Source organism: Elgaria multicarinata, chromosome 4 (genome assembly GCF_023053635.1).
Source record: "Elgaria multicarinata webbii isolate HBS135686 ecotype San Diego chromosome 4, rElgMul1.1.pri, whole genome shotgun sequence".
NCBI lineage: Eukaryota > Metazoa > Chordata > Lepidosauria > Squamata > Anguidae > Elgaria > Elgaria multicarinata.
This window is the reverse complement of record NC_086174.1, coordinates 97,769,566-97,913,744: the sequence shown is the minus strand read 5'-3', so window position 1 is coordinate 97,913,744 and position 144,179 is coordinate 97,769,566. Positions and strand designations below refer to the sequence as shown.

Here is a 144,179-nt window from a genome sequence, read left to right as displayed (position 1 = left end):
GTCCATAGAGTTATTGGATTGCTTTCCAGGTACAAGCTTAAGAACGTTTATAAAGGGAGAGATCTTAAACCAGCTACTACAGGCTCTCTTTCTTTCCACGGTGGTACTAAACTCCAGTAGGCAAGCAATGCGATGATGAGTCATGTTCTGTTTATACCAGTCAAGGCCCCAACATGCAAAACTCAGCCTTACTAACTGTAGTCCAGAACAAGCATCAGGGAATCAACTTCAACAAAGCACTAAAACAGCTTTGCAGTAAGTAGCCATTTCTCTTCTTGTAGGGCTCCCAAAAAGTACTCTAATAAGCCTTGCTGTATAGGATGACTTCAAGCGGAATTTGGTATCAATGGCAGTGATCACTATGTTGATTCATAGTGATCAACATTTGGTACAAAATGTAAGATTCCTTCATCTTTACAGGGAATGGGACTCACTTGGAGATGAAGCCAGTTGGGGCTGTTATCAACTGGGAGAGAATCAAGTGGAACCAAGAGATCTGAAAAGGTCTACTGTAAAGCAGCTTTTGTTGCAGAAGCTGGATTTTCACTTTGTTAATTCTGACTTGTGATTTCGCCACGTCAAAGTATGATTTTGACATGGCAAAAGAATCAAGATACAGTTATGTCTTTGTGCTGTGTGTGACACATTCATGTTCATGAAACAATGACTGGCAAAAAGCCTCACTCATGTTACGCATGGCAGTATTTACAAACACATTAATATGTTCAGATTTAAGCCTTGCTGGGTGGAACGACCAGATCCCACACAAATGGTATGCTCTTTTCTTTGCAACGTCTAATACAAATAATATATCATGTGGCATTATTTCACTACACTCTCCTGGCCCATATTCCACAAGATGGATTGGGGGACATTGGGGTGCAGAGGTATATAGAATGACAATATTATGCTGCGTGTTTACATATTACATGTTACAAGTAATAGGGAACAGAAGGGAGCATTGACTTGGCAGCAGCTCAATGTCCCTTAGAACATTCTGACCCAGTTTGCACAAAGGGTCAGGCTCACCATGGGTTGTTTAACCCCCAATGAGCTGTTTTGAGGGCCCAGTGCCATTCTGAATATGCAACCCCCAATCAGGGGGTTGCTGTGTTGTACAAACCCAGCCACCATGGGTTATTTGAGAGTTTGAAGTAGGGTTACACGAGGGTTTCTTGAGCAGCCAGGTTTGCATGACACAACAACCCCCTAATTAGAGGTTGCATATTCTAAATGGCACCGGCATGTACCATAGCTCATCATGGGTTAAAAGTGGAAGCCATGCCACTTTCACCCACAGTGAAAGTGGCATGGCTTCTGAACAACATCTATGTTTTGATGTCCATACTCTGGATCATGAGATGATCTTATCATTCCATACCGGCCCCCAGTCATCTTTTTTTTTTCCCTAATGAAAAAGCCTGCCAACGCATTCTCCTTTTTGTATTGGGATGATGCTCCAACTTATTGATCATTTTCATCCTCAGTTTCTGTGTCTTTTCTGGCTTCACAATATTCTTTTTGAGATGGGGAAACCAGAGCTGTGCTCAGTATTCCAAATGTGGATACACCACAGACTTGTACACATTGGCAATTTTCTTTGTCTTTTTCCATAGCTGCCATACCTCGAGTTGATGTTTTCGTTAAGCTATCCACCATGACCCTAGGACCCAAAGCACACAGTACTTTTAATATTAATTTCCTCTCTTTCATTGTGAATTTAACAGAACACAACACAAAACAACTGTTGATTTTTTTTAAAAAAAACAAAAACAAAAATTACATGCATAGGAATGTCAATTTTTTCATCAGATATACCATTCTTTTTTAAAAAAGGAAGAGAGAGTTATGTATATGTTTCAAGAAAAGCAGACCAAATATCCATGTATTTATCTACTTGCAAGTGGTGCCTATATACTGTTAAGGTGGTCAAAAGACCCCTATTAGAAGACCTCTTTCTGGGGGGAAAGTGTACACCAAGCACTCAAGGCTCTGCCACCAGACCCCTCCTACTTTCCCTCTGATCATTAATAAAGAGTCATCAGAATGCATTTGGCAAGTTTCTCAAGGTTGCTTTGCACTTTCTACCCCTGCAGGGAATGCCCCTAATCTGCCTGGTCAAATGTAGCAGTTTCCAAAAACACAGCTTCTGAAGCTTAGATTCCAGATCCAAGTTGCCATTATCCCAGACACTTCGGCGCACCACTCCTTGTTATCATGAAAACCACCCCAATGGTAAGCAAAGTTAGCTTCGCCCACCCTTGCACGGGGGGGCTTATCTGGTACAGGAAGGGCCTTGCTAGACCCGGTCAAAAATCCGGGGCAGAGGAGGGGAGACCTCGCATTATGACTAACGCGAGATCTCGCCCTTATGCACACATGAGCCACGATGAGCTCTGGAGGAGAGCTGGCATGGCCGCCATTTTTAAAATTTTTTTAAAGTGGCAGCAGCAGCGCAGGAGCCAGGAAAGGTAAGTAGTTTTTTTAAAAAATTGTCCTTTCCCCGCCCACCCCCCATCCGCGATCTCCGATCCCCTGCCCGATGTCCCCCCGCCCGCGATTCCCCCCGATGTCCCCGCCCCCCCATGTCCCCAGCCTCCGTTTCCCATCCACCGCATGTCCCCGGCCTGTGTTCTATACATATTTATTTTATTTATTTATTTAAAACATTTCTTGGCCCCCTTTCAAGTTGGAAGCCCTCCCAAGGAAGCTTACAGCAATAAAATACATAAAAGCAGTTAAGATATTAAAAGTGATAAAGTCATAATCACAATAAAATAGCAATAAAAGCCAACAATAAAAGCCAACAATAAAAGCAGCAGCAATAACAACTACAGTAACTTCAACAACAGCAGACATATCAAGAGAAGGCCACAGTAAAATAATATATTTTCAAGGCCTGCAAAGAGCGAGCATGGCAAACCCCTGACAGCATCCCTGTTCCAAAAGGGTAAGGCCACTGCAGAGAGGGCCCTCTCATGTGAGATCACCCACCTAACAGCTCTCATGGATAGGCCTCTGACCTTAAAGTGCAGGCTGGTTGATATTGGTGAAGGCAGTCCTTCAAGTAATTTGGCCCCAAACCGTTTAAGGCTTTAAAGTCAAAACCAGCACTTTGAATAGAGCTCGGAAACACACCAGTAACCACTGCAGCTGGTGCAGTATAGGCATTAATGTGACCAAACCACCTCACCTCCACCAATGCTCGGGTGGCCACATTCTGCATCAGCTGAAGTTTCTGAACTGTCTTCAGAGGCAGCCCCATGTATATAATGGGCAGCCCCATTATAGTAGTCCAGCCTGGCTCCAGTTGGTGTATCAGCCTAAACTGGTCAGCCACAGAGATTCAATGTGTACACACACATGAATGCTCTCTTCCCACGTGCCTTCTCTATTACACATATGCCTCTTGCAATATTGAGGCCTTCCTGACATAATGTTGGGCATTTTGCTATTAAAACTATGCCAGACGTTTTAGAAAACAAAAATAAATTATACATTTGTTTTGACAATACCTCACTACTTTTAGGTATTTTTTTGAAAAAAAATGTTGAACTGATCCCACTATACATTAGTGGTTATGAAAAATGGATCTTTTACAAAAGCACCAATTTTCAGAATTGGCTATCCAATGTTTATTTAGGAATACAGCAACACATCACTAAAAACAACCACCACCTGGGTGGACTCTAAGGGCTTTGCTAGACCTGCCGGGATAAGCCGACAGGGAGGCGGGGTGACGGCGCGCTAACTTTAAAGCACGCTGCCCAGCCTCCTAGATGGCCGACGCGTAGGGCCGACGCAAGCCCTGCAGCGTCGGCCATTTTTTTTTTTTTTTTGGTTAAAGGGGCCACGTGCAGCCCGAAGCCGAAGGCAAGGTAAGGGGTTTTTTTACAAAAAATTAAGGCCCCCTGCCCGCCCCATCTCCCCCCTCCCAATGCCTGATGACCCCCTCCCCACTCACTCACCCATCCTCCCCCCCCGTGCCCGATGCGTGGCCTCCCCTCGCCCCTGTGCCAGCCCCGTGTGCCCGGCTGCTTTTCCCTCGCCCCCTGTGCCATGCCCGGCTGCCTTTCCCTCGCCCTGTGTGCCCGGCTGCTTTTCCCTCGCCCCCTGTGCCATGCCCGGCTGCCTTTCCCTCGCCCCCTGTGCTGTGCCCGACTGCCTTTCCCTCGCCCCCTGTGCCAGCCCTCCACCCTCCTCCGTCGTCACCCTGTGCCAGCCCCCGTCATCTCCCATGCCGCCCTCCACCCTCCTCCGTCGTCGCCCTGTGCCAGCCCCCGTCGTCTCCCCCGGGATCCTCCCTCCTGGCCCGATGGGCTCAGCTCTCAGCACTGTGCCCAGTCCGTGGCTTTTTGCGGCTACTGTAAGCGAGTAGCCGCAAAAAGCCACGGAAGTCTCTAGACGTTCAGCAGCTCCAGCCTCAGGCCGGAGCTGCAGAAAAGGCGCGCCATAAGCGACTTCGCTTATGGCGCGTTAGAGGAGGCTTCAGTGCGGCCTGGGGCCGGATTCCCCTGTGCGTCATGTGGAAGCACAGCAGGGAAACCGGCTCTCAAGGCGCGCTAAGGCCTCATCTAGGAACGCCCTAAAAGACTACAAGCACTACGGGCAGCCTGATCCACCCATGTAAATGTAAAGTGAAGTTGTAGAATGTAAGCCAACACAACTCAATCAACTTCTTTGGAAATACATTTTCTTTAAAGGCCTTTAACATAGCTGGGCTATGGGCTGGTTGTTCCCCCCTCCTCCCAATATTTCCCAACCTTTTAAATCAAATCTTGACTATTTTAGTAGGTCCTCTCCATAGAGGAAGTCTCCACAATTATGTTATAAAAATCCTCTGAAACCTATCCAGTAAGCGAAGTAGAGATTGGAGATTGTTCAACACTGGCTGGTATTTCCTGTCCATGCTGGAAATGATGCAAAGAGAGCCTTTCTTGTGGTATTTTGTTATTTCTTTTCCTGGCCAATAATAGGAAGTGGAAGCTAAAAGTCTGATCCATTCTGTACCTCAACAGAAAATTAAGTTCAAGGTTTGGGGAAGATTTTAGCCGCATACTCTTTCTTCCCAATGATTGTTCCTAGCATTTATTCCATATGTGTTCTTGCATCTGCTAGAACGGAAGTATTTATTCACTATTTTATAAAAGAATCTGTATTCAACAAGGAAACTATTATTTAACCCTGTGAAGTGGTATACTGACAAAGCAACCATTGGTATCAGCAAGAATAGCCATTGTACCACAGCAGCTGCAACATGAGCGGTCATGTTTCATGGCATTGTAGGGTCCAGGATAGTATATAAGCACAAACCAAAGATAAACTCAGATGCAATGAAGGATATCCTGCACAGCATATATGGATGCAGAAATGAACTAAATGGGGGAATGACTGTAACAAGGACAGGAATGGGACGCCAGAAAGATTGGAGATTGACCCACTATAGTTCCAACTTACTCTGGGAAGGGTGGGTTATATCCCACTGCGTGAAATGGCCAGTCTCTAGCTTTGCCTTCCCAAACTTCAAGCTGCGTTAGACTGTGAGCCCCATCATCTCCAGCCAGCACCATCATCAGGAAAAACTTCCTGACTGTTAGAGCAGTACAACAATGGAACCAGTTACCTAGGGAGGTCGTGGTCTCTCCCACACTAGAGGCCTTCAAGAGGCAGCTGGACAACCATCTGTCAGGGATGCTTTAGGGTGGATTCCTGCATTGAGCAGGGGGTTGGACTCGATGGCCTTGTAGGCCCCTTCCAACTCTGCTATTCTATGATTCTATGATCAAGCAGACTAACACATCTGGAGGGCACCATGTTGGAAAAGGCAGCTCTAGCTGATAACAGTTGTGCCATTAATTATGTCTTTGGGCAATGGCCAGAAGGCATCGTTTCTGAAGAAATGGTACTTGTTTTCATTTTTATCACTAACTATTCCAAAGGATAAGGGTGGAAACAAGACATCTGAAATAAATAAATAGAATCTATGCAAACTTTAAAAATAAAGCATCACCATTTCCTTTACCTTGAGATGTCAAGAACCGTATTTTAATGGAAAGCTGTGCAGTGTCAGCCCTGGACAGAGGGAAGTCATTTTTCCCCCCAGAGTTTAAAAATGCATGCCTTGAATATCCCTTCCTTCCTTTCTCTCACCCTCTCTTCTTTTTAAAGCCATCGATCTAACTTTCCTCAGATCTGGCAATGACAATGTTAAAATTAGGAAGGATAATTTTTGATCAATGAGAAACATATGGGAGTTGATTTACAACCACAGTGCCATATCTCAGGTTTAGTGTATACTTGAGGCATTGCTGTCAAAGGCTTCCTCACTTACACAGCAGTGCTAGAATATGGAGTCAACTCTAAAGCAGTTCAAGAAGATCCATTAGGGTCATCTTTTGAAGTCACTGGAACTGCTTGGGGATTACAAGGGAGAGAATTTTGACCCACTTTTCAGCAAAAGAACTGAACCTTTGCTTGAAAATAAATGCACAGGTTTACCCTGTGGTTGCTGAAATGAGGAAGAAAACAACCTTGCCCCAGTCACAAGTCAAGAAAAGACACTTATTTTTGCCACTCAAGAAAAATGTCAGATAGAGGGTGATTTCCCCTTTGTTTCCTTTTGTGATGTTCAGTGTAAATATTTAAATTTTGTGTAAGCCACGCAGAGGCTTTGGGATGAAGTAGATTCAAGGCCCAATTCAAGGTGCTGCTTTTGACCTATAAAGTAGGGATGTGCTCCGCTCCGATTAGGAGCGTAGAAGCAGTAGCGGATTGGCCTGCTCCGCCTTACCCAGAGGCGGAGTAGGAGCGGACCGCGGACCCCCTAGAAGCAAGGCGAAGAGAAGCGACCATTTTTCGGAGCTCCGAGTTCAGTCGGAGCGCTCCGGTCGCCATCTTGAAAACATTTCGCCATAGGATTGCATTGCGGCAAATAATCGCGCATAACTACGTTGTTTTTGAAGCTATCGTTCTGGAAATTCTTGTGCACAGAGAGTCGTGGATGGGGGTCATTTTGAGACCACTCTCACCTCTCTGCGTGCTGTGGTTCACGTGCAATATTTTTTTAAAAATCGGGTCAACCGCGGGGCTCAAACTGCGTTTCGGCTTTTCGCCCATAGGATTGCATTGAGGGAAAGAATCGGGGATAACTGGGGGGGGGTTTAAGCTATCGTTCTGAAAATTCTTGTGCACAGAGAGTCGTGGATGGGGGTCATTTTGAGACCACTCTCAACTTTCTGCGTGCTGTGGTTCACGTGCAATATTTTTTTAAAAATCGGGTCAACCGCAGGGCTCAAACGGCGTTTCGGCTTTTCGCCCATAGGATTGCATTGAGGGAAAGAATCGGGGATAACTGGGGGGGGGTTTAAGCTATCGTTCTGAAAATTCTTGTGCACAGAGAGTCGTGGATGGGGGTCATTTTGAGACCACTCTCAACTTTCTGCGTGCTGTGGTTCACGTGCAATATTTTTTTAAAAATCGGGGTTTGGGTTTTTTTTTTTTATTATTATTATTTTTTTGGAAGCGATGACAGGCACATTCAACTCCCAATCCTGATGAGAATTCATCTCCTCAGAAAGCATCCTCCTCCAATCCCAGCGTTGGAGGGGGGACTAAGGCAGACCCACCCTGAGAACTTTCTGTTTTGTGTCTCTTTGTGGGTTGGCGTTCGTGGAGGGAACACTTACTTAGCTAGTGCTCCTGCTTTGGAGATAGATTAATTTAATATAGGTTTAGTTTGGCGCGTGTGTGTGTTTGTTTGCTTCTTTCTGACTTGTAGCTTAGTTTGCCCTGTGTTTTCCCCTTACTTTGATTTAATATAAACTTTATTTTTGAATTTTGGAGTGTGTGGTTGGGTTGGTTGCCCCCCCCTTCCCTGTATTAAAGCCTGACTGTTCTGCTTTTGTGAAAGCTTTCTTTTGAAAGCATACACACACTTTTTGTCCCATTTCCCTACATTTATATTCTTAAACATATTTTATTATATTCTTTCACATAGTCCATTAGTATATATTCTCATACATATTATATTAGTATTCATATTTTGTTCTTCTTATAGTAGTGGTTGGTTCTTTTTCCCCCTCCCCTCTCTTAAATCCTGATTGTGTTTCCTTCTATCTTCTATATACCAAATATACCAAAAAAATTGGATTCTCTTTTTCTTCTCTGTGTAACTTCGATGGAGTGGGCTGCTTTTGTCAAGTTCAACAGGCAGCCACAGATTGAGCATTTTGGGGAAAGCATACGCACACCATTTCCCTATTCTTAAACATATTATTATTATATTCTTTGACATAGTCTTAGTAGTCTATTAGTATACATTCTCATACATATTAGTAGTAGTATTCATATTTTGTTCTTCTTATAGTAGTGGTTGTCCCATTTCTTGTCCCATTTCCCTACATTTATTAGTAATATTCTAAAACATATTATTATATTCTTGTAGATATTCTTAGTAGTATATTCTCATACATATTAGTAGTAGTATATTTTATTGTTCTTGTCCCATTTCCCTACATTTAAACATATTATATTCTTCTTATACATATTCTTAGTAGTACCTTATACATAGTATTAGTAGTATTAATATTTTGTTAGTCATCATGAAAAGAGAAAGCAGGCGTGCTGAAAGCAGCAAGGCTCAGTCTGCCAGCAGGGCTTCCTCTCCTCCTGTGAAACTCAAACGGGCAACTCCTTGGCTGACTGCTCCAAAACAGAAGCAGGACAAGCAGCAGGCAGAGCCACTCTCTTCTGCAACTTGTGCCCGGCGTTCTCTTTTTGAGGGTGGGAATGGGAAAAGTGCCCGTTTGCAAGAGGCACGTGGCAGCAGTGCCATTAGAGGAGGAGGAGTATCCCCAACTCCTTCATTCTCCTTTCAGCCCACGAGCCCGCTGATGGACCTAGACGAGGTCCTCAGCACAGTGGAGGGGGGGGAGGAGGAGGAGGCGGTGGGCCTCCAGGATGTGGGGGCTGAGGAGGAGCAGCAGCAGGCCGAGGCTCTCTCCCCAGTCTCATCCCACACCCCTGTTTCTGTGGCAACACCAGAGAGCTCAGGCGGGCAATTGGTGGTGTCACCACAGAAACGAAAGACAAGCATCGTGTGGGACCACTTTGAGTTGGGAGCGGATCCCCGCTTTGCTGTCTGTCGCCACTGCAAACTCAGCCTAAGCAGGGGTTCATCGACAGGGCATTATGGAACCAGCAGCATGAAGATGCATCTTCATAGGCAGCACCAGGCGATCTTGCTGGGGAAAGAGGCGGGCAAGGCGACTGGTTCCAGGGGAAAGCCGAAGGCTGCTGCTGGCACTGCCACTCTAAGCTCTCCATCTCCCATCCCCACAAGGGTTAGGCAGGCAACCCTGCAGGACATGGGGTGGGGGAAGTATTGACCCACAAGATGGCGTTTTCCAATGCCCACCCAGGGTGCTACTGTGTTGGGGCATCTGCCGGGACTGACTCCTCCCCAATACTAGATCTATGACATGTCACTCTGCCTGCCCCTCTGCTAGCCTGTCCTCCTCGGTGACCGACTCGCTGGGATGGTTTGCGTTTGCAATGCGTGACTAACTGCAATGCTGGCTTAGAAACCAGCCATCACTTCCTTGTGCCCCCAGAAATGCCCGCAGCCTGCCTGCCTGCCTGCCCGCCTCCCCCGGGGTGCTGCTGTGGTGGGGCATCTGCCAGGACTGACTCCTCGCCTACTCTGCCTGCCTCTCTGCCCGCCTGGTGCCTGGTTTGCTCCCAATCGTCCTCCTCTGTGCCCCTCAAGGCGTAACTGCTGGCTTAGAAAGAAACAACCAGCCATCTTTGCCTCACTTTGCGCCCACTTATGGGTTGGTTTGCTATGCGTTAGTGCTCAAGCCATCCTTGCGGCACTACAATGCATGCTGCCTGCCTGCTTTCCATTGATGGTGCTATATAAATAAATAATAATAATAATAATAATTCTCCCCTTCCCGCCTTGCAGCGATGGTGTATGTGTCTTGCTTTGACTAAGGGGAGAAGTCCTTCCTGCGCTCACTTAGACTTTATCAAATTCAATAATCCCTTTTTCAAATGTGCCAGAAGATTTAGGGTTATCTCGTGGCATGTTGGGATTGCCTTGGAACTGGCCCCATTGAGCTGTCTGCAATTGCAACTTTAAATCCCTGACATACTGGAGTGTTCAAATTTCAAAAGTTCCCCTAACATCAGGGGATGATGGGATTGCCTTGAAACTTGGTGTCCATGGGGACACATGGGTAAGCTGTCATGGGACCAAAGGATAGGTTTCTAACGTGCAAATTGACGTAGTTGTAGAATGGGACTTGATTTGGGGTGAGTTAAAAAGTTTAAGCCGTGCCAAAAATCAGGGGATGATGGGATTTGCTTGCAACTTGGCGTGCATGTGGACACATGGATAAGCTCTCCTGGTGCCGAGTTTGAGGTTTCTAACATGCAAATTGACGGAGCTATCCCAAGGGGTGTGAATGGGGTGCCCGATTTTCATAAATTCCCCAAAAATCAGGGGATGATGGGATTGCCTTGAAACTTGGCGTGCATGTGGACACGTGGATAAGCTATCATGGTGCTGAGTTTGAGGTTTCTAACGTGCAAATTGACGTAGTTGTAGAATGGGACAATTTGGGGTGAGTTAAGCCATGCCAAAAATCAGGGGATGATGGGATTTGCTTGCAACTTGGCGTGCATGTGGACACATGGATAAGCTCTCCTGGTGCCGAGTTTGAGGTTTCTAACATGCAAATTGACGGAGCTATCCCAAGGGGTGTGAATGGGGTGCCCGATTTTCATAAATTCCCCAAAAATCAGGGGATGATGGGATTGCCTTGAAACTTGGCGTGCATGTGGACACGTGGATAAGCTATCATGGTGCTGAGTTTGAGGTTTCTAACGTGCAAATTGACGGAGCTATCTAAAGGGGTGTGAATTAGGGTTATGGGAGGTGCGTTAGAGGGTAGAGCCGCGCCAAAAATCAGGGGATGATGGGATTTGCTTGCAACTTGGCGTGCATGTGGACACATGGATAAGCTGCCCTGGTGCCGAGTTTGAGGTTTGTAACATGCAAATTGACGGAGCTATCCCAAGGGGTGTGAATGGGGTGCCCGATTTTCAAAAATTCGCCAAAAATCAGGGGATGATGGGATTGCCTTGAAACTTGGCGTGTGTGTGTATACGCCCATGAGGTGTCATGGTGCCAAACGTGAGGTTTCTAACTTCAACGGAAAAAAAGTTGTTTACTTTTTTAGCTTTCAATGCAAGCCTATGGGGGGGCAAAAACGGAGCTCCGGATCCGATCCGGAGCTCCGGGCGGAGCGGAGCGGAAGTGGGCGGAGCGGGGGCGGGGCGGAGCGACCCGCTCCGAAAAATGGCGGATCTGCAAGTGAAGCGGAGCGGGGGGTCCGTGCACACCCCTACTATAAAGCCTTACACGGCTTGGGACCACAATACCTGACGGAACGCCTCTCCCGACATGAATATACCCAGTCACTACGTTCAACATCTAAGGTCCTCCTCCGGGTGCCTTCTCCCAGAGAGGCTCGGAGTGTGGCAATGAGGGACAGGGCCTTTTCGGTGGTGGCCCCCAGACTGTGGAATGATCTCCCTGATGAGGCTCACCTGGCACCAACACTGCTATCTTTCCGGCGCCAGGTTAAGACTTTCCTCTTTGCCCAGGCATAGGGCGGCACATCCTAATTACCCACATGTTTAGTTTTTAATCGGTTTTTAATGCTTTATGTGTGTATGTACTGTGTTTTAGAGTTTTAAATTTTGTATACTTGTTTTTACCTCAATTTTGGAATTTCTGTAAACCGCCCAGAGAGCCCTGGCTATGGGAGTGGTATATAAATGTAACAAACAAACAAATAAATAAATAAATAAATAAATGGACACTAATTGTTTTGTACTGGCTTTGACAGGTTCAACTGGCTGGAGCATTATAAGTAGAATGGTTACAGAAAAATTTTGTTTACTCATACACAGATTCCCATGTATGTGAGTAAACAAAACATGTCTTTGGCAGATGGCCTGTGCAACCAGCATAACTTCTGTTTGGATGTGAGAGAGGGAGGTGTTCCCCAGACAGCATGGCCATTGTGTTGATGAGAGTTGTAATCTGGAGGACACCAGGTTGAGGAAAGCTGTGCTATAGCAGATCAATGATGATGAAGTATTTTTGAGTGAAGATGATTATATTCTTCTGAAAAAGTGTCCATCAAAAAGTGTAAAAGGGGATGTGGGCTTTTGGTATCTAGGTGCATACCACCCCCACCCCCAAACACAATCACATGCAATACTATTGCCAGCTATGACACAGGGTATGTCTACACCAGGGGAGGGAGGGGTGAGGAACTCATGATATTCTGCTCACAAAATCCTTCCCTTTGTCTGCACACACGTGTGACATCCAGGGAGGAAGGAGAGATGTCGTGCCCGCCATTTTCTTTCTTTCTTTCTTTTTAACAGAGATGAGCACACTTGTGCGCCAACAAAACTGTAACTAAAAAACAACACCCGCTCCCCTACCCACCCATGATGGGCATAGAGTGCCTGAAGAGCTCCATGCCCCATGCCTGGTTCCTGCCTCTCACATTACTCACAAGGAGGCAGGACGAAGCCAGGATGGGTGCCCACACACCTCCCGCATTCTCAGGACAATCCCGAGACCACGGGAAGAATCAGGCTAAAGTGTTCCCAGATATCCCAGGAAAATGGAGGGATCATCTCTCCCTGCTTCGGGGATCCCCTGTGCATCATGTGATGATCCAGGGATGATCCCCGGGATGAACACTGGTGTAGACATGCCCATAGTGTTCCTGTGCTTTTAACATTTGTGTCAGAAATGGAAATTCAGCAGATGAAGCTTAATTACCCCAACGTGAGCAAAGCTTTACCTGTTAAGCTACTGTATGTCAGCAGCTGTGAAACGTACAAGAGCCATGCCTGAGAAATATTTACAACCTGGTTCAGAAGCTGTAGCAAAATGTGGTGGCCAGACTGATTACAGGGACTAGAAGGTCTGAACATTTAAGACCGACTCTGGCCTGCTTGCACTGGCTGCCTATACGCTTCCAAGCTTGATTCAAGGTGCTAGTCTTAATCTATAAAGCCTTACATAGCTTGGGACCACAATAGGCTCAGCATCTAAGGCCCTGTGAGGCTCAGAAGGCAGCAACAAGGGAGAGGGCGTTTTTACTCGTGCTCCAGTAAAAATAAAAGGTAAAAAAACCAACAAAGCCCCATTCCCCCCCCCCCCCGATGGGCACGGAGTGCCTGAAGAGCTCCATGCCTGGTTCCTGGCCCCTCGCGTTTACTCACTAGGAGCCATGACAAAACCAGGATGGCCCACACCTCCCGTGGTCTTGGGACGATCCCGACACCGCAGGAAAAGTCAGGATTAAAGGCATCCCGGTTATCCCTGGGAAATGCAGGGATCTTCCCTCCCTGCCCCCAGGATTCCCTGTGCATTATGTGGATGCACAGGGATGATTTCAGGGCAATCCCTGGACTAAGGCATGGTGTTGACATGCCCCAAGATATCCTACCTAGAGCTAGCGACAGCTAAAATTGGGGACGTACTAAACCGAAGGACACCGAATGGCCATTGAAATGCATTGTGTCATTCCGAATGGCCATAGGAAATCATTGAAGGAGTTTAGGCATCATCTACAAATTAAAATACCTAAAGGAGTTAAACATTTAGTTTTCATAGAAAACCACACAGAATCAAAATACAAACCAACAAAGTGGTTTTGGGGAACAATTCCTATGACCCCCAACACAGTGGTTTCTAGGGATCATCTCCAAACGTAAAAAGAAAACAGAATACAATAAAGAGAAGGTGACTGCCGTTTCATACAATGCTTCATAGGCACCAGTTTTAAAAGACCAAAATAAGTGGAGGGGGGTTGCCAAAAACTGTCACAGATTATTTCCATGTTTACAAATCCCCCCCCCCCGCACCCTCTCCTCACAACTGGCTTACATTTCAAAGTGGTCATAGGAATACATGGGAATGATACCACAAGCCCCTTAAGAATCAGATGAAGCTGAAAATGCTTACGGAGGTTGAAATTAGAAACCCAAGCATCCTAAGACTCTGTGCTTGATACATGTTGCATTGGACTTGCCCCCAACTTGTGCATAGCCATAATACGGGGTGTCATTCAGAATGGCCATAGGAAAGCATTAGGCTGTCACAAGCAGGCACGCAGAAAAGAGGGGGAGCCCCAAAACGCTCATGGAGATTTGAACTAACCCCCCCAAAAACCTAAGAGTTTCTACTGGAGACATGCTCCACCGGAAAGACCCCCACATTGCACATGGGCCCATAAGGTTCCATCAGAATGACCATAGGAAAGCATTGGACAGTCATGCAGCCCCAGAAATCAAGGGGAGCCCCAAAATTCTCATAGACATTTGTAATGAGACCCTAAGCATCCTAAGAGTTTTTGCTGCAGACGTGCTCCATTGGAATAGCCCCTAAGCTGCACACGGCCACATGAGGTTTCTTCAGAATGGCCATAGGAAAGCATGGCGCTATCTGGCAGCCCCAGAAAATCAGGGGGAGCCCCGAAATTCTCATAGACGTTTGTAATGAGTCCCTACACATCCTAAGAGTTTTTGCTGCAGACGTGCTCCATTGGAATGGCCCCTAATCTGCGCACGGGCACATGAGGTTTCTTCAGAATGGCCATTGGAAAACAATGGGCCTATCTGGAAGCCCCAGAAAATCAGGGGGAGCCCTGAAATTCTCGTAGATTTTTGTAATGAGACCCTAAGCACCCCAAGAGTTTTTGCTGCAGGCGTGCTCCATTGAAATGGCCCCTAAGCTGCGCACGGCCACATGACGTTTCCTCAGAATGGCCATAAGAAAACAATGGGCTTCACTGGCAGCCCCAGAAACTCAAGGGGAGCCCCAAAATTCACGTAGAGGCTTGTAATAACACACTAAGCCTGCTAAGAGTTTTTCCTGTAGGTGTGCTCCATTGCAATGGCCCCTACACTGCACACGGGCACATGAGGTTTCTTCAGAATGGCCATAGGAAAGCAATGCACTTTCTGGCAGCCCCAGAAAATCAGGGGGAGCCCCGAAATTCTCATAGATGTTTGTAATGAGACCCTAAGCATCCTAAGAGTTTTTGCTGCAGGTGTGCTCCATTGGAATGGCCTCTAAGCTGCGCACAGGCACATGAGGTTTCCTCAGAATGGCCATAGGAAAACAATGGGCCTATCTGGAAGCCCCAGAAAATCAGGGGGAGCCCCAAAATTCTCATAGATGTTTGTAATGAGAAACTGAGCATCCTAAGAGTTTTTAATGCATGCGTGCTCCATTGCAATGGCCCCTAAGCTGCGCACGGGCACATGAGGTTTCCTCAGAATGGCCATTGGAAAGCATGGCGCTATCTGGCAGCCCCAGAAAAACAGGGGGAGCCCCGAAATTCTCCTAGAGGCTTGTAATGAGACCCTGAGCATCCTAAGAGTTTTTGCTGCAGATGTGCTCCATTGCAATGGCCCCTAAGCTGCGCACTGGCACATGAGGTTTCCTCAGAATGGCCATAGGAAAGCATGGCGCTATCTGGCAGCCCCAGAAAATCAGGGGGAGCCCCGAAATTCTCATAGATGTTTGTAACGAGTCCCTAAGCATCCTAAGAGTTTTTGCTGCAGACGTGCTCCATTGGAATAGCCTCTAAGCTGCGCACGGGCACATGAGGTTTCTTCAGAATGGCCATAGGAAAACAATGGGCCTATCTAGAAGCCCCAGAAAATCAGGGGGAGCCCCAAAATTCTCATAGATATTTCTAATGAGACCCTAAGCATCCTAAGAGTTTTTGCTGCAGACGTGCTCCATTGGAATGCCCCCTAAGCTGCGTATGGCCACATGAGGTTTTTGCAGAATGGCCATAGGAAAGCATAGCGCTATCTGGCAGCCCCAGAAAATCAGGGGGAGCCCCAAAATTCTCCTAGAGGCTTGTAATGAGACCCTAAGCATCCTAACAGTTGTTGCTGCACGCGTGCTCCATTGCAATGGCCTCTGTGCTGCGCACGGGCACATGACGTTTCTTCAGAATGGCCATTGGAAAACTATGGGCTTCTCTGGCAGCCCCAGAAACTCAGGGGGAGCCCCAAAATTCATGTAGAGTCTTTTAATGAGACACTGAGCATCCTAAGAGTTTTTGCTGTAGGTGTGCTCCACTGCAATGGCCCCTACACTGCACACGGGCACATGAGGTTTCTTCAGAATGGCCATAGGATAGCATGGCGCTATCTGGCAGCCCCAGAAAATCAGGGGGAGCCCCGAAATTCTCATAGCTGTTTGTAATGAGAACCTAAGCATCCTAAGAGTCTTTGCTGCAGACGTGCTCCATTGCAATGGCCCCTAAGCTGCGCACGGGCACATGAGGTTTCCTTAGAATGGCCATTGGAAAGCATGGCGCTATCTGGCAGCCCCAGAAAATCAGGGGGAGCCCCAATATTCTCATGGAGGCTTGTAATGAGACCCTGAGCATCCTAAGAGTTTTTGCTGCATGCGTGCTCCATTGCAATGGCCTCTATGCTGCGCACGGGCACATGACGTTTCTTCAGAATGGCCATTGGAAAACAATGGGCCTATCTGGAAGCCCCAGAAAATCAGGGGGAGCCCCGAAATTCTCATAGAGGCTTGTAATGAGACCCTGAGCATCCTAAGAGTTTTTGCTGCAGACGTGCTCCATTGCAATGGCCCCTAAGCTGCGCACTGGCACATGAGGTTTCCTCAGAATGGCCATAGGATAGCATGGCGCTATCTGGCAGCCCCAGAAAATCAGGGGGAGCCCCAAAATTCTCATAGATGTTTGTAATGAGTGCCTACGCATCCTAAGAGTTTTTGCTGCAGACGTGCTCCATTGGAATGGCCTCTAAGCTGCGCACGGGCACATGAGGTTTCTTCAGAATGGCCATTGGAAAACAATGGGCCTATCTGGAAGCCCCAGAAAATCAGGGGGAGCCTCAAAATTCTCATAGATAATTCTAATGAGACCCTAAGCATGCTAAGAGTTTTTGCTGCAGGCGTGCTCCATTGGAATGGCCCCTAAGCTGCGCATGGCCACATGTGGTTCCTTCAGAATGGCCATAGGAAAACAATGGGCTTCTCTGGCAGCCCTCCCAAATCAGGGGGAGCCCCAAAATTCTCATAGAGGCTTGTAATAACACACTAAGCCTGCTAAGTGTTTTTGATGAAGGTGCTCTCCATTGCAATGGCCCCTACACTGCGCACGGGCACATGAGGTTTCTTCAGAATGGCCATAGGAAAACAATGGGCCAATCTGGAAGCTCCAGAAAATCAGGGGGATCCCCAAAATTCTCATAGACGTTTGTAATGAGACCCTAAGCATCCTAAGAGTTTTTGCTATAGATGTGCTTCATTGGAATGGTCCCTAAGCTGCGCACGGCCGCATGATGTTTCTTCAGAATAGCCATAGGAAAACAATGGGCTTCTCTGGCAACCCCAGAAACTCAGGGGGAGCCCCAAAATTCTCGTAGAGGCTTGTAATAACACACTAAGCCTGCTAAGAGTTTTTGCTGCAGGTGTGCTCCATTGCAATGGCACCTACGCTGCGCACGGGCACATGAGGTTACTTCAGAATGGCCATAGGAAAACAATGGGCCTATCTGGAAGCCCCAGAAAATCAGGGGGAGCCCCAAAATTCTCATAGATGTTTGTAATGAGACTCTGAGCATACTAAGAGTTTTTAATGCAGGCGTGCTCCATTGCAATGGCCCCTAAGCTGCGCACGGGCACATGAGGTTTCCTCAGAATGGCCATAAGAAAACAATGGGCTTCTCTGGCAGCCCCAGAAAACCCCAGGGAGCCCTAAAATTCTCAGACATTTCTAATGAGACCCTAAGCATCCTAAGAGTTTTTGCTGCAGTCGCGCTCCATTGGAATGGCCCCTAAGCTGCGCACAGCCACATGACGTTTCTTCAGAATGGCCATAGGTAAACAATGGAAGCCCCAGAAAATCAGGGGGAGCCCCAAAATTCTCATAGAGGCTTGTAATAACACACTTGTATTGTATATAACACACTTGTATAACACAGTTGTATTGAAAAGGAAATTTTAGCAGGTGTCATTTGTATATATGGAGAACGTGGTGAAATTTCTTCTTCATCACAACAGTTAAAGCTGCAGGAGCCCTGCCCTCTTTTAAATCTGGTTACTCTAGTATATCTCCTGCAGCTTTAACTGTTGGGATGAAGAGGGAATTTCAGCAGCAGCTGAGTCTGGGTGTGGCTCAGCAACCTTTATTAGGAAAAGCCCAGCAGTCAGCATTTGGTAGCTGCTGGAAACAGCCTCTCCCCAACTTCTCCTGGTTTCTTCGCCCATCTTGAACCCAACTTGGACTCCTGCTTGACCCTGCTATTGGATTGTGTATGTATTGGGCTGCCTAACTCTGTTGGACTACTTTTGCTTTGGCTGACTCTATGGCCCTGTTCAGAAGATACCTTAAACCACAGGTTTAAGCACTGTGGTTAAAGCCATGGTTTAACATGTCTTCTGAACAGGGACATTATCTTGGCTTGCTTGCCTGTGTCTTGACCCAGTGCCTGTTATCTAGACCCCTCCTGCATTTGCCAGAGCTTCTGAAACTTGTCTTCTGGAACTTTGGCCTGGGTTATTACTTGTCCCTTCCATCAGCCCTATAATTAAGATTGCTAAAATCAAATGTTAAAGAGAGAGCTACTGTGTGTCTCTGGCTGCAGCATGGTTTAGCGTGTTGTCTGAACCAGGCCTCTGTGTGTTCTCTCCTCACACACACCCACACCCAAAATCTGGGCTCCAGCAGGATCAGGAGAAAATTGCAATGCCCTAGGTCCTTCCTGGCTAAAAAGGATTCAGTAGCACCTTTTCCAGAGGGCTTCCTAAAACAATTCCTATCTGCCCCTGCTTATATTAGGGTGTCTAAAAACCCCTTTTTTCATGCAAAAATAATGCAGTAACCAGCAAACTGTTCTTTTGGTAAACATGGGGTGTGTGTATATATATCTTGTGTCACCCTAAAAACAGAGCAGCAGCACATTCCTAAATATGTCTACTCAGAAGTAAGCCCCACTAAGATCAGTAGGGTTTACACCTTTCTAGTCTTGAGTCAGTCTACACGGCTTTCTAAACAAAGGAAGGTTATTAAAGCACAAAAATATAACTGTCTCACTGCCTCCTAGGGCGTTGGCATGGGTGAGCATTCTGTCTGCAAACTGATTGGTCTGGATTTGTTTCACCTGTGATGTTGAGAAGCCAAAGGTGCATTTAAAAATAAAAGTACAGTGGTACCAATATTTGACTTCACACAGGCAGCTTGCGCAGGATTCTGGGCTTCCAATTCTTTGTCTACTCTCTGGTGACTGTAATCCGATATTACTTGCTGGTTTAGAGGCAGAACAGTGTTAATGTTTAAACTTAATTCAGGTCTCAGGTAAAAACTTCCTGCAGTTGGAGGCTCTACTTTTGTAGTCCTTTCTCTATCTAAAGGCAGTTGATTAGGAAGCAAGAGCTCGTTAACAAAGGGACGTACTAAAACAAAGGACAGTACTTGCCCATAGGGAAACCACACTTGCCCATAGGGAAACCTAGGACAGAATTCTGCATAGAGAAGCCATGCTTGCCCATAGGGATCCATTGAAAAGCACTTGCCCATAGGGAAACCTAGGACAGAATTCTCCATAGAGAAGCCATGCTTGACCATAGGGATCCATTGAAAAGCACTTGCCCATAGGGAAACCTAGGACAGAATTCTGCATAGAGAAGCCATGCTTGCCCATAGGGATCCATTGAAAAGCACTTGCCCATAGGGAAACCTAGGACAGAATTCTGCATAGAGAAGCCATGCTTGCCCATAGGGATCCATTGAAAAGCACTTGCCCATAGGGAAACCTAGGACAGAATTCTGCATAGAGAAGCCATGCTTGCCCATAGGGATCCATTGAAAAGCACTTGCCCATAGGGAAACCTAGGACAGAATTCTGCATAGAGAAGCCATGCTTGCCCATAGGGATCCATTGAAAAGCACTTGCCCATAGGGAAACCTAGGACAGAATTCTCCATAGAGAAGCCATGCTTGACCATAGGGATCCATTGAAAAGCACTTGCCCATAGGGAAACCTAGGACAGAATTCTGCATAGAGAAGCCATGCTTGCCCATAGGGATCCATTGAAAAGCACTTGCCCATAGGGAAACCTAGGACAGAATTCTCCATAGAGAAGCCATGCTTGACCATAGGGATCCATTGAAAAGCACTTGCCCATAGGGAAACCTAGGACAGAATTCTGCATAGAGAAGCCATGCTTGCCCATAGGGATCCATTGAAAAGCACTTGCCCATAGGGAAACCTAGGACAGAATTCTCCATAGAGAAGCCATGCTTGACCATAGGGATCCATTGAAAAGCACTTGCCCATAGGGAAACCTAGGACAGAATTCTCCATAGAGAAGCCATGCTTGCCCATAGGGAAACCTAGGACAGAATTCTGCATAGAGAAGCCATGCTTGCCCATAGGGATCCATTGAAAAGCACTTGCCCATAGGGAAATCTAGGACAGAATTCTGCATAGAGAAGCCATGCTTGCCCATAGGGAAACATAGGACAGAATTCTGCATAGAGAAGCCATGCTTGCCCATAAGGAAACCTAGGAGAGAATTCTGCATAGAGAAGTCATGCATGCCCATAGGGATCCATTGAAAAGCACTTGCCCATAGGGAAACCTAGGACAGAATTCTGCGTAGAGAAGCCATGCTTGCCCATAAGGATCCATTGAAAAGCACTTGCCCATAGGGAAACCTAGGACAGAATTCTGCATAGAGAAGCCATGCTTGCCCATAGGGATCCATTGAAAAGCACTTGCCCATAGGGAAACCTAGGACAGAATTCTGCATAGAGAAGCCATGCTTGCCCATAGGGAAACCTAGGACAGAATTCTGCATAGAGAAGCCATGCTTGCCCATAGGGAAACCTAGGACAGAATTCTGCATAGAGAAGCCATGCTTGCCCATAGGGATCCATTGAAAAGCACCTGCCCATAGGGAAACCTAGGACAGAATTCTGCATAGAGAAGCCATGCTTGCCCATAGGGATCCATTGAAAAGCACTTGCCCATAGGGAAACCTAGGACAGAATTCTGCATAGAGAAGCCATGCTTGCCCATAGGGATCCATTGAAAAGCACTTGCCCATAGGGAAACCTAGGACAGAATTCTGCATAGAGAAGCCATGCTTGCCCATAGGGATCCATTGAAAAGCACTTGCCCATAGGGAAACCTAGGACAGAATTCTGCATAGAGAAGCCATGCTTGCCCATAGGGAAACCTAGGACAGAATTCTGCATAGAGAAGCCATGCTTGCCCATAGGGAAACCTAGGACAGAATTCTGCATAGAGAAGCCATGCTTGCCCATAGGGATCCATTGAAAAGCACCTGCCCATAGGGAAACCTAGGACAGAATTCTGCATAGAGAAGCCATGCTTGCCCATAGGGATCCATTGAAAAGCACTTGCCCATAGGGAAACCTAGGACAGAATTCTGCATAGAGAAGCCATGCTTGACCATAGGGATCCATTGAAAAGCACTTGCCCATAGGGAAACCTAGGACAGAATTCTGCATAGAGAAGCCATGCTTGCCCATAGGGAAACCTAGGACAGAATTCTGCATAGAGAAGCCATGCTTGCCCATAGGGAAACCTAGGACAAAATTCTGCATAGAGAAGCCATGCTTGCCCATAGGGATCCATTGAAAAGCACTTGCCCATAGGGAAACCTAGGACAGAATTCTCCATAGAGAAGCCATGCTTGACCATAGGGATCCATTGAAAAGCACTTGCCCATAGGGAAACCTAGGACAGAATTCTGCATAGAGAAGCCATGCTTGCCCATAGGGATCCATTGAAAAGCACTTGCCCATAGGGAAACCTAGGACAGAATTCTGCATAGAGAAGCCATGCTTGCCCATAGGGATCCATTGAAAAGCACTTGCCCATAGGGAAACCTAGGACAGAATTCTGCATAGAGAAGCCATGCTTGCCCATAGGGATCCATTGAAAAGCACTTGCCCATAGGGAAACCTAGGACAGAATTCTGCATAGAGAAGCCATGCTTGCCCATAGGGATCCATTGAAAAGCACTTGCCCATAGGGAAACCTAGGACAGAATTCTGCATAGAGAAGCCATGCTTGCCCATAGGGATCCATTGAAAAGCACTTGCCCATAGGGAAACCTAGGACAGAATTCTGCATAGAGAAGCCATGCTTGCCCATAGGGAAACCAAGGACAGAATTCTGCATAGAGAAGCCATGCTTGCCCATAGGGATCCATTGAAAAGCACTTGCCCATAGGGAAACCTAGGACAGGATTCTCCATAGAGAAGCCATGCTTGACCATAGGGATCCATTGAAAAGCACTTGCCCATAGGGAAACCTAGGACAGAATTCTGCATAGAGAAGCCATGCTTGCCCATAGGGATCCATTGAAAAGCACTTGCCCATAGGGAAACCTAGGACAGAATTCTGCATAGAGAAGCCATGCTTGCCCATAGGGATCCATTGAAAAGCACTTGCCCATAGGGAAACATAGGACAGAATTTTAGCAGGTGTCATTTGTATATATGGAGAACGTGGTGAAATTTCTTCTTCATCACAACAGTTAAAGCTGCAGGAGCCCTGCCCTCTTTTAAATCTGGTTACTCTAGTATATCTCCTGCAGCTTTAACTGTTGGGATGAAGAGGGAATTTCAGCAGCAGCTGAGTCTGGGTGTGGCTCAGCAACCTTTATTAGGAAAAGCCCAGCAGTCAGCATTTGGTAGCTGCTGGAAACAGCCTCTCCCCAACTTCTCCTGGTTTCTTCGCCCATCTTGAACCCAACTTGGACTCCTGCTTGACCCTGCTATTGGATTGTGTATGTATTGGGCTGCCTAACTCTGTTGGACTACTTCTTCTTTGGCTGACTCTATGGCCCTGTTCAGAAGATACCTTAAACCACAGGTTTAAGCACTGTGGTTAAAGCCATGGTTTAACATGTCTTCTGAACAGGGACATTATCTTGGCTTGCTTGCCTGTGTCTTGACCCTGTGCCTGTTATCTAGACGCCTCCTGCATTTGCCAGAGCTTCTGAAACTTGTCTTCTGGAACTTTGGCCTGGGTTATTACTTGTCCCTTCCATCAGCCCTATAATTAAGATTGCTACCAACACAGGACTGCTAAAATCAAATGTTAAAGAGAGAGCTACTGTGTGTCTCTGGCTGCAGCATGGTTTAGCGTGTTGTCTGAACCAGGCCTCTGTGTGTTCTCTCCTCACACACACCCACACCCAAAATCTGGGCTCCAGCAGGATCAGGAGAAAATTGCAATGCCCTAGGTCCTTCCTGGCTAAAAAGGATTCAGTAGCACCTTTTCCAGAGGGCTTCCTAAAACAATTCCTATCTGCCCCTGCTTATATTAGGGTGTCTAAAAACCCCTTTTTTCATGCAAAAATAATGCAGTAACCAGCAAACTGTTCTTTTGGTAAACATGGGGTGTGTGTGTTTATATCTTGTGTCACCCTAAAAACAGAGCTGCAGCACAATCCTAAATATGTCTACTCAGAAGTAAGCCCCACTAAGATCAGTAGGATTTACCCCTTTCTAGTCTTGAGTCTGTCTACACGGCTTTCTAAACAAAGGAAGGATATTAAAGCACAAAAATATAACTGTCTCACTGCCTCCTAGGGCGTTGGCATGGGTGAGCATTCTGTCTGCAAACTGATTGGTCTGGATTTGTTTCACCTGTGATGTTGAGAAGCCAAAGGTGCATTTAAAAATAAAAGTACAGTGGTACCAATATTTGACTTCACACAGGCAGCTTGCGCAGGATTCTGGGCTTCCAATTCTTTGTCTACTCTCTGGTGACTGTAATCCGATATTACTTGCTGTTTTAGAGGCAGAACAGTGTTAATGTTTAAACTTAATTCAGGTCTCAGGTAAAAACTTCCTGCAGTTGGAGGCTCTACTTTTGTAGTCCTTTCTCTATCTAAAGGCAGTTGATTAGGAAGCAAGAGCTCGTTAACAAAGGGACGTACTAAAACAAAGGACAGTACTTGCCCATAGGGAAACCACACTTGCCCATAGGGAAACCTAGGACAGAATTCTGCATAGAGAAGCCATGCTTGCCCATAGGGATCCATTGAAAAGCACTTGCCCATAGGGAAACCTAGGACAGAATTCTCCATAGAGAAGCCATGCTTGCCCATAGGGATCCATTGAAAAGCACTTGCCCATAGGGAAACCTAGGACAGAATTCTGCATAGAGAAGCCATGCTTGCCCATAGGGATCCATTGAAAAGCACTTGCCCATAGGGAAACCCAGGACAGAATTCTCCATAGAGAAGCCATGCTTGACCATAGGGATCCATTGAAAAGCACTTGCCCATAGGGAAACCTAGGACAGAATTCTCCATAGAAAATCCATGCTTGCCCATAGAGATCCATTGAAAAGCACTTGCCCATAGGGAAACCTAGGACAGAATTCTGCATAGAGAAGCCATGCTTGCCCATAGGGAAACCTAGGACAGAATTCTGCATAGAGAAGCCATGCTTGCCCATAGGGATCCATTGAAAAGCACTTGCCCATAGGGAAACCTAGGACAGAATTCTGCATAGAGAAGCCATGCTTGCCCATAGGGAAGCATAGGACAGAATTCTGCATAGAGAAGCCATGCTTGCCCATAAGGAAACCTAGGGCAGAATTCTGCATAGAGAAGTCATGCTTGCCCATAGGGATCCATTGAAAAGCACTTGCCCATAGGGAAACCTAGGACAGAATTCTGCATAGAGAAGCCATGCTTGCCCATAGGGATCCATTGAAAAGCACTTGCCCATAGGGAAACCTAGGACAGAATTCTCCATAGAGAAGCCATGCTTGACCATAGGGATCCATTGAAAAGCACTTGCCCATAGGGAAACGTAGGACAGAATTCTCCATAGAGAAGCCATGCTTGACCATAGGGATCCATTGAAAAGCACTTGCCCATAGGGAAACCTAGGACAGAATTCTCCATAGAAAAGCCATGCTTGCCCATAGAGATCCATTGAAAAGCACTTGCCCATAGGGAAACCTAGGACAGAATTCTGCATAGAGAAGCCATGCTTGCCCATAGGGAAACATAGGACAGAATTCTGCATAGAGAAGCCATGCTTGCCCATAGGGAAACCTAGGACAGAATTCTGCATAGAGAAGCCATGCTTGCCCATAGGGATCCATTGAAAAGCACTTGCCCATAGGGAAACCTAGGACAGAATTCTGCATAGAGAAGCCATGCTTGCCCATAGGGAAACATAGGACAGAATTCTGCATAGAGAAGCCATGCTTGCCCATAGGGAAACCTAGGACAGAATTCTCCATAGAGAAGCCATGCTTGCCCATAGGGATCCATTGAAAAGCACTTGCCCATAGGGAAACCTAGGACAGAATTCTGCATAGAGAAGCCATGCTTGCCCATAGGGATCCATTGAAAAGCACTTGCCCATAGGGAAACCTAGGACAGAATTCTGCATAGAGAAGCCATGCTTGCCCATAGGGATCCATTGAAAAGCACTTGCCCATAGGGAAACCTAGGACAGAATTCTGCATAGAGAAGCCATGCTTGCCCATAGGGATCCATTGAAAAGCACTTGCCCATAGGGAAACCTAGGACAGAATTCTGCATAGAGAAGCTATGCTTGCCCATAAGGATCCATTGAAAAGCACTTGCCCATAGGGAAACCTAGGACAGAATTCTGCATAGAGAAGCCATGCTTGCCCATAGGGATCCATTGAAAAGCACTTGCCCATAGGGAAACCTAGGACAGAATTATGCATAGAGAAGCCATGCTTGCCCATAGGGATCCATTGAAAAGCACTTGCCCATAGGGAAACCTAGGACAGAATTCTGCATAGAGAAGCCATGCTTGCCCATAGGGATCCATTGAAAAGCACTTGCCCATAGGGAAACCTAGGACAGAATTCTGCATAGAGAAGCCATGCTTGCCCATAGGGATCCATTGAAAAGCACTTGCCCATAGGGAAACCTAGGACAGAATTCTGCATAGAGAAGCCGTGCTTGCCCATAGGGATCCATTGAAAAGCACTTGCCCATAGGGAAACCTAGGACAGAATTCTGCATAGAGAAGCCATGCTTGCCCATAGGGAAACCTAGGACAGAATTCTGCATAGAGAAGCCATGCTTGCCCATAGGGATCCATTGAAAAGCACTTGCCCATAGGGAAACCTAGGACAGAATTCTGCATAGAGAAGTCATGCTTGCCCAAAGGGATCCATTGAAAAGCACTTGCCCATAAGGAAACCTAGGACAGAATTCTGCATAGAGAAGTCATGCTTGCCCATAGGGATCCATTGAAAAGCACTTGCCCATAGGGAAACCTAGGACAGAATTCTGCATAGAGAAGCCATGCTTGCCCATAGGGATCCATTGAAAAGCACTTGCCCATAGGGAAACCTAGGACAGAATTCTGCATAGAGAAGCCATGCTTGCCCATAGGGATCCATTGAAAAGCACTTGCCCATAGGGAAACCTAGGACAGAATTCTCCATAGAGAAGCCATGCTTGACCATAGGGATCCATTGAAAAGCACTTGCCCATAGGGAAACCTAGGACAGAATTCTCCATAGAAAAGCCATGCTTGCCCATAGAGATCCATTGAAAAGCACTTGCCCATAGGGAAACCTAGGACAGAATTCTGCATAGAGAAGCCATGCTTGCCCATAGGGAAACCTAGGACAGAATTCTGCATAGAGAAGCCATGCTTGCCCATAGGGATCCATTGAAAAGCACTTGCCCATAGGGAAACCTAGGACAGAATTCTGCATAGAGAAGCCATGCTTGCCCATAGGGAAACATAGGACAGAATTCTGCATAGAGAAGCCATGCTTGCCCATAAGGAAACCTAGGACAGAATTCTGCATAGAGAAGTCATGCTTGCCCATAGGGATTCATTGAAAAGCACTTGCCCATAGGGAAACCTAGGACAGAATTCTGCATAGAGAAGCCATGCTTGCCCATAGGGATCCATTGAAAAGCACTTGCCCATAGGGAAACCTAGGACAGAATTCTGCATAGAGAAGCCATGCTTGCCCATAGGGATCCATTGAAAAGCACTTGCCCATAGGGAAACGTAGGACAGAATTCTCCATAGAGAAGCCATGCTTGACCATAGGGATCCATTGAAAAGCACTTGCCCATAGGGAAACCTAGGACAAAATTCTCCATAGAAAAGCCATGCTTGCCCATAGAGATCCATTGAAAAGCACTTGCCCATAGGGAAACCTAGGACAGAATTCTGCATAGAGAAGCCATGCTTGCCCATAGGGAAACATAGGACAGAATTCTGCATAGAGAAGCCATGCTTGCCCATAGGGAAACCTAGGACAGAATTCTGCATAGAGAAGCCATGCTTGCCCATAGGGATCCATTGAAAAGCACTTGCCCATAGGGAAACGTAGGACAGAATTCTCCATAGAGAAGCCATGCTTGACCATAGGGATCCATTGAAAAGCACTTGCCCATAGGGAAACCTAGGACAGAATTCTCCATAGAAAAGCCATGCTTGCCCATAGAGATCCATTGAAAAGCACTTGCCCATAGGGAAACCTAGGACAGAATTCTGCATAGAGAAGCCATGCTTGCCCATAGGGAAACATAGGACAGAATTCTGCATAGAGAAGCCATGCTTGCCCATAGGGAAACCTAGGACAGAATTCTGCATAGAGAAGCCATGCTTGCCCATAGGGATCCATTGAAAAGCACTTGCCCATAGGGAAACCTAGGACAGAATTCTGCATAGAGAAGCCATGCTTGCCCATAGGGAAACCTAGGACAGAATTCTCCATAGAGAAGCCATGCTTGCCCATAGGGATCCATTGAAAAGCACTTGCCCATAGGGAAACCTAGGACAGAATTCTGCATAGAGAAGCCATGCTTGCCCATAGGGATCCATTGAAAAGCACTTGCCCATAGGGAAACCTAGGACAGAATTCTGCATAGAGAAGCCATGCTTGCCCATAGGGATCCATTGAAAAGCACTTGCCCATAGGGAAACCTAGGACAGAATTCTGCATAGAGAAGCCATGCTTGCCCATAGGGATCCATTGAAAAGCACTTGCCCATAGGGAAACCTAGGACAGAATTCTGCATAGAGAAGCCATGCTTGCCCATAGGGATCCATTGAAAAGCGCTTGCCCATAGGGAAACCTAGGACAGAATTCTGCATAGAGAAGCCATGCTTGCCCATAGGGATCCATTGAAAAGCACTTGCCCATAGGGAAACCTAGGACAGAATTCTGCATAGAGAAGCCATGCTTGCCCATAGGGATCCATTGAAAAGCACTTGCCCGTAGGGAAACCTAGGACAGAATTCTGCATAGAGAAGCCGTGCTTGCCCATAGGGATCCATTGAAAAGCACTTGCCCATAGGGAAACCTAGGACAGAATTCTGCATAGAGAAGCCATGCTTGCCCATAGGGAAACCTAGGACAGAATTCTGCATAGAGAAGCCATGCTTGCCCATAGGGATCCATTGAAAAGCACTTGCCCATAAGGAAACCTAGGACAGAATTCTGCATAGAGAAGTCATGCTTGCCCATAGGGATCCATTGAAAAGCACTTGCCCATAGGGAAACCTAGGACAGAATTCTGCATAGAGAAGCCATGCTTGCCCATAGGGATCCATTGAAAAGCACTTGCCCATAGGGAAACCTAGGACAGAATTCTGCATAGAGAAGCCATGCTTGCCCATAGGGATCCATTGAAAAGCACTTGCCCATAGGGAAACCTAGGACAGAATTCTCCATAGAGAAGCCATGCTTGACCATAGGGATCCATTGAAAAGCACTTGCCCATAGGGAAACCTAGGACAGAATTCTCCATAGAAAAGCCATGCTTGCCCATAGAGATCCATTGAAAAGCACTTGCCCATAGGGAAACCTAGGACAGAATTCTGCATAGAGAAGCCATGCTTGCCCATAGGGATCCATTGAAAAGCACTTGCCCATAGGGAAACCTAGGACAGAATTCTGCATAGAGAAGCCATGCTTGCCCATAGGGAAACATAGGACAGAATTCTGCATAGAGAAGCCATGCTTGCCCATAAGGAAACCTAGGACAGAATTCTGCATAGAGAAGTCATGCTTGCCCATAGGGATCCATTGAAAAGCACTTGCCCATAGGGAAACCTAGGACAGAATTTTGCATAGAGAAGCCATGCTTGCCCATAGGGATCCATTGAAAAGCACTTGCCCATAGGGAAACCTAGGACAGAATTCTGCATAGAGAAGCCATGCTTGCCCATAGGGATCCATTGAAAAGCACTTGCCCATAGGGAAACCTAGTACAGAATTCTGCATAGAGAAGCCGTGCTTGCCCATAGGGATCCATTGAAAAGCACTTGCCCATAGGGAAACGTAGGACAGAATTCTGCATAGAGAAGCCATGCTTGCCCATAGGGATCCATTGAAAAGCACTTGCCCATAGGGAAACCTAGGACAGAATTCTGCATAGAGAAGCCATGCTTGCCCATAGGGATCCATTGAAAAGCACTTGCCCATAGGGAAACCTAGGACAGAATTCTGCATAGAGAAGCCATGCTTGCCCATAGGGAAACCTAGGACAGAATTCTGCATAGAGAAGCCATGCTTGCCCATAGGGATCCATTGAAAAGCACTTGCCCATAGGGAAACCTAGGACAGAATTCTGCATAGAGAAGCCATGCTTGCCCATAGGGATCCATTGAAAAGCACTTTCCCATAGGGAAACCTAGGACAGAATTTGAATTGGATCCCTATGGGCAAGTATGGTTTCTCTATGGAGAATTCTGTCCTATTGTTTTCTATGGGCAAGTGGTTTGCATTGGATCCCTATGGGCAAGTATGGTTTGTCTATGGGCAAGTACTGTCCTTTGTTAACAAACACAAACTGGTGTGATGGAGCTTTTAGAGCATACACTTATGCACACACCATGTAGGGGAAGAGGGGGGGGACCCCAAAAAGCAAGACACCTTTCCCTTTGCTGAAACCCTTTCCTATAGACTGCAACTAGTGTGTGTTGCAGTGCCTGGTCCCAGTGGCCTGGTTCAGACAAAACGCTAAACCATTCTGCTTAACCACAAAATGGTTAATGGAATGCATTAAGGTCAATGCATTCCATCAACCATTTTGTGATTAAGCAGGATGGTTTAGCATGTTGTCTGAGCCAGGCCAGTGAAGAGGAAGGAAAACGTGTGTCTGTGTGTGTGGCCTGACTAGAAGAGGCGAGACACCCAACAATGGCACTTTGCTCTGGCAAGCAAGAAGCCTAGTGCTTTCAGCAGGAGCCTTTCCTCTGGGAAGAGAGTCTCAGTTGCCCTGGGGAGTGGGGGGGGGGTAAGGCACACTGTCTTCTTTTAATTGGATTTTAAAATTTCATATTGGTTTTAATATGTTAATGTTTTAATTTATTTTAGGATTGTATATTTATTCTATTTTATATGTATGGTTTTATCTGTACGCCGCCCTGAGATCCTTGTGATATAGGGTGGGATGTAAATGTTTTAATAAATAAATAAAATGCCTCTGGGAAGAAGGGGAGTCTGGACTCTCCCAGACATGAAGGTACTTACACAGTGCCATGGAGAAGTGCAGTGCCATGGGTCCTAAGCCCTGGAAAAGATGCTCCTTGATATGGGAAAAAGACTGGGCCGCCTTTCCATCCCATCTAACCAAAGGGAATAATTGCTGTAGTTGCCAGAAACCTGCTTTTAACAAAAGATGGCCTTACATGCTAATGGCTGCCTTAAAATACAGGTGTGCAGACTGACCAGGTGTGTCACTAACGATCACTCTGGCTATCCAGCATTCATATTCTGCTCAGGTTTAAAATAAAACCACACACTTTTGCCTTTGGAGAATACATTTTTAAGAGGTCTGTTAGGGACTGAATTGCTTGGTCCAGCTTCGCTGATTCTTCTCAGCCCTGTTCCCTGGGCTTTTCTCCCAAGGGGGGATGGGGACGTCTTGGCTTTTGGGCTGCCTCAAAAGGGAGCCGCTACTTCTCACTTGCAAAAGAGCTGCTTTGGAACAAGAGAGTTCCTTAAGCCCTGAAATAAGAGTAGGGTGACCATATGAAAAGGAGGACTGGGCCCCTGTATCTTTAACAGTTGTATTGCAAAGGAAATTTTAGCAGGTGTCATTTGTATATATGGAGAATCTGGTGACATTTCCTCTTCATCACACCAGTGAAAGCTGCAGGATCCCTGACCACTTTTAAATCTGGTCACTCTAGTATAGCTCCTGCAGCTTTAACTTTGGTGATGAAGAGGGAATTTCACCAGGTTCTCCATATATACAAAGGGCACCTGCTGAAATTCCCTTTTCTATGCAACTGTTAAAGATGCAGGAGCCCTGTCCTCCTTTTCATATGGGCACCCTAAATAAGAGGCATTTGCCATGAATAAGAAACCCCAGTGCTGAGGAGAGAGAGAAAAATCCCCTCAGAAGGAATTTTATTGTTTTACTCTGTACAGCACCATGTACATTGATGGTGCTATATAAATAAATAAATAATAATAATAATAATAATAATAAAATGCAATTAATAACAGCTGGCTTCAGTCTCACAATTGCTGGGAGCCAGAGGAAGGCGAGGTGGACATGAGTGAGGGTTTAGGGAATATGGCCTGAGGTAAAAAAAAGAAAGGGAAAAAAGTATTAAGAGGCTTGTAGGGTGGATTTGATTTAAATCATGATTTAAATCACTACTCAGAAAGACTTTGAGGTGACCCCCCCAAAAAAAGGTGCACTCTTCCTTGCTAAATTTTACACAACTCAGAATTACCAAAGACTCATTCTTGCTGGTATAAGCTTAATATTTACAACCAGATGAAGGTTTCAGTTTTAGAATAGCAACTTTTCAGAATAGTTTTACAGTTATATAAAAAAATAGTATCTAATAGTTTCTAATAGTATCATATTTGGTGATACTATTAGAAACACATCATAGATAGATAATTATGAAATTATTGTGAGGTAAACTGTCTCCAGTTTAATAGGTTAATCATTCATATTTGGCCACTTTTCTGCTGTACTTTATTGGAAGGTGAAAAATAATCTTACAGAAACCTCTGGAAGAGCATGACATTGTGAATGGATTCATGGAATTCATTTACCAAAAAATTAAAAATGCCTCATGCTACATAGTTAAAAACTAATCCTTATTTCATGATGAATAACCTTTGAACTATAATGTATTTTAAATAGAAAACTATCTTTAGATAGATTTTTCCTCAAAAAACATATCAAAAGCATCAAATTTAAATTTAAAAAATCCGTAATTTTTTGGATTTTTTTAAAAAATCATGGATTTTTAATCAGTGATTTAATCAGCGATTTTAAAAAATCACTGTTGCTGCTTGTAGTCCTTCAGAGTTGCCACCAAGCAATCTTGAAAATCCTAAAGTAAATATTAGGGTCCCCTCAGGTCGGGAGTTCTTGCTGTCTCCTGCACCCCACACTTTCAGTCCTTAATCTCTCTCAGGGACCCCCCCCCCACACCACACCCCCAAACTTCCATGTCCCATTTTAAGACAAATCGCCCAGTCAAAATCACGCACTCAAGAGTAAAGTTTTTTTTTAAAAAAAAAAAACTTTTGGTGATTTTAAATTTTGTATATTTGTTTTTAATGTTCATTGTTTATAACTTTTGTAAACCGCCCAGAGAGCTTTGGCTATGGGGAAGTATCTAAATGTCATAAAATAATGAAGTTAACGGAAAAGGAGCACAAGTCCTGGTTTTCCTCAATCTAGAGCTTTCAGCTACAGAAGGGGCCCAATCCTCCCCCTTTCCCAAACACAGAGGTAAAGGGGTTTAAGGACTGGGGCATTGCTTCAGTAGGAAAAGCACCTAATTTGTGTGAGAAAGGGGGGATCTACACTATTGCTTTTAAAGCGCTTTGAAAACGTTTTGAAACCTGTATATGCAGTGTGTCCTGGGCCCCAACAGTTGTCAAAACTGTTAAAAAGCGCTTCCAAATCAGCTTTGGAAGAACCAGTTCCCCACTATCTATATTATATATTAATGCCACTTTGTAGCATTACAGACTACACAAAGGCTCGAGGCTGAAAATTTCTACTCAGGAGCAAAAGCCTGCTCATGAGGAGAAGGAACCAGTCCTTTTAAAGTTTTTTTTCCCCTTCTTTTTTTAATAGCTGCTTTCAGTGCTGCAAAGCATCGAATGGGCGGAGACTGAAGGGGTCTACTCAAGAGAAGGAAGGACCAGCTGTGAATGCCAATGAGCCAGACTCCGTTCAGCTGCAGCAACAGAGCCAGTGTGCGCATAATCTCTCCGTCTCCCTCAGGACCTCAGTTAGGTGGAGAATTTGCGCAGGGGAGAGACTTAAACGAAGAACCAGCCCTGCCATGCCAGCAGCACAAAGGCCCAACTGGTCATGTGGGGCCAGAGTCTCACCTGGAAGTGGCTCATTTAAAAAAACCAGAGCTGCATCGTGGGGGCATAGCCGGGCATAGCCGCCTCGTGGGGGCATAGCTGGGCATAGCTGCCTCGTGGGGGCATAGCCGCCTCGTGGGGGCATAGCCGGGCATAGCCGCCTCGTAGGGGCATAGCCGCCTTGTAGGGGCATAGCCGCCTCGTAGGGGCATAGCCGGGCATAGCCGCCTCGTGGGGGCATAGCCGCCTTGTGGGGGGGCACAGCTGCCACGTTGCCTCGAGGGAGGACAGCCGAGTACAGCCGCCACGAGGGGCACAGCTGAGCACAGCCACCATGAGGGGGCACAGTCACCACGAGGGGGCATAGCCGGGCACAGCCACCACGAGGGGGCATAGCCGGGCACAGCCACCACATGGCATAGCGCCTTCTTGCTTGGCCTGCCTGCTTACCGGGACTGTTTCAACCTGCAGCTGGCCACTAAGGGTTTGCTGTTGGGGACTCTGTGGTGGCTGGATTGGCCCAGAGCCTCACCTGGAAGAGGCTCATAAAAGAGCTAGCCCTGCTGTGTCCTTCCTTCCTGGGAGCAGCACAAAGGCCCAACTGGCAGCGTGAGACACCCAGCCCTCTGTCTCAGCTGCGTTTTACCTGCTAGCAAGAGTGCCTTCTCGCTTGGCCTGCCTGCTGACCTGGACGGCTTCAATCTGCAGCTTGGCTGGTAAGGGTTTGCCTCTGGGGACTGTGTGGTGGGGGGATTGGGCCGGAGCCTCACCTGGAAGAGGCGCATTTAAAAAAAACACCACCAGCCCTGCTACTCGGGGGCAAGCTGTCATTTGGGGGCAAGCCTCAACACACGGGCGACATTTACGGTCATCAGAGGGAGGCCCTGCTTCTCGTTCCAAGAAGAACAGACTATTGTCATGAAGATCCTCGACGACAGGGCCTTCTCTGTAGCAGCTCCCACCCTCTGGAAAAACCCTCCCTCATGCAGTTTGGGAGGCGGAAATAGCTTCGGCTATTAGACGGTATAAAAATGTAATAAATAAATAAATAATAAATAAACTTCCTTCAAAAGCCTCCTGAAGACGTACCTGTTTAGACAAGCTTTCCCTGGACTATAACTTGCATTGGTTTTATATGACATTTTAAAATCGTTATTCTTGATTTTGTGTATTATGATTTGAGCTGCCCAGAGAGCCTTGGCTGTTGGGCAGTATAAATATATAATAAAGGAATAAAATAGGGTTCTGCTCTCTTGGCTAGTCTGCTGTAGTTATGGCCGGGGTGGTCAGAGAGTTACTTGGCCAGTGGCTTTGCTCCCCTTCTCCTCCTGGTTGTCCTGAACAGCAAATGAGCCAACAAGCCCTATTGAAATGCAGCTTCTGTTTGAGGGACATCTGAAAACTAAAGGTGTCTCTTTGGATATTGCAATTAGTAAGTTTTAGTTTGCATTAGTCTTAAGTGTTTTATTTGTTCTTGTGTGTAATTGTACGTTTTCACTTCTCTTCTCAGCTTGTCTGTCTGCTTGATCTACTTGCATCAAAGAAAGCTAAGTGCCTGGGATTTCATTTTATAATGTTTCTTGTGTTTTGCATTGTTGTGGGTTGCATTTTATTTTCTGATGCATTTGGGGTTGGAATTGTTGTGGGTTGCATTTTATTTTCTGATGCATTTGGGGTTGGAATTGTTGTGGGTTGCATTTTATTTTGTAATGAAATTTGTGTTTTGAATGGTTATTATTGTGAGAGTTGGGTTGTGTAACTTTTTTAGCGTTTATCACGCAATCCTACATGTGTTTAATCAGAAGTAAATCCCAATGACCCTGTTCAGGAGGCACCTTAAAGTACGGTGGTTCAGGCTTTTTTGTTAACAAAAAAGTCTGAACCACTGTGGTTTAAGGGGCCTTCTGAACAGGGCCAATAGGGTCTTCAACTGTGAAATGGGAGGGCACCAGGTTGGGGAAGGGTGGTTTAGAGGAAGAATGATTGGTACTGATAGGGTTAAACTTAAACCCCTTACCAAGATTCCTTCCTTGCTTCCTAAATGTGCTTTCACATTTTATATTGTATTTTATTTGATGATGCGTTCTGTGGTTTGAATTGTTGTGTATTTCATTTTATTTAATGATGCATTTTGTGGTTTGAATTGTTGTGAATTGCCCACAGAGCTCAATTGTAAGAGTTGGTTAGTGCCAACTTTGCCCTTTCCCCTTGCAGGGAATGAGGAGCAGGACTTCCTTTTGCTTCTAGTACAGAACTTTAAGGAGGCTTCATGCAATCATACTCTGTTTTAATTCCATATATTTTAAATATTTATTATGTGTTTTCATGTGTTTTATTGCTCTGTTGACTGTAATAAAAAGAATTGAATTGATAGTGCCATTTTTAGGATTTATCACACAATCCTATGTGTGTTTAATTGGAAGTAAATCCCAATGTGTTTAACTGCGAAATGGAAGGGCACCAGGGCAAGGGTGGTTTAGAGCAGTGATGGTGTGGTTGGGATTGCTTCCTCGCTTGCAGACCTCGAGGACCAGGCCCGCTCCCATCACATCTGACAAGGTAAGACATTGTGGGTACTCTTACTTCTTTACTAGCAATTGTTTCATTACCTAGTCATGTTTTATTAGGTTGTGTGGGGTGGCACAGTTTTGGGGATTGTTTCAGGCAGCAAAACACCTTGGGCCAGACCTGGACTTAGAACTGTGTTAGATACATCCCTTTATGGGATGTCCCAGGTTAGCCATGGTGCCCTTCCAAGGACCCTCCTTCATGGAGAACATTATGGTCTAAGTGCTGGAACTTAGCGGACTTCTTTGCCACCTCTTCACGAGGACCACTGACTTGGGACTGTGTTACACACAGGCAGCGTTCCCTTCATGGGAATGTCTCAGGTTAATTGAAGATGCCCTAGCAGGCATGGCCAGCATTCATGCATTTTGTGGTTTTAATTGTTGTGAATTGCCCAAAGTGCTTCACTGCAAAGAGTTGGTTTGTGCCCTTTTTTAGGGTTTATCACACAATCGTATGTGTGTTTAATTAGAAGCAAATCCCAATGTGTTTAACTGTGAAATGGGAGGGCACCAGGTTGGGGAAGGGTGGCTTAGAGGAGCAATGGCTGGTAGTGATATGGTTAAACTCCCCTTACCAAGATTCCTTCCTGGCTTCCTAATTACAATATAAAATGTAAAAGCACATTTTATTTCATAAAGCATTTTGTGGTTTTCATTGCATTTTTTTGTTATGGATTTTGTGGTTTTAACTGTGTATTGCGTGTTATTTGAACATGCATTTTGGAGGTTCAATTGTTGTGTGGTTTTGATTGTTGTGAGTTCCTCAAATGGCGTTATTGGCAGAGACAGGGCTGGACATCGCAAGATTGGTTCCTAATTGCAATATAAAATGTAAACTCAAGATTCCTTCCTTGCTTCCTATTTGCAATATAATATGTAAAAGCGCATTTTATTACATATTTTGTGGTTTTAATTGTTGTGTGTTGTGTTTTTATGCATTTTGGGGGTTTAATTGTGTGTTGTGTTTGATTTTACTATGCAATTTGAGGGGTTAATTATTGTGTATTATGTTTGATTTTACTATGCAATTTGGGGATTTAATTGTTATGTATTGTGTTTGATTTTACTATTCAAATTGGAGGGTTAATTGTTGTGTGTTGCAATTTATTGTGTTTTATTTCATTTCTTAAATTTTTATACTGTCCCATAGCCGGGGCTCTCTGGGAAGTTCACAAAAAAATAATTCCAGGCTCATAGAATCATAGAATAGTAGAGTTGGAAGGGGCCTATAAGGCCATCAAGTCCAACCCCCTGCTCAGTGCAGGAATCCATATAATAATAATAATAATAATAATAATTTTATTTCTTAACCGCCTCTCCCTCTGGATTGAGGCGGGGAACAACATAGAACAATACAGATAATGGGATAATTGTGAACAGTGGGGTCAAAATAAATTTAACTGCAAAAAGCTGCAACTGCATTATCGGTAAACAAGGTAAATGATAACACCATCACCCTGACACCAGGATACAATCAGACAGCTGGTGTTAATTGTACAGCACCATGTACATTGATGGTGCTATATAAATAAATAAATAATAATAATAATAATAATAATTTGGCTTAATGGCCAGAGGTGTCGATGTATTCAACATAATTATGCATGGGGGGTTAATTGTTGTGAATTTCCCAAAGAGCCTGGTTGTAAGAGTTTGTGCCCACAGGCTTTTTGCAAGGTAAGTGTTCATAGGAATGACGCATCTCATCAGGATCATTAACATCAGTTGAAGACTTCTGACAAGGTGAGTGCAAGACTGTACATGTATTAGAGTAGAATTATAAAAACTCAGCTTAGCTTAGTCCTATGTACATCTTTTCTCAAACACTGTTAGTTCTGTTGCTTCTTTACTAGCAATTGTTTAAATATCTAGTCATGTTTTATTGGGTTGTGTGGGGTGGCACAGTTTTTGGGATTGCTTCAGGCAGCAAAATACCTTGGGCCAGACCTGGACTTCGGATTGTGTTATACACAGGTAATGTCCCCTTTATGGGGATGTGTCAGGTTAGCAATGGTCGCTTGCAAGCATGGCTGGCCCTCCATGGAGAACGTTATGCGCTAAGTGTAAGGACTTAGCAGTCTACTTGCCACCTCTTCATGGGTTGGCTGACTAAGTGCTTTGTTACACACAGGTAGCGTTCCCTTTATGGGGATGTGTCAGGTTAGCAATGGTCGCTTGCAAGCATGGCTGGCCCTCCATGGAGAACGTTATGCGCTAAGTGTAAGGACTTAGCAGTCTACTTGCCACCTCTTCATGGGTTGGCTGACTAAGTGCTGTGTTACACACAGGTAGCGTTCCCTTTATGGGGATGTGTCAGGTTAGCAATGGTCGCTTGCAAGCATGGCTGGCCCTCCATGGAGAACGTTATGCGCTAAGTGTAAGGACTTAGCAGTCTACTTGCCACCTCTTCATGGGTTGGCTGACTAAGTGCTGTGTTACACCCAGGTAGCGTTCCCTTTATGGGGATGTGTCAGGTTAGCAATGGTCGCTTGCAAGCATGGCTGGCCCTCCATGGAGAACGTTATGCGCTAAGTGTAAGGACTTAGCAGTCTACTTGCCACCTCTTCATGGGTTGGCTGACTAAGTGCTGTGTTATACACAGGTAATGTCCCCTTTATGGGGATGTGTCAGGTTAGCAATGGTCGCTTGCAAGCATGGCTGGCCCTCCATGGAGAACGTTATGCGCTAAGTGTAAGGACTTAGCAGTCTACTTGCCACCTCTTCATGGGTTGGCTGACTAAGTGCTGTGTTACACACAGGTAGCGTTCCCTTTATGGGGATGTGTCAGGTTAGCAATGGTCACTTGCAAGCAAGGCTGGCCCTCCTCCATGGAGAACATTATGCGCTAAGTGCAAGGATTAGCAGAATGTTTGCCTCTTCTTCATAGGTTGGCTGACTAAGTGCTGTGTTACACACAGGTAGCGTTCCCTTTATGGGGACGTCACAGGTTAGCAATGGTCACTTGCAAGCAAGGCTGGCCTTCCTCCATGGAGAACGTTATGCGCTAAGTGCAAGGATTAGTAGACTGTTTGCCTCCTTTTCATGGGTTGGCTGACTAGTGCTGTGTTACACACAGGCAGCGTCGCCTTTATGGGGACGTCACAGGTTAGCAATGGTCTTCGTGGATTATGGAGGTTTTAATTGTTGTGTATTGCATTTACTGTACACATTTAACATTAGTCATTAGGCAGATTTAAAATATAAATTAATGAGAGGATATTAAAGCAAAAGAAATGTTTTCATTATGAATTTTATTTTATTTTTCTCCTGAGATATTAATGTAACAATCTAATAAAGGCATCTGAAACCTGAGTTGGTGTATTTATTTTGTCCGTGTGCATTTATTTTGCCTGTGTATATGTAATAAAAGCATTCTGTTGCAAAAGTGTCATTTTTCTTTTACTCTAAAAAGTTTATTAAGTTTCTCTGAAAGCGCCATTTTTCATGCTATAATGTATCATCTTATGTTGAAATGTTTTTCATCCTTCCAAAATTTGTTTATGTGCATTTGGCTATCTGCATTTTATTTTACAAAGTATTTTGTGGTTTTAATTGTTGTGAACTGCCCAAAGAAATTAGTTGTAAGAGTTGGTTTGTGTCATTTTTTTTTAGGGTTTATCGCAAGGCCCGATTTGTGTTTATTCAGAGGTAAATCCCAATGCATTTAACTGTGGAATGCGAGGACTCCAAATTGGTGAAGTTTGGATTAGAATTTGAGTGGTTGTCTGTGATAGGGTTACACACCCCTTACCAGGACTGCGCTTTTACATTTTATATTGCAAAACATTTTATGGTTTTAATTCTTGTGCATTGCATTTTATTTTGCAATGTGTTTTGAGGGTTTTAATGGTTGTGAATTGCCCGAAGAGCATTGTTGTAAGAGTTAGTTTGTGTCATTTTTTAAGGGTTTATTGCAAAGTGGACAGAAGTAAATCGCAATGTGTTTAACTGTGAAATGGTGGGTGAGGGGCCAGCTTGGTTAAAGGTGTTTTAGAGGGACTGTTGGCAGTGATTGGGTTAAATACACCTTACAAAGTTTCCTAATTGCACGTTTTCATTGTTGTGTATTGATTTTTATTATTTTATTATAAAACTTAAATATCACCATAATACAGAAATCTTAAAAGCAAGGAATAAGTAATAAATTGCTATATATATTTAAAAGAAAGAGTCCGACACTATAAATACCCAGTAGGAATTTAACATTAATTATTAGGCAGGTTTAAAATAAGATAAATTAATGGGAGGATAGGTATCAAATAGAAAGGAAGACTGTTTTTTATTATTATGTACTTTAATTTTTCTCTCCTGAGAAACCATAACCTAATAAAAGCATCTGAAACCTGTGTTGGTACTTTTATTTTGTTTGTGTGTATATAATAAAACACCGGCATTCTGTTGCAAAAGCGTCTCCTTCCTTTGCTTTCTTAATAGTCTAAAATGTTGAGTATGTTTCTCTGTAAGTGCTATTTCCCATACTGTATTGTACCGTCGTCTTAGGTTTAAACCCTTTTGCATCCTTCCAACAGTTGGCAAATGCTATTTCCCATACTGTATTGTACCGTCGTCTTAGGTTTAAACCCTTTTGCATCCTTCCAACAGTTGGCAAATGCTATTTCCCATACTGTATTGTACCGTCGTCCTTAGTTTAAACCTTTTGCGCCCTTCCAAAATTTGGCTATCTGCATTTTATTTCAAAATGCATTTTGTGCCTTTAATGGTTGTCAGTAGACCAAAGAGTAAAGAGTTTGTGCCCACTTTGTGATAAATCCTAACAGTGTTCAGTTCCCAATCAGGCTTTGTGCAAGGTAAGTATGCATAGGAATGACACATCCCATTACTTCTGTCAAGGTAAGTGTATAATTTGTACATGTGTGAGAGCAGAATGATAAAAACTCAGCTTAGTCCTATGTACATATTTTCTCAGAGACATTGTTAGTTCACTTACTGCTTTACTGGTAATAGTTTCACTACCAGGAGGGGATCTACACAGTCGTCGGGGCGCCCTGAAGGCGCTGGCGTGCGCCTCCAGGGTGCCCCGAAACTCCTAGTGTAGATACCTGTCCTGAAGAGGCGGAGGCGGCGACGGCGAAAAGTTCCGAGGGCTGCTGTCGGATGCGAGGGTGCCTAGAGCGTCCTTACCGCTGTCGCTCACCTCCCCGTCGGCCTCCTGCTGCCAGCGAAAGAGCCACCCGGGTTGGAGAGCTTCTTCCGCCGAGCTCTCCAACCCGGGTGGCTCTTTCGCTGGCAGCAGGAGGCTGGCGGGGAGGTGAGCGACGGCGGCAAGGATGCTCTAGGCACCCTCGCATCCGACAGCAGCCCTGGGAACTTTTCGCCGCTGCCGCCTCCTCCTCTTCTGGACAGGTATCTACAGGTATCTACACTAGGAGTTTCGGGGTGCCCTGGAGGCGCACGCCAGCACCTTCAGGGCGCCCCAATGACTCTGTGTAGATCCGCTCCAGGTCATGTTTTATTAAGTTGTGTGGGGTGGCACAGTTTTGGGGATTGCTTCAGGCAGCAAAATACCTTGGGCCAGACCTGGCTTTAGAACTGGGTTACAGCCTACATCCCCCTACATGGGGATATGTCAGGTTAGCAATCCTGACTTGCAATCCTGAAGAAAGTTATGCTTGAAGTTCTCAGATATAGAGACCTAAGAGCTTGGTTGTAAGAGTTTGTTTGTGCTGACTTTGTGATAAAGCTTCAGTGTTCAGTTCCCAATCAGGCTTTCTGCAAGGTAATTGTGCATAGGAATGACGCGTCCAAACAGGATCATTACCATCAGTTGAAGACTTTGAGGACCAGGCCCGCTCCCATCTCTTCTGACAAGGTAAGTGTATAATTTCTACATGTGTGAAAGCAGAATCATAAAAACTCAACTTATCAGAGACATTGTTCTGTTGCTTCTTTACTCGTAATAGTTATATTGCCTAGTTACATTTTATTGGGTTGTGCGGGGGTGGTGCAATTTTTTGTATTGGTTCAGGCAGCAAAACACCTTGGGCCAGACCTGGACTTAGAACTGTGTTACACACAGCTTGCAACCCCTTTATGGGATGTCTCAGGTTAGCTATGGTGCCCTTCCAAGGACCCTCCTTCACGGAGAACATTATGGTCTAAGTGCTGGAACTTAGCGGACTTCTTTGCCTCCTCTTCACGAGGACCACTGATTGGGACTGTGTTACACACAGGCAGCGTCCCTTTCATGGGGAAGTCTCAGGTTAGTGAAGATGCCCTAGCAGGCATGGCCAGCATTCATGCATTTTGTGGTTTTAATTGTTGTGAATTGCCCAAAGTGCTTCACTGCAAAGAGTTGGTTTGTGCCCTTTTTTAGGGTTTATCACACAATCCTATGTGTGTTTAATTAGAAGCAAATGCTAATGTGTTTGACTGTGAAATGGGAGGGCACCAGGTTGGGGAAGGGTGATTTAGAGGAAGAACGGTTGGCAGTGATAGGGTTAAACACCCCTTACCAAGATTCCTTCTTAGCTTCCATACTTGCAGATTTTGAGGACCAGGCCTGCTCCCATCACATCTTGGAAGGTAAGACATTGTTGGTTTTCCTGCTGCATTACTGGTAATTGTTGCATTACCTAGTCACTTTGGGGGGGGGGGGGGTTGTGTGGGGTGGCACAGTTTTGGGGATTGCTTCACGCAGCAAAATACCATGGGCCAGACCTGGACTTAGGACTGTGTTGCACACAGGTACGCGTCCCCTTTATGGGGATATCCCAGGTCATTGAAGGTGCCCTAGGAAGCAGAGCCAGCCCCTCTTTCATGCGTTTTGAGGGTTTTAGTTGTTGTGTACTACATTTTATTTCATGGCTGACTGTGGGGAGTACTAAGAGTGGTATTCTTGTGTGAAATTACATGTGAGCACACTTGTGATCTTGATCACGCTTGATTTCTCTACTGAGGATGTGCCTAAATTCCTAAATTCTTAGCATATGTCCAGGATTCCTATTGGAAATCCCACGAGCCCTTAAAGGACTGGATTTCCTGATAACGCACATCCCTAGCCAAGAAACGTTCATCTAAGAGAGGATGTACGGCTGGGTCCAGGTGTTCAGAAATTCCTGTTTGAGAGAAGGGTGGGTCACTCTTGGGTCGACCTGTGCCAGGAGAAGGACAGAGGACCTGCAACCCTGTGGACTCCCTTGGACCTCTCATGCCATCCTTCTGGGAAGGCTGCCTTGAGTTGGGATGTGAAGTCATTATTGTGATGGTCCTGCTCCTGCCAAGAATTTTGAAGGTGCTGGTAGGGGATGATGGATCTGTCCTATGGCAGTCTTACTATGGAGTGTCTCAGGGCTTTATTTGACCCTCAAGCTTTTCAGCATCTACATGAAACCGCCAGGAGACGTTTACCAGGGGTGCGGGCTGAGGCGTCACGAATGGCACCTAGCTTCGCCTCTCCTTCTCAGCTAACAGAGGTGGGGCAGTTGGAGCCCTGAACCAGCGTACGGGCAGGAGAATGGACTGGATGAGGGCCAATAAACTGAGATTCAATCCAGCCAACACAGAAATACTGTTTGCAGGTGGTTCATCATTCCGGCTTAGTGACATTGACCCTGTTCTGGCGGGGAGTTTCAGACTTCCCAATCAGTGACGTCTGTAGTTTGGGGATGGTCATGGATCCATCGTTGCCCGTAGAGGCACAGGCTCCCTTCGTGGCTCAGAGTAGCTTCTCACTAGCTTAGGCCAGGGAGGAACAGCTGCAGTTGTTTTGGCCTAAAACTCCCATGATCCCCTTACATCGGCGATGCTGGCTGGAGCTGATGGGGATTGTAGTCCAAAACAACTGAGGTCACCATTTTTTTAATTTCCATTTGTATTTTAGTTGTGTTTTATTTTACTTTAGTTCATTTTTTTCTTTTTATTTACTGGACCCAATCCCAAAGTTCTTCAAGCATTTAAAATAATAAGAAATTAAAACAGAATAAAACTAGCCAAAATTCAAACAACAGAAATAAATATACTAAACTAAAACCAGCAGAAGAGAAAATCACTAAAATCGCTGAGTGTCTAATAATATTTAAAATAACTAAGAAGTAAAAACATCCCTTTAAAAGGTGGTGCTCTGAACCACTGAGGGAGCCTGCGCCTCTGCGGACGATGACGGATCCATCATCGTCCCCAACTTGCAGACCTCGCCCTTTAGGAAGTCTGAAACCCCCTTTCAGAACAGAGTGACTGACACTTAACCGGATAGATGAGCCACCCACAAACAGTGTTTCTGTCTTGTCTCGATTGAATCTCAGTTTATTGGGCCCTCATCCAGCCCACTCCTCTGCCCATGCGCTGGTTCAGAGCTTCAACTGCCTCACCTCTGTTTAGCTGAGAAGGAGAGGTGGAGCTACGTGTCATTGGTGATGCCTCAGCCCGCACCCCTGGTTAACGTGTCCCGGCAGTTTCATGTAGATGTTGGAAAGCATGGGGGTCAACTACAGCCCTGAGGCACTGTAGCAAGACCACCATAGGACAGACCCATTATCCCCTGCCACCACCTTCTCTAAGGGGCATTCTAGGCAGGAGCGGAACTGTTGCAATACACGACTTCACATCCCAACCCAAGACAGCCTTCCCAGAAGGATAGCATAAGAGGTCCAAGGGAGTCCACAGGGTTGCAGGTCCTTCTCCCGGCAAAGGACACAAGCAGGCTTGCACGTCCCTCACCTGGCTCAGGTCGACCTAATTGTTTCATGACCTAGTCATGTTTTACTGGGGATTGCTAAAGTAATTTGGGGATTGCTTCGGGCAGCAAAATACCTTGGGCCAGACCTGGACTTAGAACTGTGTTACACACAGCCAGGGTTCCCTTCATGGGATGTCTCAGGCCAGTGAAGGTGCCCTAGGAAGCAGAGCCAGCTCTTCCTTCATGGAGAAGGCCATGCTTGAAGTTCAGGGACTTAGCAGCCTGGCCTGCCTCTTCATGGGGATGGCTGATTTCAGAACTGACAGGCATGATCACAAACTTGTAATTTGGAGTTAACAGAACACAGGCTTCTAATATTGAAGGCTGAGTTCAGAATGTATTTAAATAGTTCTCACAGAAAAGAGACATTTGCACTGAGATTGTTTACTTCACAGTATAAAAATGCTGCTGTAACTGTACTCTGGGCCTTCCCTCTCCTATTGGGGTTCAGCCCACCGCTGTGCAAACTCTCTTTTGCTGTGGGAAATAATTCTATTGCTAGTGTCTCACTGGTCTCTTTGTCTGTGCGTTGGAGATCCACGACAATACCTGGGGAGCCTCGTCTGGGATTTGACAGCACTCGTCAGAAGCACACAGGCAGAAGCTCTCTGGGGACTGCCATTCCAGCACGTACCCAAGGTAAGAGACCTTTTGAAATCCCTATTGGCTTAGCCTTCTCTTTCAGGTGACACCGTGGGTCTGGTTCACACTGGACTCCCAACCCAAGACTTCTGTGAGACCCAGCAAAACAGACTTAGAAAAGTGGGCCTGGTCCATTGGAGGGGCAGATGAGGTTTAACATGGCTGGGCCCAGTGCAAAAGACAGGTCAGTAAAACAGGTACCTTAGGAAGCAAGTGAACAGAGCTGTCGTTGACACTCACGGTGTATATGTACAAAAGTTATGGGCCAGAACCTGCAAATTCGAAAACACTTAAATTGTTCAGATTCTCTTTAAGATAGCTAGGAAGAAGTTGAATGGTTTGTGGCTTAGTTTGCAAAGAGACAGGAAGAAGAAGAAGAGTTTAAATCTGGCACCTAGCAAAAGGTGTTGTGGAGCCTAGAGACAAGAACCGAGAAAGAAAGGGGAAGGAGATTTCTCCTGGCAAAGAAAGAAAGAATTTTTAGGCTATTGTATATTTAAGCTACCTGCATTTTTTTTTAATGTATCACTAGTATTGAATTGTAGGAGTAGAAATTTCAGACTCTGAAGAGTTAAATTGCATTTAGAGTTCAAGCAATTAAGAATCTCATTTTTTAAGAAGCCCACAAAACAAGAACAATGCAGAATCCATGGTAGATTCAAGGGCAGAGGCGATGGATGAGAACATGGTGTGAGCAAAAAGCAAAATCCCCCTAGAATATTGCCACTATTGTGGTGAAATTGGTCGCTAGAAAATGAGTGTCCTAATAAGCCTGGCCAGCTTATGCAGACACCTCATAAAGCTAGCTGATCTACACTAACGTTTCAAGATTTCCTTACAGCTACAATGTCTGCTAAAAAAACTATAACTGTTGTAGGCATGTTTCTTAACTAACCGCCTCACTATCCAGACCAACATGCTTCCTCTTTAAGCAGAAAGCTATTCTGTAAATAAAGGTTTACTCACCACATGAAGCATTTCTTGATGCCCTAAATATGTTGTGACCTTGCTGCAAAGCATGGTGTGTGTGTTCTCCTGATTCCGCTTCATGAAATCCAAACTTCCAGCCTGATCACCTGGGGGTCTTGGAATTTGATGAAATCCTTTTTTTGCAATTAAGAAAAGGGATTATCAAGGATATCAGGGCACACCATGTTTCCAGGAAAGGGCAAGCTCATACCTTCTGTGTAGTCTGAGCTATATGCAGTTGATAACGCCATGATTAACAGCGTAATTACTCTAGTTGGGCAGAGCAGTTGGGTGTGTGGCCGGCCTCTGGCACTTACGAACAAGAGATTAGTCCTTATGGGAACCCTCATGGGTAAACCAATGACTCCCCCCCACCCCCTACTAAATTTCAGGCCACCAAACTCCAGCTAACAGATGATCAAGTATTAAGACTATGGCCGTGCATTAATGAAGTAGTTTTAGGTTGTCATTCATAGATTAAAGACACCTAGATGAGCCCTGCCACGACCACCGGCATCACGGTTCTTCAGTGGACAAGAGTGCCCTGGCGTCCAGGTGGAAAGGTCCCTACCAGATCTTCCCAGATCCACACATCACCCTGCAAGAGGGCCGTTGACCCAGATTTCGCCAGTCAAGTGTAGACAGCAACCGAGGCGGTGCTCTCAAGGACAACGCAGGCGATTTCTCCTCGACACGGCCAACAGCAGGTGTCTACTGCTTCTCCCAAGACCCAGCGGATCATGCCCAGAGACCACCTAACTTTACTCTACAAATATTTAAGGGCCATAATAATGCCCAGCCACTCTCCAGAAACCAAAAAGGTTTCATCCTACTGGTAGAGTTGGCAAAAGTCCAGCCAGCTGCATGAAGACAGACTTCGCCAGGCAGCCAACGATGACTGAGATGGCCGCTCTGTTCCAGTACGGCGGTCTTGTTCTCTTTGAACTATGCTTTACAGGAAATAAAGAAGGGAATAGTACAACTAAGTATAGCAGTAGCAGAAATAGTTAACCTTATTAAACTGTTGGATGTGTGCTTTAATTACTTTAAGTGTTAGCTGTTTTTATGCTTTTGTTTTTAAAATTTGTATATCGATTTTTAATGTTCAGTCTTAATCTTTGTAACCCGCCCAGAGAGCTTCGGCTATGGGGCGGCATATAAAAGTTAACCTTACTAACCTTACTAACCTTACTAACCTTAGTTAACCTTACTAAACTGTTGGATATGTGCTTTTATTGTTTTAAACTTTAGCTGTTCCTATGCTTTTGTTTTTAAAATTTGTATATCGATTCTTAATGTTCAGTCTTTTTAATCTAATCTTTTTAATCTTTGTAAACTGCCCAGAGAGCTTTGGCTATGGGGCGGTATATAAATGTAATAAATAATAATAATAATAATAATAATAATAATAATAATAATAATAATAATAATAATTAAAAATGCCAGCCCATCATGAACAAGGCATACCTGTAATTGGTGTGCCTGCCTATCTCGGGCAAAAGAAGGGTAGAAGGCATACCAGTTTGAACAAAACATCACCAAAGAAAATGAACAAACTTTGGTACAGAGATATATAGACTTTGCAGCTGAGAATCTAGTGACTGAATTTGCTTCCATCCCCCTTTCTCCTCCTCCCTCCCCACCCCCTTTCCTTTTGTGTCATGTTTTTTAGATTGTAAGCCTGTGGGCAGGGATGTTTTTTAGATTGTAAGCCTGTGGGCAGGGACTGTCTTAAGAAACATTTTTGTAAGCTGCCTTGAGAGCCTTTTTGGCTAAAGGGCAGGATAAAAGTGCTTAATAAATAAATAAGGAAATAAAGGATGGAATATAATCCATCCCAGTCTGAAACCCCTCTATGCTGCCAGTTCAATGGCCCATATCAGAATGCCACACATACTCAGTGACAACCCGTAGAAGATTAGGCAAACAGCAAAAGTTATTGTGGATTACTTGGAGGGAATCTACACGTAGTACTGAAGGCGCTCGCGTGCGCCGTCAAAATGATGGTGTAGATGGCAAAAGAAGAGACGGAGGAAGAGGTGGAGGAGGAGGAGGCTGGGGAACCGGCCGTATCCTTGCCGCTGCCGCCGCCGGAAGCCAAGCTCTCCGACCTGGGTGGCACTTACCCCGGCAGCAGGAGGCGGCAGCGGCAAGGACGCAGCCGGTTCCCCAGCTGCCTCTTCCTCCATCTCTTCTTTCGCCGTCTACACCATCGTTTTCACGGCGCACTGGAGGCGCACACAAGCGCCTTCAGTACGATGTGTAGATTTGGCCTTGATTGGCACTAATTATGGGAAAGCTTTAAGAGATAGAACGCTGCACAAGATTTTGGGTTTCCGAGTTCTTTGTCTACTCTCCTTTGACCATAATGTGATTGCACTTGCTGGTTTAAAGATAAAACAATGTTAATTTTTTAGACTTCATTCAAGTTTCAGGTAGACACTTCCTGCAATTGGAGGCTTCAAGCTAGAGATGGTTAGCAAATACAAAGACCTCTTTATTAGTAGCACTGTTCTTCCTCCTTTACTGTCGTGTTTCAAAAGCAGTTACACACTGACAGATAATGGTAAAATCAGTAAACCCAATGTAGCAAAATGCCGTAAGGATTACAACCAAATAATAGAGAGATCTCCCTCTTCTGTTATATGGTATTCCAGAAGGTGCAGAGCATATTCCTCTACCAGTATGTTTTTCCAAAGGTGAGAAATGGTTAATCTATCCAGCGTTAAATGTCCACAGACTCTATTGGCTATGTGGACCATGGGCATATAAGATCCTGCCATAGAACTATTGCCTGGTCTCAGTTCACACACCAGTTTAACAGCAGACATTATTTACAACCATAAGGTCAAAAGGGCTATTAATAATCCTTTGGAAACGGGATACACTAGATCCCATGAATTCATGAAGATCTTGCTTCCAGTAAACCTCTGACACAGCAGAGGCCAATTGAAACTGCCACAATTGATGCCATTTCTGCCCTTTAAGCTGAAACAAGAGATTTCACAAGTCACACTACAAAACTGCATGACCCTTGATGTCTTACTTGCAGCACGAAGAAGAGTCTGTGCCGTGATTAACACTTCTTGCTGCACATACATAAGCCAGAACTATGGAATAGAAATTTATTAGATAATGCATTTTAGCTAGTTCCCATGGAAAAAAGACACACACACTGAGGTTGTTTACTCAGCAATACAAAACGCCTGCCATAGCTATTCTCTGGGCCTTTCCTCTCTATGTATTATTGTGAAGCTGGTAACAAGTGTGAACTAGAAAGAGGGACATACTAAACCAAAGGACACTGAATGGCCGTTGAAATGCATTGGTTTATTCCGAATGGCCATAGGAAATTATTGGAGGTGTTTAGGGATCATCTACAAATCAAAATCCCTAAAGGAATTAAACATTTCGTTTTCATAGAAAACCACGCAGAATCAAAATGCAAACTAACAGTGGTTTTACGGAACAACTACTATGACCCCCAACATTGTGATTCTAGGGATCACCCCCAAATTCAAGAAGAAATCAGAATGCAATAAAAAGAGGGTAATAGTTTTATACACTGCTTTATAAGCACCAGTTCTAAAACACCCAAATATGAGAAAGGAATTTTGTCGCAACATGCAAACATTATTTAAATGTTTCTATATGCCCGCCACAGCGCCCACACCTTACAACAGGCTGGTTTCAAAATGGCCATAGGAAAACATTGGGCTGTCAGGCAGCCCCAGAAAAAAGGGGAGCCCCAAAATTCTCGTGGAGGTTTGTAATAAGGCCCTAAGGATCCTAAGAGTTTTTGCTGGAGGCGTGCACCATTGGAATGGTCCGCACTTTGCGCATGGCCCATTAGGTTCCTTCAGAATGACCACAGGAAGCACTGGGCTGTGGAACCTAATGTGGCCAAGCACAAAGTGGGGACAATTCCAATGGAGAATGCCTCCAGCAAAAACTCTTAGGATGCTTACAGTCTTATTACCAACCTCCATTAGAATTTTGGGGCTCCCCCTTTTTTTCTGGGTCTGCCTGACTGCCCAGTGCTTTCCTATGGCCATTCTGAAGAAACCTTATGTACGGGACGTACTAAACCGAAGGACACCGAATGGCCATTGAAATGCATTGTGTCATTCCGAATGGCCATAGGAAATCATTGAAGGAGTTTAGGCATCATCTACAAATTAAAATACCTAAAGGAGTTAAACATTTAGTTTTCATAGAAAACCACACAGAATCAAAATACAAACCAACAAAGTGGTTTTGGGGAACAATTCCTATGACCCCCAACACAGTGGTTTCTAGGGATCATCTCCAAACGTAAAAAGAAAACAGAATACAATAAAGAGAAGGTGACTGCCGTTTCATACAATGCTTCATAGGCACCAGTTTTAAAAGACCAAAATAAGTGGAGGGGGGTTGCCAAAAACTGTCACAGATTATTTCCATGTTTACAAATCCCCCCCCCCGCACCCTCTCCTCACAACTGGCTTACATTTCAAAGTGGTCATAGGAATACATGGGAATGATACCACAAGCCCCTTAAGAATCAGATGAAGCTGAAAATGCTTACGGAGGTTGAAATTAGAAACCCAAGCATCCTAAGACTCTGTGCTTGATACATGTTGCATTGGACTTGCCCCCAACTTGTGCATAGCCATAATACGGGGTGTCATTCAGAATGGCCATAGGAAAGCATTAGGCTGTCACAAGCAGGCACGCAGAAAAGAGGGGGAGCCCCAAAACGCTCATGGAGATTTGAACTAACCCCCCCCCAAAAACCTAAGAGTTTCTACTGGAGACATGCTCCACCGGAAAGACCCCCACATTGCACATGGGCCCATAAGGTTCCATCAGAATGGCCATAGGAAAGCATTGGACACTCACGCAGCCCCAGAAATCAAGGGGAGCCCCAAAATTCTCATAGACATTTGTAATGAGACCCTAAGCATCCTAAGAGTTTTTGCTGCAGACGTGCTCCATTGGAATGGCCCCTAAGCTGCACACGGCCACGTGAGGTTTCTTCAGAATGGCCATAGGAAAGCATGGCGCTTTCTGGCAGCCCCAGAAACTCAGGGGGAGCCCTGAAATTCTCATAGATGTTTGTAATGAGACCCTAAGCATCCTAAGAGTTTTTGCTGCAGACGTGCTCCATTGGAATGGCCCCTAAGCTGTGCACGGGCACATGAGGTGTCTTCAGAATGGCCATAGGAAAACAATGGGCTTCTCTGGCAGCCCTCCCAAATCAGGGGGAGCCCCAAAATTCTCGTAGAGGCTTGTAATGAGACCCTGAGCATCCTAAGAGTTTTTGCTGCAGGTGTGCTCCATTGAAATGGCCCCTAAGCTGCACACGGCCACATGAGGTTTCTTCAGAATGGCCATAGGAAAGCATGGCGCTATCTGGCAACCCCAGAAAATCAGGGGGAGCCCCAAAATTCTCATAGAGGCTTGTAATGAGACCCTGAGATTGCAAAGAGTTTTTGCTGCAGGTGTGCTCCATTGGAATGGCCTCAAAGCTGCACACAGGCACATGAGGTTTCTTCAGAATGGCCATAGGAAAACAATGGGCCTATCTAGAAGCCCCAGAAACTCAGGGGGAGCCCCAAAATTCATGTAGAGTCTTTTAATGAGACACTGAGCATCCTAAGAGTTTTTGCTGTAGGTGTGCTCCACTGCAATGGCCCCTACACTGCACACGGGCACATGAGGTTTCTTCAGAATGGCCATAGGATAGCATGGCGCTATCTGGCAGCCCCAGAAAATCAGGGGGAGCCCCGAAATTCTCATAGCTGTTTGTAATGAGAACCTAAGCATCCTAAGAGTCTTTGCTGCAGACGTGCTCCATTGCAATGGCCCCTAAGCTGCGCACGGGCACATGAGGTTTCCTTAGAATGGCCATTGGAAAGCATGGCGCTATCTGGCAGCCCCAGAAAATCAGGGGGAGCCCCAAAATTCTCATAGAGGCTTTAATGAGACCCTGAGCATCCTAAGAGTTTTTGCTGCAGGTGTGCTCCATTGGAATGGCCCCTAAGCTGCGCACGGGCACATGAGTTTTCCTAAGAATGGCCATTAGAAAACAATGGCCCTATCTGGCAGCCCCCCAAAACCAGGGGGAGCCCCAAAATTCACACAGACATTTCTAATGAGACCCTAAACATCCTAAGAGTTTTTGATGCAGGTGCTCTCCATTGCAATGGCACCTATGCTGCGCACGGGCACATGAGGTTTCTTCGGAATGGCCATAGGAAAACAATGGGCCAATCTGGAAGCTCCAGAAAATCAAGGGGAGCCCCGAAATTCTCATAGATGTTGGTAATGAGACCCTAAGCATCCTAAGAGTTTTTGCTGCAGGTGTGCTCCATTGCAATGTCCCCTAAGCTGCGCATGGGCACATGAGGTTTCCTCAGAATGGCCATAAGAAAACAATGGGCTTCTCTGGCAACCCTCCCAAATCAGGGGGAGCACCAAAACTCACACAGACATTTCTAATGAGACCCTAAACATCCTAAGAGTTTTTGCTGCTGGCGTGCTCCATTGGAATGGCCCCTAAGCTGCGCATGGCCACATGAGGTTCCTTCAGAATGGCCATAGGAAAACAATGGGCTTCTCTGGCAGCCCTCCCAAATCAGGGGGAGCCCCAAAATTCTCATAGAGGCTTGTAATAACACACTAAGCCTGCTAAGAGTTTTTGATGCAGGTGCTCTCCATTGCAATGGCCCCTACACTGCGCACGGGCGCATGAGGTTTCTTCAGAATGGCCATAGGAAAACAATGGGCCAATCTGGAAGCTCCAGAAATTCAGGGAGATCCCCGAAATTCTCGTAGACGTTTGTAATGAGACCCTAAGCATCCTAAGAGTTTTTGCTACAGATGTGCTTCATTGGAATGGCCCCTAAGCTGCGCACAACCACATGAGGTTTCTTCAGAATGGCCATAGGAAAACAATGGGCTTCTCTGGCAGCCCTCCCAAATCAGGGGGAGTCCCAAAATTCTTGTAGAGGCTTGTAATGAGACCCTAAGCATCCTAAGAGTTTTTGCTGCAGGTGTGCTCCATTGAAATGGCCCCTAAGCTGCGCACGACCACATGAGGTTTCCTCAGAATGGCCATAAGAAAACAATGGGCTTCTCTGGCAGCCCCAGAAAATCAGGGGGAGCCCCGAAATTCTCATAGATGTTTGTAATTGGGCCCTAAGCATCCTTAGAGTTTTTGCTGCAGACGTGCTCCATTGGAATGGCCCCTAAGCTGCGCACGGGCACATGAGGTTTCTTCAGATTGGCCATAGGAAAGCATGGTGCTATCTGGAAGCCCCAGAAAATCATGGGGAGCCCCGAAATTCTCATAGACGTTTGTAATGAGACACTAAGCATCCTAAGAGTTTTTGCTGCAGGCGTGCTTGTAATAATACACTAAGCATGCTAAGAGTTTTTGCTGCAGTCACGCTCCATTGGAATGGCCCCTAAGCTGCGCACGGCCACATGAGGTTTCTTCAGAATGGCCATAGGAAAAGAATGGGCTTATTGTGTTATTACAAGCCTATGGCCATTCTGAAGTAACCTCATGTGCCCGTGCGCAGTGTAGGTGCCATTGCAATGGAGCACACCTGCAGCAAAAACTCTTAGCAGGCTTAGTGTGTTATTACAAGCCTCTACGAGAATGTTGGGGCTCCCCTTGATTTTCTGAGGTTGCCAGAGAAGCCCATTAATTTCCTATGGCCATTCTGAAGAAACATCATGTGCCCGTGCTCAGCTAAGGGGCCATTCCAATGGAGCGCGACTGCAGCAAAAACTCTTAGGATGCTTAGGGTCCAATTACAAATGTCTATGAGAATTTCGGGGATCCCCCTGATTTTCTGGGGCTTCTAGATTGGCCCATTGTTTTCCTATGGCCATTCTGAAGAAACCTCATGTGCCCGTGCGCAGCGTAGGGGCCATTGCAATGGAGAGCACCTTCATCAAAAACTCTTAGCATGCTTAGTGTGTTATTACAAGCCTCTACGAGAATTTTGGGGCTCCCCCTGATTTGGGAGGGCTGCCAGAGAAGCCCATTGTTTTCTTATGGCCATTCTGAGGAAACCTCATGTGGCCGTGCGCAGCTTAGGGGCCATTCCAATGGAGCACGTCTGCAGCAAAAATTTTTAGGATGCTTAGGGTCTCATTACAAGCCTCTATGAGAATTTTGGGGCTCACCCTGAGTTTCTGGGGCTGCCAGATAGCGCCATGCTTTCCTATGGCCATTCTGAAGAAACCTCATGTGGCCGTGCGCAGCTTAGGGGCCATTCCAATGGAGCGCGACTGCAGCAAAAACTCTTAGGATGCTCAGTGTCTCATTACAAACATCTATGAGAATTTTGGGGCTCCCCCTGATTTTCTGGGGCTTCCAGACAGGCTCATTGTTTTCCTATGGCCATTCTGAAGTAACCTCATGTGCCCGTGCGCAGCGTAGGTGCCATTGCAATGGAGCACACCCGCAGCAAAAACTCTTAGCAGGCTTATTGTGTTATTACAAGCCTCTAAGAGAATTTTGGGGCTCCCCCTGAGTTTCTGGGGTTGCCAGAGAAGCCCATTGTTTTCCTATGGCCATTCTGAAGAAACATCATGCGGCCGTGCGCAGCTTAGGGGCCATTCCAATGGAACGCGACTGCAGAAAAAACTCTTAGCAGACTTAGTGTGTTATTACAAGCCTCTATGAGAATTTTGGAGCTCCCCCTGATTTGGGAGGGCTGCCAGAGAAGCCCATTGTTTTCTTATGGCCATTCTGAGGAAACCTCATGTGGCCGAACGCAGTTTAGGGGCCATTCCAATGGAGCACGTTTGAAGCAAAAACTCTTAGGATGCTTAGGGTCTCATTACAAACATCTATGAGAATTTTGGGGCTCCCCCTGATTTTCTGGGGCTGCCAGAGAAGCCCATTGTTTTCTTATGGCCATTCTGAGGAAACCTCATGTGCCCATGCGCAGCGTAGGGGCCATTTCAATGGAGCACGGCTGCAGCAAAAACTCTTAGGATAATAAGGGTCTTATTAGAAATGTCTGTGTGAATTTTGGGGCTCCCCCTGTTTTTTGGGGGCTTCCAGGTAGGCCCATTGTTTTCCTATGGCCATTCTGAAGAAACCTCATGTGCCCGTGCGCAGCTTAGGGGCCATTCCAATGGAGCACGTCTGCAGCAAAAACTCTTAGGATGCTCAGGGTCTCATTACAAGCCTCTACGAGAATTTTGGGGCTCCCCCTGATTTGGGAGGGCTGCCAGAGAAGCCCATTGTTTTCCTATGGCCATTCTGAAGACACCTCATGTGGCCGTGCGCAGCTTAGGGGCCATTCCAATGGAGCACACCTGCAGCAAAAACTCTTAGGATGCTTAGGGTCTCATTACAAACATCTATGAGAATTTCGGGGCTCCCCCTGATTTTCTGGGGCTGCCAGAAAGTGCAAGGCTTTCCTATGGCCATTCTGAAGAAACCTCATGTGCCCGTGCGCAGCTTAGGGGCCATTCCAATGGAGCTAGGGTGACCATATGAAAAGGAGGACAGGGCTCCTGTATCTTTAACAGTTGCATAGAAAAGGGAATTTCAGCAGGTGTCATTTGAATATATAGAAAACCTGGTGAAATTTCCTCTCTAGTATAGCTCCTGCAGCTTTAACTGTTGTGATGAAGAGGAAATTTCACCAGGTTTTCCATAAATTCCCTTTTCTATGCAACTGTTAAAGATACAGGAGTCCTGTCCTCCTTTCCATATGGTCACCCTAAATGGAGCACATCTGCAGCAAAAACTCTTGGGGTGCTTAGGGTCTCATTACAAAAATCTATGAGAATTTCGGGGCTCCCCCTGATTTTCTGGGGCTGCCAGAATGTTTAACTCCTTTAGATATTTTAATTTGTAGATGATCCCTAAATTCCTTCAATGATTTCCTATGGCCATTCGGAATGACACAATGCACTTCAATGGCCATTCGGTGTCCTTCGGTTTAGTACGTCCCCTAAAATTGGTTTTAATGTTGCATTTGACCTCTCCTAATAATGAGAGAGGGATTTATGAGAATTTGACAATGCTGATGTATTTTTGCTCCCAATTAAATAAATAGGGGACGGGATGGGACTTATTTTCATGGATAAAGCTTCATCTTGGAGTTTGTCAGGCCCAAAAGGAACTTCTCAGCCTCCTAATTTCAATTCATCATTAGCTAAAAACTACTTGTGCTGCCTTCCTTTTCACATCAAGTAATTGAGGTGGAGGCTGGTAACTTCTTATTTCCTCTAGTGTATGGAGAACGCTGTAATTTATAGGGTTGCACAGATGCTAAAGTATATGGATCGCCATTCTGTTTCACATAACTTTCGCTGCCTGTGGAAAATAAAAAGATAAGTGCAATCCATATTGTGCCAGCATCACAGCATTATGAATTTGCAGCCTTTTTTCCAGGTTATGCTTCATCTTTGTGGAATTTATGTTTCTGTTGCAATAATGTCTGGTGGTGTACACCATGAATAACTTTGCGCTAATTACGTTTGGATTCCAGAGCTGGGACTATTTCTGAAGACAACATTACGGCACCCTTGATTACATTACAACACTAAAAGAGATATCTTAAGTGCAGGGTTTGGTGAATGCTAGTAAAAATCAAACTGAAGCATTAAAACAAGGCTAGATTATCACACCAAAATGCATTCATAAAATGTTCTTGTTTGCCTTCTCCACAACCCCTTTCAAACAACATATTCTAAATCTGGTAGCAATAAAAGTTGTTGATTTTAAAATCAATTGAGCTAAAAAGCAATGTAAAAACAAAACTGTTATAGGTACAAGCACAAAACTAGTCAAAAGAAATTGAGAGTCAACACCATCCACATAATAGGTTGGATCCAGGTTTAGGTGTGTGCAAGTGAGCTGGTGGGAGAAGGCTTCCTTGCCCCCCTTCTCCCCATGGCAGCCCCCCAGCCTCCTGAAACTGCTACCCAAAGGTTCAGGGGACACAGATGAATGGAGTGAGCTGTGGTGTGGAGCAGGGGGGAGGATCCCAGAAAGTTGGACAGATCTGCCCTCTGTGGCTGGAGGATTTTATTTATTGTTTGCATTTATATTCCACCTTTTCTCAGGGCTGGCGCCAGACTATATTGCGCCCTAGGCAGGTGCGTTCTGAAGGCTCCGCCCTGCCCGCTCGCTTGCTCCCGCCCCCTCACTCGCTCGCTCCCGCCCCCCGCCCGCTCACTCCCCTGCTCTCACCCCTCGCTCGCTGGCTGACTCACTCACTCCCCGCTCGCCGGCTCACACATGCCCGCTTGCCGGCTCACATGCTGGGGTTGGGGGAGTGGGGTAGGGCGGAGGCTTTGAAGCGGCGCACCTGGAAATGGCTTCCTGGCACACCGTATTGAAGCCTCCGCCTCCAACCCCAGTGTCCTGGCTTCGAAACCAGGACGCTGGGGTTGGGGGGCAGCGGCTTTGGAACAGCGCACCCGGAAGCTGCTCTAGGAGAGCAGCTTCCGGGTGCGCTGTTCAGCGCCCTCGTTTGCTTGGCGCTCTAGGCCGCCGCCTGAGTTGCCTCTATGGCAGTGCCGGCCCTGCCTTTTCTTCCATTGTGGAACCCAAGGTGGCTACATGTGGTTCCCAGGTGGTCTATCTTCTGAGCACCGATCAGAGCCAGACCTGATTAGCTTCAGCAAGGTGGCTGCCTCGTGCTTTCAGACTATGTTGATGGCAAGCAGATCCTAGACCCAACCCTGTGGTTTTTACCAGGGAGCTTCAACTATTGGGTGCTATAAAAATGCAACATATAAATAAATAAATAAGGAGGTCAATAAAATGGAGGCTCGGTTCATGCAGTTTGTGGGAGGTACTTGCCCATGATCCAGTCACACATGAGACTAGCACAGCTAGTGTAGGAATAAATTATTATTATTATTATTATTATTATTATTATTATTATTATTTCTTACCCACCTCTCACTCTAGATTGAGGTGGTAAACATTAAATACAAAAATTTCATAAAATGCACAAAACTGATTGAAAACATATAAAACTGATACAATATTAACAATCAGACATCTTAAATCTTATGTCACTTCCCTGACCCATTTGATTCCTCTGGACAGATATTACCTGAACAGTATTAGACAGGAATTAGACAGTATTGGACAGAACCCTTCCCAATCCCCAGCTGGCTATGCAAAGTACTGACGGACAAGCCCTTGTAGCCATAATGAAGCTACTCCTGCTTGAAGTAAATAAATAAATAAATAAATTGACTCTTTTTTTAAAAAAAAAAACCTGAAGAAACATTTAGGCAATTAAATACGCTAGGCACCATTATTATTATTATTATTATTATTATTATTATTATTATTATTATTTTAAAGTCAAAAGCATTCCAAGAGCATGGAATGCTTGAGGGGATTGGGAATCGGGGGCACTGTGCTTCAGTGGTTCTGGTCTTATCTCTTAGGTAGGTTCCAGATGGTGATGCTTGGGGATAGCTGCTCCTCAAAGGAGGAGTTGTTGTATGGTGTACCACAAGGCTGTCCCCAATGCAAAACGTCTACATGAAACCGCTCGGAGAGATCATCCAGAGGCATGGGGTGGGGTGCTATTAGTATGCTGATGACACCCAAATATATTTCTCTATGCCTTCAACAACAGCATTAGCTAAGGATAGTGTGTCTCCTCTGAATGAATGCTGGGAGGGAGTAATGGGCAGGATGACGAAAAACAAATTGAAGCTGAATCCAGACAAGACGGAAGTGCTTACTGTCAAAGGGCCCAACCTGGGTTTGGAGGTGTGTCAACCAGTTCTGAATGGGGTTACACTCCCTCTGAAAGGCTGCATTCACAGCTTTGGGTGCTCCTGGATCTGTCGCTCCAAATGACAGCCCAGATAGCTTTAGCTGATATTCCAGCTGCGCCCCTTCCTAGAGTTGGAAGACCTAAAGACGGTAGTGCATGTGCTGGTAACCCCAAGGCTTGACTTCTGCAATGTGCTGTACATAGGGCTACCATTGTAGCTAGTTCAGAAACTTCAACTGGTTCAAAATATGGCAGCCAGGTTGGTCACCAGTACACCTAGGGGTGACCATATTACACCAACTTTAAAATCACTTCATTGGCTGACAATTAGTTTCCAGGTAAAGTGTAACGTGTTGGTTATTACCTTTAAAGCCCTACATGGTCTGGGTCCAGGTTACCTGCAAGATCACCTTCTCCCATACAATCCACCCCACACACTCAGGTCCTCTAGGAAGAATTTACTTCAGTCAGCAAAAACTAGGCTGACAACCATTATCCAGAGGACCTTCTCTTCTTCCGCTCCCAGACTGTGGAATGGCCTGCTGGGAGAGATCTGCCAGCTTAATAGTCTTTCTGAATTTAAAAAAAGCTATAAAGACAGATCTCTTCCAGCAGGCCTACCCAGTTGAATTTTAAAATGTCTTAAAAGATTTTAAGATTTTAATAATGTATTGGTTTTATGTTTTTAATCAGTTTTATGTGTTTTATATTTTTGCATTCAATGTTGTTCCCCACCTTGATCCAGAGGGAGAGGCAGGTAAGAAATTATTATTATTATTATTATTATTATTATTATTATTATTATTACGGGAGAAGGGCAAACATCTGTGCTATATTCAGAGCTAGACATGTGTGACAGTAGACAGGTAAAGGGGGGGAGCAGAAAACCCCCTCACTGGGTCCTGTAGGGTGGTACATTTGTAACACATACACACCAGTAGAACTCTCTAGAGCTGGAGCTGTGCTAACATGAAAGAAAAGTGTCAATAGGCATTACTAAGAACCCCTATAAAAAGCAAAATAACATTCTGCTTTGTACTTGTTAAAGGTTTTATGATAAATAAACATGAGCAAGCCACCCAAATAAGCAATGAAAACAGAAACTTGTTTGTGCTGAAGTTTCAGAAAATTAATCACTTTTAGCATGTGTACATCTATCCCTACCCCCACCCAAACACCACTCACATTCTTGACAATGATGTGTTTGGAATTCCAATTTCTCACTGAATGCTTCGGACCCAGGAAGAGTGATGCATATTCTATTTAAAACGCAAACCATACCGCAATGTGTTCTGGCTCATGTATTGCCTGCAATTAAACCAACTGGCAACAGTTTAAGCAAATTTTTACCTTATATGAAAGCAACATGACAGGCTGAGAATTAATTCACAAACAAAGTGCTGCATTATGTGTATTGGTGGGGGGTGGGGACTCAATAAAAATAGAACTTGAGGTCTGCCAACCAGAACATCTTGTGATAAATCACGATGCCTTTGAAGACATCCTCTGCGGCCAATAAGCACAAAGGTCGTCCCTTCATCTTGTGTTAACACATAAAGCTGAAGTGAAAGTTTAAGAATACTGCTGCCTTAAAATGGCACAAAATATTGAGGTGCACAAAATGAACCACAGCTTTTTTCCTCTCAGCAGAAGGCTATACAGGCATTCATTCAACCACCAAGAAATATACCCCTCATGTAGACTTATAATTAGAGCTAGCGTATTATAGTGGATGAGAGAGGCTGAACTGTAAACTAGGACATCCTTGAGTCGAAACACACTTCTGCTATGACATCACTAGTAGCCTTATGCAAGCAATATTTGTATAGGGTTACACCATAAGTGCATTTTACGATTCACCTTACAGAGAATTTTCCTTTAAACCTGAGTGGCTGGTGACCCTTTGATTTGTTGCTTTGCTTCATTAGCTTGCTTGAGGTGTCTAATGGGCATGTTTTACTCAAGTGTATCTACATCACATCTTTGTCATTGTCTTGCATTTATGCTCAGCCTGCACAGTATTATGATCAGGACAATACAAGGTAGTCTGAAAGAGATGTTAAAGTAAAGCAAATCCAGTCTTGACAGACAATGACGTACTAGAAGACTTTAAAGCCTTTGCACCTCTAGGACAGAGAGTCTAAGGTCCCTTCCACATATCATACAACTATGCACTGTGTGAAGAAGTACTTTCTTTTGTGTTTCTCAAATCTCCCACCACTAAGCTTCATGGGATGACCCCCATAAGCATAACCATAGAATTCACATATTTAGTGCACTCACACGTTACATTTTTAAATGTATACTACTTAGTGTACATTAGTGTACACCTAAAAATGTAATATGTAAAGTGACACTAAATTTATTTATTTATTTATTTATTTTATTGTACTTATATACCGCTCCCATAGCCAGGGCTCTCTGGGCGGTTTACATTTAATTCTGTTCATTAAATGCTCTTGAGATGCATCAGATCTCTCAGATTCTGTTCATTTTTGAAACAGTGCAGCTTACAAAATAAGCTGTCTTGACATATTCCCAAATTAACTTTGAAGGCACCACACTTTTTTTTTAAAAAAAGAAAGTTTGGAAGCAGGCAAGTGCACTACAGAAAGCTACCGGAAATCCTCGCTAGGAACTGAAAATGGTTTCCTGATGGGGTGCTGCATTTTGCCAAGATCCATTTTTAAAGTTAACATTGGAGTAAGCTCAAGTCAAGCTGCCATATGGAATTACTCCATGCAGCAACTTGGCCCATGAACAAACTTGAATAAATAAATTTAGAAAAGATATTATTTACCGAATTCCTCTGCCAATGATATGTTAGTATTTCTCCCACATGGTATCAGTTTCCAATAGTAAACTTCATCAATATTCATTTAGAATGGAGGATTATGAAACAACGAAGAAGTTGTACTTGCGGTTGACTATTCTGACAATACTACAAAGCAGAACCATATTATGTTATTTGGACTCCGGCTGCCTCAAAGCTTGCTGACACCTGCAGTTTAGCATATTTACTACCGTGCTTTCGAAGATTGATCACAGGAAGCCATGGCTATTCTGTTTTTAAAAATCAGAATCAGCTGTTTTTCTTAGAACAGCCTGCTTGATAATCACACTACAGATAATCGGCATTTCTTTTGTGCTAAATGCATGTTATACATTGGCTGCAAAATGGCATCCTAGTAGCCTTAGGCAGTTTCCATTAAGACGACACAGCCCTGCTTTTAACTTTTATTATTAACTAGTGAAGAGGCCCAGCTTTGCACGGGTTGGAACAGCCCTTAGTTTGATCCAGTGAAGGCTTCAAGCAAAGTTACGCAGTTGTCAGGGTTGCTGCCCACCCCTCTGAGTGAAGGCACACCTGCTGTCACTCCTAGGTACAGCTCCTGCCATAGTGCATTTCCTTTTTAATTTTTTTTTACTGATTCCAGTCATGATTTAGGTTTGGCTGCCAGCTCAATGGCTGTTTTTAAATATATGCTGTCTGTGTATACTGTCTGTTTTATGCTTTTATATTTTGTATATCATTTTTAATGTTTTAATGTTTTAATATTTTATAAACTGCTCAGAGAGCTTTGTCTGTGGGGATGGTATAGAAATGAAATAAGTAAATCCTCCTCCTCCTCTGAGGAAGAGGTCTTTCCACTTCATTCCTCTGAGGAGAGCTGCCCTGAGGAGGGTAGGAGCGAGATTGCAGCTGTATAACTCAATCCGTCCAACTACTTTCCTTTAACTTCATACTGGGCCAACTGTAAAGCTATGTACTGGCTAGGCAAGTCTGTCACCTAGTGACTGAAGATGGTACTGCAGGTTTGAAACACATGGGCACAATTAAATTAATTAATGTATTTTTAAAACCAAATAATCCTGAAGTTCACACCCCTAAGGTCCCTTTAATAAGCATGGCAAGTTTCATGTGTCAAGGTTTCGCCTAGGGTCTTGATGCTATGGCACAGACAGACAGACACATGCATATCTTCCTTTATTAATAAACATAAACAAGGTGGAAAATGCAAGTGATTCTCCCTTGCTTGCTAGGCATGTGCTCTCGGTAGAGCTGCGATGGCACAAACCACAGTTAACTGAAGAGGCTTCTTTGGATTGGCTATTAATTAGTTACCAAAGGTTATGTTAACATGCCAAAAAGCAAAAACATAACCAGCTTACCTGTATGGTGTCAGATCTGACCTGGATTACCGTAATTGTACATGCAGCATAGTCATGCCAGGAATGTGGCCTGGATTGACCTCATGTTCTGTACTAGGGATGGATTTAGATATGACCCCAGGTGTGTGGGATGCTGCACAGGTACATTTTTCGCATTCCCAGTGTCACAAATTAGGCCTCAGGATCAAGAAGCTTTATTGGTAAATTAGATCTACACCAAGCAGGTTATAACACTTTGAAAGCATTTTGAAAATGGTATATGGAATGTGTCATGGCCTCCAACAGTTGTCACTACTGTTAAAAACCGCCATAAAGCAGTAGTGTAGATCCTGCCTGAGTCTTACTGCTTGTGTTCTAGTGTGGTTTTATCCTGGTCATGCTTTTTATATTATATTTTGTATTTGTGTTTTTAAATTGTTGGTTGTTTTATTATGCTCTTCATGTTTTTAATTTTTGTGAACCGCCAATAGAGCTTCGACTATTGGGTGGTATAGAAATGAAATAGATAAATAAAATTACTAGATGTCACATCACATACTGATTTAGCACCTGATGATCCACAGAAGCTGCCTTCATATAAAAGTTTTGAAATGAGGCATGATTAAATGATGAGCCACTTCAGGGATTGTTCAGATATGTGCAACTACACCAAAAATAGGAGGCTCATGCCTACATGGAAGAAGTATGGTGTGAGTGAGACATATTGGTCACATGTACTGATTAATATAATTAAAGTAATGCCCATGATTGCATCATTCATTCATTCATTCATTCATTGTTGCCCTCCTCTGAACCCCCTCCAACTTGTCTGCATTCTTCTTGAAGTGTAGTGCTCAGAACTGGACACAGTACTTAAGACAAGGCCTAACCAGGGCCGAATAGAGGGTACCAGTACCTCACATGATTTGGAATTTATACTTCTATTAATGCAGCCAAGAATAGCATTGGCTTTTCTTTCTTTTTTTTTGCAGCCACATCACACTGTTGGCTCATATTCAGCTTGTGATCTACAACAATTTCAAGATCCTTCTCATTTGTAGTAATGCTGAGCCAAGTAGCCCTCATCTTGTAACTGTGCATTTGGTTTCTTTTACCTAGGAAATGTAATTGCCGTCCTAAGTTGCCACCACAATTTTTGCCAAAAAGTATTTATTTATTTATTTATTTATTTATTTATTTATTTATTTAATTTTTATACCACCCAATAGCCAAAGCTCTCTGGGCAGTTCACAAAAAGTACAATTTCAAGGCCAGGTTCCTGCATTGGCAAAATGTTGGAGGAATTCTGAAGGAAGCAACAAGAGTTTTAATGCATTGCAAAATTTCTCAGGGGTTTTCACATCGAAGGATTCCATCCAACATTGCATGAGCAGATGCGTGCTGACCCAAGACTTACCCCTTCTTCTCCTTGTGCCTTCATGTCATGCCACCAAACTTGCTCTGGAGGGTCCCCCAACCCTTCCAATTTGGTAGGGGGATATGCAGGAGGGGTGGGAAAGAGAAATCTCTTCCACTGTGGTGTCCATTCTGCTGAGATGACTATTTTATGTTTTTATTTATTTATTGCATTTCTATACCGTCCAATAGCTGGAGCTCTCTGGGCAGTTCACAGTTGGATACAACTCAGGATTCCACTCTTGTGCAGAGTGGTTCATAAAGAAGAACCATAAGTAATGAAAATGCTCATGTGCAAAGGACAAGCTTTTAGCCGCAAACAGAATCAAGAAACCAGACTGAAACTACATACTGGTAGCTGTATTTTTTAAAGAAAAAAATCTTCACATAATAAATACATCTTATACACATTGACTTCAAATTTACTTCAGAAATCTATTTACAATATAAATAATTATAAATGGGAACAATTTTCAAGATATTGGCAACATAGCTAAGTTGAGTCTCCTACATTACATTCCAAAGGAAAAGTTCAAATTACAGATGTTATACTACAGTGTCACTAGAACTTGAACATTGCAAGACATGGTATTTGTAATGTTGGCAATCTTGCACTTTTGCCATCTATCCATATAATCCCCTTTGGCTCCCTGATCCTAAAATGCATTAGGGCAATAGCCTTATATTGTACACTGATCCAAGCATGCTTATTTGGAAATAATTTCCTTTAGAATGAATGGGACCTGCTGAACTCAATTAATTTAGGGGCAGGCTGCCTGTATCTCAGTTAAAACGCAAACATAAAAGATACCATTTTGCAAGGAGTGTTTTTAAGTATAGCAATGCATTTTAGACCTTAACAAAATTCCTTCCTTCAGGGAAATAATAAGAAAGTGTCAATAGTTAACAGAAAAATACTTGTGCATAAGTTGTTCTCTCTCTTTTTTAATGTGTAACACTGCTCTTTTATAATTAGCTTGGGTATTTGTTTGGTTTTAGAACTTTTCTGCCTTGAAAACTAAATCACATGCATTAAAATAAATAATAGTTTTTAAAAACATAGTTTAAATGACTACAATAATAATTGAACATACTTGCTTTGACAGTTAAGAGTTTAGTAGCAGTGAATGGAGCTGGAAACTTTTGTTTTACCAACCTAAGCCAGCCTTCCACAACCAGGTATCCTCTGAACCTCAACTCCCATCAGTCCCTGCCACCATAGCTAAGGGTCAGGAATTCTGTGAGTTGAAGTCCAAAACATTTGGAGGCAAACAGTTTTGGAAAGGCTAGCCTAATCCTATGCAAGTTAGAAACACTTAAGTCAGGGGTGGGCAATTTGTGGCCCTCCAGGTGTTTTGGTATACAGCTCCCATCTGTCCTCAGCACTGGCTATACTGGTGAGGACTGATGGATGTTGCAGTGCAACACATCTGGAGTGCCACAAGTTGCTCACTCCTGGCTTAGTGCTATTGACTTCAATGGTTTAAGTGCACCTTACTTGGATAGGATTGGACTGTTTAGCTTGGACCCTAACTTATATTCCATACATGGAATGGGGATTTTTGCCCTCCACTTCCCTCTGTAGCACCTGCACACACCCACATCCAAAATCTGCTCCTCACAGTTGAGGGACCCCAGAACGAAATGGTGTGTGACGAGGGGTCTGCAGCTGTATGAGAGAGTCCTTGCACACTGTGACCTTGGGAGCCAAGTGTTGGTCTATGGTGCCAATTTTGTGTTTTCCTGCCATGAAGAGCAGCACAACAAGAGCGATACATGAACCACAAGATGTCTGAGTGCATGAAATGAACACCAACTGTCTCTAGGGAGCAGAATATGCCACTGAAGGAACACCTGGCAAAATTATACAGCAAATGAAATTTGGAAAAGGAAAAACAACAACACCTAAGTTGAAATCCACAGAAATTTTGAATGTTGAATTTCATATTTTAAGTTCAAGTACTAAGTGCATGTTTAGCTGTAGGGACAGATTTCAGTTTTTGGAAAACATGCTGTATTAAGCAAGTAAACATTTGAAACTTAGAACATCCCCAGATTGTCTTCCAGATGAAGAAGAGCATCATGCCAAAAAATATTTTGTAAGGTTTATTAAGTGCTCCAAAATGTTAAATCCAATTTGTGGATGAAAATTTAGTTCAAATGTCCATCTTTAGTACGCAAAATATCAAATCGTATGTAAATAATAATAAATAAATAAAAGCTCTGAGAACAGCATTTCTGCACAAGATAGCTTACTGGTTCAATGCTCACCTGCTATTTGCAAAAAAAATTGCTATGCAACCACATGTAATTCATATTTAGAATTTTGATAGAAGAGCGTACATATTTCAGGCTAATGATTGGTAGTTCTCTTAATCAGGGGGAGACATTTCATGAACACCTCATTGTGAAGAGATCTAGCTGAGGCTTGAGCATGCAGGCTTCCCAGCTTAAACAACTGCACAAAATGGATTCCCTTCCATTTGTCATGCAGACCCTAAAGCCGGATATCAAACTTTGCCAACTCTTGTTGGCATCCTTAGAATTTCAGTTTTCATTTGCATAAAGCACACAAGCCTAAAAATGCACATAGCTTGGGGGGAAAAAGTAGATTTGGATTAGAGTGGTTTACCATTTCGGCAGGGGATTCATTACAAACACTCTTAAAAGCACCCCACACAGGTCATACCCATGAATACCCCCATGTGGCGACATAACTACATTGATCGGTAACATCTCTTCATAGCGATATGAGTAAGCATAGCGTGTGTGCAGGAGGATGCCAAACTCACTTTGCAATCAGGAAAGGCTGCACTTGTCAACATGGTTGCTGTGTTCATAGAGAGGTACCACACGGTGGGTTTTAAAGGGTTTGAACAGCGCCTCCATCTTATCAAATGACCAAGCTGTGTACAGAGGATACCACATAACGAGGGAAATAGACCTCTCGGTCTTTTCTAATGGCAAAGAATTGCCATTATTTTTCTGCAGTACAGGTGGAAGTGTGTCTTACCATTTGGGCTACTGGAAAAGGCTTTGAATTGTGATAGCATCATAGGCTAAGGGAGAGGCGGATAATAAATAGATTATTATTATTATTATTATTATTATTATTATTATTATTATTATTCTAGGAGTGTTCAACTTCAGTCTCACAGGCCAAATGTGGCCCTCAAGGTGACTTCAGGTGGCCACACCCCTTTCCTGGCTCCACCCACTTCCCCCAACTGCCTATTGTTTGGTGGTCTCCCAGCATTTTTGCAGTTTTCCCCCCTGTTCTAAAAAGTTAAAATTCCTCTCCTAAGACTATGACCAGATCTACACCATGCAAGATGTAGCTCTATGAAAGTGGTATGAAAGCAATATATAAGTGGCAGGAGCCACACTACTGCTTTATAGCGGTATTGAAGTGCACTGACAATTGTTGGGGCCCATTGACACATACCGTATACCGCTTTCATAGTGCTGTATCCTGCTTGGTGTGGCTCCTGCCTCTTGTATATCGCTTTCATACCACTTTCATAGTGTAATATCCCGCTTGGTGTAGATCTGGCCTTACTTGTGGACAGTAAGAGCTTTAAGCTAAAACATGCTGGTCATTTTCGTACTTTGGCTTTGCCCCTTTTGCCTTAACCACACCCAGCATTGGAATGCAACCCCTGAGAGCTTCTCCAAAACTGAATTCAGCCCCCGGGCTCAAAGAGCTTTTACATACCCTGTACAAAGGGCTAAGAAAACAGAAGGCATGAATTTATAAAGCTTCCTAGTCTCGTGATGGTGTACATTTGTGAAGTTCTGGCTGATCATTTTTGAACATTGGAACAATCAAATCAATACCACGAGTCTTAATTATTCCATCTGCTTGACTGACTCATCTGGTGAGAGCAGATGTGCCTTCCCAGCGTGCTAGAAATTATTTCCTGGAAACCAATTTCTCCCTATTTCAAGAGTCACATTTGTTAGCAAATATTTTCACCACAAATGTTGCAAATTTCAAAAGAGGATTGAAACTATGTAGAGAATACATAATCACATGTATCAATTTCTCATGGATATATCTTGTTGAGAAGCCATCATTATGTGAAATTGCCACACATTGTAAATTACAAGATTTTTCACTAAATGGAAGCATATGTAAGAAATTTGTGTTAGGCTGAACATAGCAGGAGCACAAATTTGTGTCATTTACATCAAGCATAATCTGAACTAGAACCGAAATGAAGTTTCTCACAAATTCAAAAAATTCAGAACTTAGTTTCAACTTTTACACATCTTTACATTTTGCTTTTGAAATCTGACTGGAGAATCTAAAAAAGAAGAAGTTAACTCTTGTTGCTAAACTTTGAATTTGAATGCGATCCATTTTAATAATGTTAAGTATCAAGTGGCTGATTCAATCATTATATACCTTATTTAAGACATGAGAATTATGTGAATATAAATTCACATTTTGAAGTCAAGGATAATTTGATAATTTTCCTTCCCAAGTTCATTTCAGCTCTTATTAGGCTGAAAACTGTTGTGCAGCTGGCCAATCCAATTTACCTTGCTGGTTTAAATTTGCTAATGTGATCTCATAATCTAGATACTGGAGTGTTCTCTGCCATATTGAGCCCTTTAAACTAGAGCTGAAATTTATCAGATAACATACTGAAAACTATTCTGAGACTTGTATTTTAACAACCCCTCCATTGGGAAAAAAGGACAACTTTACAGATTTTTCTCTGAATATGCTCCCCCATTTTCCAACAGTGAATGCCATCACCCACCAACCCTCCTCAACAATGCCCTGGAATGACTCTAAGTCTGGGACATCATGGAGGATGCAAAATGGCAATCATGTTACCAGTTGCTGCTGCTATTGCCACATGCAGTTGTAGCTAAACAAAAAGAAAAATGCTCTACAACTACCACTGCTAATGGCGAGTCCCACCCCAGAGAAAGCACAGGAGAAATTCTCCAGCTCCTGGAGAAATCTGGTAAAATGATAACTAACACACACACACACACACACACTTTCCCTGTCCACATATAGGGTCAAGAATTTCAAGAGGCCATTTGTGCACTTTAAACACAGATGTTCTGTTATGAGATGGTACATACCATGGCAGTTCCACCAACGATAAAGAGGAAATTTTAGCTCAAGTGTACAATAATATCTAAATAAAGAACTGGTAGTTGCCACCAAGATGCTTAGTCTTACACAATTTAGCCTCACATTCATTATTAAAGTGGTATAATAGGCCCAGCAGCCAAATTTGTTCAAATATTATGGATCAATGATAGCATGATAATATGCATATTAGCTATGGTCCTTCACCTCTTTCTGTTTTTTATAACATACATTTCAGTGCTAAAAGTAACCTGCCCAGATAGGTATTGTTAATCAGCAGCAACACTCCTTTAAACTACGTTATTCCCCAACTTAGCCTGTAATGCCTTCTATTTTCACTCTTCCTTCCCTTTTTTAAAAAAAAAATGTAAATGTTTTTAACATATTAAAATCTATGGGCTTGTTTCTAGCCAGGGTGGTGTTCCCAATACATGTACAACCGCACATCTTAAGGGGCCATGTTCAGTAACATGCATAGAAAGAAAATGCACCATGAACGTTTATGAATATTCATACTTGGGCTTTACAAAAGGATCATAGTTGGAACAAACTCAGATGGATCCAAAGCAGCATCCCCAAATATAGGCAGATTTGGATCACAGAAATGCTAGTGATGGTTTATACAACCCCCGTGATACCATACACACAAGTGGCACTGCTACATTAACCCCGGTCACTCCCAAATGCTCTTACGGGGCCCCTGACAAGTGGCACTTGAAATCTTTTGGGATAAAGTTTAGTGATTACCTCATTTCAAAGCCTATCGAAGTCTTAATCTGGGTCAGAGAATAAATAAGAAAAAAATCAGTGTCAGTAATGCCTAATACGAATAATAAATGTAGTAACCCCCACCCCCAAACACATATTACAGTTAGGCCTGACTGACTGGCCAAGTGCCAATATTGACTCAGTAGAAGATGCAGCCTATTACCCTTTTGGTCAATGGTTAGCGTTTTAGCGTGCATATATTTCCAGGGCCACTAGCAAAGCTGCTGATAGAAAGAAGTGCTACTTGATCAGCTTGATCCGAAATTCAATGATATCAAAAGCTTGTACAGAACTCAATGGGCTAAGTAGCATTGTCTAAATCATTGTGGGGTGGGTGGGTGGGTGGAATCAGACTTCAGACTTGTAAACTATACCCATGAAGGGCACAACCCCTTTTGTTTCAATTGGGCTTGCATAAGACAAGCATTCGGTTGACTGCATTTGAAGCTACTTTACTTGAAAAGTAGTTGCATTGTTTTTTTCAGCTTTGAATGACATATCCACTTTACCCCTATGTAGACCTTCTTATCCATATCAGCTCTACACACGAGGATAGAGGAGAACAGGAATGAGTGAACTGGTTCCACTGTCCTCTGTTGCCATCCTCATGTTCAGGCTGAAATTTTGCAGCGGGGAGCCTTGTGTATCTGTGGAGGCTCTCCATGTGATGTAAGTCCCTGGAAAATCAGAGTTGTACATGATGCAGGGAACCTCCAGGGATACACAATGCGCTCCATTGCAGAAGTTCACCCTGACCATGGGAAGGACGACAAGGATGGTGACAGAGATGGACAGAGCTAGTGGACTTCTCTCTGCTGTCACTCCTTTCATGTAGAGTAGAAGTGAGCAACTGCAGGTGATGCAGGGGACATTTTCGTCCCACAAACTCCCCCTACCTCGATGGCCTGCACCCTCCCCCAAGGGGCACTGAAAAAATAACATTAAAAAAATAGAAATGCTGTTCGTTGTGGCTATGAAGTGCCCAAAGGGACAAAATTAGCTTGTTTGCAAGCTAATCTTTACCCTTTTGGCACACAGTAGCCGCAATTGTTGCCTTTTTCACCACCACCACCCCACACACAATTTAATGAATTGGGAAGTCAACAGGAAGTCATATGCAGTCCATGGGTCATGTGTTGCCCACCACTGCTGTGGCGCCTACACAGATAAGAAATGCCTTCAGAGGTCTCTTGTGGGAATGTGTAGTACAGAACTAGGCCCACTAGACTGAAGTGTAGATATATTGCCCAATGACAAGAATCATGAGCATTCCTGGTAAATGATAAAAGTATCTGCTGTATAATGATAGCTTTAAGCAAATATATTCTTATGAATTTTAACAGAAATAATTTCAAGTATTTCAAAATAGCTTATCTAATTGTCAAAACAAAGCAAATGTTATATAGTCTTTGAGAGATTCTTCAAAGTTTTAAGATGTAGATATAAAGTGTTAAATATGCCATGGGAGAGAGGGAGAGAGAGAGAGAAGGGGGGTTTTCTTAGCTGTTTATGTTGTTGCATACAGCCAGTATGTTTCAACACTGCACTCCAAAACACACATACTTTGAAGTAAATTTCTTTGGAACCAATGGAACTTATTTCTGAGTTAACATGAGTAAGTAAAGCTCATGCTGCTCCAACCAATTACTGTGATGAACTTAGAATGGGAAATCTTTAGCCCTCCATATGCTTATGAGAGTTGGAGTCCAACAACCCCAGCCACTATGGCCAATGGTCACACAATCACAGGTTACCCACCCTAGCTTAGAATCATGTAGCACAGGAAGTGCACAAACATATTGGGTGTGAAGAAAGGTGGGCATGTCTACATTACCCCATAATCAGTTGAACTAGGAATAGAGCAGAAAGCAGTAAACAGGGCTGGCCCTACTATGAAGAGGAATGAGGCAGCCACCTCAGGTAGAAATTGCTGTGAGGTGGGAAGTGGTGGAGAGGTGTTGAAGAACAGAGCTGCCCTGCACCCTCCTAACCTAGCCTGCTGCCCTCAGATGTGCTGTCCCATTACCAATATTAAAGCAAGCTTCAACTCCCAGTCCAGTTGGCATTTGTGTGTGGAATGGGGGCAGGGTGCCATCTTGTCAATTCCCTGAGGTAGCCAAATGGCTTCAACAGTAAACTTACTGCTCTGCTTCTGGAGCATTCTTCCATCTTGAAATAGTATCATCAGTACTGTCATTTCTGGCAGATGGAAGGAAATCAGAGCACCTTGGCTGCTTCTAGTATCCACTTGTCCTCCACTACCCACAGTGTGGGTCCCAGAAACAGAGCTTTTTAACCCATCCAGCAGTCAGAGATGAGATCTATAACACTGTTTCAACTTGTGAGTTTGCTCTCACTAGATCAAGGAAACAGAGTACATATTGCATTTTGCCTCTCTGTAAATGATTTGCCTTTGCATTAAATAACATAGGTGTAAATAACAACCTTGGACAAATTTTACTATCAACAGATGCTTAGAAATGTTTATTCTTCATTTTAAAATGTCCCCCCAACCCTATTTCTACCCTATTTTCCCACTGTTTAGAGATGCTGAGTTAAGAAAGGTGAACACATTTCTAAATTGTCCCACTGATTTCATTGGGAGAACTTTAAACATATGCTTAATCCTCCTGCTCAAATCAATGGACAATTTTGGCTGAATCATGCCCAGTACTTGCTAAAACTGCAGTCTTAGGCAAACATACCAGGAAGTCCCACTGAACTTATCTGAAATCCAGCTTTCTCAGTTAGAGATCTCGTTTTTCATCATATCTAAATTTGAAAAAGCTGTTCTAGTTACAGAGTTAATCCTGCTAAAAGAGAAATTTTGGGACTCAATCTGTTATAAGATGGGTAATATACAAGTAGTATCTGTACATTTTCCTGGAGAATTGTACTAAGGAGGAATTGTGCCCATGAACTTGCTGGTCAATATCCTCTACAACTGCAGAAATTTATCTGAAATTCTACATATCTGAAGTTGCTTAGTTTCATTCTGTTCTGTGCTGAACTGTACATGTTTGTCAGATCGTCACAGAGTGCTCATTTAATTTTATTAGTAAGACTAACAATGCAATTGTAAACATGTTTACTTCAAGTATATCTTACTGATTTCAATGAGACATGCTTCAAAGTTAGTGCCTTTAGGACAGCAGTTGCAGTGCTAGCTTTCCTAGGCCAGATCCACACCAAGCAGGATATAGCACTATGAAAGTGGTATGAAAGCGGTATATGGTATGTGTCAATGGGCCCCAACAGTTGTCAATGCACTTCAATACCACTATAAAGTAGTAGTGTAGCTCCTGCCTCTTATATACTGCTTCCAAAAATCCCAACCACATTGCAATGTAAATGCTGGAAGAATGTGATAGCCCTACATATGGACACTACCTTAAGGGGAAACAGCTGGATCCCCTACAACAAGTAAATAGCAACTCGCAACAGCATACTTATTGAGCTAAACATTCATCAACCAATTGATTCAATACCTTTATGTTGTCCCATCCCATGATTATGCAGCCTGTATACCCCCAGAAGTTGCTGGGCTCTAACTCCCATCAGCCCCAGTTAGCATGGCGAATGGCGACAGATGAAGAGAGCTACATCCTCTGTAACCACTCCTGCTTTACTTATACTTTCCTTTGTCTTGGGAACTATATAAACAAAAATGAAAAGAACAGGTTCCCATGGGATGTTCATGAATTAGTACCTTGAACATAACACACCTAACTTTGGAACAAGCCACCGTTGAAATAAATAAGTTTTATGTCTAAGAAACAGGCTTAGAATGGGAGCAAATGGTTCTGGCCTTAGATCTTCATGAAAACCAGTCCATCTACCTCCAATGTCATGTTTCTTAGGACCCTTTTGGTGAATTTTCAGAACATTTTGATACTGAGCAAACCAACCATTTAGTATACTTTTGTTGGCCTTTTCTCTTCTTTTGCTTGACATTGCTAAGGTTGTGTTACATAGCAAATCCTTCGGTAATTGTCCACCTGTGCTTCTGACCATTTCACCTGTCTTACCCCTCCTTGGTTAGACTTTTCTCAGTTGCTTGTTTAGCAAGACAGTAAGCTTCCCCCCACACTCCCCTGCCCACAGCCCCCACCTGCCCCTCAGATCAGACTCAGTGTTAGATTGGGAATAAGCATTCTGTCCATGCCAAGCTGTGGGAACTGAATTATGTCTGAGTGCTCTGCCCTTTCTTTCTTCCCTACCACTATTTTCTTCTCCAGAACCTAACCTTTTTTCATACACCTGATCACAACTCAAAGTGCTGTTTCCCCTCTAAATCTATGCATTTACACCTTATCCATTACTCAAGCCAGGATAAGAATGGCCCCCTGAATTTCCATGCTGTCCCTCCCCTTGCAATACAACCTGAACAAGCAGTCCTCTTTCTGATCTGGTTTGTTGCACACCATACATGCCTCCAAGTCCAGCACTTCTAGAACAGTCAATACCCTAGCAAATTATTCACCATATTGTCATACTAACTTTTGGCTAGCCATTCTTTATAGCCATTGAGGAGCAAGGGCCATGGAAACATTAAATAACAATTGCTTTGCATTTTAAAATATGAATTTCACTTTCTCTCTCTCTCACTCTCTCTTTTTGTTGCTTGTAAAGAGTGCATAGTGGTTTTGTTATACTAGAGCTTGGGTCCACCAGCAGCTCAGAAATTTCGTCCCCTACCACTTCATCATAGATTTCCATGCAATGGTCCCAAACTGGTCACTTGGCAAGCCACAGCTGCTCCCAGCTTAGATTTCTTCTACAATGGGGTGCTAGCTTTGCGTTTTAACTTTGCTCTGCATACGGTAATAATGCCAGTGCATTTTGAACAGTAACTTGGATAAACCAATACCTCCCCCTCTACCTTACAAGTATTCCTTCTAGTGCATTGTAGTTTATCATATGCTGGTAACAACGAGGGTATTAAAACATGTGTGTTCTGCTGTTATTACTGCAAAGATATCTTCCTAGCATGAACATATTTAAAAGAAAATAAGGGAAAACACCCATCAGCTCCCATTGGTTATTATAACGGATGTCCCCTTGTGTCCCTGTGCTGGATCTTGCTGCATCCGTAGGTGAGAAGTCACATCAAAGTGCGATCCATTGCAACCCAAAGAATAGTTTCTAATGGTTTCACTGTCATAAAGGTGCTCCAGGGCATATCCCGTTAATGTGTACGCATGCTTATCAAAGTATTGCCTGTGGGAACTGTAACAGGTCGGGGAGCCTGCAGGGTTATCCCCAGGAGTCTGATGAGGAGATACTTCTGAATGAAGGTAGTCTTTAGCTAGGATCAAACTCGATTTAGAGATTCGGTCAGAATTGGGGCTGCTTATTCTAGAGAGCGTGGTGGGGCTGTTGTCATAGTCGTTTTCATGGGGGCTCATCATCTTCCCGTCGCGCTGCTGTGTGTGTTCACAGGGAGACGTGTTGGCGATGCTGGGGACCCGGCAGACGTCCCCTCTCAGCTGTTGCTGCTGATGGTAACTTGCAAAACAAACAGAATGTTTTTTCCCTGCTCCGTTAATGGAAACCAGCTGATCAGGAGTCGATTTCCGTAACTGTAGCCTGTTTTCTTCTTCTTTAATCATTTGCTGAGTTGCTCTGATCAGAGTTTCAATTTTGCTGGGCTCATGTGGGCTGCCCTGATACTGCTGCTCGGAGTGATATCGGTCACCTGACTCGCTTGCAGAACCAGGGTCTGGGGAACTGACCGCGCTTTCTTCATCCCAGTGCCCTCTTCCTAGAAAGTGAGCAAAACAAAGGAGATAAACAATCCACACTGGGCAGTACATGGAGTACAGCAGAACATTCAAAATGTATTCATTTCCAGAGGGCATATGACAAGTCTAATGACTGCCTGCTACAGCCAAATTAATCTCCAGCCCATACAGTTACTTGGCCCTGGTTGACCCCTTAGAGTTGTCAGTTCACAATACGGCAAGGTCAGAAGAAGGTACATTTGGCAGAATTCCCATGTCAAGATCTAAACCTGGGGTGGGGAACGTTCAAGCCATCATGGGCCAATTGCAGACCTCTAGGCCTTGCAATCTGGATCTCTAAACTCTCCCCTGGACACACATCCTTACTGGCTGTGTTCCATGTTATTTATATTATCTTCTTCATCCAAAAGTTCTGCATTTAGTCCAATTTGAAGGGGGAAAACAACCTAATCATCTCTTAAAACAATGACATTATATCCTGACAATATGCAAATGCTATACTGGAAGACTGACACATCATCATTATTATTATTATTATTATTATTATTATTATTATTATTATTATTATTATTATTATTTCAATTTATATCCCACCCATATACAGAATACCCTAGGCAGCATTTAGGGAAGAGGAACTGAATGAAAACCATATGACAGAGCGGAAGAGCAGAATACAAAGAAAAATGTTAACTTGAAGCTAAGAGAAAGAGACAGATGGAGATGAGTGTTCAGAATGGTTGTGTGTATATTGAATCAGCCTGGAATAATGTGCTGGAATGGGACTGGAGAGTGAGTGAGTGAGTGAGTGAGGCCTTAGCTAGACCTAAGGTTTATCCTGGGATCATCCCAGGGTCATCCCTGTTCATGTAAATGACATACAGGGGATCCCGGGAGCAGGTAGGGATGACCCCGGGACAATCCTGGGATAAACCTTAGATCTAGCTAAGGCCTGAGTGAGTGAGTGAGTGAGTGAGTGAGTGCAAGAGGGAGAGGGGAAGGGAGAGTGTAATCAATTGAAAGGGAGTAAATGGATGGAGGATCATTGTTGAAAGTTCCTTATCGATGCCCTTGTTCAATTTCTAGTAGCCAAGAGAAAGAGACATGGAGACATTCCAACATGGAGCCTACAATCCCTCCTTGTAGTGAAGCAGATGTCTCCTGGCTTTGTTTTAGGATTCAGAAATAAGCAAATTAAGATGAAATCTAGTCATGCCTTTGAAATGCTGACACGGTGTTGCTAAACCAACCTGCCTTCCAGGGGGCTTTTCAGCTTTTCCTTTTTTTCCTTTTTCCTTTTTTACAACTTACCATGAATCCGGTGAATGGAAGTTATGTGCGGCATGCTGTTTTCATAGGTCTCCCTGCTCTCAGGAGAAGATTTGGTAAGGGGAAGGCCAGCCCGAGAACCCCACCACGTTTCCCTTCCAGGCTGTGGTGTGCCGAGGAAGTATCGGCCAGCTTCACACCGTCCCCCTTCGCAGGCCTGCGTGTGGAAGTGCCTGTCATCAGCCAGCCTGGAATGGTCAAGTGCAAACCCGTAGCAGAGAGCGCTGCGGTCTGAGTACTGTCTGTAGGCACAGGAGACATCGTGGTGCTGGGAGTTTGACCTTTCGGAGGGATCCATTAATTGCGGAGATGCAGTGTCAGTCAGTGGGCTTCCCCCCCACTGACTTTCATGGTCAGATTCAGATCTTTCAGCATGAAATCCAGAATACTGCAGTAGAAAAAGAAAAAGAAGAAGAAATCAAGGGTGGGGTACAATCCAATAAGCAATTTTGATTTACTGAGGGTTTGACTCCAATCCACAAATCAGTGGAGACTGATATGCTGCACATAACTTCCATTCACCAGAGGGACAGTGGGGAGTGGGGCGGGGGGAGGCAACCAAATTAAGTTTTCTAAAAGAAGAAATTAAATTAAAAGAAAATCATGTGGGGTTGAAGTAGAAGCATGCTCTCCTGGTCAATGGATAAGCACACATAGGTCACCAACTGAGCTTCAGCTGCTTTTTGGCTAACAGGGCCAGATCTACACCAAGCAGGATATGACACTTTGAAAAACGGTTTGAAAGCTGTATATGGCATGTGTCCTGGGCACCAACAGTTTAGCTATAAACTATTTTAAAGCAGAAGTGTAGAACCTGCCCAGGAATGAGTGGAGAAGGAGGAGCTATTCCGACCATATTTGGAAGTCATTTCTTCTCATTTTCCTTATGTCAGTTCTCCTATTATTATTATTTTTAATGTGGCTTGTCCAGTCAAATTATAAGATAGAGGCTGGGACAAGCACTAAGAGCTCATTTGGCCTGGAATCAAGCCTGAAATCAATCATCATTTCCCCAAACTAAAAGGACTACTGGCAGTAATGGAGCACTAAAGAGCTCTTACAATCTATTTCTGACCATTTCCACTGCTTCCTGTCACACTGCTGGATTCTGACAAGGATGGACTAGCATGCCATGAAACAATGGTGACGTTCCATGTGCTAATCCAATGTGGCAGCAAAGTAACAAGAGATTGGGGAATAACCACGGGAGGCACGATTAGAGTCACTAGGGTTTCTTTGTCCCAAGAAAAACTTCAAGAAGTTTATTTTAGGGCAAGCTGGAGAAACAGATTGTACTGTATTTTGACCCTGTTGGCCACGCACACAGAAGTTGCAATAAAAGTGCTATGGAACTCAATAGAACAGATTCAGTGCATGTAAGCTGCAGTTCACTAGCCCTAGGTTTCAGTCAACCAAACACATAGAGCCAAACTACGTATGGGCCTGGTTCACATGTAAAGACAACCTAGAGTATGGGCTGAGTATGGGTTGTTGTTGAAGCATGGCTTTCATTACATGCAAACCCTACACTATGGTTTAACTATGGGTTGTTAACCACTAGCAATCCAGGAAGAGAACTCTGAGTTATTCATGGTTAACAACTCATAATTAAACCACAGTGTATGGTTCACAACATGTAATGGCAACCAATGATTCAACAGCAACCCATGATTCAATGACAACCCATACTCAACCCACATTCTGTGTTGTCATTTTGTGTGAACTAGGTCATGGTGTTAGTCACATTATTGATCAAATATTCTTAATTGGATCACTTTTATTTTGGATATAAAGCAGCCATGGGGCGCCAAGCCAGAATGTGCTCCCAATCTGGATTGGGTCCTGAACTGGTTTTCTGCCAGAAATTGGTTCATACCTGACTGCTATTTGCCCTGAAAGTGCTAGACAACATTCGGGCATAGCAGCAAGTGATTTCCAGTGCAAATCCAATGTATAGTCCCAATCTATATTGGGAGCACTTTCCAGACCAGGAACCCATGGCTGCATTTTCATTAAAAAAAAATGACCAAGTTAAGCATGCTCACTTCAACACATGGCTATTGTCAAATGCAGTCTGACCCTTATTAAAAGCAACCCAATTAAATGGTTCTTGTGCAGAAGAACAGCATAAACTTGCAGCCAGATCACTCCTGAAGAAGCACAGAGTCACACAAGTGGTTATCTTCACTATGAGGGAGCTGATATACAAGGATGACTTCTAAGAAAGTTCATTCCACATAGCCAGCTGGCCTGCAGGTCTGATATTTGTTAAAGCCATGATGTGGGTGTGATTATTGAATATGCCAAGCCTGTGATTCATGTTGTGGTTAGATGGGGACATGGGTGGCTCTACCAGAATCTAGACCTGGAGAATGTGTCCTTCAATTCTGGCTGGTAAAGCAGGCCCTGAGGGATGCAGATCATAAAGGACAAGAAGCACGTGGAACTGCCCTGTTAATCAGGCATGGGCAGAAATCCAGGATCTCAATATTTGCACCAGACTAGGCCAGTTTGGAGGCTTCATACTGCCTAGAAATCTCAGGGGATGCTGCTGCTTATCCCCAGTTTGGCTCTGCACCAGAAGAGAGCCTCAATACTCAAGCATGCACAGTCCACAGCAGTCTACCAGTCTAGATAACATTGGGCCAGCTGCATTGGTTGCCAGTGTATTTCCAAGCCCAATTTAAAGTGCTGATTTAACCTTAAAAGCCTTAAATGGTTTGGGACCAAATTACTTGAAAGAGTGCTTTCTCCACACAATGAGGTTATTAGCAGAGGCCCTTCTCACTTGTTCAGTGCAAAGGTCTGTGAGGCTGCTGAGAGGGCCTTCTCAGTGGGTGATTCACAAGTGGCCACCCTAGCCATTACTGAGAGGGCCTTCTCAGTGATGGCTAGGTTGGCCACTTGTGAATCACCCAAACAGAGGATATGCATCATAAAAAAGATAGGTCCTATTTGCATAAAATTTGTATATGTTAATTTATATGTATAGATGTAAGTCTAGAAATTGTTATAATTTAAATAGAAATATGGTACATCTCAGCATAGTGTGGAGGACTTTGTGCCTTGCTCTGTCTGCTATCCAGGTGCTGTTGATGGACAACTTGAAGGTCCAGCTCTTCCTTCTGATGATTTTTTAAAAATCTTTAAACCCAAGTTGGACTGGGTGGGCCTTCAAACAAAGGAGGCCTTCCAAATGGAGGACAGTCCTCTGGCTGCCCTGCAAATAGAAGACTGACCTCTGTAAAACTGGACACCTGGCTACCCGAGCTCTTAAACTGATTTCCATCAGGGGTTCATCAGGCCCTTCTTTTTCAAAGTCTTGAAAAAGGCTCTGAAGACCCCCTTGTTTTCAGTGGCCTTTCTCATAGTTTGTAGGTGGCAGGTTTTACTGGTGGTGGTGGTTTTTTAATAGTGTTTTATTGAATATTTTAGTTATTCATTTTTTCTTTTGTACAGCTATGTATTCCTTTTTTATCTTGTACATTGTCTTGAGGGGGTTCTACTCTTAAAGGCAGCCTAAAAATCATTTTGAACAAATAAATAAATAAATAAAATTATATTCGTCATTCAATCGCCAGAATTCCTGACCGTCATTTCTAAAAGGAATGGTCCTGGTCTTCAATTCCATCCATAAGCCACAGCCTTCTGCCCTGAAAGGTTTACCTCCAGCCTCAGATGTGTGGCAGTCTGAATGTTATTCACTATTAAAAGGAGACATTTGGCATGCTCAGAAATACCCACTCTGGCTAAAATGGTGGAAGGCATTAAAAAGAAGTTTTGTAGCTGGCCCTGTATCAAATTAAATTCCACATTATAACTTCTTTTTTTAAAAAAAAATCAAGTTTCCCTGGCAAGGTGACTAACAAATGCTCCCTTTCTGCAATGAAATAACTGGTCACGTAAGTCTGCTCTCTGGACTGCGGCCAAAATGAGGTAAAATGTCTTTCACGGTGTCTATCTTTACCTAAGCTTTATATAAATATTGAGACAAAAATGGGAAAGCTGATACGTTTTATGAGGGTCTAGCTTTTCTTCCCCTCTTCTTGTTGTAAGAGCTCCAAAGCTTACACTCCTCGCCTCTAACAACAAGAGCTGATTCAGTAGAACATATCAACTTACCAGTTATAAAGCTGTGTAACACTTAGGTTAAGAAGAGCAGCCAAGGAAGCTTAGGCCTTACACAGTAGATTTCCATGGCTCTTAAGCATATATAAGTTTGTAACTGTAATAAGCTACAAAGTACCAGCACATTCCTGCCGGGTTACTTTCGGCAATGGCCCACAAACCCTCCATATCAGACCTTGACATTCTCTAGTTGATTTAAATCCCAGTCCTACTGAGGACAATACCTGGATTCACATCCGATGCCTGACGTTTAAATAAACCGAACAGATGTCTCAATTTCTTATCTCAATTCCTTCCAGCAAATCTGATCAATGCAAAAGGAAGCCCTTTCTCAGTCAAGTCTCCTTTGCTATCAGAAACGTCTGCTGCATTGGGCATTTGCAATGTTCCTCTTGATTTGTGTCTTAAACACAAGGGAGATCACAGATGCAGTCTACATTGTACTGAGAACATATGCATGCATTTAAATCACTTTTATCTTGCTTTTTACTAATGTAGCCCTGAAATGTAAAGTATGTTCTTTCTTTTTTTGCATTCACTGTTATAGGCAGAACAGATGGTGAAAAGCTTAGATTAAAGTAATACAGCATGACCATTAAAATAACCTCTGCTGCTGGTGAGTCTATCCCAGTTGGGGACTTACTTTTAGAATTAAAGGTGGGGTCCCCCCCGGACTTTACTTTTCAGAGATGGGAAAGCTTGAGATGGGCTTTCTGGTATGAACTCTAGTATACATGTCTACTCAGAAGTAAGCCCCACTGAGTTCAATGGGATTTACTCCCAGGTAAGTGTGCATATGTTTTCAGCCTAATGGTGGGATCCTATGCATGCTTAGAAATGGCTGGCTGGGGAATGTTGGAGATTGTAGGGGGGGTTCTGTCTAGGCGTGCATAGGATCAAATCTAAAATATACTATTTATACAGTCCTTTTAGTCAATGAGAGACATGCCTGAGTTAAGAAACAGACTGCAGAACTACTCTAGATGGTTACCCACTGAAGGTGTGACAGGAGGCAACAAGATCTCAATATTCATTCCATGGCAACTTCATAATATTTCGTTGACACTCTTAAGGCAAGGTGACTATTACAGTAAATAAGCTTAGAGCTTTACAGCTTAAAATAAAATTCCAACCCATTAGATTAAACCCAATTCTGCTATGAAATGAATTTCAGAATAAGCACTAAAGGTTGAACCCAATGTTGATTAAATGTTTATTATAGAAAGGTCAATTTCAATATGCGATTGCCATAAGGAAAACTCAGATCATTATCAATAATACGTTTGTCATTGTTCTTCCTATTTCTTATTAACAGAATGACATTAAATGTTTTGGGATATTTGGAATAAATACAGCTGAAAAAGTAATGTTACTGCTTCTGCCAGGACTAAAATGATGACACATAATCCAGTAATACGTACACCAGTTATATCAAGCTCCTGGGATTTATGACAACTATTAGCCATTGAATTCAATGACACTAAACTCTTCTTAAGTCTTCTGTTTAAAGATTGGGTTGGCTTTTTTGGTGTATTTTGTCTACATAACCCCTTAGGAGTACATCTCTCCTTGTTTATCCTCCTTCTATGACAAATACATAATGCATACCACCTGTACCAATTTCAGAGGGATCATCCAAAAATGTGCTCCACACCATAGGCAAAACTCCTACCGTTACTTGGCAACTTGGACTTTGCTTAACACTGTTTTTTGGTATTAGAATGGAATTTATTTATTTATTTATTTTATAAAGCCATTTCTATACCACCTTTCAGCCTTAACACAGAATGGCAATTCACATAAAGTGCATATTGAGAGAGCTCCGGCTATTGGGCGGTATAGAAATGTAATAAATAAATAAATAAAAATGGATGCAGAGTAAATCTAACTGCTATAAGTTATTTACAATTGCTACATTGTATTCTTTCAGCAGACTCATCAACTGTGGAAAATAAGGAATCCGTAAAAAAAAAAAAAGCATAAAGGATCATATGGCTTGAGAAACATATGCAGTTACCTTACATTGAATCAGATCAAGGGTCCATCTAGACCATTATTGCCTCTTCTGACTGGCACTGATTCTTCAGGCAGAGGTCTTCCCTAGTTTTTCTACCATGGAATAAGGAACTAAACTGGTGGGTTTCTGCATGGAAAACTACCACTCTAGCAATTAAGTTATCACCCTTCCTAGGGAGACCCTACAGCATATCTGTCCAAAATGATTTAGACTAAAACAACTTTCCACAACCAAACACAAATCAAGAGTTAGTGGTGTATAGATTCTAAATTTACTTTTTTCTTTTCCCGTTTACTAAGTGCCTGGCACATGCTCATGATGAGTAATTACTGTTTTGACTACTGCAAAGGTGTGCATTATACTTTCAAAGCAATATCCAATAGCAGTTTCTGGTATTCAGAATCTAATAACCAAAACCCTGATACCCAACACATTTTCTTGGGACTTCCTTGATTTCGATGGAACTTATTATCCAGTGTTCTTATGGTCATACATAGACTAAGGGCAACTTGAGTATTTCCATCAGAGAACCAAAAGAAAAAAAATATTTGCTCAATGCATGCTTCATACAAAACATCTAAACAGGGAACTTCGCAGCTTTTAAAGCTCAGCTAAAAACTTTTCTTTTTCCTAAAGCTTTTAAAACTTGATTTTGCTCTGACTTTTATACTGCCTGTTTGGTGCATTCTCTTCCCCTCCTTATTGTTTTACTATGATTTTATTAGAATGTAAGCCTATGCGGCAGGGTCTTGCTATTTATTGTTTTACTCTGTACAGCACCGTGTACATTGATGGTGCTATATAAATAAATAAATTAATAATAATAATAATAATAATAATAATAATAATAATTTGAAACTTGCATTTCTCACCAAGGGGGAAAGATATGCAAAATCCTCATTTAGTCATCACACAAGAAGTGTTAGCACAGGGTGTGCGAGTCATTTGTCCATTCTCAATCAAGGCAACTGTAACATCTGAAGCCATCCTAGAGCATCATTAGATTGGGAGGGGCAGGGTGGAATTGTGTTTTCTACTGTCTCTATGGCCTCCTGCTGCTGTCCCACAATAGCAATGATTTCTTTACACGGGGAAAGAAAGAGTAAGCAGCAAACACCCCCCCCCCCGTGGCCCATTCAGTGGCCGTTTTTATTGAGCTGCTTTTCTTGCACACAGCAGGAAATGGCAGAAAGTTTTGCTTTAAAAAAATAAGTCGGATTTACCAGGTCTTTGTGTGTGTGTGACACAAAAATAAGCAGAAGGGGCAGGAGATGTATGGGAGGTGGATGGCGGCATCAAAAGGATGCGTGAAAAATCATGAGTGGGCAGTAAAATGCTCATCTGATGATGTCCCTAAAAGGCCTGCCCTTTGAATAACATCTTAGGCATTTCTAATATTCTACAAACAAATGAAATGAAAGTATAAGGGAAAAACCATATTGTTCCTACCTGCGGATACGGCGATGTCCTAGATTTTGATTTTGTGCTTGAGAGACGTGATTTGCTTCCTTTTCTATTGTCAGTTATAGTTGGGGTAGAGTTTGCATATGGGAATGAGGGCTTTGCTGCCGAAACTTGGTCCAGCGAGAGCTGTAGTCCTTTGTATTCTGTATCCCTGGATAGAAGCACAAACTATATTTAGTACGAGCCGGGATAACTCCTGTCTAATTTATATAGTTTTCATTTTACGCAACGTCCAAACCTATATCAAATGTGTGTCCTTTTCTAAACTACAGAAGAAAAGAAGGGAAGGCACCGGAGCAGGAATAAAAAGAGAAGATGAAGCCTCAAAAGTACAGTTGAACCAGTTTATTGAAGGACCAGTGCATTTTGAGGCAGAGGACTCTAAACCACCTCAAGGTGAAAGCCGTAGATTGCCAGCCTGTGTGAAAGGATTGTCTAATTATGGAGCTGCCGGTTAAGCCAAACCACGTACTGAAGGTCTACTAACAGCAAATAGGAACTCCGTGAAGTCCACATTTTCGTTCACTAACCAACTCATTACAGTTTCCTCTCCTCTTCATTCTTTTCCAAGCTTCAACCTGGGCCATTTCTACACCTGCCTTTTCCCCCGGGATCGTCCCGGGATCATCCCTGTGCATCCAAATGACACACAGGGGATCCTGGGAGCAGGCAGGGATGATCCCTCCATTTTCCTGGGATAAACCTTAGGTGTAGAAAGGGCCCAAGTGTAAAAATTATAAAAAGAGTTGAGATCTTTTAAAGTCAAGCATTTTTATGCATTGTAATCTTCAACTACACACACACCTAAATTGGATCACACATTGCGCCTATGCAGAGCCTAAGCCAGGGTGAACTTTAGACCACGTACATTCAGAAAACTTGACAAGCTGGTAACCGCACGCTAGGATGACATAGAGCCTATTTCAGCCATATGAAAAGTCCTCCTAAGACTTGTAGCTCTATCATTCAAAATGACAAACCACCTAGCAAAACATGCATCTAGCTTTCAACTTAAACACAGTAATAATATAATTCATAAAACTGTATCTACAAGATTTTTGAGATTTGATTAGCTCATGTAGCAATCGTATGATGATATTGTCATCTGCAAGCTTGCTGTTTGCATGCATATGTTGTAAAGCAAAGTAGCAGCAGTCTGTGATAATGGATATACAACAGGAATGTCCTTCCAACAATTATCACATTATAATTTTGATTAATGTGTGAGAAACTATGTTTCATAAATCTCTCAACTCTTCCAGTCTAGGAGGACAAATAAGTTCAGCAGCAGCAGCAACAAACACTCACACTAACATGGAGTTATTGTAAAAGTCCTCTTTTCAAATGTTTTGTCACCAGATATTCAAGTCCACTTAATTCAGACAACTGGCCTTTTCTCCATGGCAGGAGTTTCAAAAGCATCAACTCCACCACACTTCAAAATCTGAATGGATGAACTTTCGGATTTTACAATTAAAATATGAATAGTATTTAATGTGTGTGCTGCTAACACGGGTCTTAATTCTTAGAGCGCTTTAATTCCTGCATTTATTTTATTTGCATTTCTGGGTGTCTCTTGTGGGTCATCTCACTTTCCCCTGAGTTTCACTCTCCCTTTCTCATGCTGTCCTTCTCTTTCTTTTCTGTGTTTTAATTATGGGAAGGGGGTGGGTTATCCAGGAAGGGTGAGTACTGCTGTAGGTTTGTTTGCTTTACCTTCTAATATTAACACCAGCATTTCAATTATCTTTAAAAGTTGGAAATGTTTGCATTTTATAGGTGTATTAAAGATTAAAGTGTTCCATTTGGGTGTTGCAGACATGACTGTTCTCTGCCATTTTGCTTCCCTGGCAGTTTTCAGGATTGACAGCTTTCAATACGTGATCCCCCAAATAGACAATACATATCCCAAAGTAATTTCATTATTTATTAATACTAGGGACCAACATGTTGAATAACAAGGATCTTAACAGTACACAATGATGTTTCTGTAGTGCAATGTAATAAATAACTGCTAGGGAGGAGGAGCCTATTTAAAAGACTAATCACATTCTATACATATATCTATAATTTAACTAACCCTATGGAGCTTTTTTTTTTTTTTAGAATCACACAAATTGGGAATATTTTAATTATAAAGCATCAAAATGCAGGTTGCTGTTACTGGACCAGCAACAGCTTAGACCATATTCAATTTGAACACTGGCTACCACGACTCTCGCCCTTTCCTTGGACTGGGATTGGGCTAAAGGAGTGCATGCATTAAGTACTATAGAAATAAAAATGTGTGTGATCTGGGTGAGAATATGTCAAATATATGATGATGATGATGATGATGATGATAACAATGACAACAAGAACAACAAGAACACCTTTTGATTCAAGAATCTGCAAGGCAGATGATTCACCTATTACAGTGTTGCCAACCTCTTTCAGCCTGAGGGCCAAATTCCATTTCAGAGAAGCTCTTGGGGGCCACATTAAATTGGTGGGTGGGGCCAAAGGGGAAGAGCCAAAAATATCAGCTCTTACTACCAATAACTAAGCCTCAAACTTTTAGAATGGGGGGGCTGCACAAAAGCCACCATTCAAACAGTGGATGGGGGAAAGGGAGCATGGCCATCTAGAGAACCCTGGGGAGTGGATTTGGGACCCCAAGCCTGAGGTTCTGCACTCCTGCCCTAGTAATTGTGCCTCGCTCTCTTTCCAAAACGTTACACACAATCACCTGGCTAATAAAATATGCCATCCAAGTGGTGCTGGATATGTGCACTCCCAAGACCCAATCGCTGGCACCACAACATGAAGGATGTTACTACCACAGAGACCAACGACTGACGATCCAGTGCTAAAATTTTCCCCAAGCACATGCATCATGATTGCTCAGAAGCACAATTGTAGTTGGTCTACACATCAAAATTATCTTCATGTGTAGAGTACGTACCGTTCTGCTCTCTCATCAAGAGAACCATTCATGCGTGCACTGCAGAATGGCCACTCAAACAGAGCAATTTTTTTTTCAAATTTAGTGATGAACATGGTAAATCTCCATGCCCATACTCCACGTACCAATAAAGGAGCCACTGAAAAGAAATGGGGCAATGTAAAAAGCCAAATTGTAAAAGAAGGCAGTAAAAGACACAGTTGAATTATTATTTTTGGAACCATACAGTGGGCACTAGAAATTTAATTAAAAGGTACTCAGTTTAGAATCTGGAGCCTGCTGGTAGAACAGACAAAATGATGCCTTGATTAGGATTTGGAAGCAAGGCCTGCACAATCTACACTACTGCTTTAAAACAGTTTATAACAGTAGTGACAACTGTTGGGGCCCAGGACACACTCCATATACAGTTTTCAAACTGTTTTCAAAGCATTATATCCTGCTTGTGTAGATCTGGCCATAGTGAAAAAAATAACTAGAACTGTTGAGTCCAGCTCCAAATATTGCAGTTGCTTTACATAAGTACGGCTTTCTGAAGCATTTTTAGTGTGAGTCTTTATATTATATCCACAGTTGATGAATGAAGTCTTAGTAAAGGAGTTATTCATTATGAAACTTTAATCATGCACAGTGGAGAGAGAAAGTCTTTTCCCACTATTAACTGGAGACACTGCAGTAAGAAAAAAAGTCAAGAAGACTGGCCCATCACAGAGGATTGTGCAAAGCCAGGCATCCTGTACAAAAGTAACATCTATTCTATACAGTACCATACAATGTAAAAAAAATGTTTATAACTGGAAGTGCATGAAATGCTATAGATTTATGTGCCTGCTTGTCTAGCCATTCACAGAAGAGCTACAAACTCTTGGGGCCAATTGTTAGGTTCCTCCCTTATGGCAATTGGTGTTTATTTCAGTGGAATAGGTGACAGGATACAATGAATATTTCATAAGATAGTCTGACTTACATCCATAACCTAAACTAAGAACAAAAGTAGAGTGCTCTCAGAGACATACCACCCTGATACTGGAGGTAATGACTAGTAGCCATTGATGGCCATCACCACATCTTGTGGTAGCAAACTCCATAGTTTATCTAATATCTGGTCTTCACATGCAGTAGAATAAACTGGTTGAGTTTTGAGATGGTAGAATTGGCTGCTCTATTTCAGGTGTGGGAGAACATTTCTGACCATTTGCCAACATGAAACTCACTCTGAAAGCACTTGTTCCCACTTTCCCACACAGCAGATTGGATGGTACTATCTATGGCAAAATGAGGTTTTCCTCACACCCAGGCCCTCACAGGAAAATCACACTATTAGAGAAATTGAACTGTGGGCTCCAAGAGGAATAAAAATGCTTTGGTTAAGACACATATCAACATCAGGAGAAACAGGACAGAGAAGCGAGCATTAAGGGTAGACCTGGTCAGGCATCTGCAGAGAGTCCTCACCCCAGCAGGGATCCACTGACAAGACTACCTGGACTACCTCCTTCTCTTAACCACTACAACCTCTGCCTATTTACTTCCTGGTTCTCTTCCTGACAGGCAAGCAAGTGGTAGCAGTTATGATAGTGGATGAGGAGCAATGACAGGTTGTGAGAATAGCAGTGAGAAGGTAGACTCAGCTGGAAAATGGGTCTCACTGAGGGTGTCTCCAATACACTGATGCACTAATCACCGAGACATAGGGCAAATGTGCTTCTGCCTTCTCTGTATTTTACTCTCCTTCCAGAAATAGTGTCATGGCAAACTAGAGGCTGAATTTACACTAAAGCAATCTCAGAAAAGAAAAGGACTACATAACTAGGTGGCAGCCCAGTCAGATAGCAGAAACGCTGGCAGGAGACAATGGTATTTAAAGCTGATAGAGACAATTTGAAATTTCAGCAATGTAAAGGCCAATTAGAAGTTATATATACCTGGAGAAATACACAAACCATGCAAAACCAACATACACATAGAAGTTCTTTTCCAAAAGAGAGGGGTGGGTAGATAGTGTGCTGCTAACTGTAGTGACCTCAGTCTTGGCTTCTTCGGGAGAAATGTTTACATCGCCAAATGATCATTGGCCATAATTCAGAAGTAAAAGGATACACAAATCTAGTCATGCACCCAGCTTGTAATAATATCTTAAATAGATGGCCCTCCTCAAATTTTTAAATCACCTCTGGGAATCACTGTTGTTTCAGTGTGATGAAATATCAACATATAATATTAAATTATGCTTTAGGGTGGATTCCTGCATTGAGCAGGGGGTTGGACTCGATGGCCTTGTAGGCCCCTTCCAACTCTGCTATTCTATGATTCTATGAAATTCAAACTCCACTATCATTCCCTATGGTATAGAATTCTTACAAAATGACATGTACTGACATCAACAGCCAACAAGTAAGTGTGTGTGTGTGTGTGTGTGTGTGAGAGAGAGAGAGAGAGAGAGAGAGAGAGAGAGAGATCACCTTTAGCATTTTAGAGACATATAATGAATGATAGCCATTATGATCTGATATCAGGAGGACATCAAGAAGAAGGAACACAGCTTAAAGCAGTTCTAGATCATACATGCTTTGCTCAATGGCCGTTGCAACTTTCTAGAGAATAAAACCAATATTTCAGAGATACATCTTCAAGATGAAAACTTAAAGTTAGACTTTAACACAATGAACTACATTTTAGCCGGATGTACCATGGATTCGTCAGATTAAAGCATCACCACAGTGGTTGACTGCTGAGCCTGAAATAATTTTTGCATGAATTCTCAAGGCTGCCAAAGCATAAAGAGAAACCCTAAGGGTCACAGAAGTATACATTATCAGACAGTGGATATTTTTTCTGGAACAGTATGTGACTGTAAATGGGCTAAAATGGCGCCAAGAAACTGGGAGATCTTCCAACTTGGAAGTTCCACAAACACAAATTGATCATGCCAAAAGAATCTGGTTGTATCTGCCATCAATCATGGCAGTTGGCATAGTTTGAAAGCCATAAAGGATTTCGAAGCTGGAGGAAGTAATAGTAGTCAGATAAGAGGCTCTCTTATCATTTTGATATTTCCTAAACCAGCTTGAAAAATGTGAATTTAAAGTAATTTGCCTATCAAATAGGCTTTTGTGATGAAAAGCCAATCTCAGAGATAAATACCAGTGTGAGGAAGGGCTAACCAATCTGCTGGAATATAGTACACCCAATGTAGTTTATAGCAACTCATTATTTACAACTTTGTAGCATGCCATAGCACAGTTTTGGAAAATGATTATCCTAGGGTATTTTTCAGTTCTCTTAGATGACTATTGTATATGCAGGCTCTAACTGATCGGAGTGCAAATTTTGCCTGAATCAAACCTGCCTGATCGCAAGAGGAAGAATTAAAAGCATTTTTTATTATTATTATTTTTTCAGGATTTCGAGTTTTGCAGCCGGGGAATCTGTTCTATAGAGAATTTGTGCTACTACTTTACTTTGGGAATATTTTAGGGCAGGACTCATCAAAAACACACCTTTAGGTTGCAATGCTATGGTCCCTGGGAGGGTTAACTGGAGGCCATAGGGATTTATTGGAACTGAGGAAAGAGAGAAGGAGGTCTGTTCTTGGAGGGGGAAGTCTGACATTAGTTGCTCTGAAAACTTTTGAACCAGCTCTTTTCCAATGTTGGAACTACAACCATGGGAAGGGATAAAGGGGGGTAAGTTGGGGTGGGCTAGGGGCATTGTGGGAGAGGCTGTCGATCCTGCTGATCCACAGATTTCCTGGCCCCCAGACATGCCCTCAGACAGGCTAAAGGTCTATACCAGCCTTGGAGATGGTGTAGATAAACTAATTTGTTTTTAAAAGGAGGGGGTGGAATTGGGTGAAGAGGAGGAAACGGAAATATCACTCCTCCCTCTTCCTGCCAGGCTCACATCAGCAGGGCTTTGGATTTGCCACAGGGTGCAGCATCGGAACGCTAGGCAAGAGCAAGTAGGATTGTCCTGTTAGTGCAGTGACATTTTAGCAGGGTGCCTATAGTTCCAAACACTACAGAATGTGTTTTTATCATAAGGCTTTTCCTGCACACAGCAGGAAATGGTGGAACATTTCATTTAAAAAAATAAATAAATCACATTTATTGGGGTCTATTTTGTGATGGAACAAAGGCCAGAAGTAGTGGGACACATGCAGGAGGTAGACAGCGGCATCTAAAGGACATGCAAAAAAACATGAGTGTGCAGTAACAAGTGTGGGATCAACAAGCTTGATCCCCTCCGATCCTACAAATATGCTCATAGTCAACAGGAGGCACAGAACTTCAGATGTCTGAATCAAGATTTGAATTGGGCAGCCTGTGAATCAAACCAAAGTGAATCAGCCTCTTTTCAAAATTGTGAACTGAGTCTTGTGGTCAGTAGACACCCCTTGTATACTAATTTCTATCACAATGGTCCAAATCCATGCTTCCTATAAATGCAGCAAATGTGTAAATAAACAGAAAACATGCACTTCGCAATAATGCACAAAAGGCACTTAAGTGTTAGAATTCACTTAATAATGAAAAAGTTGGCTAAGGGAGAAGCTGTCTGAAAAGTACCATGAGAAGAACTCTCACCATCACCCTGGATAGACCCCAAAGATCTAAAGAGGGGAACTTGAGTCAATGTTTCATTTTCAAATAATACCATTTTGACAATGCTTAATCCCATGGCTCAGTCCCTGCCATGTCAACACCAGGAATGTTAGTGTGTTGATTTATTTCTGATAGCATCATTTCCCATTACTTTAAATTCAAAGATGCTTTTTAGCAGCATGTCCGCTGAGAACGTGCTGAAAGCCTATTAAATAAGAGGTGAAACAGCCCATTTCCCTCCCATTCCTTTTAAGAATGCATCTTCTCAAAGCCAGCCTTTGCACGACATTTCCACTTTAATATCTGAGCATTTATGCATAAACAGCATCTCTTATTTGTATTAATGGCACAGAAATATCAATCCTCACATGCCAGCAGGAGACCATCCCCTATTATATGCAAAGTTAATAGGGACCTCCAACTGTTTCCCAGGCTAGACATGTTCACCTCAATCTTCAATGCAATCTTTTTTACAAATAATAATAATAATAATAATAATAATAATAATAATAATAATAATAATAATAATAATAATCCATTTATAAAAGTGATGCCTGATTGCGAATCACAAGATCTGACTTCAGTTTCTCAGGATTCTGCCATAAGAATCGCAGAGGATCTTGGGCTAGTCATTCTATGTAAGATTTTCAAAAGCATTTGACATGAAGCTAACCTGGGCTCCCATCACAGTTAAACCTACTGGTAAATTTTTTAGCATTATCCTTGAACGAAAACAGAGCAGAAAGACAATGCTACAAAGCATTTTGACTGTACGATGGTTTTAACTGTGAGTTGGTTTGGAAGCTTCAGTTAAGAAGCAGTATAAAAATCTACTTCATTAATACTTTCAAAAACGTTTACATTTAAGTTACATAGAAATAACCAGGATTTAGGTCAGTTTACTTCAACTAGCATAGCAAATACGTGTTTCAATGAGTTGGAGGCAGAGCTAAATCTTTTGTTTCGCAGCCCTGTTTAGCCAGCGAAAAGCAATACAACACCATTGGTTTTAACCAGGACTAAATTAACTTTACTCCAAATGCTATTGTCTTTGGTGGATTGTGTACTGGACTGTCAATTTCAGATCTCCACCTCCAACCTGATAATGACCCATTATTTCTTGTTTATAGCCATCTTCATGTAATCAGAGAGGTATTATTATTAATAATAATAATATTTATTTATATAGCGCCATCAGTGTCCATGGTGCTGTACAGAACAAAATAATACAGAACAGAATACAAAACACCCTGCCGTATGGCTTACATTCTAAAATCACAATAACAAACAGGGAGGGGAAAGGCCAACCAGCATGGGGGACAATAAAACTAATAATAAAAACTAGTATCATCACACTATGGATTATAAGCTTTTAAGAAAAGAAATTATAGGTATACCTATCTACTATGAAAGTGGAGAGTTCATTCTTAGGGCAAGATCCAATGTAAGTTCTACTTAGAAGGAAATTGGTACAAGCTGATCTTAAGTATGCTTACTTGAAAGACAGACCCACTGACTATGTCAGGATTTACTTCTAAGTAAGCAGGATTAGAATTGCCACTCAGGCCTATCTGAAAGTAAGCCAGGATAGGAGAAAAGCATTATTATAAACATTTAGGAATACAGACAATCTTACCCTGAGACAGACTATTACTCCATCTCACTCAGTATTGCCTATATCAGCCTTCCCCAACCTTGTGCCGTCCAGATGTGCTGGACTCCCATCAATTCCCACCATCCTTCCCATTAAAGGTCTTCCTTCATGAAAATGAATAAATAAATAAATCCAAGAGCATTTCCTTGACCCTGATATACAGGTGAGAAGCGGTGGTTCAAAAGCATGTTTGGGTTGAGGGCAAAGAAAAGAAAAAACCAATGGATGTTAAGAATAATGCCCAGGTACAACACCCTGAAAGGTTTTTGAGATGAGACTGGATAAACAACCATGAAGTTTGACTTAATTAAAGGCATTGGACTGACAACTCCAAAGGTTCATTGTAGCTTATGAGGAATCAACAAAACACACATAATAGCATTATGGCAATTCAGAGAAAGGTAGTCATGATTAACAGTTTTATTTATACATACAAATTCAAAATCATTTTCTACTAAATATGTTTTTCACTCCATCTTATATATTTGATTCTTGATTAAATCTCTTGTAGGTTGCTAATCATTAATAGGGGGGAGGGTTAAATTGTTACTATGCAAACAGTTCATTCATGCCAATGACCTATCAAATTTCACAGACGTGGTCTTTAATTGGATTCATTCATTTCTAATCTGCTTAAGCCCTTGATGCCATAATGTTTGACTAAATATACATTCAGCACCCTTATTTAAACTGGTAAAAGAAATGTGAGATTCAGCCTTTCAATATAAACACATATGCCAATGTTAGTATGTACTTAACTGGGTGTAGTGGGGAGAATAGTAGAAATAATTTGAGAGATCAACATTTGGTGTGTTCCTGGAAGAATTTATTTTAGTTAGTTATTACATTTATTCAACGCATCATAAAATTAATTTCTTTAGACGTTTTATAATAATAATAAAAATGCAAATAAAAGAAGAAAGGAAAACAAAAATTGGGAATGAAGGATCTCTAACATTGTTAGCAAAGATTTCAAGACAACTGAACATCTTAAGACCGTAGATGGGCCCATAACTAGCAGAGCAGTGTATAGAAGTCAGTGATGCCAAGCAAAGTTTTCTGGTGCTAATTAATATTCTTAATATCTTTAAAGGGACTTTTCAGTTTGGACAGTAACCCCTGCACTGGCAACTATTTTAGAATTTTTAGAATCTGACACCTACACCTACACACACACACACACACCACTGGAAATCTTAGTTATATCCCTGTTCAGAATTTCTGAAATTCCTGTTTATTTAATGGCCCACCTTTTGACCTCATGGGAGTCCTAACAGCTCAAGATGGTTCTCAACAGTAACCTTCATAGGACTATCATATGCTATGATCATAGGTTTCTACTCTTCTCTTTGAATTAAAGGCTCAGAGCTTGGTTTATGATCCTTATCAGTAATGTGAAGAGGGCAAATGGGACTTCAATATATTCTATCATAAAATAGAAATTTCACTCTATTAAGGATCTGATCCCATGTATCTGTATGTGTTAGTGCTGAATCTACTTTTGTACTTGAAAAAAAAAAAACCACCTATACAGTGTAATCTTTCTGGTGTTCTCAAGAGAGAAATGTTTGTTCTATTTGTTATTACTTGAAATGCCAAGTAAGCCTTGTTTTATACAGCATGCCATACAATCTTAAAAATGAATAAACAAACAAACAGTTCCACAGTTCTGTCACATTCTTGTCTCACAATGGGGAAAAAAAGAATTGGGAGAACAGCATATACAGATGAAAGTGTGGGGCTATGCAAATAGGAGTTTAACGCTATGGAAAATAAACCAACAGGTGTAATCTGGGACACAATGGAGGGAAAGCAAAGCATCATCCATGTCCAAAACACTGGGCTGACTGCCCAAATGCCACCAAACAGTGATCGCTAGCACACTCCTTTATTTTGCCACTTAAAAGTGAATAGCTGGCATTGCTTCGATTCGCACAATCAAACCAGCCCAACATAGTTTAAGCAACTGGTTTTGAGTATTCAAGCCATGGCTTGTTATATGTTATCCAACATGACAAGCCACAGCAAGGCCTTGAATATTCAAAATGGCTGCCTGCCCACACCACAACCACTGTAGCCACCCACCCACGGTACAACCCACCATTGGCTGTTCAATCACGTAAACTGGCCCAATTCACTCAAATGAGGGAAAATAAAGCCCTGCAATTGGGGATAGACAATCCCATCCACCATTCCTGAATTATACAAATCTACCATTTACATATCTCTCACTCATCAGAGCAAGTAGCATTTCACTACTCTTGCATATAAACACTCTTTCTTCAGGTCTGCCATACTCTACAATAGGAACCTGCTTGTAGATGGTATTTCTGCAAAGATTCCCTCATAGGAAATTTGTTGGTGGCCACATCTCGGTGGTGCATAGGGCAGCAGACAGCGGTGCACAGGGCCAGAGTGCCCCTTTTCTCTTTCTGACACTCTCTTCTCTCTCTCTCTCTCTCTCTCTGCCACCCCCTTTGCTTACTCACTTTTCCTTCTCAAGCAGCTGCCTGCCAGGGAAAGTACAGACAGCTCTTGGCAGAGTCTGAACTGATGGCATGTGGAAGGCTTTTGTAATTAGTCCAAAGGCCACATGAAATCAGGCTGAGGGTCACAGGCCATGGGTAACCGTTAAAGGGTGCAATGTTCCCTTCCCCAAAGTTCAAAACATTAAACAGGCCCTTTGCCATGCCCACCCCTCTCATTATGCTATGATAAGCCGGTTCCCTGGTTTACACACGTCTGTGAGCCAGCCCTTAGAGACAGCTCCAATATTTTAAATTAATTTCCCAAAGAATACAGCTGCAAGGCAGAAGTAATATCTGTCTGGTTTATCTCTAGATACAACTGCTAGTTTGGAGCAGCAATTTCCAACAGAAAAATGTGTCAGCAAGCATATGGACATTGCTGCCAGGAAGCAGCACCTGTATCCAAGGCCACAAAGGTATTCCTCCATACAGCTGTGCCATTCTGCATGGAGCAATCTAGGAACATTGGATCCAACATGACACAATTCCACGAGACTCATCTAAATGTGCTGAAAATCACCACTGGCTGGTAGGCAAATGTGTCTTCAACCACTGACTCCTGTTGAATTATCCCCATCATAAATGTGCTGCCTAAAACCAAGTCTCATTGACCTCACTGACACTTCTGAGAAAGGTCCCGCCAATCGCTTTGATGTAACTGAGCTGTAGAACTAGCTGCAAAACCAGCAAGGAGGTCTTAGGCTTGATCTGCACTACTGCTTTATAGCAGTATTGAAGTGCATTGTTAACTGTTGGGGCATATTCCATGAGCAAGATCAGATGGGGAAATTGTCGTTCCCTACCGTCACTTCTCTGCCCTTGCTTTTGTTGGTCAGTACTTCCTCTTTCTCACAGAGAAGGAAGAGGAAGTAAACAATGTCCATATGGCCCATTCAGTGGGCCGTTTTTATCACACCGCTTCTCCTGCACACAGCAAGAGATAGCTCCAAGTCTCTAAAAATAAAATGGACTTAGCAGGGACTTTTTTTTGGCATGGGAAGAAGGCTAGAAGGGGCGGGAGATGCATGGGAGGTGGACAATGTTGTGAATAGGACCTGTGAAAATACATGTGCGACCAGTAACAAGCGTGCAATAAAACACTCGTCTGATGATGCTCAGCATTCCATACACTGCTTTCATAGCGTTAATTCCTAGCCTTGCAATTCAGTGAACACTCACCAGCTATTACAAAAAAAAAAAAAACCAACCCCCACCCCAACTCCCCTCCCCCAAAGCCCAACCTGATCTGCAATCCAGGGGGGCATCTACACTACTGCTTTAAAGCACTTTATAACAGTTTTGACAACTGTTGGGGCCCAGGACACACTGCATATACAGGTTTCAAAACGTTTTCAAAGCGCTTTAAAGCGCTTTAAAAGCAGTAGTGTAGATTCCCCCCCCCCCCCCCAGTTCAGGCAAAAAAAAAAATTTATTTTGAGACTGTACATAAAAAAATAAAATTGGCATAAACAGACGCTGTTTTAATTGGATCACCAAACTGTCTTTCTTGCCTGGGATTTTGTTTGTTTCAAGAAGGAAACATCTAAGATTATTTGAAGTTGATTAATTTGGGGTAGTGATAGGATGGAGGTGGGAGGAGGCCATTAAAATATTTAACATAGACACTTGGAAACAGGTCCTGATGCTTGACTGTGTCTATCCCTCCACCCAACCCCTCACTTCACTCACAAACATGGACAACACTGTCGAAATATGCATGCTGGGGGAATAAAAGAGCGCAACAGGCCACTCAATCCAATATGTTCCATCTAAGAGAGGGAGGGAGGGAGGGAGATCCATATGCAATGGTCAGGGTGACGTTAAGAGACCTTAGAAAAATATCAGAGGTGGGCGGAGGAAATCTGCATTGCTGGATATGCATTACCTAATATTTCTGAAATCTATATTGGGGGAGGGGGGAAGGCAGGAAAAAAAAACATCTATCACTCTGAACATTTGTTAAGCTACCCAACCCACAACTGAGTTCAGCCGGAGTACTTGGCCTTCGCATAGCGGCATTTTTTCCTTCCTCCAAATACAGAAATTCAAATATTTTGGTTTACCTGAACTGTGGATGAGGCTGCAAATCTGATTTATAAAGCTTAATGAGTCCCCTTGTCATAATTTCTTGATAAATATGGTACAGTGACACTACCGTGACACTGAGGTACAAGATGCCCAATAGGTTCCACCCAGAGTGGGTGGGTTTTAGAGGTTTTACAGTAGAGCTGAATGTGGCTTGCTTATCCCCCTTTCCCCTAGCCACGCACCACACACTCTTCAAATTAGAGCAAGCAATTTCCTTCATGGCTACCGGAGAGAATCAATACAAAAATCTCTTTTAATTAGCTCACACAACCCAAAGTCAGCCTCTTCGACCACTAGATGCACAAAGCAAATCGCAAACATCCCCTGGGCACTGCTTTTAATCACAGTAGCAACAACAAAAATATCACTATTGTTGTTAGCAGCTACACAATAAGTAGCTAAACTTTCTCAGTTAGTGAGTCTGAAAACTGGGGTTACCTAATCCGGATCAACCGAAATGGAATAACTACCATTCCCAGATCCTCTAACAGCTATCCCCAATCTGGTGCTCTTCAGATGTTTTGAACTTCAACTCCCATCAGCCCCAGCCAACGTGGCCAATGGTCAGAAATACTGAGAGTCATAGTCCAAAACATCTGGAGATCACCAGGTTGGGGAAAGCTTCTCTAGTACTCAGAATCAGTGAAGTGGACTGGAACAAACCATAGCCTTTTCCAATCTACAGATCCATATGCATTGGACTACAGTTCCCACCATCTTGAACCATCATGCTAGCTTGGGATAATGGTAAATGTGGTCCAACACATCTGGAGTGCACCAGATTGAGGAAGGTAAGCATCCACTGATTTCACAAATCTTAAACAGATACATAGTAGTATTCTGACTCCTTATTGTCAAAGCTTGTCATCCAGACTAAAGCACACCCTGTAAACAAGCGAAGCACTTTGGTGAGATCATGACATAGGCAGAGCCAGAGATCTCACCCCACCCCCAATACACACACACACTCCTATAGTTGCAAGAGGGCGCAGACACATCCCCCCCTTTCTGTGCATCCACCCCTTGGTTTGACTCCAGATGCCATCATTCATCTGAATTCATATCTATGGGGCTACAATGCCACCAATTTTGAAACAGATGGGTTGCACAGTTAATTTTTCACATATGAATGTTCATCCCTGCGTGAAACAGCCATACACTGCAGACAAAGATTTCAAATAATCTGCACCTGAAATCTTTTCAAATACTATTTTCCCTGAATAGGAGAAATTCAATCCTTCCTTTCTGTGACATCCACAAAACGGATCTCCAGTGATGCAAGTGTGAATCCGACAAAACACATGTAGCTGCAATGAGATAAACGTGCCTTTGTTTTAGTTAGCTTACACCCTAACTGTAACACAAGCATATGAGCATCAAGGCATACGAAACACCTGCCACTGTTCCAACATGGGAAACTATCGTAACGCCTTGAACCATTTGTGTGCAGTGGTTTCCCATAGGGCAACGGTGGAGAGCATGTGGCCCTCCAGATGGTGGACTGCATCTCCCTTCAGCCCTAGCCAACAACATCTGGAAGGCTACACATTCCCCATCCCTGCCATAGGGATTGGTGGGGGGGATGCCACACAAACAGCAGCATGGAGAAGATTCTAAACATGAACTGTCCACTGTCATGTTGAGCCATTCAAATTAGACTCTAGGGGTTGTATCCAATGGTAGCTTTGCCATAACATACCGTTCCCCCACCTGGTGCCCTCCAGATGTGTTGGACTACAATTCCCTGGCATTTCCCAGCCGGCATGGCCAATTGGAAGGTGTATCATTGGGAGAGCACCAGGTTGGAGAAGGCACCAAAATACTGTTCTGTGGTCCCCCACCCCACCCCAACCCTCAGAATCAGCTCTTGGGGTGGGCGCAGGAGCTTGGATCATTTGAAGGAACAGCAAAGATCACGTGATCCAACTTCTATGAGCAGAAGTACTTTTGGCTACCACAAAGCCACCATAAGATACAACCCTATGTGTCACCTGCTTCATATCCACTTACCTTCACGTTGGTTTCCTACATCATTTCTAAATAATAGATGTAGGATCGTGGTACTAATTGATCAGATGCATGATCATTGATATGTAAATATGTAGGAAATATTTCTTCCCCCAAAAATGTTATTTTCTGCTTCCAGGTTTAGACAGCATCATCAGACTGGGGAAATCACATTTCCCTACATCGCCATGGCCTCCTGCTGCTGTCCTACAATAGTTATGATTTCTTTACACAGGGAAAGAAAGAGGAAGCAGCAACGACCACATAGCCCATTCAGTGGGTGTTTTTATTGTGCTGATTTTCCTGCACACAGCAGGAAATGGCGGCAAGTTTTGCTTTTAAAAAAATAAGCCGGATTTACCAGGGTCTATTTTGTCATGACAAAAGACCAGAAAGGGCAGGAGAGGCACAGGAGGCAGAAGGCGTTGTCAAAAGGACGCATGATAAACCGTGAATGGGCAGTAACAAGCATGCAATAAAATGCTCGTCTGATGATGCCCATACTCTTCTCCTATTCCTGTTGTTGCTGCTGCTGCTGCTGCTGTACATTAATCAGAGATAGGAACAAAGAAAGTTGCCTTATATCAAGACAGACCATTGGTCCAACTCGTTCCATATTGTCCTATATTGACTGCAGGGTTTCACAGGGAGCTTTTCCCAGCCCACAGGGAGAAGCCAGGGGTTAAACCAGCAACTCTGATATTGGCAGCAGAAGAACAACAACTAAGGCTACATTCCTATGAACATTTGTCAACTGGACACAGTGGGACTTACATCTTAGTAAATATACATAGGACTACACTGTACTCTGTGATAAGTGCTAACAAATTCACATTGATCGCCCTTGAATATACAATCTAATACCATCCAAGCAGAATTCTACCTCTGGCAATGCCTAAAAAGTAGCAATGATGGGATAAGGAGCGTGGGGCAAAAGTCAACATTTTCATTGTTCCCCCCCAACCCGCCGCCACCACCCCTTTTGCCCTATATTTTATTATTTTGCTAACTGAACCCCTTCTGGTCACTTCAGCCCTCTTTCTCTCTCTCTCCAAGTAAGGCTCCATCTCTTTGAACAAGAAAGAAATCACAGGGCTTTGATAGAAACTCTGGATAAAATTAAGAACTTCAAACTCCCAGGTTTTTTCCCCCCTTTTTCCGAGAAAAAGAAAAACAGATGTCCTGTTTGTTAAGTATAAATAACTCCGTACGTTGAAACCTTTCTTTTACGCTGCATTAAACTTTATTTAATGCAGGGTGCCCCTTCGACTGTAAGGAGGCAGGGAGGGAGCAAACTTGAGGGGTGACAAAGCCCTAAATCTTGTTCTTTCCCTTCTAGAGAAACAGAAGAAGACAGGAGGGCAAAGCTTTCGGGCAGATGAAAGAACTCCCTAGATTCTTACCAAAGTTATGGAGTGGGATGAGCCTTGTCAACTAAAAGCCTGAGCCAAAGAAGGGTGGGGTTGGGGTTGTTGTTGTTTTTATTTGGGCAGGACTGAAGTATTGGCCCTTTTTTATGACCTCCCTTAAATACTTCCATGATAGGCAAAAGAAAAGAAGAGCATCCTTGATGCAATCTGTCAAGCACTTCCCCCACTCCACCCTGTGACAGCTCCTGGCATGAGACTTCTGCACTGGCAGAAACTGGGTGGACGATGCCCCCATCGACCACCGGGATGCAGCAAGAGGCCTTCCAGGATTGGCACTTACGTGAGCACGTAGTTAACGCTGACGATGCAATGGGGCCGTGAAGACCGACTGTTGTGAACGATGGTGGCGTAGCTCTGCACCCAGACCCAGCCGCCTTGCTTGGCCAGGAAGCGGTAGTATTTCGTGGTGACTTGCCCTTTCACAAGCACTGAAAAAGAAAGACAACGGCAGCTTTATTTAGGGAGATGATGCCTCATTTCTCTTGTGATCTCAAGGAAGGAAATCAGCAAATCACTGTACTGGCTCCATTTAATTTTGTATCATTTATTTTATTTCAATGATTTAACTTATCTCCTGTTTCTTCTGCTTCTTTTTTAAAAAAGAGTTCAAGGAAGCTGGGTGGTCTCCCATCCAATTCTACTTCCCCTTAGCTTGGGGCCTGCCCAAGACATTTTGCTGCCTGAGGCAAAAGTCAAGATGATGGTCTCACTGCCCCACCAACCCATTTCATGAGCAGAAGCTGTCCAGACTAGCAGCTGAAACAACATGAGCAGGGGGGTAGCATCCTCCAACACACCTGAGGGAAGCAGGTGAGCTTAGGGCACACACAGCTCTGTCCTCTAACACTCCCCAGTCCTTGCATCTTCCACCAGACACAGCTGCCTGACTCTGCCTAATGGCAGGGCCGGCTCTGCCTTAGCTTCAAGTAAGGCTATATAGCATTAAGTACTCATAGTCCATTCCCTGGCTTCACTTGACCAATCAGCAATGAACTTCTCAAGGAAAACCTTTCCGTATTCTCACTTGAACATTGCTTTACTAGTTCTTTGTATTTTTGTTATCGTATTGTTTGATGATTGCACCATTGCATTAAAACCTACAAAAAAGCCATCAGTACACCATAAACAGCAACAAATAACAACTCAGATATATTATGCCTATTCAAAAGTACTACCTCTCCTATCATCACATCTACCTACACAACCACAACCACCCACTACAACTCTTACCATAGTGATGATAGAAAGTGAATGCTCCCTCTTCAGTAAACAGCATGTTGACCATAAGGCACACCAGTCATGAACAGTGCAGTCCTTTATGTCTGCTCAGAAGTAAGCCTCATTGAGTTCAATGGGCATTACTCCCAGGTAAGTGTACACGGTACTGCTGTGCTGCCTCAATCTACTTTCCAGGCATGCTGTCAATCAAATGTAACATGAGTCTCTAGCATGTGATTATTATTATAGTACAGGTATTCACAAATGTCAGCAACTAGGTTAAAAGTCATGCTTGCAGCCTCTCAAGAAAATGTTTTTTCTTGGTAATCATTAGAATGTGCAAACCTATACATGTCTGCTCAGAAGCAAGCCCCATTAAGTACAACAGGACGTATTCCCAGGTAAGTGATTACAGGACTACAGCCCAAGGGAATCATAGTGTTTCACTGCTATAGGGTTCAACTGTCATTACCTTCTTCCCCACTGAACATGGAATCATCGAATAGGAAGGGATCTTCAAGATCATCTAGTTCAGCCCCTGTTCGATGCTGGCTCTGCAATGTATCTGTATCCCTGACAGATGGCTGTCCAAATAGCTGACATCAACTTAGTTATTCTGTCAGCATGCCAATGCTTCCTAACAATGAATTATTACCAAATGATAATTCTCAATTTAATAATATCTTACATCTGTAATACAGATACAGGCAACATATCCTGGTTCTCAATTTTAGTTAAAATGAAATATTCAAATGTAGCTTGATTTTGTTTTGGGGGCTAAAATTAATATAAAATCTTTTGCAAGTCAGTCTTAACCTTGTTTACTTAAAAGTCTCATTTGTTTCATTGGGAGTTTACTTTCAAATACATGTGCACAGAAAGGCAGCTGTTAAAGGTGCAACATACATTTAAATCTATATACTTTGATTTAATGGGGTTGGGCCTGAAAAGTAAACAATCTAGATTCATTGGATCTGAGACTGTTACAGCATAATCCCATGCATGTCTTAGCCAAAGGAAGTCCTACTGAATCAATGGGAGTTACTCCCAGGTAAATATGTATAGGATTGCATCCTAAAAGTGCTTAAATTCCCAGCCCTCCTTGTTAAGTTGGTGCGATGTTTTGATCATTATATGCTAACTTCTACTTGCCTTGAAGTCAACAATAGGACACAGAGCTATAATTTTGTTGTTGTTCTTACAGGCATTCTCTGTCTTGAACAGTGAAACTTTTCTCGACTTAAAAAAAAAATGTTTTGCCTGCAGAATTTCTGCCTGTCCACAGAGATAGATGACACAAGTGGCAGGAATGGTGGTGGAATGAAACCAAGCATAAACCAGAGAATGGAATTTTCCCTGAAAAAGTGTGTTCCAAGCCACTTACATCCAAACATTCCTTTGAAAAATATAGTTAGGATCAAAACCAAGTTTTAGACATCGTACTTCAGACTGAATGGTACAAGAATACAGCAACAATCTGAATCCAAATTATTATTATTATTATTATTATTATTATTATTATTATTATTATTAGTGGGGTATGCGCGTCTCACCAAAATTTCCATTGATTTGAATAATTCTGGATCAAACCCAAAAAGACCTCCTGTTGAAGAAATTCTCACTCATACCAGGGTTGAGAGAAGATTCCATTTCCAAATCATATAACATATTCATGCCAAATGTATTCCATCAACCACCCTTAACACATCGTAAAGCAATTCTGAAGTAGGGGCAGGCCAGAATGGGAGACTGCATGTTGTTCCTTGCTTACTAAAAATAAATCTTTTTGAGGGATGGAGTTAGATATTTTATGACCTTAATAGGCCTGAGATTCTTTTGGAAAACATGCTAAAAAAATAATAATATCAGAAATCTCTGACACTGAATCCACACACACACACACACACACACACACACACACACACACACAATGCTATCCACTGTACTTCGGATAGAGTAAATTCCTCTTTGAATAGGGATGTGCTCTGCTTCTAATCGGACCGGCGAATTAGAAGCGGAGCGGGGGGCTTTGCCTGCCCTTAAGGCAGAGGCGAAGAGGATTGGGGGGCCGGCGGAGCGTGGCGAAGAGGATCGAGGTGAAGGCGGATCCTTCGCCTCGATCTGGAGCTCCGCTGGAAAGGTAAGTGGGGTTTACCGGGCCCTGCCGCTGTCACTGTCGCCCATGCGGCAACAGCGGCAGGGCCCGGTAAACCCCCCCTCCTCTCCCTTACCTGCCTCCGTCCGCGGTCCATCGGCTTCTTCAATTGAGCCCGCAGTTCAACCAGGAAGTCTAGGCCACACTTGTGGCCCAGACTTCCTGGCTGAACCGCGGGCTCAATTGAAGAAGCCGAAGGACCGCGGACGGAGGCAGGTAAGGCCCCCCTCCCCCATGGTCCCTTACCGGGCTCTGCCGCCGTAAATCCAAGATTTACCATCAGCAAATTACAGCACAATCTTATGCAGGTGTACTCAGCTCACTCCTAGGTAAAGAGTGTATAGAACCCCTAGAATCCACAAATAAAATCCTATTGCAAAAGGCATACACTTCAAATTAAAGAATTTGGAGCCCAAGAAGAAGTTTGGACTCCTAAAATTGGATGAAGCTCACAGTCCTTTGCACAAAATTTCCACTCCTGGCTATCTTAAGCTAGAAGCAGGTGACCTGGCACCTTCCAGATCTATCCCCGCCCTAAATTTTATTGGTTTCAGCAGTATAACTTGCAGAGGAAGGAGTCATTTCAGTGTTATTCTTTCTAAATAATTGGGACTCCCTGCTGATCTACTATAAACCACTCAAGACATCTGCCAGTAGATTGAGATCTATCTTCTGTCCACCCCTAGTAGATAGGGTTGCAGCCTTTGTGGTTTTGTGACTGTTTAGTCCTTGTGTTTGTATTCAGATGCCTTAGGATCACAGCCTGTGGATACAAAAGCTAAATGGAACTTCAGATGAAGGCCTAACTACTACCGCTAACAACATTACTAGTGGTACTGAAGCTGTGGTGATGGCAGTAGGGAGAACTTACACTGGAAGAAGTCATATTCAACAGTAGTAAAGACTTTTTGGTGACTGCAGCAGCATTAGCCCTAAGCAAAGCAATACCTTCAAAATGCCACTGTTCCGAAAATTCATAGTAATAGATGCCAACTCATCTCTCCCTGACCTTCCTCACCTGCCTCAGATTGCAGGGGAATGGCAGATTACTTTTCAGCTTCTGGGGAAATATGTCCTATTTTTGTGTTTTCTCTCCTTTCTCCCCTCTCAAAGTGAAAGATGCTGAAATCCTAAGGCAACCCTTGTCCTACTAAACTGGTGGGAACCCTTGTCCTACTAAACTTACTTCCAAGTCCCAAGCAGTGGCTTGGGACTTGGAAGTAAGTCCCATTGAACTCAGCATGGGTTACTTCTGAGTCAACCTGCCTCAGCTGGGGCTTCAAGGGTGCTATGGGTGATAAGGGAAAGAGGCTCCTTACACAGGTGATGAGCACAGCGCAAGTGGAAGGTGTCGCAGCCATGGACATGGTGGTACAGCGTCTTCTCGATCAGGTCCTGAGGCTCATAACCCGTCAGCTCAGCTACCCTGCCAAGGAGAGAAAGTGAGGCTGTGGGTGGGTTGCTTGGATTTAGCGCTGCCAGACAAGGGCAAAGTAAGCCGTGGGGCTGACCTACCGTGAATCAAGGAAGATGAGTTTCATGTCCAGGCTGGCCCGGAACATGAACATGTTGCTGTGCAGCTTGATCTCCGTCACGGCACTGGGGGGCAGGGAGTGGCCCACAGCCACCAAGCCCACATTTTGGTAGCAGCCATCAAAGGGAGACATGTCCAGGCTGTACTGGCGGATCTTTAGGTAGCCGCTGCAATGAATGACCTGTCCGAGGCACAGAGGTTCATCCAAGTCAATGGGAATTTGTTGTTGCCAGACCTGACAGTAATCTGTGAGATAGTTCATATCCACACACACACACACACAAACGCAAATAGAAATCACACCAATGGCAATCCTAAACATGCTAATTAGGGAGCAAGGCCCACTAAACATGGTGGACTTGTTTCACAGTAAACATGATTGTCACACAGGCTCGGTTCATACATCCATGCTCATCACATGATAACTCCAGTTCCAAGGGATGACTTGCATATCTGAATGTGCGATTACAAACAGAACTTTGGTATCACCACCTCACCTCACAAATAATGCTTCTCAGCGAAATCAGCTTGCACAATATTTTGTGACATTTTAGTTGGCCCTAATAAAGGCATTGCTGCTATAGTCCGAATAAAGGCATTGTGTTATTGTTGTTGTTTTAAAAAACCTATTATTTATTTTTAATCATTATCATTAGCAATTATATTAATCACATCATCGTCATAAAAACATACCGCTAGACCATCTCAGCTACTTGAGTCTATTGAATGAAATCAATGACATTCAGTCATCATCAACTGTGCAGTATTCAGGTGACGTACATACATGTCCAAACCAGCCTGTTACGTGATGACTCTCAGGTCACTGTGTAAATAATCTCCATAGAAAAGTATTATGTTTGAGGTATGTGGAAGACATTTTGCCTCTACTCAGAAGTAACCCCAATGAGTTTAATATTGCTTACTTGCAGGAAAATAGTATAGCATGGTTGGCTGGGGAATGCTGGGAGTTGTATGACTTTTTTCTGTTTAAATATGCATTGGATTGCACCCTAACAGAGAAAGGTACTCCTTATGCCAAGAGAGCACTCTAAGGTCTTGTTACAGTGAAATGCAATGCATATCTCCTCAGAAATAAGTCCCATGAAGTCCAATGGGACCTTCTTGCAGGAAAGTGTGCATAAGATGGCAGCATTAAGCAGCCCTGATATCCTTGGGATATAGGGCGTGATATAAATAATTTTAATATTTATTTTAATAAATACTCGAAATACCGTTACTCTGAAATAAATCTACAGCACAATCCTTTGCACACTTACTTGGGAATAAGTGACCTTGAATTCACAGGAACTTACTTCCAAATAAACATTCAAACCAGTCTTCCCCAACCTGCTTTCCCCCAAATATTTTGAACTACAATTCCCAGCATCTGTAACCATTGGCCTTGCTGGCCAAGGACTGATGGGAGTCCCAAACATTCAGGTTGGGGAAGACTAATCCATATGATCAGGATGCACATCCAATGAACATTTACTCAGAAGTAAGTCCCTTCGACTTACTCCCTGGTAAGAACGGTAAGGATTGCAGTCTTGTTTTCTGTATGGGTGGGATTCACGTCGTTCTTTCAACTGAAATCCCATCGAAAGCGCTGGGGCTTAAGCAGATTTCAAGGGACTTTACTCCCAAGTATGCAGAGGACTGCAACCTTAGAAACTAATCCTATCCGTGTTTACTCAGAGGTAAATCTCACTATGCGGGACTTTCCCCCCAAATAAGTGTGCACGTAATCTCAGACTTAATTGAAATGAAGTGCCAGAGGAAAGGATGGGATTTACTGCCAAATCGAGGTGGGCAAGCGCTGAAGCGCACTCCAGCCGTGATGATCCATATCAGTGAAGGTTTGCAGACGCGCGCATCTCGCCCTCCGCCAGCCCGGATGCGCGCAGTTCTCGGGTCAGCCACTAGTTGGCCCTCTTGTGCCCACCCACCTTGTAGCCGCCGCAGGTCAGGCCCGCGTTCCTCTTGGCCAAGACGCATTTCATCCTTAGGAAGAAGGAGCGCTCGATCTCGTACTCTAGGAGACAAGGGGCATAACGCGCATGTCAAGGAAGAGGCCGCTTGCTGCCGCCGGCCGTGTCTTCCCCTTCCCGCCCGCTGCTTTACCCGGTTAACTTTACCCTGAACGAAGTGGGAATGGTAGGGCTGATGGGCGGTGAGAACAGCGGTCATCTCGTCGTGATCGGCTGGATGGATGTACTCGTAAATGCTGTTGCCGGTCAGCTCTACCTGCAAGAGAGGAACCGGGAAAAGGCGGTGCATCTTGATTGCCATCGACACAGCCTGCCCATTCAGTGCCTGGATGATCTCAGCCATCCACGCCCCAAAAAGCAGCTCTTCCGTTCTTGTCTATGCCTTTGACGCACCAGTGAAGGATACTGATTCACACGACCGATCGAATCCAAGCAAGACAATAGCTTGGCCATTTTCCTGGATACTTGGAGACTTTAAACCAGGTTTGGGGAGACTTTGTCCCTCTAGATGTTTGTTGGACTAACATTATCCCTGACCATTTACCATACTGGCTGGGGATTATAGGAGTTCGAGACCAACAACCCACAGGTTGCCCACCCCTGCCTTAGGCCAGCTTCTCCGACCCAGATGTGTTGGACTAAAACTCCCATAATTCCCAGGCAGCATGGGGGAAGTTGCCTTAGACTGAACAGTAAGGGGGCAATCTCAAGCCTATGTCTCTTGGAGCTCCCACCTGAGTAAGCATATTGAAGAATGGCTATAAACAGAAGAAACAGCTGCCATTCCCCCCACCCCCACAACTATTAGCTGTCTACACCCAACAAGTAGAAATTCAGTAGGTGAAGCTTTTACTACTGCAATGGAAGTGATGGGTCAAAGCTTCACGAGCTAAATTTCCTCCTGTTATCAGCTCATCATGCACAGAAGCCTGGCTAGATGAAGAAAAACAAAACAAGATACAGCTCTTAAGTGACAGGACTGGCACCCAATCCTAATTCATTACTTGGCAGAAATAATTTGTGAGGCACCTATTTCTGGGTTAACTGGGCCTGTGAGCAGATTCTATGCATGTTTTTTCAAAAGCCTAGCTTTCATTGAGGTGGCATGCACTTCAGACTGCATGGTGGGTGGTTATGTACACGACTGAATGCTCCTTCATAGCAAAGAAAGCATCCCCCATCTGTCATCTGTAGTTGTATAGCCTAGGCAGGATCTACACTACTGCTTTAAAGTGCTTTAAAGCACTTTATAACAGTTTTGGTAACTGTTGGGGCCCAGGACACACTGCATATACAGTTTTCAAAACATTTTCAAAGTGCTTTAAAGCGCTTTAAAAGTAGTAGTGTAGATTCCCCCCCCCGCCCCCTAGATACACCTAGATCATTGAGTTCAGTGGGACTTTACATCCAACTCAGTGTGCCTAGGATAGCATTAGCAGGAGCTCTGGAGCTGGTCCATACGTTTGTTCACTGCAACCAGTAAGTCCACCTGAGTGACTTATTTATTTATTTATTTAGAGTATTTTTATCCCGCACCTCAGCCAAAAGGCTCTCGGAGTGGCTTACAATTTATCAATAAAGAAGACAGTCCCTACCCTCAGGCTTACATTCTAAAAATGTACCTTGACTTACTCCCAAGCTTCAAACCTATGGACATTTCCGGGGGGGGGGGGAATGCCACTGTGGGGCTTCCCAATTGGAGTTGACTGTCAGGGTCGCATTTACTTCAAAATGTGGTGAGTCCGCCCTGATGCATTTGGTGGTCTTCCTGCTTGTTGTGTGGAGTGGGGCCCTGGACTTCAGACCCAAAATCCTGCCCAAATGGCACCACTGCACTGAAGTCGCTTTCAGTGGGACTTAAAAGCACCATCTATGCACATTTCTTCATTAGCAAATGTAACTGAGTTCAATGCACCGATACTCATAAATAAATGTGTGTGTGTCCTTAAGAATTACTTACCTGAATGTAATACTTGCTGAAGTCAAATGAGCTAATTCTAGACATGTTACTCAGAAGTAAATCCCTCTATTTTCAGTGGGGCTTACTCCTGGGTAAGTGTGCATAGGATTGCAGCCTAACTTGTAAAAATGGGGTTGTATCCAATGTTAGTCTCACTTAATTCCCATACATTTCAATGGGTCTACTCTAAATAAGACTAACATTGGAGAACAACCCATGCATAGGATTTCTGCTAATGGATTGGCCTTGGCTTCATTTTGGCCGCCTTGTTCCCCAGATGTTCAGGATTGGATATAAACATATCCCATCAAAGGATCAGTGTCTTTCATGACCTCCTGCCCCTCTTTATGTCAGTTCTGCCAGAATCAATCACATACCTGTGACAAACCCAAATGAACAGAGGCTGTCTCGGAGATGTACATGATCTTGCCATCTGGAGCTACCACAAATATGAAACCATCCAAAGTCTACAAGGAAAGGGATAAAAAAAAGCGATGAAGTCTACTCCATCCATTCATTGGTGGCTTTCGCTGTGAAGATTAAACAACCCTCCCATAGCCCTGAAACAACTATGCAATCTTGCTCCCGTGGGCAATGTGTCTCATGTGGGCAGGAGAAGATCATTTTCAGAGACTTAGCAATGGTTTGATACAGCAAGAACATGGAAAACAAATGCAAAATATCCCCCTTCTCTGTTAAAGAAGAGCCCTCAGCAGTTTAAACTCTGATCCTAAAGACACTTGGTGGCCACTTACCTGGGAGACTGGGAATAGATCTCATTGAACTTAATGGGCCTTCATTCTGAGTAGAAATGTCTAGGATTGCTCTATTAAACATAATCTATACCAGGAGAGTTATTTTGCTAGGTAAACAGGCATGCCATATCCCCTAGGAAAACTGGGAATTCTAATCTAGGGATCTAGTAGACTAGCCTTACATCGCAGTTGTTTTATGCCTTTGAATGGTAGAGTGCAATCCTGTACCCACTTACCTGGGAGTAAGCCCCACTAAACTCACTAGGACTTATTTCTATATGCATAGGGTTGCAAAGTAAATGTATAGAAAATGCATAAGGATCATTCATAGCACCAACTCTTCCAGCCAGGCTTCCAAGTTCTCCAGACATCACAGAAATAATCTCCCTTAAACCACATCAGATTATTTATCCTCTTTGATAAAGTCTGTCTACTCTGACTGGTGGGGAATCTCCAGGTTCCAGGGAGATGCCTTTCTTTCTCATCACCTGCTGCTATCTGAGCTAGATCTACACCACTGTATTGAAGTGCACTGAGCACTGTTGGGGCAGATTACACATTTCATATTCCGCTCTCATTGTGTTATTTCCTGTTTCTTATTCCACATTATCCAAAATACCGCAACCAATGTCGTGTGTCCTACAAGGTGGAACTACACAAGAGGGATATAAGCATTACCATGGTGGGATCATAATGATTTGACACAAAGTGTAGATCTGGCCCTGATCTTTTGAACTTGACAATGCCACAGCTTGAAACTGGGACCTTCTGCAGGAAAAATAGTGATGAACTCAACCACTGAGCAATGCCTCCCTGTTGCTCTGATACAAAATCCTCCACAAATTCCGAAGCAGACCGTCCCATTGGCCTGACTGAAGGCAACTGTATCATTTCCAGCTACTTATTTTATGAGCTTTTAATAAGCAACACAGAGAGGACAAAAGGGCAAAATGCCAGGAACACTGCAGCTATTTCCTTAGCATGTAAAGGGTGGCCCTCCAGATGTTCTGACCTACAGCTCCCAGGATCCTTCACCATTGGCCATGATGGCTAAGGCTGTTGGGAGTTGTAGGCCAGAACGTCTAGAGGGCCAGAATTTGCCAACCTGATGTAAATGTTTAGTCTGTTTCAGGAGCTTGGATGGAGATTGGAATCAATATACCAGCCTTCCAACCTGTTCAGATACTATTCATGTCTTGCTCTCAAATGTAATGGCATTCGCACACAATCTAACAGTTGGCCAACACTTTGAAACTCCCTTCTCTGTTGCTCCTCTTCCCACCGAAAGCATACACCTCTATTTCTCCCAAAGCCTGTTGCACTAACAGATTGCTTTTAAAACCCTATCTCCCACCAGCCCCAGACAGCATGGCCAGTGGTCAGGGATGATTGGAATTGTAGTCTAAAATGTCTAGAGGGCACTAGGTTAGGAAAGGATGCCATAATACATCAATGATGACTCATGGTGGGGATGCAAAATCATTTAAAATGAAGCTAGAACTCTTGCAGCCAAGAGCTAAGGAGGTTCAAAGACTACAGCTTGCCTTTTCTTTCCTTGCATTTATACATTGTTTTTTTTTAATGAAACCAAATGAAAGGAAAACTGCCCAGAGAGCTGTGAACTGCCGAGAGAGCTTTGGCTATTGGGCGGTATAAAAATGTAATAAATAAAATAAATAATAATAAATAAATAATAAATAAAAAGGATCTAAAGAAAGCAAAAGTCAGATAGACTACATGAGAGTCTTCCGGGGTCACACTGACCTGCCATTCAGATACTATCTTGTTCTCATTCCCACACAATCTAACAGTTGACCAACGCTTTGAAACTCACCTCTCTGTGGCACTTCCTTCTGCCAAAAGCATACAGTTCTATTTTTGTGAACCGCCCAGAGAGCCCCGGCTATTGGGCGGTATAGAAATGTAATAAATAAATAAATAAATAAATAAATTTCGCCCTAAGCCTGCTGCACTAACAGTTCTTTGAAAACCTTGGAACTCTTAGAATGTTAATGTACATCCCATAATGCAGTTTCCCCCAACCAGGTGCCCTCCAGATGTTTTGGACTACAACTCCCATCAGCCCCAACCACCATGGGCAATGGCTAGGAATCCTGGGATTTGTAGTCCAAAACATCTGGAAGGCAGCCACTTGGGGAAGGCTCAATGTCATGTACATTGCCCGCAGGGCAACCCTGTCCTCTCAGCTGGCTTGGTGATTGTCCTGTCAGAACCACCAGTAGGGAAGGAAGTGCTGCTGTCCAGGGTTCAAGTACCTGCAAAAGATGGGATCCCAGCTCGCGCCCAACATTGTCCAAAGGGCTGGTTCGAGTCGGGTGGCCCCAAGCTTCTCCAAGTCCTGTTGAGACACAATGAGTTAGCCAGAAAGAGACCCAGTATGAGGGTCCTGATAGAGGTTTCTGAGACTGTTTCTCTTTACAGAAGGGTATGGGGGAACATTTTGGCCTGAACGCCACTGCTAAACATCATTGCAGCCTTCCCCAACCTGGTACCCTCAAGATGTGTTGGACTACAGCTACATGTTGGCTGGGGATGGTGGGAACTGTAGTCCAACACAATGGAAGAGCACCAGACTGAGAAGGCTGTACTATAACTTCCAGACATATATGTAGTTTGGCTAGGTTCACATGCAGCTAATGGCCTGTTCCTGTGCATTGAATTGAATGGGACTTACCTAGAATTGCAGGCTAAATTTACCAAAGTTCAGTCATTCCAACCTCAAACCACTCCCTTAAATGGCAATTCTGTTCGCAATTCTATTGCATTTTCTATTGGGACGGGGAGTCCAACCCAAATTCTGGTATGCTGATACCAATTTCTCTGCAGAAAATGTGGTAAACAAAACCCATTTCGATTGGAATGCCCTGGAAAGATAGAGAGCTTGCGGGAAGGGACATCAAACAGTCTTGCATTGAACCACAAATCAAAGCATTACACTAAATGTTAACAAGTGTCCAGCTCTTGTGATCTACACATGTTGTGTGATTATTATCATTCCACTGCCCAAATAACATAACAGCAACAGCAAGAAGGAATAGGTGAGGCTATAAACCCACCTACCCACCCAAAATAGTAGATGTCTGTTTGCAGATTTCATATCAAAGGAATTGTATTGGGATGGCGGTGTGGTTTTTTGTTTCTTTCCCAATGGGGCTGAAATCTCCTGTTCTCTTAGCTCCGGAACTTACTCCCAGGCTGCCTCAATGGGAATTTATTCAAAGTAAAATAAATAAATAAATAAAGCCTAGGATCAGCTTGCAAATCTCGATTAACATAGTGGGACTGGCGTTTGAGGAAACACGCAGCGGGTGGCAAATCCATCACAATTCCCGAAGGACGAATGTACTATGGAGTAGGGGTGTGCACGGACCCCCCGCTCCACCCCGCAGGCCGATCCAAAAATTTCGGATCAGCCCGCTCCGCGCCGCTCCGCCCATACTCCGCTCCTCTTCGCCGCGGAGCTCCAGCTCCGAATCGGAGCTCCGCAGTGGAGGGGAGTGGTGCCAGGTAAGGCCGGGAGAGGAGGGCGGGGGGGGGTTACCCGGCCCTGCCGCCGTCGCCGCCCGTGCAGTGACAGCAGCAGAGCCTGGTAAGGGACCAAGGGGGAGGGGGGCCTTACCTGCCTCCGTCCGCGGTCCGTCGGCTTCTTCAATTGAGCCCGCGGTTCAGCCAGGAAGTCTGGGCCGCAAGTGCGGCCTAGACTTCCTGGTTGAGCCACGGGCTCAATTGAAGAAGCCGAGGGACCGCGGACGGAGGCAGGTAAGGGAGAGGAGGGGGGTTTACTGGGCCCTGCCGCTGTCGCCGCATGGGCGACAGCGACAGCGGCAGGGCCCGGTAAACCCCACTTACCTTTCCGGCGGAGCTCCGGATCGAAGCGAAGGATCCGCCTTCACCTCGATCCTCTTCACCAAGGCGAAGCCCCCCCCCCCCCGCTCTGCTTCTAATTCGCCGGTCCGATTAGAAGCGGAGCACATCCCTACTATGGAGAGATGATCGGGCGCCTGTCACGCAATACTGCCAGGTCAGCAACAGTCTTCCGCCAGCAGCGTCACCTCCTCAGTCATCTCCTATACAAACCCCTAATCCATGCTCATTCAGGGTCAACTTGTTCGGGTCCCCCTGCCTCTCCCCAGGCTGGACCAAGTCTGGCTGTCCTGTAGGATCGGGACCCTGAAATCTTCCAAAGAAGCCCCCTTCCTTTAGTTTTCAGAGCGCGCTCCATTCTTCTCTGTCTTGAGGAGAAAGTTGCGGCTTGACAATGTCTATTCGTTGTGGTTAAAGCCATGGTTTAAGGTGTCTTCTGAACACGGCCAGTAACTCATGAGGGGCACCTAGGAATTTGTCTCTCCCACCCCTGTCAATTAACTCGCCCTCTTCCCCCTTCCCCTCCTCCTTTCTCCATAAACCACAACTGTTTGTATTTGATTGTGCTTTTTTTCTGCCCCGAAATTTTTGTAAACCGCCTTGGCTGGTCCCAGAAAGGCGGTATAGCAATACAAGAAATAAATAAACGGAGTTGCTCCCCACCCCCACCCCCGTTCTTTCTGACGGAATAAATTGATACCCCACAAGCAACCTCAGCCTCCAACAGTAGATCCAGGTCCAGGCGGATCAGCAACCCTTCTACAATATCTCTGAAATAACGGTGTCTTGGTTTCTCTGGCTTCACAAAAGGAAAGGAGGCGGCGTGTGAAATCGAAGATTCCTTTATTTGTATGCAATGCCCTTTTCATTGCCATTACTCCTTGCCTCCCGATTTCACCCCCCTCTTCCGAAAACCGATCGGGTTTCCCCTTTTTATGAAATGCTTTCAGCAACCGGGTTAAATCGAAACACTTGGGGTTGACCTGCTGCGATCCCAACAAACATAATTTATTCGGAAGCAGCTTCTAGTGCGAATAAATAGGACGGTTTTCAAAGAAAAGCTTTAGCAGTGTGCTTTAGCTTTTGAATCTGATTTTACTTCGATGGGACTTGCACCAAAAACAACCAAGAAAATACTGCTGAAAGCCAAAGACGAGAAACCCAAGAGCGTGGCCTTTACTGGTGGATCGAGCCAGGCAAGACCATCCCAACAAGAAATATGCACCATGTAACCTCAGCACACCTCCGCTACACACTCATCCTGACTTTCATACGCCTGGATTCTAAAACACTATTTTCTTGAAAGTGAAGTCCCATTGAAGTCGTCTCATCCCATTACGTCCACGTAAGTGGGTTTAGAATTGAAAACAAGAGCCGAAAGAGCTTCCTCTTGATGCTGACGCAGCTAAATCCGGCTAAAGACTGTGCCTGGGCTACACAAACACCGGGCCTCCCCACAAGCCCTCTTCTTCTTCCTCCTCCTCGCATCAGCCCTCTCCATTTCCCCCTCCCGCTCTCCCCACCCCCTGCGATTGGCACGTCGTGTCTTCACCATAGAGCCTCGCATTTCCTTGGGTTTGTTGTCTTTTTACACACACGTGAGGACAACCCATTGCAGGCGGAGACGTTACCTGACGGAGCATGAACCATAAAGCAGTCCCAGGCTCAGATTTTAAACAAACGCGATGGCCTGGTTCAGACAACACGCTAAACCATGCTGCTTAACCATGGTTTAGCATGTTGTCTGAACCAGGCCTTTGTTTCTTTAGAACCATGAGGCCTAGAAACATTCTATTAAGGAGGTGGTGGTGATGATGATGATGATGATGATGATGATGATGATGGTGATGATCTGGCATTGTCCTGATGTTTATCCCCAGTGTGCCCTGCATAAAGTTGCATAAACCCTAACTACATACTTGGAAGACTTGAGTACACATGTCTGGAATGGCATTCCCATTCATATACACACCTTCAACCAAATCACCCGCCTTTTTCACCTTTCTGCATGTTGACCCTCTGCCCCATAAACACTGATGCTGGGCGAGTCTTCCTTGGTTGTTCCGCAGCCATCCCTTATTCCCTACCGGACAGCCAAGTCCAGAACCCATTTAAAACGAAGCGCACTCGGATCTAAGCAGAGTTACAGCCTGACACCTATGCCAGATTATTCAGAAGTAAGGCTCAGTGGGAAACAAAGGAAAGCTGCAGTCTTAGATACACGTCCCATGAAGAAAGTCCCATTGAACTCAAAGCCACTTATTTGAGTAGATATTGATAGGATTCATTTTAGTTAGTTTTTAGTCCTTCAGCTTTGATTGTTTTTTGTTTTGTTTCCATAAAAAAAAAAAAAAGAGTTTTACACTACTGCTGGCTTGTACTCTGGTTTTTAACTTAGTTTTTAACTTTCAAAGGTTTTATATTTTATCATGCTGCAATTTTGAGTTTTAACTCTTGTCAATCAACCAGAGAGCTTTGGCTATTGGGAGGTACAGGTGGTAGCAAATAAATAGTATTGCATTATCTTTCACATGGTTTACGCATCCATGATGTACTTTGGCATTTCAGGGGGTTTATACATCCAGCTGTTTAGGGGTCGGGGTAAATCGGCTTAAACCCCAGGCTGCGAAATCAAATCCTTTGGCCTTTATAGTTTATTCTCACTTTCCTGGGCTAAATATTAGGACTATGGGTTGTATAGAAAATACTAGGACTATCCAATGTTAGTAGCAATGAATGGGACATAAGTTAGCCTAATATTGGATACAAGCCCAAGTCCCTTCCTGGAGTCCAGTGACAGAGGTACCAACACAATCCTGGCTTTTCTTTTACCCATTTCTGAATGAATACACCACCACAAAAATAGCCACAAAAGTAGCTTTCCCCACCCCACCCACCCCAAAAATAGTAATATCGAGGTCGTATTTTGCCAAGACACTGAAGACAGCAGCAAGCAAAGCATAAGCAGACCTTAAAGAGTCCAGTTCAAATCCATTCAGTCCGCTCAGACAAAAGCCTCACCTGGCCATAGCCAGATAGAAGGATGAGCTCTGTGGTCCTAAATGTACAATAGCAGGTTCACATGTGCCAGTCAAGGAGGGATAGGAAGCTGCTAGGATAGGTCCATTTGTGGTGTTGCGGTTAGAGCAAGGGTGGGCCAAAGGTAGATCTCCAGGGGGCTGTCTTCACAGTGCCGGGTTGATGCCACCTCATTCCTCAACCGTGGAGCTTTCCCCCTCCCCTTGACATCCCCTGCCAGGATGGATGAGAGCGACCCTAGTTCAGCGTTAGAGCAGCAAAGGACAATAGATTGCGGACTCTTTCGAGGTGGGATGCTGCAGAAAGTGGCTTAGGAAAAAAGAAAAGCCAGGGTAAGGACTCTGTGGACGGACAGCCTCACGCACACACTAGGTACTCGTATTGGTTCTTGAGAGAACCTCCCCGGTATATAACTCGGCGCTTTCCCTGGAAGCTTTTACCAGTTGTTGATTAAAACAAATCTAGAGATGGGACTGAGCACAGAGACAAAGAGAGAGAGAGAGAGGTCCCATTTCCTAGGAGAGGCAGATCCTGCCCTTGCAGGTTAACGAACAATTCGTCTGCATTACAGGTTAATTTTTGGCTAGAAACCCACCAACCCAGTTTAGCTTCCCTTCCTCTTTCACGCAGCACTGAGTTCCTCTCTTCTGCTTGCGATGGAGCCCTTCCTCCAACCAAGTCGATATTGGCAGAGTCACTATTTTCTTTAAAACAACGGATTTGCTTTCCGTTGTTCTCAAAGCTTCGCTTCCAAGGTCTGTCACGTGAGACGCAAAAGGGGGGGCAAGGAGCATTGCACGCACGAGGTATCCCCATCCTTCCGCTGGCGAGCTCTTTCGAGCCATGGGCAACCATGCTCCTCCCTTGAAGTCCTTAAAATATTGGGTGGGGTGGGCAGGAGAGAGAATCTTCCCTGCAAGTTGCAACACGTTTTTCAAGTATTCCGAATTCACACTCGGGCGAAATCTAGTACTTTAACGCTGCAATGCTATCCTATACCACTTACCTGCGAGCAAACCCCATTCAGCGAAGGACGATTTGATCTAGTTGAATATTTAGCAACCGACCCTAAGCATATTTCCTTCACTCTATGCAGTTCGACTTATTCCGGGATACCAATCATATAGATAGATGTCTCTACTCAGACATTCATTGTGAATTCACTGGTTTTTACTTCCAGGAAAGTCAGTTCAAAGTTGTACTTCGTATGCTTAGATCGCAGCCTAACAGCTGGAAATATTTACCCAGAAGTAAATTAATGACATTCACTCCCAAGTAAGGGTGCAGCCTTAGGATGAAATGACACCCCCCCTTCGGAAGTGAATGGGTTGTAAAACCCCGATCGTACGGCTGAAGCCCTATACCCCTTTATTTGGGAATAAGACCCATTGATCTCGGTTACTTCTTGCGCACACATGTATGGAATTATAGTATACTTAAATCAATTTCCAGAGGGTAACCGTGCTAGTATATTGCAGAAAAAATAACAAAGAGTCTTGTGGCATCTCAAACACTAATAAATTTATATTGGCATAAAGGAACTTCAACGGGAGATTAGGGCGAGAATTACAATTCATCAACAGGTTAAATTCTATAGCCAGAGACTTGAATCGGGATTACGGATTTTTATCACACTACGTGCGTTAATTGGCGCACCTAATGCCAGAATGCTGGTAATCAGCAACAGCTGCACTGTAAATAATCACTTTTAATAATGTGATAGTCACCATCAGTACTTTCTGCATTGCATTTCCCTCTGACCCCACTGATTACAATTCCCCACCTCTCCCCTACCCCATAGGTACTAGAAGATAGATAGATAGATAGATAGATAGATAGATAGATAGATAGATAGATATGAAACTCTCCATAATAATACTTCATGATAGATCAGTCCAGGGAAGCTTATGTCAAAATAAATGCGATAACCTTTAAGGCACCAAAAGACTTTTTATTTTAAACCAAGTTTCTTTGCAATCAATGCAGTTTAAGTCCCGCGTTGGGTAAATATCCCTAGGATCTGCTTAATTCGAACTGTGTCGATTTGGCGTGCTCGTATGGGCGTTTACTGGGAAGCAAGTCTGGCTGAGTTCGATAAGACTTACTCCCAAGTAAGTGCTAATAGAATTGCCTCCTCAGATACATTACGGCTCAGCCTTTCCATTTCATTATTTTTTTTAAAAAAAATCTCTTCATCTCGTTTCGAAAGTTCAATTGAACCACTGAAGGGACTTTTTTCTTTTCTTCTGCACTTGACCTACCGCAGCCCAATTTTTACAAATCCTTTAATTGCCTTTAAAAGAAAAAAGAAAAAAGGCGAGAGAGAGAAACAGACCTCCCTTTTGGTTTTGGGATTAAGCCAATGCGGAGACCTAAAGACTTTCTCTTGTAACGGGGAGAGCCCAAGGGGAGAAGGAGTAAAAACTGGAAAAGAAGGAGGAACTCGGGCGCTCGGGGTCTGGAGGGGGATTTTCCCCGGCTAAAGTGGTCGAAGACAAAAAGGAAGGCGCGGGGGATGGGGTGGGGTGGGGGCATCATCTATTTTGGAAGGTTTCCAAGCTACGCTACATTAACCTTCCGAGATCAAAAATAAATGTCCTTCCCGCGCCTCGCCGCCGCCTCCTGGTCCAGCCGAGCCTGCCTTGCCACATTTGCATAAGTAGCTTTCGCAAGGCCGGCGATGTATCTATTATGGATCGAAGGGGCTCCCGTTCCGCTTGAAAAGCCGGGCCAAGTCCCACTCTCGCTTTCCCTCCGATTTCCATTTAAAGGCCCGCTTTCCCTGCTCTGCCCGCCGCCCCCACCCCCGGATTACCTGCACGGCCTGCCCACGCAGCCTTTGCAATTTCCTGGAGATGGGATTTCGATTTCTAAAACAAGAAACCAATTAGTAACCAAATGAGGCGGAGGAGATCCACTCCAATTGACCTAATCCCACAGGCCCCGTTGACGAGGAGGAGCAGCGGCAGCCCCGCTGCCACCAGCAGCCCCTCTGGCCCCCGGCAGCGGAGGCAGCGGCCGGCTTCCCCGGGCCCGGCGGTGGGCCGAAGAGCATCGACCGGGCGGTGGCTGGCTGCCGCTCCCTCCGGGCGGGAAAGAGGACCCCGGGCGCCTGCCGGGGCTTTGGCGGGCCCCTGCTCTCCCGCCCCCTACACGAGTCTTCTTGGGAGGCTTCGGCTCTTGGCTGAGCGCCTTGAGCTGCCCGCCCCGCCAGGCCCTCTCGCTCCGGAGCGATTCCGCGGGGATTCCCCCCGGTGCGCCCTCCCCAGCCGACAGGAAGGCTCTGGATCCGGAGGCGCCCTCGCGTGTGTTGACTTTTAAGCCCGAGGCGGCCAATGGGCCATCCCGGGAACACCGATGTGCAGGCTAGGAAGAGTCTTGGGCTCCCCCCGCCCCCCAGCAGCGAGGCTCAAAACTCCTAAGTAGGACCCTCACTGCGCTATTCTGCAGCCCTGGGTACAACTTATTCCAGACTACTTACACCGAAGTCAGTAAAACTACAGAAAGAAAGGGGGAAACAACTTAAAGAGGGTGGGGTGGGCAGGCAGGATCGCAAGGCGAAAAGTCACAGGCACACAAAATGGGATAGATCTCGCCTAGTCCACGTTGTCTCTGCGCACCTGCCCAGTTGGAGATTTCATGGCCCTTCGGCTGACTGAGGCGGTGGCCCTTTGACAGCGGTGGACAGAGATATTCCAGCCATGACAAGGGAGAGTGGAGTGGACAGGGGCCACCGATCGCGATGCCACCAGCCAAAAACAAAGAAATGTGCAAGAGCTTATCTAATAGGAAGCCATCCTGATGAGACAGATAGGGTTTGTTTTATTCCAGTGTGCAATCGTGACTTTTTTACCTATCACTTCTAGTTCCGTGTGTTTGCATTATTAAAGTAGCAATTGTAATAGAAAATGATTTCCTATATTTTCGCATTTATTACTATTATAATGAAGTGCTACTGCTACTACCTGTACCACGAATACTGGTAGTATACCCACTGTATTACAGTAGTAGGAAACATTACAATGTAGTCAAACATTTTCTCTTGGGTTTGTGACTTTAACAATGCAAATCCGTTCAAACAGCAGGAAAATATCGAGGTGAAAAGCTGGGACAGGGTTAGTAGTATAACAACCTGGGAAAATATGCAGGTATAGTAAGAGCTGTATAGAAGTGGTATACTATGAAACTACTCGAAATTTACTACTATGTTAATTTCCTTGTAGTAGCATTGTCTATGTTTCTCTATACCTCTAATATTCACTGCAGTATTTATTACTACTAATGGAAAACTTTAGAATACAGAACAACTTTATATCAGCCCCACAACCGGCCCTGTAGTAATATCAGTGATAATTTAGCAAAAGCAACAGAAGGTTACACTCTGCTAAATCAATCCTCTCATTCATACCAGATGTGATTCTTTTTAGGATCTCCACCTCCCCCACCTCAAGTCAGCTCCGGGGGATACATTTGTGTGAAATGTTAACGTTACTTATTTTATCTGACATTATCATCATTCCTCTATGCTCTTAAACTGAGGAATTCCGACCTTGATTTCAGAGATCGCCACCTAGTGAGTCAAGAGCTGAGCTGAGGTTTGAATGGGTCAAAATTTAGCTAGTACCTAGACACTTTTATTCAAAAGTAATTAATTTCAAAGTTGTGTTTTTTTAAGATTCCTGTAAAAATATTTTTTGAGAGAGAATCACGCTATTACACTGATTTGAAGTCACCCCTTCAGAGCACATTTAATACACACTCCACTCAAAAGAAAGTCCCATTGAGTTCAAAAGGTTTTATTCCCAAGTGTGCGAGTATACGATTACAGGCCTGATCTACATCAACCAGGCTATTGCACTATGAAAGCAATATGAAAACGGTATATAAAATGCAGGCGCCACACCAAGCAGGATATAGCAGTATGAAAGCGGTATACGGTATGTGTCAATGGGCCCCAAAGCACTAGCGTGGCTCCTGCCTCTTATATACCCCTTTCAGAGTGCAATATCCTGCTTGGTGTAGATTAGGTCACAGTCTTAAACCACTCGGAATTGATTCCATTGGAGCTTTCTCTCACGTAAGTGTGCAAAAGGCAGTGATTAAAACCTCCACCTTGGACCCAGCTAAGTCCAGCTACCAGATTTAAGAACTAACTTCGACAGGATCCTAGATGTGTAATTCGGAAGGGGGCAATGGGTCTGTTCTGAAATAGACCTACTCAGAAAGAGAGAAGGGAAACCCCACTCTGTCGCTGTGTAAATAGAAGCGCAACAGTTAACACATGTTGAGGGGGAAAAACCCTTCCGACAGCCCGGAGGATTTGAACTAGAAACATGAGCTCTGACTTCTTGCCAGCTGTTATTTTATTCCACCACCACTACAGCCCGTATTCCCTTCTTCTAAATTAGGGTTCGGGGACAATCCGCTTCAGCAACGACCACTAAGGCTGCAGTCCTGTACATATTTACTCGGGAGTAAGTCCCATTTAGTTCAGCGAGGTTTATCTCCCAGCAAACATGCATTGAAGAGGGCTGTCAAAAACAAAGATAAGTTATCCTTTCCAAGGAGCGACCGAAAATAACCAAAGAAAGAAACGGAAAATGATGGTGTCCTGTTTTAAAACACGGTTTTCAAAAGCAATCCTTTTCGGGGGCAGAAAGGGTTCTGCATTCGGAGAAGTGGATTTTTGGACAGCTAACAAGTAAAACAGAACTAAATTAGAAAAGGGCAAGATAAATTCTTCTGGCTTATGTAGTTCGGGGATGGTGGAAACACGAAAATACTTCTCACTTTCCATGCAAAAAATCCATAAGCCTATCTTGTAAATTCGTGTCTCCTCCTACACCTAAGCCCAGGCCACTCCGCATTACACATAACCCAAATCCTGCATTTATAATTGGGCCGGGAAAAGCGACCCCCCTTTCCTTTCATATATAAAACACCACCGTGATGTTATCACCAATCAGTACCGGATGTAACTTACTCCAGAGTCGTTACACTGCAGATTTCAGAGAATTCGCAAGACTCAATGCAGCCTTATTCCACCGCCTCGCTCCCCCGTGGCTTCCTAAATCTCAGGCCTTTTTCTTTTCATACCACACACCTAAAATAGCACCACCACTACCGTCAACTACTGCTACTAATGCATCAGTGTGCATTGCTCTTCACAGAGTTTCATCGGCAAAAATACATAGGCTCCTGCCCCCAAGGAATTTACAATCTGGAATAGGGGATAGCACAGAGGGTGGATGGGGTTTCTTTCGAGAGGTACAACAGAATCCTGCTAGCGGGATTGTTTGATCTGAAATGCGCCTCGGGGTTGGGGAGAACCTAAACGCTGGACTGCGATCCTCACCGCCATCACTCTATCAATCCAAGCAGAAATTATCCTGCCACCACATTCTTGGGGAAATTCAGTTTGCCAACCAGTTAAACCAGAGTATCTGAGGTTTGTTTCGCTGATTGGAACTGATTCAGTCGAACTCTTGAGTTCTCCTGAGATGATAAACCTGTGCCTGGGCTGTACCACTTCCGGTGGGGGCTCGCCTGAGAAAATTCCTCGGTGTGACCACGAGAAGTGCCTGCACATGGAAAACTCGATGTGAGAAGAAAGAGTTCTTGCCTAGCCTTCGCCCTGACACAATCACTTTCTATAGGCAGGAAGTTTCCTTTTGAGAGACACAGACATAGCGTCAGGTAACACCCCCTCCCCCTGGCAGTCCGAAGTGGTACAGCCCCACCTCAATGAGAAGCAACTCTTGGCCTTTGATTTAACTGGGTTGCGGGTTCCTCTTGTAACTAGAACGCAGCCTCCTAGATCGGCACGAGGATCACAATCTTAGATTGTAAGCCTATGCGGCAGGGTCTTGCTATTTACTGTGTAATCTGTACAGCACCATGTACATTGATGGTGCTATATAAATAAATAAATAATATAAATAATCATCATCATCTAAATTGTCTGCTGCCACCATTTGAATAAGGAGAAATTATGAAGTCCTGGCCCAGAGGATGTGGCCGCTGCAGCCCGGCTCAGGTTTCTTTCCCTAGGGCAATCCGAGGAGGGTTTCTCCTGATCTACAGAAGAGCCGGCACTGGCTGTCAAATCCACAATACAGTCCCCAAAAAACTGTCCTGTTTAGGTGTTTGTAGGACTGTTTTCTGTCTGAAAAATGCATAGGATCGCGCCTATCATCATCTGGAGTGGGGGGATAATCCAGATCTTAAACACACCCATCCCAGATAGGGACCCCTGCACTAATGGAATGAAAAAAGGGGGACCCCTTTTTCATTTACTTTAAATGTGCGTAGATTCTAGACGCACATTTAAAGTAAAGTCTATTTTGGCCCTTGATTCGATTACTGTTGTTCAGAAAGAACAAGGAAGGCGAAGACTTATTACACTGTCTCTGCCACCCAGTTTGGTGGAAGTGTTTGGTCCTGTCACCTTTCCAACAGGCCTCGTCTACTTCCGGCCTCAGTAGCACCATTAGAATCATTTCATGTGAGCCGGGTTTTTTTGTTTAGGGTTAGATTGCCTGTTCAGATCCGCTGATAAGGGGGAAGTTCACAAACCGGTTAGTGTAGCCTGCTTATTTACAATCGAATCTACAGCAGCAATCCCTTGTTTGGGAGGAAGCCTCGCTGCCTTACTGCAGAGCAAATAATTCCAGCTGGAATAAGGCTGCGATCTGGACCCACTAGCTGGAAGTAAATCCCACTGAGTTCAATAGGACTTACCTCTGAGTAGGTATGTACAGGAAGTTGTTAGCTCGGAATAAGTAGGACTGTATACAATGGGAACAACTTCGGAGGAAACATGCTTAGGATTGGATGATAAATGTGCAACTAGGTAGAGATCAAATGGACTTTATGTCGCAATCCTATACATTTTTAGACAGGAAAAAAGTCCTACAACTCCCAGTATTTCCAAGCCAGCCAGTTGTAGGGCTTTTTCTCTCTCTAAACATGGATAGGTTTGCCCTTTCAGCTCAATCCAGTATAGGTCTACTCAGAAGTAAGGTCCACTGAGTTCAATGGGACTTGTTCCCAGGTGCGTGTTTAGGATTGCAGCCTAAAGCTCCAGGTCTAGGACAGCTTACTTGGGTGTCACCCCCATTGCACTGGGTAGGACTCCCTTCAGAGGATCAGGCGTAGGATAGAGCAGAATGTCCCTTGGAGGTCTTATGGGGCTTTCATTTGTTTCAGTCCCTGGCGCCCTGGCAAGGTTTTGTACCGTTTGTTCTATGAGGTCAACACTCTAATTATGACTATTACGATTACTTACTCTCCTACAGAAGAGTCTCCCTTGGAGATGCTAATGCATCAACTTGGTCGGCTTTAAAAGGAGATTAGACAAATTCATGGAGGATAGATAGGGCTCTCGATGTCTACTCTAGTCACGATTACCTCCAGTATCAAAGGTAGCATTTCTCTTTATGCCAGTTGCTGGGGGTCACAAGCAGTGGGGTGCTACTGCACACATGTCCTGTTTGGCCACTGGGCGAACAGAACGGCTGGACTAGATAAGCCTCTGGCCTGATCCAACACCGCTGTCCTTGTGTTCTTAGTTGTCCACAGTCATGTTTTTTAGACATTTTTTTTGGGGGGGGGGGCATGCAGCGAAATCCCTGTGAAACTCTAAAGATTACATATATAATAGTAGATTGTTTCTGTCGGACCAAAGTTCTGCCAATGGCACAGAGATCTTCCAAAGGGGCGCTCTGTACAGTTTGGAAGTTTGCTATTTTATTTGGGTGTCCTTTTTTAATGTCATACCGGCGGCAACACATTAAAAAAAATACATATAAAATATTCCGCCCTATGTCTCCCGCTCTGAAATTGGAGGAGACCGGGAAGGGCAGTGGTGGAGTAAAAAGGCCTTATCTACACTGGTTTGGGCCTGCCAGAGGAGGCCTCGCAGAAGCAGGTGCGCTGCTGGGCCGGGCCCCTTTCCTCAGCACGTGCCAAGCGCCCACAGTCTTCAGGCTTCCGTTTCCGCCTGCAGTCCCCGTAGAGCCCCCTGGAGGCGCTTCGCTGCTTGCTTTGCTTCTCTGACGCGACCCTTAGGCTGAATTCTAATTGGGCCCACCCCGAGTCAGGGAAAGCGAAGCACGTGAATTTAAGTCAAGAGGACAAGTCCCAAAGCGTGGCGTGGACGAGGCGGAGCGGAGCGGACTCGCGAAAGGCGCCCGGAGCCGAGCCTGCCTCGGACTGACAGCGTTGTCTGGCCCGATCCCCGCAGCCCTGTCAAACCTGGATTGAATCTACCTCATACGCTCCGTCCGAGGCCTTCGCCTTTAGGTGGGGGTGCGGGGTGCGGGGCCGGATTGCTCGTCAGTGCTTCTAAATGAGATTGCAAGCGACGTTAGACGGCCAAGTGTCCGTGTGTTTCGTATGTACACATACTTTCCCCTAACCGATGGAAGCAAGGAGCAGATCCACCAAGTCGACTTAGCATCGAAGTCGGGGTGTAGAGAGGCAGGAAGAGGAGGAGGTCTAATCACGCAGGACAAAATCGAAGAACCCCCCTCCCCTCCCCTCCCCTCCCCCCGGAATAATAACTTTTCTGCAGACTCCCTGTCCTCAGTATCTAACACTTGTATTGAATCGGCTCAGACGCAGCCTTGGAGACCCTGCAATTTTTACTGACTTTAAATAATTGTGATCAGATTGCGCGTCACCCATGAACAAACCAACGCAGTTTTACAGAGAAATACACCATTGAACTCTCGCTGTTACTCAGTCACTCAGGCGCCCGCTCTCTTTCTTTCTCTCACACACATACGCAATGCTAATCAGTTTCCCTATTTAGAAACCAGTTGAAAACAGCGACTTAATGGGCCATGATTATAAATAAATAAATAAACAAAAATCGGTGTTTATCTTTCTGTAAAATTGGTTTTATCCAAAATAAACACTGGCATTAACAGAATAATGGGGTGGGGTGGTGGCAAATATGGATTCATCATTAGAAAACAGGATCGTATTTTACCAGGAAAATGCACAAACTGATTTAGTCGGGCTATAAAATGTTATGGCTGTTGGGTTTTTCATGGTCATAACAACAAAGGGAAAGAGTTTTTCACATTTTGATCAAACATCCATCAAGGGGAAAGGGTGGGGATGTATTATTTTACCATTATCTGAAATTATTATTATTAATAATAATTATATTTTTTCATTATTCTTCATCGTTTTACGACAGAGACGGCTTTTCTCCAAGAAATTATGGTTTTGCCAATCAGTCTGATCTCTGTTTTCCCCGGCCATAAATCTGCTTCGGGAGCAGTTATGCGAGGGCTTTCGTTCTGCTCTTCACATTTCAAGTCCACATCAAAACTAGAATTAAACAAAGGGAGGCAGCTTAAAGGCTTTTAAATGAGAAAAACGTCTGCAAGAAAATAAACATTGAAACCCAATGCTCAATCATTTTCCTTAGCAGCAAGAAAAACAGCACTAAATCACCGATCCACGTGGGAAACAAGGTTGCCCAGTCGCGTTATTTTTGTCCTCCCCTCCCCCGAAAATAAAATAAGATCATGGTTTTCAATGTTGAAATCCTAAATATTTCAAATTGTTGTTTATTTTCAGAAAATAGTAAAAAAAAAAAAACACTTATGGAATTTAGAACGATTTTAAGACATGGCCTCCAGTCCTATAGCCACTTACTTGGGAGTAAGCCCCATGGAACTCAGTGGGCCTAATTTCTGAGTAGGCGTGCAATAAAATTGCGCTAACACAGTAGTAGCGCGAATCAAACTAAAGGGAGCCACTCCCAACAGGCGTAGGGGTTCGAAATTCTCTATTTTCTTTAGTTTAACTCCCAATAACTTAGCACAATGTCAAGCGCCAGTTTTTTAAAAAAAATCATCGAAGATTTTGTGATTTTGGTAAGAGATTGTTATTTTTTCCGGTCAAATAGTACACAATAGATAAACATAGTTCGATGACGGATCACGCAATCGGCATAGGAAAAATGCCTGATAACCTGATCTGTTGAATTCAATAAGAAATCTCATCGAGACAGGATTGCACCGAAAATCCTTCCAAGTCTTGTTTTAAATCGCACGTTTGTTTTTAAAAGACCACAAAAGGAGTAAAACAACAAAGTAAAAAGTCCTCCCTCAATAAAGGATCCACCCTAAAAACGATTACCTCCCCCCCCTCGTTTTCCTTTACTAACTCCCAGTAGCTTTTACAAACGGTTGCTTTAGGGGTGCGGTCAGACTTCAGGCTCTCTGGAGCAACTTGTACAACAGCCCTGAGATCCACCAACCGGAAGGAAAGGAAAGAATCCTGAGCCCAGGGCTTGGTTTGGTATGAATGCTAGAACTTAATGTTGCTCAGAGTCTTTCTAGACAAAAATCCACTCCTGGTTGCCCCAACCTCTCTTCATTTCAACGGGATGACTTGGGCTCGGGTGGAGGGAGGTGGGCGTGGGGGGTCGATTTGCTGCTACTCTTGGGAGTCAGAAATCCTCGCCGATCTACCGCAAACCACCCGGAAATCCAAATCTACCATCTGCCCACTCCTGATTTACAAAAGAAAAAATTAAGAGCAAAATAGTTCTTGGCTTGATGATTCCCAGAGGTTCCTGCTACCAACAACTCCTGTCCTAGAGATCTCTTTATGTGCCCTCCTGTCCAGTAAAACCCCACCCCACCACCAATTTCCCCCTTTGGACTTGAAAGCTTTCTCGTATTTTCCAGAGGAATATATGTCGAGTTTGTCCCTAGTTTCTTGCCTCTGTACCTCCCAAAAGCAGAGGGTTGTATCCAATGCTGATCCAGTGAATAGACCCATTGAAATGAATGAGACTAACTGGATTCAAACCAGAGGAAGCAAAGTGATGCAAACTGTTGATTTAGATGGGGCATGGGGTGGGGTGGGGGGATACTGGAGCATCTTTTTATTATTATTAAGGCCTTTAAGGCAATCCTATGCAAGTTTAGACTGAAAAAAATTCCCACAACTCCCAGTATTCTGTAGCCACCACTGAATTATAAAAATTAAATTATGAAGGAGGCAAGGCACACACAACCACCACCAACCCACAACTCCATACAACACAAGAAAATAAGACCGGAAAAAAATCCATCTGTTATTTTAAGGTTACCTATAATATTATCCCTATTTCATTCCTGGGAAACACTTAGGTGTACCCTGGAGGGGCATCCACTATCCCTTCACCTACCTGTTCCTCAGTCTCATGAGTCAAAATGGTTGCTTTATAATAGGGTTGGGATATGCAATATTGCATGACACAGACCAATTTAACTGGGTCTACAGTAAAACAGGAGGGCTTGTCTTAACAACAACACACACCCCCAATTAAATCAACCCAGCTCCTGAGTTCCTCAGTGGGGCTTGCACCTAACTAGGCAAGTTAAGGATGGCACTAGACTCATCTCAAAAGTTAGCTGCTTTCTGCATGGACTAGACATAGTTTCCTAGTTTCTAGAATTTATAAACTATTATTTAAAAATCCTTACCCATCAGGGGGATGCTAGGGCTCACACACAGGTATAGCAACATCTCTATACCATAATACTCTATGGTCCTAAACAATAATTATATGAATGGAAACACTGCTTAGAAACTATTAGACAAGAAACAAAAGAATACACATTCCTAATTTGTTGCATTTTCTCTCTCTCTCTACATAGAACTAATTTTGCAAGTTATAGCATTGTGGGTTCCTCTATGTGCTAATTCATCACCATTATCTCCAGCCTGGTGCCCTTCAAATATTTTGGACTACAACTCCTAGAATTCCTGAACATTTGGCATGCTGGCTGGGCAGGATGGGAAATGAAGTCCAAAACAACTGGAGGGCACCAAGTTGGGATCTAATCCCAACACTCCTTTACCAAGGAGAGACAATAAACTCAGGAGACGGGGAGGCTATCTGGTGGCCTTTTGGTCCATTTCAGTCTGAAAATACACCAATCTCAGCCCTTTCAAAATTGCCCATTTCCTGCAACAAGTCCTTCTTTGGCTCCACGAAGTGGAAAGGCTGTCTCCGAACAGGGCGCTGCTGACTTGGAAAGCCTAGTCAGGCTCAGGCATTGCGCCATGGTCTCCTTTAGCCTGTCACTCCTACCTTTTTGTCATTGTTTGTCTAAGAGAAGGAAGCCAGCCAAAACTTCTTACAGTTAAACGCATTTATCATTCAGAAAGGTGGCTGTCCTTTGGGGTGGGGTGGTGATGTTCCTCTTTCCCCTCCATTTAGAACTCAATTAAGACTCGATCTGTCCCAGGAACATAACAGGAGGACACCAAGTCATGAAATTGCCCTCTAACCTCATAATTGGTTTGGATTCAAATACAATAAAATCACTGGGGAAGGGAAAAGGAGAGCTGAAACTTCTCTTCCTCCCCATTGCAAGGCCACCATTGACTCAAGAAAAGCAGAATAGGAAAAGTCAACACCTTCACTCCCATAGATAATAGCTAAGGTAACATCTATGGGAAGAAGATCCCCCTCCCCTGCAACACACAATGTTTAACTGCAATCTACAATGGTGGCCCATGGAGTATCCATTCTCAGGACTCACCCAGGCTCCAATTCTAAGCAGATCCCATCCATTTCAGTGGAGTATATCCACTCATTTCAGGGCTCTTGGTGGTTAATGTGGAAGAGGGCCAATGCATTTGCCTGTCTTCAAGGACCAACAAAACAGAAATACTCCAAATCCTGAAACCAGTGGCACCCCACTTCCAGGGGACACTATTGGCATTCAATGGCCCTCTACTTAGTAGTGAGTGTCTTATTGAGCCTAAACACACTTTCCTGAGTGTAAGACCCATTTTGAACTCAACAGGGGCTTATTTCTGAATAAACATGCACACTCATATTGTGGTGTTTCTTCACATCTTCAGACACACCAGATCATGTGAGGTATGCAAATAGGCTGGTTTCTCCAGGGAGTTTAAGGCTGGGACCCAGCATAGTGAAGGGGAAAGAGGGAGGCCACAACCTTTGATTGTGACCTCCAAAATAACTAAGCTGGAGGCCTCAAATTGAAGCTGTTTGTGGTGTGTACTCCAGCAGAAACTGTGATAGCCTTATATTAACTAGGCCATAGCTCTTAGGTAGAGCTCATGCTTTGCATGCAGAGGGCCCCAGGTTCCAACCTCAGCATCTCCAGTAGGGCAGGGATGGGGGAAATCCTGCCTGAAAATCCTGGAGAGCCCTTGCCAGTCAGTGGACCTCTTCAGATGACAGGCTAAGACATTGTGAGGGCGCTAATCCTTTTGCAGCAAATCCCTTTGCAGCAAATAGTGAGTGTGTTTAAACCATGGTTATGTAGCCCCCATGGTTAGGAATACACCAAGTCATGGTTCACATGACAAGCTAGCCCTTAATGTTTAGCTCAAAATGCTTAAGCATCATGGCTTAGCATATTGCCTGAACAGGGTAAATGTCCACAATAGATGGTAACTTTCCAATGTTCCTAACCTTTAGAATCTAGATGTGCTTAACTGATCCGTGGATTGACTCCTTATAGGCTTATCTCCTCCCTTCCCACTTCCTCCTTCTTGCATTCATTCAAGTGACAATCCAGAACTTGCTTACTCCAGACCTCCCCAACAGATGATCATGAGATCACTTCCATATGCAGTTTGGGCAGGATCTACACTACTGCTGTAAAATGGTTTATAACGGTATTGACAACTGCTGGCGCCCAGGACACACTCCACATACAGTTTTCAACCTGTTTCCAAAGTGCTAAATCCTGCTTGGTGTAGATCTGGGCATTATAAGCTTTCCATATGAGTAAGATCCTACTTAGACGCAAGTAGGGTTCATTCTGAAATTGATGGGACTTAGTCCTGAGTAAATATGGTTAGGCTCAGGTTGCAAGGCTAAGATCCTCCTACCCATTTTCTTGGAAGCAGGGAAGCTGCCTGAAAACCCATGGGAATTACTTTTAGCTCAGTGTCCAGAATCCAAGGCCACAGCTAGACCTAAGGTTTATCCTGGAATCAACCAGGGTTCGCCCCTGCCTGAGCACTGGATCCCCTGTGTGTCACCTAGATGAACAGGTTTGACCCCTGGACGATCCAGGGATAAACCTTAGGTCTAGCTATGGCCCAAGACTCTGTCAGCTTGATTCTATGCATGCCTTTCCCCCCACATTAAGATGACTATAAACTGACAGGACCATCATATCCCACCAACTATCTTCTCAAGCTTAGCAACTAAGGGTTGGGCTGGACACTCCCCCTTTTTGTCTGCACCCGTCTCCACAAGTTACCCAACACTCAATATAGACTCTGACCAGAAAAAGGTTGTGTTTCCTTTTGTTTCCTAATGGAAGTTGCAATCCAACACATCTGGAGAGCCACATGTCCTCCAGTCGTGCCATAAAGGGGGGAGAAAATAGGGAGGGGGAAAGAAAGTTGTAGAGTGCTAGAAGAACCTGTAGTAAGAGATAAGAGAACAAAAGACCATGCACAGAAGAAGAAATGGGGGGGGGGCAATGGGACAGAGAAGAGAGGAGATCCTACGCCTGTTTAGACAGCAGTTAAATCCCTCTGACTTCAAGGGGATTTATTTCCAAGTAGGTATGTTTAGGATTGCGGTGGAGTGATTTCAAGGGGCTTTGAGGCGGGCCCGGAGCCAGCCGAAACGAGTGGGAGGGGCGCCAAAGAAGGAGTAGAGGAGGTCGTTCAGCTGGTTTGCAGGCCTGTCAAAGACAACCATGTAAACGGGTTTTTTAAAAAATTATTATTTGTTTGAAACAAATTTAGGGGTGGGGGTAGAGAAAGGGAGCAAAGAAAATTGTGGGGTGGGGGCAGTCGTCGTCTCCCGCCCAGCGCCTCTCTTTCCCCGCTACAGGCCTGCTTTGAGGCTGCTTTGTGGTGGATTGCGCCCAATGTGTTCAAGGTCGAGATTCGTATTGGAGGGAGAACTGCGCGCAGAGCCGCACTCGAGCCATCCGCCTTATTGGCCCAACACGCTCTCGCCGGCTGCCTCGCCTGCGGCTCCACGCGTGGCCTAGGCGGTGGCCGGCGCTCTCAGCGGGCCCGGCTTGCGTTCCCCTCAGCCCCGCCATCCCCGGGTGGCTGCATTTGTCCCTCCCTCCGTCTCAGTCTTTCGGCGGCTTTACCAGCCAGGGGGGAGCTGGGACGGCGGCGGCCCGGCGCTTCTTTGCCTCCCCTGATTAGCCGCAGCCTACAAGCAACGCCATATGCTTCTTCTGATCAAACCAGCCCGCGAGGGAGGCGTCGGTAATTGACCAGACCTGCGCTAACGCACGCACCGAAGGCAGCCCACCGAGACCGAGGAAGAGGGCAAACCGTCGTTAGAAACCCCACGGGCCTCGCCGGCCCACTTCGATCAGTTCCGGGTGGACCCTCGAAAGGAACCGCCTCCCCTCCCTCAACAAAACAAAACAAAAACAAAAACGCTGCCTTACATCGGCCAAAAAAGCAGTCTCCGGAAGGCCACTCCAAAATCTTTCCCTCGGTAAAAAATAAAGAAAAGAAAAGAAAAATGTCCCTTCTTCGATTCTCTGCATCTCCCAGCAAGTCATTAACACTTGGGAATAGCAGCTCAATCCCTAGATTTGTACATTTCTTTTACTGCTTTTCCAAGCACAGAGGGCGATCCAGCCAAAGTTAAGCACGTTTCAATGCCCTCGAAGGCGGCGACACGCGCTGGGGCTCCTGTTGAAATTGACACGGGAAAGTGCTTAAATGTAGCTGGATCGTAGCCATAGTTAATTGGAAGTCGGTTCCGTTGAAATCAGTAGAATTGTCTTGCGAATAAATGGCTTTCTTGTTAATCCCTTTGATTCCACCTGCGTAAGTGTAGAAATACGTTTCTTTTCGGAGCCTGGAGATACCTTGCTGAGCTGCAGGATTGTAAAGCTAGAATAAATCCTGTTCTAAATTGCCTTGGTTCATGGCAAGCCCATACAAATAACAGCAAATTGAATTACATATTATGAAGTATGGGCACGATCCAGCCTAAATTAAGTACAAAAGTCCCTTTACTTCCCCTTTGGTCATCTCTGTTTAACTTCACCGCTCTTGAAATCGATGGGACTTAAAGAAAGTAACTTGAATCGTACTTTACATAAACAGCTTAATTTACATGTTAATAGGTTGTGTTGCATGTTACAAAATAACAATGCACACATCCCGATCCAAAGCCAAATCACTTTGAAGTAATAGATTGGTTTCAAACGAACTTACTTCTAAGCAAGGACGTTGGGATTACAGACTTACTTGGACACAAATCCCATTTAAAAGATTTTAAACTAACTTCCAAGCAAATACGAGCAGGATTGGGTTTTCATAAAATACCACAAACATAATGATGAACCGGTTGGCATTTCCTTTTCCATTCACAAATGGCAAAAACAAATACATAACAACAACAAACAAACAAAAACACTTGGTGGATCAAATAGGCTCATTTCATGCCTATAACATTGCAGATGTCCTTAAACCTACAGTTATCCTAATAATTTGTTTCGTTAACTCCACCGGGAAAAAATTCCTCTGCAAGGGAAGTCTTCCTATGCACTCCCTTTCTCTAACTACTGCGGTTCCTGATCAATCTTCACAAAATACTCAGATTATCTTTAGTTAATTTTACACCCTCTTGCTTAATTTTTTTTTTAAAAACCCACCAATAAATAAATGAAAAAATCTTTTACTTTCTTATTTGCTGGAGTTCCATCAATGGGGAATATATTACGATTCTCAACCTGCATAAACTTACCTGAAAGAAAGTCTTGATAGGTTTCAACAGAACATACTTGGAGCCCTTATTCCAAATAACAGCACCAGCCTATGCAGGTTTAGTTAACAACACAAGTAAGGTCAATAGGATTACTTTCCAAGTAAGGGCAGATAGTATTTCAGCCCTGGACTGGGATATGACAGAACAAAATCCTTTGGGTAAAGTTTCAATACATCTAACTTTTTTTAAAAAAAAAAATGCTTCAGATTTTAGATTAATAACCTGAAGGTTTTTTTTAAAAAAATTAACAGTTTGCAATAAGGCCTATTCTTATTGCTGCAATAAGGCCTATTCTTATCGAGTTTAAGATCCAGGTGGATGTTTCCAGTTCTGCTGTCACTTTCCCAGGTTTAGAGTTTACCATAATAAAGGACAGAACTTTGCCTTTTAGTTTACATGCTATACCAGACAACTGTACAGTTATTTCCCCACCCTAATGGCAAGGTTTTGGGGGTGTTTCACTTTGGGAACATATATGTCCTTACTTCCAAGAAAGCCCTTTCACACGAGAGTGACTCTTTTGTGTCCCTCCTGCCCACCTCCTTCCTAACTAGAACAATGGCTTTGATTTATATTCCCTGATCAAAATCGGGACTGGTGGACCTCAGATCCAGATGTGCCAAGTTCATACATATTCAACATAGGACTTTAATTCGTTGGCTTCTCCCTTGCCCCTCTACCACGCTTTTCCCGGAGATGCGTGGCATCTGTCGGCTGCTCCTTGGCTCAGTACAGAAGCCAGGGCTGTGCTTAGATCTATGTAAATATTTAGTTTTGTATTAATTCATTTCCTTTCTCCTCCCTCCTCCCCAATTTATCTATAATAAATACGAAGAGAATTGCCCTTTTGGGCAATCCGCAAGGCTTTGGTGGGGGAGGACACCTTGTTTGTTTTAGTGGGACGAGCAGCTGAGCTCCCAGCCTCGAGGTGTTGACAAAGGCTTCGCTGCTCCCCCAACCAAACACTTCCTATGTACCAAAGGGGAAAGTGTTTAGGGGGGGAGAGAAAGAAAGAGAGAGAGAGAGAAGGAAGAAGAATAAGAGGAGGAGGAGGAGGAGAAATCTAAAAGGAGGAAAAGGCTCGGAGAACTTTCTCAGGTGGGGTGGAGTGGACGAAGGAAAAGGGACTTGTGGCCAACTTGACAGGGCTACCTGCTGCCCCCTCTGGAACTTCCCCTCTGCAGTTTAACTACGGGGCCAGATGTCAGAGGCCAGTTTCGGCATCAGTGTCCAGGCCTCTCGGCTACCATCAGAGCAGCAGCAGCAACAACAGATCCACTCCGGGTTAGCCAAGAGGGGAATGCGCAATCCCGGCAGAGCCACCTACCTTCTGGGAAAACCACGCGCATTTTTAAATAGCTGGTGGTGAGTCTGATAATGGACGCCTTGTCCAGCTGCGAGGTGATCGCGGAAGGCAAAGGCAACAGTTTGGCCAGTTCATAAAATTCGCTGTTCTCTTTCTCCCGTCTCGTCCGGGCAGCATTTTTGGACTTCTCTTTCATGGTGGTTCCTTCCCCCTTCTTTTTGACAACCTGAGCTCCACAGATTCATCCAAAAGCGGGGTCGAGGGTCAGTTCAAGCAAAGCATTGCGATTTTTTTTTTAAACCTTTATTTTTTGCCTTGTTTTGAAATCACAAAGTCATCTTTGCGAAACCTCAGACATTGCTTTTAAAATGCAAAGGAGAACGCAGGTCCGATCTTTAGGTTGGGAATTGAGAACAGCGAGAATAAAACCATGGATTAAAAATAATAATAATAAAAGGATATATCTGAAAGGGGGCGGGAAGCAAGCAAACAACCCCGAGTTGATGATAAATGGACAGTAAAAGTTGGGAATCCAAAAGCGATTGACAGAGAAGAGAAAGTCAGATGGCTTCAGATCTCAGCAATCCAGCCAGGGGATCCCTCAGATTTTCTTCCTCTCGCGGCTGTAAATATAACTCCTTGTAAAAGACACATGATCGCGGCCTTCATTTGCTCAGTCTTCCTCCTCTGTTTGAGAATCTCCAGGCCTCTTGCAAAGAAGTTCCCGGCCTCTGTGCTGCTGGCTTTGGGAAATCTGCAGCGACCCAGGCAACTTCCTTCAGGCAACTGCGAAGACAACAGGAGCAGGATGGTGAGACGCAATTCTCAAGGGAAGAACCGGCGCTTCCAAACATTCTGAGACTGGTGTGTGATCAAGCCTTCCCTTCAAGCAGCCTCCTCCAACCTGCTGCCCTCCAGATGTGTTGGATTACAACTCCCATGGTGGATGATGGAAGCTGTCATCCAATGCATCTTGAGGGCCTCAAGTTGGAGGAATCTGCCTTAGAGGAATGAGGGCTACAATTCTCTACCTGCTTACCTTGGGGTATGCCCCAATGAAAACAATGGGATATGGTTCTGAGTAGACATGTATAGGATGGCACTGTATGGCCACAATCCTATGCATACTTACTTGGGTGTAACCACCATTGAGCCCAGTGTGTAAGCCCACTTTGATGTAAGCAGCCTTGAGCCCAGCGTAGGGCTTATGTCAGAGTAAACAGGCGTATGGCTTGGGCTACAACAGGGGCCAATGTGTTTTTCAACATCTGGAAAGGAAGAAGGAGAAAGGACTCTAGAAGAAGGGATCTTTGGAAGAATGCCAGGTGGGCTTCCATTTAAGGATGTGCCTCCTCCTCGATAGGTTAACTCCATGAGACATACTGCAGAGCTTCAGAATTTTAACAAGAAAATTATTATTGCTGCTGCTGTTCTTAGACTTATTCAAGACACAAGCCCTATAGAAACGAGTGCACATGAGCAGCTTCCGCGTTCATTTCAAATGAGGCTTGACTGAGAGAATTTCTCAGAGGTTGTGGGGCCATTATTATTATATTTACTTTGTTGTTATTTAATTTGTGGGATGCATTCTCCCATTTCCGCCTAGCATCACTCCTTCTTTGGTAGTGGCGGGGATACAGTCAGATAAGGAACAAGCCAGCCATGATTTCATCGAAAGAACACATCTCCTCCCAAACTGTGCTTCAGATCCAGAAACCAGTTAGGCGGCAACCGTTTGCTTCACGAAGGCGGCTTCCTGTTTGATAGCCACTGAACTGAATCAGCTCTTGAATAGGGCCCTCTGGCTTAAACGCCTTGTGGATGGCGACCTCAACGGATAGTGACAAAGGCCAGTCCCTTCTCTCCCCACGTGGGTATCAGTCTCAGGACGTTGGGGGTGGCAACCGGAGAAAGTTCTCGCCTCTGTCCATGGAGAAGTTGTGCCACAAACGCGAAGGATTGCATTTCGGGGTGTGCTCCCCCCTCCCTGTGGGACTTCTAATGTGATTCTTTTGCACCGTTAACCAGCGTGACATTCAGATGGGCTCGGCCTCCCCCCACCCCATTCCCTGCCTGGAAACAGATCTTCACGGCAAAAGAGCGCATCAGACAAGGAGACCTTTTTATCTGGCCATATCAGAGGCCACCTCCCCCCACCCCAACCCCCCACCCCCACCGCAGCCTGCAACGCCCGTGCTCAAGTCCCGGGGTCAGTCATCACACGCCCCGCGCTGCGTGCCCTCCTGCCACCTACCTTCCGTCCCCGCTTCCAAGGTGACAATCTCGGGGCTTTAATGAAAATCAGGACGATCCGCCAAAGGTGGAAAAGTTTCCGGCCGCCGCCGGGAAGGGAGTTTTTCTTCTTCCCAACATCTCCTTCGCCTTCTGCCTACCAGGCTCGCCCTGGGCTCTAATCGGCACGAAGCGGCTCTTAATGAAGAATCCTTAATTTTCAGGCTGAGAAATGCCTAATAAACTTCTTTGATGGCCAAAAGGGCTTTTTAGCACAACTTCATTCCTCAAGCCTGCTTCGCTCTAGCCCGGCCTTAATGCCACTCACAGCGCCAGCTGGCTTCCTATTGGAACAGGGCTCCGAAAGGGCGGCCGCTCACTGGCTGGGCGGTGGAGTGGCGTCACCGCATTCCGACCACGCCCCCGTTTGCCCTTGTGCGGGCCGGAGAGCCGCCGCGTTGCGCCGGGGGTCGCCGACCTCCCGGCTCGTAACGAGCGGGCGCGAGGCGAGATCGCTCGGCGGCCGGCTCCGAGGGAGACCTCGAGGAAAGCCCCCGCGAGCTCGGCGCGCCCGGGCGTCTCTGCTGCAGCCCCGGGAAAAGGAGCTCTCGGGGACCCAGGACTTGGGTCCGGTCTGCTCCCGCGCTGTGAGCCGGCGCGCTTCTCGCAACGGGGGAAGACCGCATCAATGGGCCCCTCTTTCCAAAGCGGCGGATTCCTCGTGCGTGTGAACTCAGAGACCATCGCAGGCGGGGTGCGGGGGGGGGGCTTCAGCCTGGGCTTTCGACCAGGCTGCGCCCTTTATCCAAAATGGGGAACGGGGTGTGTTTGTGTGTGTGTGTGTGTGTGGAACCGTGAATACGTGTACAGTAGAACCCCAGCTCCTCGCGGATCAACGGAGTAGGCAGGCGTCGATTCCGTTCAAAGCCTTCTAAAGTAACGTGTGGCGTCGGTGTGCCCACTTTTTTTTTTTAAAAAAATAATAATTCAGGAAAAGTATAGGCCTTAAGTAAATAAATTAATGGTTGCGGCACAATTTATACAGGGATTCATGCCAGGGCTGGAATTGGATGAACAACCCGATCCTAAATATTTGGAAGCAAACTCCTAGTTATTTGGAAATTCGTTTCCACGAATTTCTGTAGAAGCAACCTCTTTCCAGGCAATTGAATTTAGAGCTCCAGGTGCAAGGCTCCTCTGGGAGCGGATAACATGGCAGAGATTGCTGGGGGATCCCTGCCTCCCGATCCGTCCTGTTTGGAAGCCCCCCCGCCCCCGCCCCCCTTGTCGATTTCAGTGGCGGCAGGCGGAGTCCCCACTTCTGCGCGCTTCATTCCGCCCTTCTTGGCGATTTAGACACCAATGGAGATGGGCTCCAAATTCTCTGTTGGCAGAAAGCGGGGCTTCGCTCAAGCAGAACTGCAAGAACTCTTGCGAGCTGACGATCGTAGAGGCGGGCTCAGAGCTAGAAGGGAAGGAAGGGGACGCGACAGAAAGCGGGTGGTCGCGCAGAAATTACAGCGCCATCCCGAGCGAGTCGTTTCCCGAGGAGTCCAATCGAGTCCAATTGGATTTATTCTCTAGCAAACATGCAGGATTGCAGCCTCAAAGAGTTTCGTTTTCGAAAAAAGGACACGATTAATACCCGTGTAGAGGAAACACTGCTTCTCTCTCTCCAAATGCCCCCCTCGGAAGTTCTACCGTCTTGAGTAAATAAGTACCATCAAAGCAGAAAGAAAGAAAGAAAGAAAGAAAGAAAGAAAGAAAGAAAGAAAGAAAGAAAGAAGCAAATAAAATATGACCATCTATTTAAAAAGGCATATGTGCACATAGATAACTTATGTATACACACACATGCCTGGCTACATGGACACATTTAATTTTATGAAGTTTAATTAAATATCCACTTGTGCAAATCCAGTCCTTAAAAACAGAGTTAACATTCGTGTACCATAGACGTGCGCATTAAAACTGCCACCGCAACACGTTTTTAAGGGAACTGCTGACACGGGATTGCTCTGCTTGCCTTTGAAAGGCTCAGCGAGGCTGGGTGTTGTTTTTTTCGGGTTCACTACTGAGGGTGCAGGGTTGGGCGAGGGCACGGATTTGCATACCTGGCCCGTGGCTGCTTGATTAATTCGATTAGGTAATATAATCCACCCTGTTGGTTGGTTTGTCAGATATTGCGCTAGGACGCGTTTTAGGAAAACATGATTCTATGGAGGTGTTGGAGGTAGCCGCTCTCTAGTCCAGCGAATCCCATAGCTCTAATGTGGCAATTGGGGAGGAAGGATGAGTCTATAGGTAAACAGGATTAACATTGGATACAACGTTTAGGCTCCGTTCCCCCATCCACCCCACCCACACATTTTCCTGGCATTAGGCCAGATCTACACCTTGTGCCAAATCATTACGAATGTGGAATAAAAAGCAGGAAATAACACAATGAAAGCCATATATGGAATGTGGATTGTGCCCCACAGCACTTCAATGCCGCTATAAAGCAGTAGTGTAGATCTAGCAATGGGACTTACTTTTGAGCAGACATGCCCTAGGATTGCATTGCTGAAGTTTACTTTTCAAGTCTGGACTTTGCCTTTTCTAAATGGCACTTGCCTTGAGTCTTAGGAGACAGGCAGGGCTGGAAGCCAAACAAATCCGTCTCAATAACTCTATAACCCTGCAGCTGTTACTCCTGCAAAGATGCCAGAGTTCAGATAGCCCTTGCTTATCGCCTTAAGTGGGTTGAACAAGGGATCCCGGGCACCTTCAAGTCGAATGCAACTCCCAGCCCTCTGATCAGCTGTGCCAAACCTTCCGCGCGGATTCCTTCCACTTCTGCCTTTCAAAGAAATAGGCTCCTCTATTCTAATAGGCATTAAGTCTATTCGTGTGCCATTAGGATGCAATCCTAACGCAGAAGTATTCGGGATTGAAGCCCATTTGACTTAGTGGGAATTCCCAATAAACGCCATTCGGATCGGCCTGACCTTTCGCAGATTACAGCCCATCTCAATATAATCAGATTCGATGAATCATCTCTTTTTGCTCGATGCAAAAGTGAAATTAATAAGACATCGCCGGCCTTCATGAAAAACAGCATTGACCGTGTGCACCTTTAAATAGGTGGGCAAACCGGGGCGGGGAAAAAGAAGGGAGGCGGGAGGCCACTGCTTAACTATGGTCCGATCCGCACAATGCTCAGCTCCACGGAAGTCTTGACTTGCAACTGATGTCATCCTATATTAAGAGGAAAAACCCGGGCTTGAAACCGATGTCATTCTGTAGTTAAAGGGGAAATCGGGTTCATTTCGATCCGTGTTTTACCACAATGCAAATCGAACAGAAAATGCCCCCACCCCCGACTACCACCACCTCACCTGGCCCAAGATTGCAGCTAATCGGTCTAGTAACGGATTGGAGATGATTTGGTGGCGGTGGGAGGGGAGAAGGAAAGGCCGTTAATTCCTTGTTTCCTCTATGGGCCCTTCGCGTAGCTGCGATTAAGGCCACCAATCAAGGCCTTTGACGGTTTCCCTTTCTCTAACCCGGCATCACAGCAAACTTGTCCTCGACGGAGGAACGTCAAAGGCGCTCGGTTCCACCAGCAGACCGGTTGGTGGAACGGAGCTAAATGCAGGCGGCTCGACCCAGGTGGAGCCTGACGCCGCAGAGCGAGTATGTGCGCTCAGATGTGTACATCGTGCTCAGTTCAAGGCGAGGGCGCACAGGGTTGCGCGCGCTCCCGAGGGAGTGGGCGCAGAATTGCAACTGGGCTGCGCCCGGTGCTTCTATAAAAAACGAACGAAAACACTGGAATTCCGCAGGCCTGACTCTCAAGTCAACTTGCACCAG

General features: G+C 44.3%; 1 protein-coding gene across 1 annotated transcript; it reads right to left on the bottom strand.

Annotated features, from left to right (window-relative positions):
• Window positions 1-75,584: 75,584 nt before the first annotated feature.
• On the bottom strand, window positions 75,585-138,288 carry SIM1 (SIM bHLH transcription factor 1). Its single transcript, XM_063125760.1, has 11 exons — window positions 138,114-138,288; window positions 114,378-114,460; window positions 111,724-111,813; window positions 109,534-109,642; window positions 109,345-109,430; window positions 107,380-107,579; window positions 107,184-107,290; window positions 102,772-102,919; window positions 85,222-85,387; window positions 77,610-78,015; window positions 75,585-76,321 (listed from the first exon to the last, which is right to left on the bottom strand). The coding sequence occupies exons 1-11, from the start codon at window positions 138,286-138,288 to the stop codon at window positions 75,585-75,587; spliced, it is 2,307 nt and encodes a 768-aa protein (XP_062981830.1).
• Between the last annotated feature and the right edge of the window lie 5,891 nt (window positions 138,289-144,179).

Coding starts and splice junctions, on each gene's coding strand:
- SIM1 (XM_063125760.1), bottom strand. CDS start 138,288: ATGAAAGAGAAGTCCAAAAATGCTGCCCGGACGAGACGGGAGAAAGAG. Junction 78,016..85,221: donor GGACATCGCCGTATCCGCAG/GTAGGAACAATA, acceptor TTTCTACTGCAG/TATTCTGGATTTCATGCTGA. Junction 76,322..77,609: donor TTCCATTCACCGGATTCATG/GTAAGTTGTAAA, acceptor CTCACTTTCTAG/GAAGAGGGCACTGGGATGAA.